Consider the following 144,179-nt stretch of genomic DNA (forward strand, 5'->3'; position numbering starts at 1 on the left):
ATCCCACCCCGGTGCTTACACGCTCCAACTCACGCGGCCCAGGCCTGCAAGCCGGGCCCTCACACCTCCTCAGGGACGCCGCTCTGATGTCAGGGCCGCACCAGAGGGCCAGATCTAAGTCCAGGAGGCAAGCTGTTTCCCGGCGTTGGAGCAATCAATACCGCTGTGCAGCACCGGACTGGGACTGCGAGAAAAGTTCGGTGGATTTCAGATTTTACCCCGGATTTAGACTAGTGAGGGCTCGGCTTCACGGAGCTCCCGAGTTAGGCGGCCATCTTCACTGGCACCTGGCCACGCCCCCTAGCAGGTGGATTTTGTGATGTATTGGCCAAAACCAATTGGTCTAAGAGAGGCATGACAACTGTAGAGTGTGAGAGAGAGTGTGAGAGAGAGTGTGAGAGTGAGAGAGTGAGAGAGAGAGAGAGTGAGAGTGTGAGAGAGAGTGAGAGTGTGAGAGAGAGTGAGAGTGTGAGAGAGAGTGAGAGTGTGAGAGTGAGAGAGTGAGAGTGAGAGAGAGTGTGAGAGTGAGAGAGTGTGAGAGTGTGAGAGTGTGAGAGAGAGTGTGAGAGAGTGTGAGAGAGAGTGTGAGAGAGAGTGTGAGAGAGAGTGTGAGAGAGAGTGTGAGAGAGAGTGTGAGAGAGAGTGTGAGAGAGTGTGAGAGAGAGAGTGTGAGAGAGAGTGTGAGAGAGAGAGTGTGAGAGAGAGTGTGAGAGAGAGTGTGAGAGAGAGTGTGAGAGAGAGAGTGTGAGAGAGAGAGTGTGAGAGTGAGAGTGAGAGAGAGTGAGAGAGTGTGTGAGAGTGTGTGAGAGAGAGCGTGTGAGTGAGAGAGAGTATGAGTGAGAGTGAGTGTCCCTCCCCTGTTTTTGTACATAGTATATGGCTGACAAATTGTCCATCCAGACTAGGGCAACCTTGTCTATAAGGCGAGGCAGAAATTCTTTCAGCGCTAGGTGAATAGCTTGACGTTCTAGGTAGTTGATGTGGGGATTCTGCTCGAGCGCCACATCCTGTGAGGGATGCATTCGCTGTTCGCATCAACTGGGGGCACAGGGTTGACGAACGGCAGCCCCTTTGATAAGTTGTGTTTCACCACAGCAAAGAGTGATGGGTGCGGCTGTCTATCAACACTAGATCGCGTCGTTGGCTCTGTGTTTGAGTCCACTGATGTGCTAAACATTCCGGTACAGGAAGCATGCTTAGTCTTGCATGGGGCACTATAGCAATGCATGATGCCATCATACCTAGAAGTCGCATGAAAGTGGACTGTTAAGATACCAATTGCTTTGAATCTGTGGTAGCAGTGTATGAACATTTTGAATCCATGCTACATTATACCTATTTGAGTGTTAATCATAGCTTCTAGATATGGTTTCAGCTTTGAAGGTTGAAGATTGAACTTTTGAGCACTGACTCTGAATCCCAGCTGATGGAGAATATTCATGGTAGTCTGAGTGTGTTGTTGACATACGGTGTGCATTGGCTTTGATAAGCCAACCATCCAGATATGGGAAGACGTGAGTTTGTGGTCTTCTTAGAGGATCTGCAACCACTTCTCCACATTTGGTGAACACTGGGCGCAGTATCGACTCTGAATGGGAGGACTTTGAATTAATAATGGTTTACTGCTATGACAAACCTTAGGTATTTGCGATGTGCTGGGTGAAAAGGGATGTGCAAGTATGTGTCCTTTAAATCAAATGATGACATGAAGTTTCCTTGCTGTAGAAGTGGAAGCACTAGTTGAAATGTTCTGGTAGTATGCAGAGGTTTAAAGGCCTCAGATCTAAAATAGGCCTTAGCGAGCCATCATTTTTGGGAATTAGTCGAGTAGAGAGTAAACCCCTGATCCTTGAAGTTGTATTGGAACTAGCTGTCTAGCTCATTTTATTAATAGAGCTTCTATTTCCTGTGTGAGCTGTTGATGTTCCGGAGAAAACCTGTGAGTGCAAGGTGGAATATTAGGAGTATTGCTGGTAAACCAGGTTGGATAATGTCCAACAACCACTTGTCTAATACTATTGACTGCCAAGTGGGAGGAAACTGCTGCAGTCGTCCCCTGAAAGGTGCAGTATGATCAGGGGAATGATTATGGAATCACGGTTTGTTCGCAGATGGGGAGGCACAGGTTGGTCTGCCTCTGCCCAACCTTTTGAGTTGTTACCTTTATAGCTGCCCATGTAAGATCCTCTAGAAGGCGAGGACCGATGGTGGCAGTATGAAGATGTGGAGGCATCGGCGAAGTGGTTTTTGAACCTACTTTGTTTAGGACAACAACAACAAAAAGTAGCCTCCATCGGAAGGTGCCTGAAGTGCTCCAATGGATTTAGCCACCTGTGTCTTTTTTCATCTTCACTAAGGCTTTAAACACTTGTGGGCAGAAGAGATGTTTATCAAACTGAAAACTTAATAATATCAGTTGAACCTCTGGTTTAAAACCAGCAATATGCAGCCAGGCAAGCCTCCTTAAGAGGACGCCGGTATTATTCCCTATGGCAGTGGTGTCAGCAGCATTTAACTCACACCCTATGGAGGAGTTGGACTGATAATGTTACTTACCCAGAAAGCATCTGTTCTTGGCATGTAGATCTGTGGATTCACATGCGTTGCATACTCCTGCCAGCTAGTGTTGGGTTTGGATGTTTGAAGTTGTTTTTCTTCGAAGAAGTCTTTCCAGTCACAAGGTAGGAGACTCTTCCTTTCGGTGATAGTGCACATGGGCATCGACTCCACTGTTAGATTGTTTTCCTGCAAAATGGAAGAATGGAGTTAGTAAGTAAAGATGACCATGCATATGTATATAGAGTAGGAGAGAACTGCAACAGGTAGTTACCCGGGGAGGCGGGTGGGCGCATGTGGATCTACAGCTCTACATGCCAGATAAAGATGCTTACTGGGTAAGTAACATTATCCATTCGAGTCATGTGAGCTGTAGATCACATGCTTTGCCTAGATTATACAGCAGTATTCTCCCAAAGTGGTGGCTAACCAGTAGCTGTTGGAGTGGTCTGAAATAGTGTTCCAAGTACTGCCTGGCCCACATTAGCTTGTTGTCCCACTAACACATCTACACAATAATGTTTGGTGAATGTGTACGGTGTAGACCATGTTGCAGCTTTGCAAATGTCAACTATGGGGATGTTTCCAAAGAAAACCATAGTAGCCACTTTCTTGTGAGTGGAATGCACTCTTGGGGGTATGGTTACGTGCTCTGTGCTTTTACATAATAGTTCCAATGCATTTAATCCATCTGGCAATACCGGACTTGGATATGGGATTGCCCTTGTGTGGTGGTGCAAAAGCAACGAAAAGTTGTTTCGTCATTCGAAAGGATTTTGTTATTTCAATGTAATATAAAAGTGTTCTTCTGACATCTAAGGTGCGTAGAGCTTGTTTTGCCACAGAATCAGGTTGAGGAAAGAAAACCAGTAATTTAACTGACTGATGTGAAAGGCAGATACTGCCTTAGGTAGAAATTTGGCTTAGTACGAAGAACCACTTATTGTCTGAAATTGGAAAAAAGGTTCTTTTAGTTAATGCCTGCAGTTCACCTACTCTCCTAAATGAAGTGATCACAAGGAGAAAAGCAGTTTTCAAGGAGAGAAACTGTGGCTCACATTTATGTATGGGTTCGAAAGGTGGGCCCATTAATCTTGTGAGAACTAGGTTAAGATTCTACAGTGGAACAGATGGAAGTTTTGGTGGTATAACTCTTGAGTTCTTCCATGAAGGCTTGGATTACTGGCACTCTGAAAAGCTATAAGTGTTGCCTATTTTGTAGATGCACAGCTATTGCAGTGAGATATAGTTGGATAGAAGTGTAAGCTAATCCTGACTGCTACAAGTGTAAAAGTTAACAAATGATATTTTTTATTGAAGCATCAAGAGGATGGATGTTATTGCAATAGATAACAAAACCTTTCCATTTGGCTGCATAACAGGTTCTTCTAGTAGGCCTTCTGGCCTCTCGGATGATGTTTAGACACTCTGGTGGGAGATTTAGACAACCAAACTCTAGAACTTCGGGAGCCAGATCGCAAGGTTCAGTTGGTTGATCTGGGTGCCTGATTTCTCCATGGCTCTGTGTGAGGAGACTGGATGTGAGGTGCAGCTTTTGATGTTGAACTAGTCAATGCTCCACCAGGGTGGTGAACCACGGTTGAAAGGCCATGTGGGAGCTACTAGGATCAGTGTGAGGGATGTTTGCCTGAGTTTCCGAACCACTAATGGAATGAGAGAGAGGCAGAAAACTGTAGACAAATATTCCAGACCAGATCATCCATAGTGCATTGCCTTTGGAGAGCGAATGTGGGTACCTGGAGGCAAAGTTTGGGCATTTTGCATTCTAGTGTGTGGCAAAAAGATCTATTTGAGGAACTCCACAACTTTGAATGTATGGGAGGAACACTGGAGGGTGACGTTTCCATTCGTGTATTTGCGGTCTCTGTCTGCTGAGAATATCAGCAATCTGATTGTTCACTCCTGGGAGGTGTTCCGCTAGGAGATAGACTTTGTGGTGAATGGCCCACCTCCAAATTGCTTGGGCCTGGTGTGACAGTTGGCGAGTGTGTCCCCCCTTTTTTGTATGTAATACATTGCTGTCATGTTGTTGGTACGAACTATAACAGTCTGAAATACTTTGAGCACTAGAAAGACTGCTAGCAGCTCTAGATGGTTTATGTGGAGAGATTTTTGCTGTTGACTCCACAGGACCTGCACTGTGTGGTGTTGAAGAGAACCGTCCTTTTTGGGTATGAGAAAGTAAAAGGAGCACACGCCAGACCTGTGGTATTGTAGGGGACAGGCTCTATTGCCCCTTTTAAAAGGAGAAACTGAACCTCCTATTTGAGGAGGTGTAAGTGATCCGGTGACAGTTTGTGTGACTGAAGTAATGTTTGGAGGATTGTTTGTGAACGCCAGGAAATAACCACGAATAATTTCCAGTACTCATTTGTCAGTAGTTATGGACTGCAGACTGGTAGGAAATGTGCAAGATGCCCCCAACAGATGTTAAATGGTCCAGGGGAAGGGGGTCGTTTAGGAGTGTCACTGTTTGGTGTTGGAGGAGAGGAGCCTGTATTGGAGCCTCTGGGTTGATTGTTGCCTTTGTAGGTGGTGGCCATATCTGAGGAGGTATTTTTGGACCCTCCACAGTAGAAGGAGCTCCGAAAGGAACCACGTCCTGGGTTTGATTGAAGGGCTCCCATAGATTTGGCCACTTCTGGGTCCTTCGTTTTTTCTAGTGAGGAATGTACCACAGGGCCAGAGGTGTTCATTGTCAAATGGTGCCTTCAGGATAGAGGTTTGAATCCTGAAATACGTAACCAGGCATGCCTTCTGGTGTTGACAGCTCTGGCTGTAGTGTCTGCAGCATCTAGGGCGCACCTAATAGAATTATTAGAAATGAGCTGTCTCTGCCGCACTAGTTCTTGCGCCTTGGACTTGTGCTCATCAGGTTGTACCTAGCAAACAGTGCTTGTGTATTGGAGATGTGCCAAAGGTTTGCAGACTGGGAGGGTATTCTTTTCCCCGAAGCATGTAGCAGCTTAGATTCTTTGCCTAGGGCTGGAGCATCTCCGGTTTGTGAATTGGCCCTTTTGCGTGCGTTGGAAACTACCAAGGAATCCAATGGTAACTGCCCCCTTATGTATGCTGAATCTGATGGTGCCGGCTCATATTTCTTGTGTACCCTAGGGGTGAGGATACAGGCTTTGACAGGATCATTAATAAATATCATCTATGTGTCTGATCATACCCTTGAGCATGGGAAGTGTGCGCAGGGACTTTTGGGTACTTCTAAGAGTCTTGAAAAGGAACTCCTTTTACAGCAATTAATTATGTAGCTGAACTCCATGGTAGTTAGCAGCTCTACCCAACCAGTCTAGGTATCCTACAATGTTGTCTGCTGGAGAAGGCTTGGTAGGGTATAGATCAGGATCATTCCCTGTGGGGGAATTTGTTTTGGTCCAGGGGTCTGCGGGTATTGGCTCATTGTCCCCAGCCCTATCATCTTGATCTTCAAGTGTATGTGGTGGTGAGTGCTCAGGTGAAATTAGTAATGGTTGAAACGGAGGAGAAGGATTGGTACTGACATTTTTCCTATTAAAAGAAATGTGGTAACCTCTTTTGTCTCAGATTTGCGTTTCATTGTCACCTTTGTGGTAACAAGTCCAGTTGTTGGGTGAATATATAGCTCCTGCTGTTTAGAATCCAGTTTGGAGGGCAGAGCACTAAATGTTACTCTATGGATGGAATCATCAGCGCATCCGTTTATTTTAGTGCCAAAGGCTTCGGTGCCGGTGTTTTGGGAGCCAGGGCTTTGGATGCGGTGGATTTCAGACACGAATATGTTTTCAGTGTTGAAGGGGGTGGGGTGGAGCCTGTCTTTGACTTTGATCCTGAAGGTTTCGGCTCTGTGTTCCTCCTCGGCTCCCATGGCATCTCCGGCCTCTTGTTCCGAATCTTCTCCAAAGAGGTCCGGAATGGAGCCCAACGGTCGCAAAGCATTTTCTTCAATCGGAAAGTCTTACACCTGCAGTCCTGGTCGCTGTGCTCCGGAGACCGTTCGTGTGAGTCAGTGCGCAGAAACTTCGAGTGGCACCAAGAACAGAATTTAAATAGAGTCCGTTCCATCTACTGCGAGGCGGACCAACGTAGGTAGGCCCAACAGCCTTCCACGAGCTACCCGATTAAAAGAGGTTTGTTTCAATAAATAAGATACGCGGAGAATGGGATTGCGCGATCGAAAACAATTCCATTGAGGGAGAGTGTCTTGCGCACCGAGGGAAACCAGAGAAACTGTGTCGAACCAGAGCGCAACAGTTTACATCTGAACCAGATGGCAGAAAAAAACAATCTAACAATGGAGTCGATGCCCATGCGCACTATGGTGGAGTCACCTACCTCGTGACTGGAAAGACTTCTTCGAAGAAAAACAACTTGCAAACATCCGGACCAAACACTAGATGGCAAGAGAATGTTCCCTCGTGCACTACGCCCCTTATCTTTTTCTTATGCTCCTCTGGGAGATACTGGAGTAATTCCTCCATCTTATTCCAGTGAGCTCTGTAGTTTCGGACAAGAAAAAGCATTGTATTGGCTACATGCCAGGAACTGGCTGTTTGTGCAGCAGCTCTCGATTGAGGCAACTATCAACTTTGGCTCTTTGTCACGAGGTGGTTCATCAACTGTGATTTGAGAGTTTTCTCTTTTGCAAGCACTGGACACAACCATGGAGTCTGGTGGAAGCTGACCGCTAATAAAAATTTAGTCAGAGTGGGGGTTTGTGAATTTTGTCCACCCTAGGTGTAATGTGTGCACATACAGCGTCCTTAAAAATATCCTCTGCATGGCCAATCATGCCCTTTAACATTTGAAGAGATTGAGATGTTTTGTCTGTAGTACCAAAGTTTTCAAATAAAAAGTCTTATTCCAAGGTTTGTGTGTAAAGTGATCCAGGATATGCAGCTTCCCTGGCTATGAGCTCCTAATACAAGGTGTTATCATTAGTAGGTGAGGGTTTGGCAGGATAGAGATCAGGATCGGTCTCTCCTAGAGGGTCTATATGAATTCTGCCAGGGGTCTGACGGTGCTTCATAATAAAGGTCATCCTCTATATCAGCGTCTAGGTCTGTGTGATGCGAACCCAGAGGTGTGATATTTAGAGAGTTTGGAGGTGAAGAAGTTATCATAGGTACAGGTGAAGGTGTTTGTGGAGAAGAAGGAATAGGGCGCAGGGAACGGTTAGCTAGGTCCTCTTATTAGAAAGGTAGCTTATATCCAGTGTCTTGTAGGAACTAAGTTTCCTTTCGGAAGATGGTACTGGCACAGGTTTTTATAACACGTCTAGTCTCTGATGAAGATGTATTTTCTTTTGGATCAAGCTTTTCTTGCATGGCATGTAGAATCAGCATCGGAAGTGTTCAAGGAGCAGATGTGGGTTTCGGTGCTGAAGGCTTCGGAACAGAATCAGCCTTCTCTTTCAGTACAGATAGTTTGGGAGCCGAAGAGGTGGGGTCTCAGCTTGGGGCGGAGCCGGAAAGCTTTATCTGTGTAATCAATGCAGAGCTGGAGGGTGGGTCGTTCGAAGCGGAGACTGAGCCTACCATGGCTGGACGGCATAGATGGCCCAGAAGCATTTTGTTTGATAGAAGTAAGTTTGTGTGTGGGCAAAGGGGTCTGGGTGCTCACTGCAACTTGACTAGTCAGAAGGTCATAGAACTCCAGATCAATCAGAAGGTCACAATCTTGAATGGACAAGATCGCCCCTTCGGCAGCAAAGTCTACCAGGTCTTCCTGATGTTGCTCGATATGACCAAAGATATCAGGGGTGTTTTCTCTGTTCGGCCACTGCATGTCTACGTCAAGCTAGACAGTCCCACAAGGTATTTTTAGATTGAAACAACTGACCAGCGCCAGAGTCTGCTTTTTCGAACTGACTGCAGACTTTGTGATGGTCCATCAGCAGGTATAAGGACGATGGAGTTGGTATGGAGTAGAGGGTAAACCGGCTACACAAAACACTGCTCTGGTAAACCGGAAAGGCTAGGCTCAAAGGCTGTGGTGTTCCGACAAGATGAGTAAACTTCCAAATTTCAATACGCCATTGTTGAAAAAATGTTCGAAACAATAGCGGCGACAGTAAGAGTGGATTGTGCACCAAAAGGACCCTAATAAACAGCCTCGAACCGCAGCAGTGCAAAACACGCCCGAACCGGATGGCTGAAAGAAAAAAATCTTACAATGCACACTATTACCAAGAGGAGGACTCCCCTTACCTCGTAACTTGAAAGACTTCAAGAAAAAAACGACCTGCAAACATCTGGAAACAACACTTGATGGCAGGAGTATGCAAAGCATGTGTATCTACAGCACACGTCTCAAATGGAATATGCTACTTACCAGTATGCATCTGTTCTTGTCATGTAGAGCTGCAGAGGCGTATACTGTGCATTAGATCGCCACCTGGTGTTGGGCTCGGATGATTGCAGGTTGTTGTCTTGGAAGAAGTCTTTGTAGTCACGAGATAGGTGACTCCTCCCTTGGACAATACTGCGCATGGTCATCGACTCCATCCTCAGATTGTTTTTCGCCATGATGGGAAATGATGGAGTTAGTAGAAGTAAAGAAATAAAGGATGTCCATGCGTGTGCATCTAATTAAGATGATAACTGGAACGGATACAAGCCCCGGGGAGGCGGGAGGGCGTATACGACTCTGCAGCTCTACATGCCAAGAACAGATGAATACTGGTAAGTAGCATATTCCGTTCGAGGCATATGAGCTGCAGATCGTATACTGTGCATCGATTGTGCAGCAGTGTCTCCCCTAGCGGTGGTCGCCTGTATCCGTTCAGTATTTTGAAACCGTGTTCTAAGGACAGCTTGGCCTACTGCAGCTTGCTGCTTGGCTTGCACAATAGTGTTTAGTGAAGGTGTGTATTGTAGACCATGTCGCTGCCTTGCATATGTCCTCTAGTGGTATATTTCCTAAGAAAGCCATAGAGGCTCCTAATTTGCGAGTAGAGTGTGCTCTAGGAGGAACTGCTAGTGTACGTTTAGCTTTTTGATAGCATATTTGTATACACTTTACAATCCACCTGGCAATTCCCCCCTTAGAGATGGGGTTGCCTTTGTGTGGAGAAGAGAAAGATACAAATAATTGTTTTGTCTTTCTGAAGGTTTTAGTCCTATCTGTGTAGTAACATTTAAGGTGTGTAAAGCCCTTTCTGCAACAGAGTCCGGGTTTTGAAAAAACACAGGTAGCTCTACTGATTGGTTAAGGTGAAAAGGAGTAATAACTTTTGGCAGGATTTTTGGATTAGGCCCAAGAACCACTTTGTTAGTATGTATTTGAAAAAATGGTTCTTGTATTGTGAATGCTTGTATTTAGCTAACTCTTCTGAGAGAGGTGATCGCAACAAGGAAAGCAGTTTTCCATGTTAGGAATTGTAATTCACACTTATGTAAAGGCTCGAAAGGGGGTCCCATAAGTCTTGTAAGGACCACGTTTAGGTTCCATACTGGAGCAGGTGGTAACCTAGGTGTGATTATACATTTTAATCCTTCCATAAAAGCTTTGATCGCAGGTACTCTGAATAGAGATAAATGTTGTCTATTCTGTAAATAGGCTGCTATTGCTGCCAGATGCAGGCGTATGGAAGAATAAGCTAAATTGGACCTTTGTAGGTGTAGAAGGTAGCAAATGATATTTTGGATGGAAACATCCAGTGGATCAATGTGATTATTGTTGCAATATATTGGAAATCTTTTCCACTTAGCGGCATAACACGCTTTGGTAGTGGGTTTTCTAGCTTCTTTAATTATGTTCATACAGTCTGGTGGTAGGTTTAAGTAACCAAACCGTTTAACTTCAGGAGCCAGATCGCCAAATTCAGTTGGCTTGGTTCTGGGTGTCTTATTTCTCCATGGTTCTGTGTTAACTTTAATGAGCTTTAATTTTTGATGTGGAACTAGTGAGAGATTCAGCATTGTGGTGAACCACGGCTGGCGTGCCCATGTGGGAGCTACTAGTATCAGTTTGAGAGACTGTTGTCTGAGTTTGCGCACTACTAGTGGAATGAGTGGGAGAGGCAGAAAAGCATACGCAAATCTGCCTGACCAGTTCATCCATATCGCATTCCCCTCTGACCATGGGTGTGGAAACCTGGCGGCGAAGGTTGGGCATTTTGTATTCTCGTGGGAGGCAAAAAGATCTATCTGTGGATGCCCCCACATTTGGAAGAATGGCTGAAGAACTTGCGGATGTATCTCTCATTCGTGAATCTGTTGTGACTGTCGACTCAACAGATCTGCTATCAGATTGTGAATTCCTGGAAGGTGCTCTAGTGTCAGGTGTATGTTTAGAGGAATGGCCCATCTCCAAATGTTCTGTGCGAGCTGGGGCAGTTGCAGAGTGTATCCCCCCCTGTTTTTGTATATAGTACACGGCTGTCATATTGACCGTCCGGATTAAGACAGCTTTGTTTTGTACTTGCACTTGAAATGTTTTCAGTGCTAGGAAAATTGCTAGCAGCTCTAGATGGTTCAAATGGAACAGTTTTTGTTGGTTGTTCCATTGCCCTTGTGTGGTATAGTGTAAGAGATGGGCTCCTCCTGTGAGGGATGAGTCTGTCGTGAGCACTATCTTTGGAACGGCGGTCCCTTTGTCACATTCTTGGTGTTCCACCATTGCAGAGAGCGATATGTACGGCTGTCCACCAACACCAGGTCTGAGAGCTGACCTTGAGCCAGATTCCACTGTTGTGCTAGACATTCTTGTAATGGGCGCATTTGCAGTCTTGCATGTGGCACTATGAAGATGCCATCATGCCTATTAGTCTCATGAACACTTTGGCTTGGAGAGACTGCTGGTGTTGAAAAATGGAGACTAAGGTTTGAATGCTCTGTATCCTGGCTGGACTGGGATACGCTACAGCTGTAGATGTGTATGGTAGCTCCTAGATACTGATGAACGTGCAAAGGCTCAAGGTGCGACTTGGTGTAGTTTATGGTAAACTACAAGTCGTGCAATGTCTGAATTGTTTGCTTTGTGTGATGGAGACATTGACTGTATGATTTTGCTTTTATGAGCCAGTCGTCTAGATAAGGGAAGACATGTATCTGTTGTCTTCTGAGATGTGCTACTGCTAAGCACTTTGTGAACACTCGTGGTGCTGTTGTGAGCCCAAATGGAAGGACTTTGAATTGATAGAGCTGTCCTTGTATGACAAACCTTAGATACTTCCTGTGAGCAGGATGTATAGGAATGTGAAAGTAGGCGTCCTTTAGGTCTAGTGTTGAAAGAAAATCGCCCTGTTGTAGTAGTGGGAGTACTTGCTGCAGAGTGATCATGTGGAAATGATATGATTGTATGTAATGGTTGAGGGCTCTGAGGTCGAGAATTGGTCGTAGTGTCCCGTCCTTTGGGAATTAGGAAATACAAGGAGTAAACTCCTGTTCCTCTAAAGGAACTACTTGAATCACATCTTTTTGTAGAACTGCTAGAACTTCTTGTTGAAGTAGAGTAATATGGCCTTAGGACATTGGACGCTGCCTGGGTGGTATGTTTGGGGGGTTGCTGTGTGTTCTAGGCAGATGCCATGTTGGATAATTTGTCTTACCCACCTGTCTGTTGTGATGGAATTCCAGACAGGTAGGAACTGTGATAATCTGCCCCCCACAGGGGTGGAATGCTGTGGGGGAGGCAGAGGGAAGTCACTGTTTGGGAGTGGAAGAGAAGCGGTTGTTGTTCTTACCTCTACCTCTTCCCTTATTATTTCCTCTGTATCCCCCTCTGAAGTAGCTCTTGTTAGAAAAGGTCTGGGTATTTGTTTTAAAAGAGGACGTTGTATCTGCGCCGGTTTGCTTAGAGCCTCCTCTATAAAAAAGAGCGGCGAAAGGAACTTCTAGTCTGTGTGGATTGTAATGCACCCATAGACTTAGCTGTGTGTGTCTTTTTTCATCTTTTCTAGTGTGTTGTCTACTTCTGGCCCAAACAATTGGTTTTGATTGAAGGGCTGGTTCAAGATGGTGGTCTGTACCTCTGTTTTAAACCCTGAAATGCGTAACCACGCATGTCGTCTGAGTATGACACTAGTATTGACTGCTCTGGATGCAGTGTCAGCTACATCTAGTGCACATTTAATTGAGGCATTGGATATTAACTTGCCTTCCTGTATGAGCTCTGTTGCCTGATCTTTGTACTGATCTGGGAGGTGCTCCATCAGTTTTTCTAATTGGTCGTAGTGAGCCCAGTCATAGCTTGAGAGCAGGGCTTGTGTAATTGCTATGCGCCAAATGTTTGTTGCTTCCGCAGCAATCTGTTTCCCTGACGCGTCAATAACTTTAGATTCTTTGTCAGGCGGGGGCGTGTGACAAGAGGTGATCTGGGAATTGGCTCTTTCTTGCATTAGACACTACACTAAAGAGTCTAGTGGCAGATGACCCTTAATATAGACTGGATCAAATGGTGCCGGTCTATATTTCTTTTCTATTCTTGGATTTAATACCCTACAGAGTACCGGGTCTTTAAATATTTCTGGAGCATGTTTAATGACTCCTTTGATCATACGTAGTATTTGCGTAGACCTTTGAGACTGCTCAAATGTATCCAGTAAAAAAATCCTCATCAATGGCATCAAGAGTGCATTGAAACCCTGTGGTAAAGGGATGCTCTATTTAATAAATGATTAAACCCAATACTATCCTCTGGAGGGGAAGGTTTTGTTGGGTAGGACTGAGGATCAGGAATGTCGGGCACATTGTGTGGTGGGAAGCCATATATGTCAAACCTCTTTAGGATATTCAGGATTGACATCTTCATCTAAAGGGTATTCTTGTGGCTCGGGTATGTCATTCCCCCCCACCTAGATCATACTCCTCGTCAGTGTGGTGTGATGATGCAGGAGACTGAACAGGAGAAACTGTAGGTTCAATGTAAGAAGGGATAGGAGAGGAAGAAAGGAGAGGAAGGGTGCATTGGAGAAGTTGATGTCCTTCTTTTTGGCAGGAACCACAGGTAGAAGTGGTGTCTGCTGGTCTCTTCTTATAAGGAATAGCCTCTACATGTCCAGTCTTTGATTTATATAGACTTTTTGTTTAGGATCTGGTCTAAACAGTTCTTCCTCCTCTACAACCTTCTTTGGCGTCGATTTTTTTGGTGCCGATAGGGGTTGTTTCGTGTGTTTTGCTGTAGGAGGCGTCGAGTCCCGTGGCAAAGTTTTCGGTGCCGAAGGTGGTTTCGGCTTAGTAGGAGTCTTTGGTACAGAGGTTGGAGATTTTGGAGTGGAGACAGGTCTCGTTGGCCTTGCGGCGTCGGACTCTGGCTTCCCATCTTTATTTTTGGAACCTGAAGGCTTTGGAGTCGGAGCTCTTTTCGGATCCGGTGCATTTTTTGGCTTCGGCACCGATGCCTCTTTTGGCTTGGGTGCCGAAGGCTCTTTTTCTTTGGGCACCGAAGGGCGTTTTGGCTGCGGTGTCGAGGAATCCTTCGGTGTCGAAGGATGTGTGTGCTTCAGTGCCAATGGAAGAGGTGGAATTGGCACATGTGGTTTTGTCTGTGCCGAGGCACCAGAAGGTGTAGTTGTTTTCCTCGGAGCCGAGCCCAAAGGCGGGGCGTCGGAGGGGGTATTTCGGTCCCGACTGGGCCCCATGGGCGGAGTGCTGACAATTGCCTTTGGTTTGGGTAGTGTCTGTTGTGCAGGGGTACTCACGGGTTGTCGAGATGGAATCGAGTCGTCCGAGTCCTCTGCCCCCGATATGATCTGGAGATCCGGCGAGTCTTCCTCGGCGATGAGTGGATCCTCGTCCTCGGAGAAGTCTTCTTCGACGATCTCCTCCTCAAAGATGGCCTCCAGTGCTGATCTCATCTAGTGTCGACGCGCCCTCCGATCCAGAATGGTCTTCTTCGATCGGAAGGATGCACAAGCTGTGCAGGTCGACTCGTCGTGTTCTGGCGATAGACAGAGGTTGCAGACCTCGTGATGGTCGCTATGAGGGAACTTTGCTCGACATACCAGGCATCTCTTGAATGGAGTTCTGTCCATGAGGCGTAGGCCGTACGGCGCCGATAGGCCCAACGGCCCGCGTCGACGCACCGGAATGTAGTGGATGTCGAAAGTAGTTTATTCGATGTCGATGATGTTTTTATAAAGTTGTTTGCGCTTCGAAGTTGCTGAAAAGTCTTTTCTAGCCAGAGCAGAAAACTTTCATCCGAACTCAGTGGCGGAAAAAAACAATCTGAGGATGGAGTCGATGACCATGCGCAGTATTGTCCAAGGGAGGAGGCATCTATCTCGCGACTACAAAGACTTCTTCCAAGAAGACAACAACCTGCAATCATCCGAGCCCAACACCAGGTGGCGATCTAATGCACAGTATACGATCTGCAGCTCATATGCCTCGAACATATATAGTTATTGGCAACACAGTTATAGGTGGTAAACGATTGAGTCACTAGCCGACAACATGAATTAGCATTCCTGCCCCTGAGGGGGGCACAGAGGGATTTGTATAGCCCATGTAAATGAAAAATACACATACTGCAACCAAGACTCATACTCAGCCTGGTAGAGGGCAAAAAGGGCACTTCAGTATGGGTCACTGCGGGTCACTACACAGCCATGCGATCTCCCCCATACGTAGATTACTACTTGGACACAGACACCACTCGATGGCCTTAGACACAAATAGAAACAGGACCTAGGTGCCCCAGAGGATACAGACTGGGATGAGACATGTAGGTACCAGAGGTAGGTCGCAACACGAGCAAGCTTTCCTCTGATACAATTGAAAATATTTCATAGGGTGTACTACACTCGCACTTTACTCTAAGATGGGTAAAAAAAGATACAGAAAAAGTCTGTAGAGGATGCAATTGTAGAAGCATGTTGAGACAGTGTGGGATTGCCCTAGACTTTCACACGTTTGGTAGGGGGTACACTACAATACTGCAAGAGTTATTAATCACAAGCTGGAGATTAATGCACAAGTTATATGCCTAGAGATCCAGCAAGGCCAATGTCGGACCAGACACAGCATGTTGTTCTGTAATATTGCCATTGAGAAGACTAAAAGAGCTGTGATTTTGCTCCGGGAATGAGGACATACCCCAAGTGGCCCAGTGGGTCTGCAACACTGACTGCTGCAGGCAGGTTGAAGAGTCCGTATATAGGCATGGGGCTGCCCAAAAACATTTGAGGCTTGTGGCATGAGGTTCAGGACGAAAAACAAGGCCACAGAGACTCAGTCAGAGGGCGATTCACATGAATGTTCATCCAGACTGTACAAGCACTGGGAATGGAGGTTGGAAGACGGCTGGGTGACATCGCTGGAACGCCATCCAGGTGGAAGACGTCATTAACGACCATGACTGCTGTGATACATTGTTCTGACATATCATGCACTGTATCTTTGCAATGTCATTATCAGCAAGCCTTATTTGAGAAAAAGGCATAATATTGTCCATAAAAAGATCTAATGGAGGAAGAAACTGCCCCATTGGGAGGTTCAACGTTAGTGGCATAAACACTAACCATGTGAGCTGAAATAATGGGATAAGTGACTCTGTCTGAGTCTAAAATCTCCATACAAAAATAAAAGACACTGCTCAGTTGTACTATACTCCGAATAGAAGCTGCTTCAGTTTGGAGATCCAATAATCAGAAATGTGACTGTCCAAGTCAAAAATAAGGACTAAGATAAGAGAGAGTTCCCCAGGGTGCCAAGACTGTTTCAGAATGAGAACCCACAAAAAAGAGACAATGTGCCAAGCCGAGCTATAATACTGAAGATGCCCTGTCCCAGGTCCAATTCTGAAAGAAGGTTGAATCGTCTTTGAGTTAAACTGAGTGTAAAGTGGGAGGTTCACTGATTGGGAAGAGTCCGTGACAGAAGAGGCAGTGCCCGTGGGAACATACAACTTGGGAACAGTACACTCTTCCAGTGCGTGAGCTCAAATACTGTGAGAATAGACACTTCCCAGCAGAAATTCAGTAATGAAGAGATATTGCTACAATATGGAGGCGAGACACTGCCCCACTAAGAACCAAAACGACACACTATCAAAGTCAGTTCTGTACTATTATTGCCACTTCGTCCTCCTACCTAGCAAGACCCGTTATTATAACAACTTAAGATCCAATAGCAGGAATAAAAAGCAAAAAAGTAGCTATCGATAGAGCAATGCTTGCCGGTTGTACCTGTAACCACCCCTCTACAGCCTCTTCCCCATAGAGATGGGGAACAGTTCCAACAATGGTCCAACTGTTAATAAAAGTATGCAAAAACATGAGATCACTGCCTTAGAGTAGAATATATACGTGAACACAAAACACTTCGAAATAAACACAGGAGTCACAACTTAAGTCAGACTTTATTCTTAGCCATGAACTGAACAAATAAATTACACATTCAATTTTTTTCCCCTTTTACATTTTTTCATAAAATATAGTTTACAATTTCGCTGGATTAAAAAAAACGCTTTTGCTTCGAGGATAAAGTTATTCTCTCAACGTGGAATACCATTCCATTGTACAGGCACACTACATGTAGTTGCTGCAACAGTCTGTATGGAGAAGAATTTCAAGCCCCCTCCCCTGAAGAGCTCTGCTGAAAAACAAAACAACAGTGTGCACGAGTTTTAAGCGTTATAGACTATTTGAAGCATTCGTCGATGCAGAGACTCGGACAAGGTGGTTTGATCGGGTTATAATCACATTATCCATATGGTGTTCTACACACCTGAGCTCACCCACCGTGAAAGAATTTTTGGAGGAAAAGCTTAAACAGCGTTACTCTTGTACACCTGCCCGTTCTCCAGACACTGTTGACGTCCTGCAGAGCGGATCAAATCACAGCGCTGATAAGGAAAAAATGATATTAGAGCAGCAAATGGACCCCCAGAACATCGTTCGACAGGCGAGGATGCCTGAAGGTTAGAAGCCAATATCACTGAGCAGCTCAAAGTTGGGATCAGCAAAGGCGCTGCCTTGAATAGATCAAGAACCATAACGTTTCAAAAGAATGAGAAAAAAGGTATGGGTGTACTGAGGTGCCATTTCTTCCCTTGGTTTCCCTTTATGTAATAAATACAATGCAGAGCTCTAGTCTAACCATCGTGCACATCATGTAAATATGCACATTTCTAGAGGTAGGAAATTTAATACCAGCCAGCACTGAACACATAGTGTAGGTCCCCCGCTGACAGAGGGAGCACATGCGAAGGCACCTTCCCACTCCAGATAAGAAACTGTGCGTAGAGCTGGATGCAAGCTTTCGGAGGCGATTTATTTTTACTGAAGGTAGTAGCACTGTTAGCCTCGCAATATACGGTTAGAATTGTGAGCAACAGGATTGTGCAAAGTTCACCCAAACAATTCTCAAACGCAATAAATAGGGATCCTTTACTCCTAAAGATGCCAACAGTTCTATTCACGGGACAACAGACACTCAACCCCGTAAACAAACCAATGGCAGAAGAACTGCTTCTAAATCGTTGCACGCGCTGCCACGTGTTCACCAAAGTGCAATGCAGCTAGCTGTCTCTCTCAGACTTCAAACTTCTATTTTCCAGAAAGAGCAGCAAAACCAGCACGCAGGAAAGGGGTCCCCGACACATCACTAACACAACAAAGCAAGAGAGGAAAGGAGATGCAGGCAGATCAAACCTGGGTCGCTAAAGACAACACTTTGTGACAGGGCAGTGATTTACATATGTAATATGAAGTCGTTACAACAGAGACCGGAGGGAGTACAACGGTGGTAAATTAGTGGAGGACTTACAGGGCTGGCAAATATTAAAGTTTAAGGCAACTTATATCTTAATCGGGAGAAAAGTGGAGGTCCCCGGGTGAGCCTGGTGCAGGGAGGCAGAGTACTTGGGGAAAGAGTCTAAAATATCAAAAATTCCAAACACCAACATCTCTTTAAATGGGCCCGAAGAGCGTGATGGGCCACGAGTTTAAAAGGAAGCTCGAGTTCATCAAGCACTGCCAGCACAGGGACAAAAGCAGGTTGAAGGCTGAAGAAAGAATTGTTAGTGGGTTTAGAGAGGAAACCTATAGAACAGCGAGAAGCGTTTTACTTCACGCATACAGTAGTGTTTAACAGAACCAACTGGGAGCATCAGTAAACCTGTGGCAAACGAGCTGCCTATTAAAATGGTCCAATGCTGATATTTTACACTAGTTTTATGAATTATATTTGCATTAAAAAGTGGCAAATGGTTTTCATCGTAGGAATGGTTAAGTGGGAAGTGTCTTTTTCCCTTGCTAAGCACATTACTATTTCTTGCACTGTCAGTTCCACTGTGCTGTCATGTGAAATTCTGTTGGGCAAATGTCATTGTTACAAAATACATTGTTAGGTGAAGTACAGCATTCCATAATTTAATCAAGTTTGATGTACTATCTATTTTAATTGAAAATATTTACCAGGTACAATAAATGTAATAGTCTCACCGATAATACAGGTTTGCCTAATACACTAACCCAAGACAGTATGCACTTTTTTTAAATCAAATCTATAAAGGCCAACAGGAATCGCTGGCCTAGAATGCCCAGTTAAGTTTTGCATCCTGAACCAATCTATTTTCCGTGGAATAATGTAGAGACACGTGCCACTCTGTCCCGACAAAAGGGGCAAAATTCTAGTTCCAAAACACTAGAGAAGAACGAGGCGGAGCCAAAACTACAGAACGGAATTTGGAGGAGACTACAGTGTAGACACTCCCGCCTACCATGGTAGAGAGGAAAGTAAAGTCCAGGGTACTAAGCTTTGCTTTACCTGACTTCTCCTGTCTAAAGCTGGATAATCCTAAAAAAGTAAAATCTTAGGGTTTGCAGAGCCTGACCTCGAAACAACTGCGCCATATAACCAGCTCTGCAATGCTACTGCAGAACTTATAAAGAAGCGGCATTTCAAAAAGAAATGGGGTATTTCCAGTGTGCAAAATTTAGCTTTAACCTTCAATCTAGGTTGTGAAGTCAACCCACCTTTAAATCAAACGCACATTGCACACCATCTCATGAGCTACTTCCCAAAGAGTAGGAGCACCCCAAACAAACACAAAACGCTCAAAGTTGTGCGGAATAGGGAATACACGCAGTCTCACACATACGTACCATCTATCAAAAAAAACACACAATCTCCAGCCCTTTCTCAACGCAGGGGACCCACAGTCCAAGCATGCAAACAACCTGCTTACTGAAATATTTCATTACTCGCAGAAGGAAGGAGGGCATACTGGAATGAAGCTGCACCAGTCTCAAACGTTTCCCTACACATTTCCAAGGCTGAATCTCAGTGCGGTACACCCAAAAGCAAAGTAAGCAAAGATTTAAAAGTTTAGTTAGTCTCTCCTCACAAAGCCTCAATAAAGCTGCGTTCGTTCAGTCCTCACACTACTGTGTGCTGCAGCTCGTCGCACCCCAATGGGAGGTTGGGGCGCCTCCTTAAACGTCACGTGTCCCAGCAGAAGTCTCTGAATGCCATTCGCACCAGTCGCAGTTCAAGATCGAAGGCATCTGGACGGTCTTGGGGATTAACAGCCAACATTTCTTTGATCAGTTGTTTCATGCGGGCATTCATGGACTTTTTCTTGAAGGGTATGAGCAGCTCCATTTTGGGGTTCTCCAAGAGAGCCTCCCCAACTGGTACAATCGTGGTTCCCTGCTTCACATAACTCCCTAGCAATTCTTTCTTGGTCTCTGTGTCGACAATGGTGATGCGCTCCAGCATGGCCCAGATAATAATCCCAAGAGCAAATATGTCTGCTTTAGCGGTGTAATGGCCCTCCCACACTTCGGGTGCCATATAAAAGTCGGTGCCACAGGCAGTAGAGAGGAAGCACTTGTTAACACTCACAGGCTCTTCAGGGTTCAGGCCTGACGTGCAGCACACTTTGCTCAGGCCAAAGTCCGCTACCTTAAGGGTGGGTTCTAAATCGCTGGTACCGGTCCTGCTCTTGGAGATTAGGATATTGTCAGGCTTCAGGTCCCGGTGGATGATCTGATTCTTGTGGAGGAAAGCGAGGGCACTGCTGAGCTGTAGCATGAAGCTGGTGTTAGTCTTACGGCTGGGCTTGCGGGATAGCAGATACTCGTTCATATCTCCCCCATCACAGTAATCCATCACAAACCACAGGTAGTACGTGCTTCTGGGGTCAAACACTATCTCACCCTTCAAGGAAGACTCCACCAGCTTTGAGAAGAAAAAAAGAAAAGAGTTTCAGCCAACCTGTAACGATACCAAAGATCACTTAAAATATTGGCATGACATATCTGTCTGCCTGCAGAAGCACCTTCAAATTCATGAAATGTGTGTGCTAATGACACGCTGCATATCACAGGAAATAAAGAACATTACTTACATGTAACAATGATTGCGCAGCATCACCTCTTGTGCATTGCTAACTCCGGCCGGCCAGCAGGTTAATCTTTTTATTTTTAACTAAAAGGTGTTTGTCATACCCAAATGACCAGACCAATTTGTCTCAGTAATCAAACTGTCTATTTTTAACTTGTGCCCATGGGAAAGAAGAGAAGGGTGCATGCCATCTGAAACAGGCCCAATCTGTAAAACCAGTGCAAATGTAAGGAATACATTCCTTTGGGTGCAATGCTAGATTTACATGCTTTCTGTAGAGTAAAACGAGAGAAAGTTAAGCAAATGTAAAGTCTAGACGCATAGGCCTCTCTAGCTGCTCAGCCTCCGAGACAAACGGGAACTAACTCCAGCAGAACAATCCCAGAGTTAGGCCGCCAATTGGCCCTCTTCTACACTCCCGCAGGGTGTTCACATGAAAGAATTATTGGAGATAAGGCGTCATCTGTTGACCCAGGAAGGAATTCCGTTCCGCAATCACTGCAACATGAAAAACACTGAAGCACTCGCTCTACATATCCACCATACTATCTATGACCACACAAAGACAAATATGGTCTTAAATCAGAATAAAAACGCAGCTGGCAGTATTAAACACTTTAGTCCACTGGGCCTGAGCAATGTTGAGAACGTTACAATGTACCTATGGATTAATTAACCCATCACCGCTGAGGAACTACGTATTAGATGATGCCACTTCAGATTGGCACAAAGTTCAACAACGCCGGCCAATCCGTTAATAATAATCACCACTAGTCATAACAAAACACACAGAACGAGTAGTTGCAAGTGCAGATGGGTTTATACTCCATCTCCTCAACACTTCGCATTTCTGGACCACACCACTTCTATCAAATCGCTCACACTACGTCGATCAAACCTCTCACTACGTCTAACCAGTATCAAGTAAGCAAAACTCATTCCAACACCAGCTCGAACATGCATTCAAAAGGAGGGTCCAGGAACAGGATGCAAATTAGACGCTGTCGGACCCAGTCAGAACTACATAGTTGGTGCTTACTCAATCCATTAAGCAATATGGGCCTTGCAAAAAGTAGAAAAGTGCTATGTAATTACCAATACATTACTAACATTCACTGTACAAGCCATCAAACAAATGCTCATCAACGGATACCTTAAAGTCACACAACCACCAGGCACAGCTTAGACCATCACTCAAACCAGACACTTTTTATTAAAAGAAAAGACAATGACTTAGTTACGCACCGCCACACAACATCCTAAGCCCTGCAAATAGAAGCCTACAGAGAGCAACACCATAGCCAACTAAGCTCAGACCCTGCCACTGATCTCTGCACATCAGAACTGCCTTCTTCCATCAGATTTACCACACTAGGCACAACAAGATCTGAAATCTCAACATCTCGACCTAGAGCATGCACTGCAAGCTCCTCAAACACCTCAACCTATCAGCAGCATAAGCAAAAAGAAATCTTTATGTGCACACATACGCATGATCTCATCCAGTCAATCTCTCAGGCAAGGAAATGAAAGGCGGAGATCTCGCTGGACTGGCAAAGCACTTGGGGATCCCATTCTTCAATCACCACACCGCATGTTTGCATCAACGCAAACCAAAAGGAAAAGAAATCTGACATTATGCTCTTTTAAAGACCATGAACACCCCGTGAAACAAACTCATCAACCTACCAAACTACCTCCAACTTATATCATATGCTAATCTGTAACAAACCTCTCTAAACATGTACAACACAAAGCTCCACTGAAAACACAATACTCTAAACTGAATCCTTCTGCACCAAACAAAGCACAAGACTGTGCCAAATGTATGCCAGGAACGAAATGGAGATGAACCGATTTCACAGATGACCCACCCAAGTCAAAAGATTTCGTTATGCATGCCAACTACTCACCACCAGATATAATGTCACCTTTTATAAGGCCACCAGAAATGACTAATGGAAGCAAAGCACTCTTAAAAGGCCATCAAGAGCTGCCTCAATCCAATACCAGTCTCAGCAAAAATCTTAATTTGTCATCAAAAAAAGATGAAGTCGCCTTCCTTACCAACCTACATGGCAGGCATTCACTTCTCTCTTCCATAGCTTAACTTCTCTCTTCCATAGCTTAACTATGAAGACATTCAGCCCTAATTCAACATTAAGGCTCTTCGAGGAGGTATTCTCACACCACTGATGTATATGGTCAACCACTATCAGCCAAGGGACTTTGCCAGGCACTCCATGTATGACAGATCCTATCACAACTGAAGAAAGCAACCTGTGGCCTAAATGGTCTTGGCAACCTCCGCAAAAGTCATCCACCTACCATTCAAAGGACAAAAACATTGAAAACCTAGTCTACACCAAACTATCATGTGCAGATCAGCATGAACAGTCTTCAACAACATAGCCAATTGTTCTTCAAATCGTGCAGAAGCACAGAAACAGATTCTTCAAATCCGTGATGAAAAGTACTAATAAATGGTCTTATCCTTCCAGACCCTGCTAGATTTCTAAACTTCAACAAAGTGGAGCTTCAAGGGCTGAGCCTCAACTTGGAAACAAGCACAGGTTTTTAAAATATGGTTCTTCAATGCATTAACTTCTATGGTAGCACGATGCACCAAATCATACAGATATGAATAGCAAGATCAAATGGAACCTCAGAATTCCATCCTCTTGTCATGTTAAGCCTCAAGACGCAGCAGCCCCCTCCAATCCATAGTCATTAACATAATCAAGATCTACTAACAGGTTGGTCTATCTCAAAATCTCCTCAGGCAACGAAATTAAACAACTCGGAAAGGTCTTCAAGTAATTCAGAACAGGATCTCAAGTACCTACACAAAACTCAACCAGACAAAAACTGAATTGCTCACATTAGTTATTAGCCCCCCTCAAAAAAATCACTGTGTACATCTGCCAAATCTCCTCACATTGATCTACCCCGAGACACAACTTCTGAATTCTCGGTTCTCATCACCCTCGCCCAGCACACCCACCTCACGTCAAGTTCAGCTTTCCAACATGAACCGGTATGTCTCCATACCTGTATGAGACACTGAAAAATCACTATGATTCACCATTAACACAGGCCTCACATATAAACAAGAATTTCCAGGAAGACTAAGATAGCATGGTACCATCTCACATCCCTGAAGAAAGCAAAACACTTCCTACCAAAAGGAGATAAAAAACTGTTAGCCCTTGCAGAAAGTACCAAAATCCACAAATTATGCCCCACTTCTAGGGCAGAAATTGTAATTCGGTGCCAATTATCACACCCAATAAATTAAGATTCCTAAATTGTATGGGCTGAATGTAATTGCAGACTTATTTCCAGACAGACAAACGTGAAACAGTGCCTTTATGGGAAAGTTAGTGTAATTGCAACACAGGCTGGTTCGGAGTACAGATTCTGCCTAGTCTTGACGCTAGTGTAAGCTCATGCGTATATTCTCCTTTAGCGAGTGAACTCAGACAGCTGCTCTAATCAAAACAATGCATTTGGTAGGACTGGGCAAGAACCCAGATATAAAAACATTTACTGAAAGTTGCTTGGTTACATGGCTTGTTTCCAGGTATATCAAAACTATTTTAACGTTCACCAAGCACGGCTGATATTGCAGACGTCACACAAAAGGAAGGACAAGCACCCATTAGATTCACAATATAATCTACCACACAGCATAGGGGGTCAGATGCAAGAACGTGAGGCGGGACTATTCAGTGCTTATGACTATTGACGAGTATCCCCTGGAAGAAAACTAGGATTACAGCAGGTTAATTAACTTCAGTGATGCCACATTTATGGCAAAAGCCCAGCCGAAAAATGATTCCAGCACCACTGGTGCATGCCAACTGAGATACTGAAAAATCACTATGATTCACCATTAACACAGGCCTCACATATAAACAAGTATTTCAATTCACGCATGAACCTTTGCTGGTACACATGTTTTCAACTATCCTGTTTCTATGCAGGTCTTCCAGGAAGCTGCGTACTCTAATTTAAATACCATGTGCTTAAATATCTAGCGACCACTACTCTGCTTTTACTCAAGTATGGAGTGTAAATACACAAGTGCTGAAAAAGGCAAGTCTTCATCAATGAAGCAACTTGCTACCTTAGCAGATCCCGTTTCTAAACATTTCGAATGGCTAGTGTTTACATATGAGAGACCAAAGGAATGAGTAGATTGTAAGGACTAAGATTACATTTTTTTCAAATTCAATAACCAAGTTACTTCCTTTGCACACCTGACTAGCTAAAAGGTTGGGATAGCGAGTAGAAAAGGCTCACCCCAAGGTGTGGTAGAGGGACATCCCAGATAGCGCATGACACAGAACTGTCAAATCTGTAGCTCTTAGAGGCTTTGGGCATAGGCACATGCAGCCCTCGGCCACACCCCAGACCATACTTATTAATCCATGGGAAATTTTTTACAAGTACCCATGGTGTACAGCATCACTTAAAAACAGTGGCAAATGCAATTGGCCTCAAAGGAGAGACCTATTGGCTTTGCCAATACCCGTTTCAAGGGCCATCTGGCACTGACTGGAACAGTTAAGGCAGCAATGGGCTATATGAAGAAGGGGTGAATTAGGCATGGTTATTTAGAAGTCTGCTGGGTACACTATTAGACTCTAGTCTCTGCAGGGTTTGGAGGGATATCCTGCAGTTATGATGCCAGTCTAGAAGATGGGTTGTGAGAGATCGGCACCTGTGCTGTGTAGGCGACAATCATCCCAAGTCGTTACTTTCCACTGGTGGAATATTCCGCTGCTATATTTGTTGAGAAATGCTCTACAGGTACTGGATAATTATTTTCAACTCCACTTCTTATCTTCCCCCCACCATTGCAGTGGAGGTTGTAGACAGATATAGGTTTCATGGCTTGCCAATCAGTCTGGAATAGTAAGGGCAGTTCCCAACACTCCAGCTGTGCAACAGACTGTCCATAACCATCATGGCACAAACATACATAACTGTCTACTGGAAAAGCCTGTGGGGCATGGGATTAAGAAGAGAAACAGTTTTTGAATCAATTTAATATAGCCTTTACTAGCTCAGTTATTTAGCTATGTAGAGAGAGAGAGGTAAAAAAAAAACACCAGATACAGAACTGCAGCGTAACTAGTGATACATGCCATTTCTTCTCAATGTCAGGGGGTAGAGGTTCACATTTTGTGACAATACAAGTAAAAAAAAGCAAACTTCCAACACAATTTTTCCACTGTGTTCTCAAACTTTATTAGTCTGCATTTACATATCCCAGCAGACGAGAATTGCGTGCAATAAACTGTTCTGATGGAACATGAGAAAGACAGAACACAGAACCACTCGACTATAGACCATCCTTAATTGTGCATTAGAATTGAGCCAGACACGATATAACAAACTCCTAGCTCCAAAAACGGTTTCTGTAAACAAAGAAGGCCACCCCACCCACTCAAAAAATAAACAAAGGTGCCAATTAGCAGCTTAAGAGCTAAGCTACAATCAAAGTGAAACCGTGCATACCTCTCTTCAATCCCAAAACCTTCGATTCCACACTGGACGACTGTGTGCCTCCAACCCGGGAACATGCCTTCATTAAGTCAGACCTAAAATATGGTTGAAGTGCTGCAATTCTCCTAATGCAAGGTTATCATTACAGTAGCGGGCTCCATACATCAATACATGCATATGAACCATTTTAAAGTAGGGACAACTGAAAGGGAGCCGACCCCCGAACCTTTAACCGGGCTATAACAGCTGGAGGGCAGTTGGGCACAGGGGAATTCTGCTTCCTAGGATCACAGCCCAGCACGCACCTGCAGATAGAGAGAGGAGGTGGAGCCATGCGACATCCTCTGCACCATGCCGTCCTTCTGCAAGATGCACTCCTCTAGGTGGATCACGTTAGGGTGCTGACTCTGGATGCTGCTGAGAGCCCAGAACTCCCGCAACGCCAGTTCCACATTTTCAGGTGCATGGCAGCGGATCTTTTTCACTGCCACCCGTGCAGAGGTCTTCCTGACAATAGCTTCGTATACTACACCGTAACTGCCACGACCAACCTCTCGAATTAGGTCGTACTTCGGCTGGCTACTCACCATCTTCAAGGTCAAAGTTCCTGAAAATGCAAAATGACAAGTCAAAAACACTATACAGAAAAGCATTTTTCTCATTTCCGCCCCATCATTGACAAGGTCGCTGCAACGGGAGAAATGGCCCCAAACTAGGGTCGACGCTTTGAACTAAATATGGGGCCCATTAAAGCTTTATCTGTGCCCGACACGCCCATTGAGACATCTTGATATCGCATACAGGACTGCCTAGTAGGGACTGTGTAGAAGGACAATTTTCTGACAAAGTCACAGTTGTGTAGACAGACTGGTGACAGTCTTGGCGAACAGGCTCTGGATTCAGTCTTTACAGTGTGTCACAGTAGCATTATAATATATTCTGCCAACGCTGTGTAAAGAAATCATAACATCGCGCGTTACATTTTTCCATTGAACTATAGTGGTGTATTTACATAAGCATAAATGGAGACAGCTTGTGCTCAAACTGCAACAGGTTAGACTAGTCTGTTCGCAGTGCTGGACAATAGACACGAGTAAGTAAGCGCAGCCTTCAAAAGGGTCAGTCCTACATCTGACCAATGCTTGAATTGCTCCCGCTAAGCACACACATTTCTCGCTCACCCTCTTGCACTGCCGATCCCGAGACATTCTTTCGGAGAACAGATTTAACCCTCGTGCTTCCCCTTCTACCACCCCTCAGGAACACAAATTCCAAGGGCCTTTTCTTGACATCAGTTCTAGACATAACTGCCACTGAATAATGATGTTCAGGTAATTATTTCCTGCAGGCACATTAATATCAAGCGTAGACATGTTCAAATAGTTGAGTTATTTGTAGTTCTTCCACTCCTTTAAGATCTTTACGTTTAACCACAGAGCCAATCCATTTTTCAAATTCAAACTCAATTGCAGGAAAAAAAGAGCCGTTTAATTGCCGAACATAGTATTTGTCTAATTTACAGAAATATAACAATCTTTACATTTCTAAAAGCATGATCTATGTATGGTGCAAAACATGCAGACTATTACGAGTATTACTGTTTGCGATGAAGCACATTTGAAATGGTTTCCTATAAGTACACATATACACTACGTACTATTCTACACCTCAATTGTACAACTGCATTCTGTAGTATAGTTGAATTCAAACAGCACTTCTAACTCCCTACAAATGGATAGCAAATGCATCAGAACCATAACTAGACGGTGATGACTGGCACAGAGTAGATTTATGGTTAATTAATTCAAAGACCGTTTTGCCAGGAGGGGGAGAAGACCACAACCCCCAGCTTGCCTTGCGGCCTCCACGCCGCCAACGATACGCAGGCTGTACGCGCGCCAGAAGGCGCATAAAATCTTGGGTGTCACGCAGCAGGCGGGCCTATTTGGGCCCGTCCACTGCAGACTGTGGCCAGGCCGGGCCCGGCTGGGCCCATTCTCTTGGCTCCATGCTAGCGGGACGGCAGAGGACATTAACGGCTGGAGCGGTTTTGCATCGTGTATCACCGGCAAGGAGCAAGGAGGGCCAGAAAGATTTTTGGCTGACCGCTGGACACTGATTGTAGAACCGGTGCGTGCGAGTTCTTTTCCCAATCCTCTGGACTGTCGTCATCACTTTGTCCTGTGTTTGGGAGGTGGGTTTACAGGACTACAGCACCATGGGGGAGAGGAAAGCAGCATCCATGTGGTCCCCACAGGACACAAATAAGGGAACCATTGTTTAATTTTTTTGATAAAAGCGCTGGGGGCAATTACTAAAGTAATAAATATGGCAAAGAGGCGACTCTCTGGACAAGACAGGGGCAGTATCATTGTTCCTGGGGAGTCCTCTGGTCCAGCGCTGAAAAATATCCAGAGGGAGTACTGGGACAAGGAGAGGACCACCTAGGGGCCCCTAGCCCTGGTCCAAGCCCTAGCCAAACTAACACCGCTTCTGGACAGAACACGCGGAATAGTGTTATGATGCCACCACCCAGGGTGCGGATTTGTGCCCCCACTGCTACCAAGAAACAATGGAAAGTGAACAAGAACAGTCCAAGTTAAGAAAGGGGAGAGCAGTACAAGCAAGAACATTAAGGGAACGTGGATCTTTGCAGAAATATGGTGGGTGCCCTTGAAACAAATTGTGGAAACAGTGACTGGTCTATTGAGTACCTTTAATGAAATCTCAAAAGTTTTGGATGACACCAGAGTCACTCTAGGCAAAGTTGATAAAGCATTATCTTCCCTTATTCAGGCCATGCAGACCATAGTTTCTCACCACCAGGTTGCTCAACCAATAACTCTCCCTGCAGTGTGCCACACAGAGACCCAGATGCGTCAAGTAATCTCTGGCGTAACAGGGTTTGTGACACAGCTTTCAAATTTGGGGACAAGTCTATCCCAACCGTCAGTAATCTATAATAGCGGCCAGACTCAAAGGGGTCACTAGCCACAACAACGGCCAGTCAGCAGGGATAGTGCCTCCGCTACAAATTCCCCAGACCCAACAGTCCTAGATCTCCAGCCAGCGAGCTGCCCTATACTGTGGTCCTGGTAGGCGTACCAGGACTAAACAGCCCAAAGGACAAGTCCACCAACCAGTTGATTAATAAAGTAATACACTAGCTATGTAAATATGCGAGGTTTGATATGGCTGAGCAAAGTCAAATTTTGATGGCTAGAAGGGTAGCTTGGATTGGTAGGCCCAAGAAAACATTTACAGGAGACAGCTTGCTGGTCACACTTCGATACCCAGAACTGTCCCACAAGATCCTGTCTCATTCCTTGCAATAATTTTCAGTAGAATCAGGGATTAAACAGCTACCTCTGGGTTTTTTCTATAGGCCACCTTTTAGTTTTACACCAACCCAACGTTTTGTTGAGCATGAAGAGGGCGCCATCCTGTGTGGGGGATTCCCGACACTACGCAATGCATTTACCCCTCTGAGGGGTCTAAAGGATATAGACGGACTACAAGTGGGTGAGGGTACGGGTAGTTATTGACATGTGGGTCGACCTCCGGTTGAACCCAGTGTGACAGATGAGACCAATCCTGGGCAAATAACAGGCATCTCACCCGAGTTTAGGGACCAAAGTCAGACTGGGCTAGGTAGTGCAGGGAAGGCTACCATTGCCTCAGACTATTCAGGGTGAGCTCATGGTGGGTGATTTAAAAATAGTCTCCTGGAACTTGGCAGGTTTAGTCAGTACATTTTTGGATGAGCAGTGGCTCCAATACAGCAGAGATTTTCACATAATATGTATTCAGGAACCGTGGGAGCCAGTTAATTTTTTTATAGAGGGTTACAAAACCTTTCTGCCCAGCAGTAAGGTCTAGTTCAGGGAGAGCAAAGGGGGGAGCGGGGGCTTAATTGTATTTATAGACCTCAGGATTCACAATATGTGGAAGACCCTGCTATGGGACTATGATGTTTTATAAGGACTCACACCGACCAGTAAATTATATTTATTTGTTTTATTTAATTTCTATAACGAGAGACAAGTAGATAAAAGTCTGGAGCAAATCCAGAGGGAAGGCCTTTCGCAGTCTCAATTAATCCTAGTGAGAGATTTTAATTGCCATCTGTTAGACCTGGCACAATTGGCGTGGGTCTCCCGTTGTTTTGCTGTTGCCTCCTGTGTTTTTGCGGTGTGTTGGTCTCCATTTTGATGGTCTAGATGGCTTGGGCACTTTGCCACTGCTGGTCCGTGCCAAAATGCAAGTGCTCCCCTTATACATTTTTGTTATGGATTAGTGATTCCATGATTGGAATATCGGATTTACTTGTCAGACCCTAGTATAGTGCACTGTGTGTGCCCAAGGCCTGTAAATCAAATGCTGCTAGTGGGCTGGAGCACTGATTGTTCCACCCACAGAAGCAGCCTGTAAAATGTAATTCTGGCGGCCAGTGCAGAGCCTGTGTGCAGTCTGAGACTGCCATTTCGACTTGGCAAGTGCACACACTTGACGGTCCCTAAACCATCCCTTTTCTACATCTTAGTAACCCCTAAGGTAGGCCCATGGTACCCCTGTGGGCTGGGTGCATTGTATGTTAAAGTTAGGACATGCCCTGGTGTGTGTGGCATCTCCTGATAGTGAATTACTGCAAATTCAGTTTCACTAATGCAAAGCTACCTGTTCCCATAGGGCAGAATGGAGAGTGGGTTTATAACATCTTATAACAGGGGTGTGGAATTTATTAAAATATCTACTTGTCCATGGGGCAGGTTGCTTCATAAATCCACTTGTCCTGTAACAAAATCCACTTGTCCCTTTGGTGCCATGTTGTGCGGCGACAAATTATGGCAGCAATCTCATTATATAAGAGCTCTTATATAGCCTCTCCGATTATGCCAGGGTTCATACCATAGTAGTGCTTGAATACTAGCAATCCCTTTATGTTGCTACGTTTCCGCAGATCTACATACTGGGACTGAAGGTAGTGGTAAACAATAGTTCCAGGGTTGGAATGTCCTTTTCAGTCTGTGCAAACCTACTAACTTGCATGTTTTAAGGGTTTTCAACAACTCTTCTCTAATCTTTTCCAATACTGAGAAATGTTGGAAATTTACTTCCGACAATGGCAGATGTAAACCTTCTTCCAGAGTTGGGAAAAAAGTGGTTGGAGGGAAAATAAAATTGCAAACACTCAGGTGTTCGCATGAGCAAATCTACACATGCATATTTTCTCATGCTAAAATGCAGTTCACAAATATTTTCTAGGAGTACTATTTCTTGCCCTACTGCTGTAAATTCTTGTGAATTCACAAAAGCCATATAGCTGCCCTTAATGCGTGGACATATACCAAGGGTGCACTTTTTAGACTCTTTAATAATTGGGACCCTAATTTGGTCTGGCGTTAACCATGACCTTTTGTGTTTATTAAAATTCTCTCTGTATCGGCTGGCTTCACGGTGAGTGACAGCATTCTGCTCTTACAAAAGGAGCATATCGGCACAAAAGTAGGTTTGTTCAGTGACAGTAAGTAATGTGACAGTGTGTGCTTTTTTGAGACCAAAAACAATTTTTGCTTTTGCCAAGGTTTGTTATATTGGTGAGGGTTCGGCAGCTCTCACATCAATAAGGTTTTACAAAAAGCACGCCAACACAAGTCACGCATTGCTAAATCTAAAAAGCTGACTACCATTTCAGACCTACTGGCTTTGCCAATGCGGGTTTATTTTTGTTTCCCAAAATCGTATTGAAACTGGTTAACCCCTTCGACGCTCATGACGAGCTGGGCTCGTCATGGCGTAGCCTCCTCACACGCTCATGACGAGCCCAGCTCGTCACGTAACATGCGTTTCCGCAAAACCCAGGGTACGGGCGGAATTCCGCCCGCACGCATGCGGTTAAACTGATTTTCTAATATGACTATTTCGGGGAAATACTAGCATGCATCAACACATTTTACAAAATGATGCTGAAAAGAAATGGTAACTGAAATTTTACAGTAGTTTAGCAAAAACATTTTTTTCCTACTTTCATTTTTTTAGGAACATTTTATACTGAAAGCAAAGAATCATTAATCTTGCTTTCAAGCTTCTGCAAATATTTGCATCTAAACAGAGAGCATTCTGCATAGCCTCATATTGCTAAACTTTGAAACCGTGCGTCCACATTTTTATACTGGAACCAGTCAGTCGTACAGTCAGAACTTACATTTACTGAGAGCGGTCAGCCTAATAATAAAGGCTCTCAATTAATGAACCATAAATACAAGTTTGAACAGCATTAACATATACATGCAAATATTAACTTGACTGCAGGCAGTGCCCTTCCCTGATCCTCAATGTGGTACTGCAAACTGGCAGCCAAAGGGTTTGCGCTGCAAGGGGTTGGGCCTGCTTGTCCCAAGGACAAAATGCACATTAAAACTTGTTGCCCTTGACCCAGAAATATAAAGTTTAGTATGCCTGAACTCAGAATGGTAAAATGCATCTTTTAGTGAGGGTGATTTTTACTCTGTTTTTGAAAATACCACTTTTAGAAAGTAGGTATTTTCTTGCCTAACCATCCAGTGGGACTCTGCTAAGTTTTTGTATTGCATGTCTGGCTTTTGGATGACGGGGCTGGCGAGGGGCTGTGGCTCCAGAAGTCTGAGGAGTCAAGGCTAGGCTGAATGGGCCTGGGCTGCATTTAGAGTAGCGGGCGGAGATTCTTTTCACCCGAATGGGTCTGGTTTGCCATCAACAATGCGGTGTCCACCTCCTGCCAGGAAGCCGCACCAGTGAGGACAGAACTGGTTTTGGCCAGGTAAAGACACTCTCTGCCTTCAGAGAACAAAGGATTTTGGTTTATAAAAAGAAGGGCACGGACATTTAGATCACCTCTGGGAATCAAGAGAAACACTTGCCAAAGAGAAGAGCCGGATAAACCTGTGTGCTGTTTGCGGTCGGCCTGCAGTGGCTGCTTGCTGCCAAGGAAAGGGGAAAAGGACTTTGCTGTTAGCTTTGTCATCTTGAGGAAGATCTCCAAGATCTTGAAACTGAGCTCGCCTCCTGTTCTGAAGTCTCAAGGACACAAATACTTCACCACCAGCCCCCCTGAATTTCCTTGCTGGGATTTCTAACCTGCAAAGAGGTGCCTCCTGCTGTTTAGGACCTCTAGAGATTGTTTGTCGCTGGGAGCTGGATGATGCCACATCGAAGAAGCAAGTCGCATCCATACCCGTTTTTGACACATCGGCAAAGAGCCTGCTGCGGCTCGAGAAATCGTTGCACGAAACATCGGGTGTACCGATTTCTGAAGTCCAATATCGCCGCACTGATTCGGACGCAAGCCTGCTGTGCGGCTGCACGAAACCACACACTGTACCAGGCGACGCAACGCATTGAGGTGCCAAAACTGTTGCATCGTTAGAGGCCGCAGTAAGAAACAGATGCATCGACTCCCCACGCAGTAAGGAATCGACGCATCACCTCCCCTGCGCTGCAGTAAGCAACCTACGCCTTATCTCTGCTGAGTGTAAGGAACCGACCCATCATTTCCCTGCCGCCATTTGGTTTGTTTTGCGTGACGCTAAGGTACTTTTGAGAAAAGGGTTGCATTTACAACTTGTATTGAACTGAACTATCAATACAATTTAAAAGCCTTATTTTGAATATAGTATTGCTGATTTTTCTTTGTTCTTGTTTTGGTTTAGATAAAGATTACTTATTTTTCTAACCTGGTGTGGTGTCCATTTGTAGTGTTTTCACTGTATTACTGTATGTGTTCACAAATGCTTTACACACTGCCTCTGAAATAAGCCTGTCTGCTTGTGCCAAGCTACCAAGAGGGTGACCAGGGGTTATTTTAGGAGTGTATCCCCCTTACCCTGACTAGAAGCAAGGGTCCCCATTTGGACAAAGGTACCTACCTCTGCCAACTAGAGACCCACATTTCTAACCATCGGTGTCCCAATTTAATGGTGACCCAACGAGATTGGTCAACTTGCACAATAAGTAAGGGACTGCATATGGAACACTCAGAGGGCGGGATTTGAGTGTCCTCTTAAACACTTATGGTACAACTCATACTTTGGACCGGATCGCTACCCACCCTGACTCACCTGTGCCCCCGACCTATAAAAAGGTAGAGGCTGTTCAACATTTATCAATTTCATATTTGTGTCTCATACACCGAGGTTTAGATCCTTTAATATTTGCTACAGTATATTCAGTGACCACAACCCTGTGACTATGCCACTTGTAGCCCCTTGGAATCGGCCTGTACCCCATAGGATAACTGGGGGAGTGAACGCTGCAAGTGACCAAGGAAGGAGTTTACGGTGGGCACAGGTAGATAGTGTTGCTTTTAATTCACTTTTCAGTATAAGCAAAAAGGAGATTTTGAAACGTTTGGACTCGCAATTACAGGGTGAAGAAATAATTCATGCATTTATTGCCATTACACAAGTAGTAGACGGTCTATTAACAGCACCAGCAAACTCCTCTAGCAGGGATGTCCCAAGATGGTTTGACGGGAAATGCTCTCGGACCCCTAGAGAGCTTAAAATGACCCTTAAGCATAAACCGAGAGACCGCCATCAAGGGGCGGAAATCCTCACCACAGATTTGATCCCATTGCCTTTACTTTGGATGAGGTCATACTAGGAGTTGAGGGACTTTCGCAGAATAAGGCACCAGGTCCAGATGGGGCCCAGCCAGACCTTTTCCGCTGCAATACAGAGATGTGGGCCCTTCTCCTTGTGAGGGTTTTAAATGTGGCAGTAGCAACAGCAATGCCAGCATCATGGTCTATTGCCACCACTGTACCGATTTTTAAGACTCAAGATAGGGACAGCCCACATTGTTATCGCTCCATATCCATTATGGACATGACAGCAAAGGATCTGGGTCGGGTCCTATTGAACAGGGTGTCTGAATGGGCAGCGACTAACCAAATAACAGATGTACAACATGAGTTCCGCGCTGGTAAATCCACCATAGATCAATCCCTCAATCTTTATTTACAAAATACACTATAGCAAAATCAGGGGCATTGTATCTAGGGTTTATGGGCCTCCCTTCGGCCTTTGATTGAGAACCACTGTAAACTCTGGAAACTTCTTGGAGAGCTCGAGTGGACCTGGCAATAACTAATAACCTAATGGCCCTACACTTTAACACCACTGCCGTAGCCAGATGCACAAAGGAGGTGAAAACCACTGGTCATTTTAAATGCTCTAGTGGATCAGACAGGTTTGTATATTAGCACAGTTTCTGTTCATACTTAAATTAATGGTCTCAACTTTGCCCCGACTGCCTTACAAGCAGACACCCAAGGATAGGCACAAGACCGGTCTCCGTTTTGTTATATGAGGAAGACGCAGTACTCCTTGCACGTATCCCGAAGGGCTTGTAGCTTTTTAAAAGATGATTTTGTGACTTTTATGGATACGATGGATTAATCTAACCAACTCTTATACAATGGAAATTGGAAAGCAGAGCAGGAAATCCAATACATACAAAGCAGGCACACAGTCTAGGGAAAGTACCGGCCTTTCCTTATCAGGGTATTTTATTCGATGAGACGCCCTGCTCATTTGAACTGCCCTCTGCTACTAGCGTGGACTGTGTCTCGGATTCCCGCCGCGTGACCGTGTTGCTGTATTCACCCCCACTCCTCGCAGGACCCGCTGCGCGGGTCCCGCTTCGTGGGCAAGGCCTGCTGGGCATAACAGGGCTCTGAACTGGTGACTGCTGCTGAGGCGAGACGGGTGAAGAGCTGCAGGGCTGCGAGCGACTGCAGGGACTCCAACTACCAGGAGTCCCTGCCCGGCCAATAGTCTACACCTGGCCCGCTCTCCCTGCAAGCCCCGCCCCCAGCGAGTCACTTCCTTTATAACCATCACGTTACCGCTGCGCGGGAGCGCCCGGGGCAAAGGGCGGGCCCTCTAAGGCCCTCGTAGGCCGGAGTAGGCTGGGCTGGGCCTACCTTCTTGTATTTGTTGTAGGGGTATTGGATTTATTCAACCCCAGTTTCCAATTCGGGTATCATATATTTGCCATGCCTTCACCAGCTTTGGACGGACCTACTGTGAAGGCGGGGGGTGTTAAAAACAGAACTTTGGATAATTATTTTTCACGCCCTCTGGGTGATGGGGATAAGGAAACCTCCTTGGCGAAGCGCAGGGCCGAGCGCCGCCGCTCGATTGAAAATCTGAAACATAGGCCCCTTGTAGATACCTCCTTCTCCCTTGAGGGTGGCTCTTCTTCAAACACTAGCGAGGAGCCATTATCCCAGGATGGCGTCCCACTTTTGTTGAGGGATTGTACTATTAGCCCCTGTCCATCCATCGTGCAGGCCTCTAAGGTTACCCCCCCAATCAGCCTCAGTAGTACGGCTGTTGATCTAACCTCTCAACCCACCCCAGCATTTAAAGCTAGGAAAGCTAAGCCAAAGTTAGTTACTGTGGCTGAATTGCATGGTCCCCCCCTAATAAGCAAAGAAGGAAGATGAGGGGAGTGCAGAGTAAATCCAAACTCCCCCATTCCGATTTCGGGAAATCCTCCAAGCCCGCCCTAATTCCCGACAGAATGATGGTGGATGTGCGTAATTCTCCCCCTGACAAGGGTACTAATGGTACGGATCCTGCTGATGCCCCTGGGAATTCCCCGCCCAATACATTGCCCCCGGTTGCTCCTCTTGGGAACCTGGAATTTCTGCTTAGATCACTGCTCTTGCCCATCAGCGAGAGTATCAAGAAAGTGGAGATCAGACTCACTATTCTAGAGGCTACATTAAGTTGTATGAAACCATCAGTAACCTCCCAAGATAGATCCTCTGAGTCCAAGCTCTCTTCTACTACTTATCCTACCCCACAAATCTCCTTAGTTAATTTGGGACCCCCCTTGGCGACTACTACTATCCCCCCTTAGCAACCACATATGGCCAAACCAGCCCCGCCCCATTTTAGTAAACCTATCATCCCTCCATCACAATCCTCAGGTCCTGCCCTCCCAGCGACAATCCCCAGTGGGGCAAAAATCTCTGACAGTATCCCCCCCTTACTCCCTGAGAAATCTGTTCCCAGACCTCGGAGACCTGACCTTCCCCCAGAGGCTAATGGTTTTATGGTAGTCATGGCCGGGGTTCCCCCACTTGATGTGGGTGAAGAAGAGAATTTCTGCTCACTTAAAAGCAAAGTAATCAAATGGCTGAACTATAACAGACCCCTCCCAGCGCATTTTAACAACAAAATTATCATGGTGAGAAGGGTACCATGGCTGGGTAAAACTAGGAAGTCAATAATAGGGGATTGTATCATGGTGAGTTTGAGATACAAGGACTGTTCTTCATATATGTGCTGGGTCGAACAGATCTCTTGAATCCACCATCCGGACTTTGCCAGTGTCTTTTTTCTTCCCCCCTATACTTATGTACCATGACCAAGCCCAAGGTAATTGGACGAGGGTTGACCGGGGGGGGGCAGACATTGTGGGTATACAGCACGACCAGTTTTCCAACCCCCATTGAAACCCTTTTATGATTATAACCGTTTTAGTTGCTTGAACGGATTGGATGGTGTAGATTGACTGCCCACAGCCCCAGATTCCATTCTTCCTTCCTCTGATAAAGGGTTTATTGTAACGTTTGGCAGTAGTCCCATTCCTACTCCAAGCCCTGTAACGTCCTCCACTGCCCCGGTGTTCCCTGCTGTTTTTCCTGTTTCACTGGTTCCCCTAGTTGCTAACAACCCTTTAACCACCACTGAACCAGTGCCCAGTAAACTCCCCCCTTGTTCCTCTGGTTTTAAGTTTGCTAGTTGGAATGTTGCAGGTTGGAGTAGGCAATCGGCGTCCCTAGGCTGGAGGGAAATCCTCTCCGACTTTGATATTTTATGCTTGCAAGAGATCTGGGCAATAACAGAAATTAACCTTGATGGGTTTGTGTCTTATAATAACTCGGCACTAAGGTCAGGTATGGGTAGGGCTAAAGGGGGTCTGGTGATTTTACGGTCTGTAAACTTCCCAGTCTGTATGAAATCCTACCACCCTGTGGGTTACCACTCCCAAATTCTAACATTAGAACATGTAAAGGGCCATGTAATTATGGTGATTAACCACTATAATAACTTGTTTGACGCTTCTAATACATCGGTGGTGGAGGAGTTGGGTTCTGCCTTGAGCAACCTACGAAGGGATATCAAGAAACCAACTGATATCATATGGGGGCGGGGATTTCAACCTTCGTACCGGTCCTCATTCCTTTACTAGAATCTGTGGATACGACGGGGACAATGGGGAAAATCGGGCACACTTTGTTCATTCACCCTATGGTGATTCCCTTAATTCCCTCATGTTAAGTATGGATCTTATGATCCATCCCCCGGCAGTAGATGCAGATGGCAAACCTGTCCCTACTTTTGTAGGATCTAACTCGGCTTCTGTTATTGACCATCTATTGGCCTCTACGCATCTTGTCCCATTTTGTACGGTCCCCGTTGTCTTGGACCTTGGAAGTAGCGACCACCATGCTATTACCATGCTAATTTCTGCTTGGGGGTCACCAGCCAACAGTGATCATCTGGTAATTGAAGATGGTATCCGTATAAAGTGGAGCCTCGACAACTCTGAAAAGCTGCAAGCTAAAATACTTGAAGCTGGGTTCACTGAAATCTACAATTGCTTAGACTCCGAGGCCTTTTATGGGTGCATTATAACCAATTTTGTGGCACTTGGCATCGTTATAAAAAGGTGTCTTACCATTACTAAAGCCCGAATTAGGAAGCAGAATGTGGGTTGGTTTGATAGCATGTGTACTAAATCTCTGCGGGAACTTAAGCAGTCTTTAACCAAACTCCCCAGAGACAGGGCGGCTATTAAATCACTTAGACTTACCTACAAAAACAATCTTGTACGTAGGAAACATGAGCTTAGGGAACTTGCCTGGGATGCCCTGAACCAAGCATCGGTACTACGTGACAGTAGGCTTTTTTGGTCTACTGTCAACAGCCCCTTTCTTGCTAATGAAGAGTTCCTTGTACTGTCAGCCCAGGTCAGTGAAGCAAATTGGGTTGCCCACTTCTCTGGAATTTTTAACCCGCCCAGGGAGGACTTTTTCAGCTCCCCTATTCAGATGTCTGAAACGAGGTTACCCCTGGATATTACCCTATCAGAGGTGGTTATTTCCATAAGTCGGAGTAAAGGTGGAAAGGCACCAGGACCCAACGGGGTCCCGGTTGACCTGTATAAATCTAACCCGACTCTCTGGAGCCCACTCCTGACGCAGGTGTTTAATGCTTCAGTTTTGGAGAATACACCACCTACCTGGAGTGAATCTATAATTTTACCCATCTATAAGAAGGGAGATAGAGGAGAGGCCACCGCCCTATCTCCCTTCTTGATTCCTCCCTGAAGATTATGAGTAGGGTTCTCCTGATTAGGCTGGAGGAATGGGTAGAGGAAAATAAAATTCTGGCTGAATCCCAATATGGCTTCCGCAAAGGACTGGGGACCATTGAGCAGTGCATTAATCTTGACCTCCTCATTGGGAAGTACACAAGAGCGAAACAGGGTACCTTGTTTCGCTGATCTGTCGAGTGCTTTTGACCTTGTGGACCATAACTTGTTATGGTCCACATTATTGGGTATGGGTGCCCCCCCAGCGATCATTCACTTCCTGGCCCGACTTTACAATAAGTTATCAGCCCAGATACGTTTTGGCCGGTCAGGTGAATGCACAGAGAAAATCAAGGTTAAATCGGGCATAAGGCAGGGCTGTGTACTGGCCCCCCTGTTATTTTCCCTCTTCATTAACTCTATAGAATCAGAACTGAAGAGGGTACATGCAGACTCCCCCCAGGTTGGCGGCCATCCGGTACCAGTCCTGCTCTATGCCGATGACACGGTGTTGCTCTTGCGCACCCCAAATGGACTCCAGAAACTTATGAATACTTTTTATAACTATTAATGAGAGAAAACTGAGAATTAATAACTCAAAGACTTTTATCATGGCTTGCGGTAAACGGATGAAATCCGTTATGCCGTTTCATTTTAATAATCATAAAATTGAGGTTGTGGACAGATTCTGCTACCTCGGAGTTACTTTTAACAACAAAGGGACTTGGGCACAAGAGATTTTAAATGTCAATGGTAGAATGGCTAAAAGTTCCTCTGGAATTTTCCGATTGGCAGCTAAGTTAGGGAGTCGCCGCATTCTAGATATGTTAGATATCTATAGGCATAGGTGCGTATCTATTGCTTTATATGGTTCTGGTATCTGGGGCTACTGTCAGCATAGGGAACTGCAAGTCACCGAGAATGGGTTCCTTAAGAGACTTCTTTGTTTACCTCCTTCGGCACCCACTGAATTGTGTCATAATGAGATGTGCTTGAAATATTTGACAGATTTGATGGGACTGAGACCTTTAATGGTATGGAGGTCAATCTGGGTTAAAGACGAGACTGACTTTACCAGGCAGATTATCCTAGATTGCCTGAAATTGGACAAAGCCCTCAAGATCCCCTGGTTAAGTTATGTCTCTTCTTCTTATAGTGATGTTTTTAACCTTGACGTTGTCAATGACCCATATTGTGCCGCCACTGTATCTAAAAAGGAACTCAAAGATGTTTCTATTGGAACTAAATCTGACTTACGCAGTGCGAAGTGTATTTCCATGCCTACTCATGTATTTTATCATTCCAATAAATTGGAAGAAAAGGGCATGCCTATGTATCTAAAATTTATAACCAAGCAATCTCATCAGTTTGCTCTTACGAGGTTTAGACTTGGTATTGCACATAACTTAGTGGCCTTCCCAGTGATGAAATTACATAGTCAATCCCCCTGTCCCTGTTATGGCCAGTCTAGGCAATGCATTTTATGCTTATCTGCCCACTTTATATGCACCTTCGCCGTCTCTACCTCAGACCCGTTTTTTTTTAATTCTCTGTGTATACTACAGCCCAAGCCCTGAAATTGTTATTTGCACTCGATTCTGCTGATATCTGTTTTTTTACCGCTACCTTTTTACTTAGCCATTTCGCATAGGAAAAGTCTGGTGTTCTAATACTTTTAAATTCTTATATTGTTGAGTTATTATTCTCACTGTAAAGTTCGTATTGTGTGTTTTTACATTGTATGCTTTTGTGATTGTTTTTAATAATCGAATAAAGCTTTGGAAATGAAATGAGTTTTAAACATTTATTAAAGTGTCTAGAAATGATAAGGTCAACTGGAGATATTGCAAACTATGCTCATAGATTAGGCAATTGGTAACCGGGGACTATTTTACAGTTTTGAAACTCTTTTTCGGTTTCTAAAGTTTTATACGGTAGTGAGGTATGGAGATACATGGTGGCTAACAAATTAAAGAAAATAAATATATTTTAGGAGGATTTTGAAAGTACCTCAGAGTACCCCTGTGTATTACTTACATGAGGAATCGGGGTCTAAGTACATCTCTGATATGGTGGCAGTTAAACCCCTCCTGTGTTGGGTGAAGATCTTGTCCAACAATGAGGCAGGTTTTTACAGGCTGTGAATCCAGGACTGCCTTTCCCTTGTTTATGCGTTAAGAATACTCTGGTTAAAATATGTAACGGATACCCTCGCCGCATTAGGACGCGAAGATCTGTTTACTAATTATGATAAGGTTGGATCTCAAGATAAGGCGAATATTAAAGATTTGTTTTTTAAACTGGTCACTGCCCACCTTGAGGATAAGGAGTTCAGGAAACCCACGGTCAGAGAACACATTTTAATAAATTCTGTGTAGGGTATGGAACCCCTATTTATCCCTCACATCAAGTGCACAAGATACATTTTTAATTACCCATTTTAGATTGAATTTATTTCACCACTTACTGGCTTCACCCCCCGGCTTTACGGTGCACACAGAACAAAGGGGACCCTGTGGCTGCGCCAATAGATCTCCACAGGAGAACTTACATTTTGTCCTCCTTTTTACATATTATTCACATCCTAGACAAGTGTTCCTTAAGGGGCTTTTAAAAAAGCTTAGCTTTAGGTAGGCATGTGTTGCCTTATTGTTTTTACAACTGTCATCCTATGCTTTAAACTCTTTTGTGTCTCCGATTTCTTAAGATCTGTTTTAAAAATAAGAACCACTAGAGGTGACTGAAGGTCACAAAAGTATTTGCTAATTTTGCACTATGTTAGGCTGCTATAAAAGTCTTGAACTGTGGTTACCTTTTAGGATTGGGTGCAGATCTTTTATGGTTAATGTTATTTAAATTAGGATCTTATTTTTTTTAATTAAAAGATGGGCAGTTGGATGTGGTATGAATTTAAGATACCTGCGTGGATAACCATACATCATGGATCTTGTGTTGTCGCATTTAGTATATTTGGTTGTTTTACGGAGAATGTTCACACTTAATGTATGTGTATTTTAATTTGCCTGGTATGGTCATAATTTTTATATCCGGAATAAAGATTATTATTTATAAGCTTTTACTATTAGTGTGAGTGCTCCAAGTAAATTCTGGCAGTCAGCTGTAAACTCAGCTTGCATTACTGGTGTTGGTACAATTAATAACATCCAAAGTAAAAGGACCAGTCCTCACGAGTGGTTACAAACGAAGACAAGGCAGTACCAAGGAGGGACTTATAAGCCCAATACCGAATCAGAAGCCAGCATTCACGAAGGACAATGACAAGCCAATGACTAATGTGGCAAGGGCTTCAAGTATATACTCCAATACATTATGGCTCGCAGAGCAATGCATGGGCTGCCCAGGGTCGACCTAAAAAGTATTACTGGTAATAACTGGTGACTTAATTATTGCGTTTGGCACTTTGCAGATCCTTAAAACTAGTGGTGTCGCCCTGGGAAGGTGGACATCCTTGTGGTGCACTACCAGCATTTGCCTTGACCCACATTCTCTGCCTCATCATCAGTTGCAGTCAACAGAAAAAGGCCACCGGCCTCCCAACCTGCAAACAGCCATGCTACTCTTTCACATATTATTTACTCTTCAATTCCCAGTGGTTTATTTTTTTTCTAGGCTATTGAGTTCCTTGGTTATTTACATGCAATCCATTCCTTGTGTGCAGTACCGTGAAGAGAGCTGCCTCCATATCTGTGTGCATTCAGGTTGTGCATCGGTGTTTAGAACAGGGCACGATTGAGAACTGTGCAGTTTGTAGCTTTGTTGTTACATCGGCTTTTGAAATAGTGCATTGGCTAGTAATGTTTTCAAAAGGTGGTGATTTTTATGACTCTAGTAACCCTGCCCTCACCCGCAGGCCCAACGATGCCCTTGGCCACAAACCAGACTGTCTTTTTACCCCCGAGAAAAAGTTTGTCAGTACCCATGTTCCAAGGCATCATTAAGTAAAACTTGTCAGAATTCGTGTAAAAACGGTATGGGAATCGTAAAATAAATATTGTTTTTCCAACAAGTATTTTTTCTTTTTTAAACATTAAAAGCAAAATTACAGACCATGCAGCCAACTGAAAATTGAAGATACGGAGCCAGTCAAACGCTAACACAACATGGCAACAGAATCGGTGTCATAATTTTCATACACCTTCAACTTTTGATTTGAACAATAAAAACCACCCATTATGGGAAAAGAGGCCCCTGGAGCAAGCAGCTGGTTCATAGATCTAAAACGTAGTACAGCACATATAATAAACTAACAATCACTCAGCACGAGGAAAAAATGTCCAGGGCATAAGAATCTGCAACTCTACAGTACATTGACGACTGTGGATACCTACAGGACTTAATGGGCACGAAGTAGGCAGCAGCCGCCTTGTCTTCTCCTGGCACGGAGGATACCCTCGGACATGCGGAGTATGGGACGCTGGCTTGAGCTCCAGCATTACCTTCCGATTCCTTCTCCTAGAGCTTTTTGAGGGGGTGGTTTTGGAGGAAATGAGAAGGGGGGGCAAAACTATTTTTTACGCTCATGTGGTTTATTGTTGGGTCACATTAAATGGGTTCTCCCTTATAAGGTCAAAAGAATTTGTGACGTGTGTTCTCACATCTGTGGTAAACTTCATACAAGTTTTAGTGATGTAGGCTGAGAGTTGGCAACTTCAGCCCTTAAAAAAAAAAAAAAAAAAAAAAAAGTCTCACAAGTTAGAGTCTGCACTGCACCAACCTAACAAATTAATGTTAGACACTTATAATTTTTTTTACCTAAATATTTAAGAGGTGGAGGACTGTCACAGCACCAGTACGAAAATGTGTGAATGAGTTAACAGCCTGCTTAGCCAGCTATCTCAAAATGCCCTATCCTCTTTTCCATCACCAACTGCATTCTCTACTCCTGCTACTCGTCATGAGAACCTCCACTTGGATCCCTAAGGTAGTTACCGTCACCTCTATCATTCACCAACAAATGAAGGCTGTTACGGCCCTTGTAAAACCACCACCTAATTATACCCACTATGTAGATTTGTTCACATGAGCATCCTTTTGCAAGTAGATGGTTTTTATCTAGTTCTTAGAATATGCTCTGAATTATAGCAGACAAGGAACATAAATAAGACAAATGTAGAAGAACCCATAAGTCAAAAACATTGCTGTAATCTAATCTGGGGATAGTAAAGGCCTGAACAATTGTCTTAAGAAGAGGAAAGTGATAGCCATAATATTCTCCACAGGCATCCAAGTTAGTAGGCTAAAGCACCCAGCAGCCACTATGTTTATTTGATGGTCCATGGAGAACTTTGTACCCAGACAGAAGCCTAGGTCTTTGACCACCATGCTATGGTTAGGAAAAGATGCTAATTCACAAGGCTACCATTGCAGGCCCCATACTGGAGGCGGATTACCAACCAATAAAACCTTTCTCTTATTTCCATTCAATTTTAGAATATTACTCTTCATCCACATTGCAACCTCCACAAGACAGGAGCTAAGATTTGAAGGATTCGTAGAATCCTCAGCACAGACCGACACAGGAGAACAAAGTCAGGCCATGAACTTATACAATATTAGACAGAGGTCGAACAAAAACACTAAACAAAGTAGGTCTCAGAGGCAAGCCCTGAGGTACCCCATATGACAGCTGAAAAACGGAAGACCCTCAGGGCTTGGAAACAACTTGGAATCTCCAATCCTGGAGCAAAGAATGAAACCAAGATACGGTCATATCCTGGATACCATCAGAGGACTTCTGGAGAAGTATGAAACGGGAGACTGTGTCAAACACCACGCTCTGATGCAGCAGGATGAGAGCTGCAGTTCCTTCACAATCCCACCTAAGATGCTCCGTTACACTTAGCAGATCAGTTTTTGTGCTCAAACCTGGACAGAAACCAGACTGATGTATGGATTGTGGCTTCCAGAAATGAAGACAATTGGTGATTGATAGGTTGTTCTAAGGTCTTCGCACAGATGAGCAGTAAACGTATTGGGCGATAATTCGTCCAATCTGCTGCATCAAGATTAGGATTTAAGCAGAGGGACGACCATAGCATGCTTTCAGACCGCAGGTATCGTGACAGCAGATACAGAAGAGTTTAGCAAATTATCCAGAATTGTAGCCAATATAGGGCTCGCCTTTCTCAGGATTCCAAGTGGTAAAGGATCCTGCGGAGAGCCTGTTTTGATGGCACCCAGGAGTGCCAAATATGGTATCTAAATGATGGAATGTAGCTAAGATGGAGGTAAGGGTGGATCGTCGCTACAATCCAAGGGCCAATAAGACATTAAGAGGCCTTGATGTCCCCAATCCTTCTAGAGAGAGAAAGAAAGACACACAAGTGGCAACACCATCGAAGGGACAGCGAGAGACTGAATTTGAAAATGTTCCTGAGAAGTGTCCTGGAAGCTAATCATTTTATCAGCATAATACGATGTGCAAGCACCTCGATAATACTTAGTAGCGGCTTTCATCTTAATTTTATCTTCCCGTGAATAGTGCTCATCAGACTTTCTCTAAGTAGTTACAGTTTCCTTAAGAGTAACAAGAAATCACTGAGTCACTGGGCTGGAATCGAGCTTTGTGTTTAGACAGGTTTAAGTGGAAGTATGGACTCTAAAGTATAATATATTAAATTATCTACTGTCTGGTGGTGTCGTCCACTGTTTCAACTAGCACAGGTATATTCTCTTTAAGATGGGAGCAGAAAACTTCAGGGGTGAAATTGGACCACAGTCAATAAAGAGCAGCTGTCCTTAGGTAGGCTCTCCGGGATCAATAGTATATATTAAGACAGAAATAGCAAAATGATCTGAGTGATGTAGGAGCATCAGCAGTCAAACACAGAATAGAAAATAATAAATAGGGTCTAACATATGTCTAATTCTATGTGTAGGTGAATTGACTACTTGTTGAAGTCCCAGGGCCTTAAGCACTCCAATAATGGTGCAGCTAGGCTACACTTTGTATTGTCTAAATGAATATTACGATCATTTGGGAGGCTATAATTGTCACAAGCCAGTAACAAGTCCCAGCTATGAGCAGAGCCAGGAGGAAGATATACTAAAGAGCCGAAATTGTTAAATTCTTGGCGAGTTCTAGGTGAGAAAATAATGGCCTCAGTCTAGGATAAATAAATGTTTGATCTGGCATGAGAACTTACAATGTAAAATTATTGTGATACCTGACCCTTGATTGATCAGACTATCACATCTAACTATACAGTAATTGTCAGGCATGGCATGTACAATATCAGGGGTAAAGTACTCAAGTAAAAATAACTTTATACAGTTCCAGAAATCATAAAAAGTTTCAAAACAAGCCTTACGGATTAAAATGTCCATGTCCCACTTACACAGCAGCAAAGATAAAATTATTAAAAAAGAGAAATTCATGCAGATCAGTCCTTTAAAAAAAAAAAAAAAAAAAAAAAAAAAGTACATTAATACAGTAAAATTAGGTCATCAGGTTCACGATATGATTCATATTGTTCCGTAATGGCCATTGCAACCTTAATGTAATTAGAGATCGCAATACATAGAGCCGAAGTAGCCAAACAATGCAGATAATTAAAGACGTCACTATATATGTGCAAGGCCTGATTTCTCGTAGTAATGGGCCTAAAAATTTCCGCCTCAGCTCTTTATAAAGGGGGTAGAATAAAGTGCAGAGTGCTCTAAGCTGCCAGATTATCGCACGGGCAGGGCTAAATTTGTCAACCCAACCCGATTGTCTTGGAAAAAGCCATTAAAAAAGTGCATAAGCGGAGACTACTTAGATAAAATCGTGTCTGTACATTTGTAGTGAATGTTATATAAAATTGCTGTTGGATCGGGAACACACCTGAGAAGCCTGTCACCTTATGTTGTGAGCGGTGCAAGTTTACCCCAGAATAATGTGCCTCTTATGATGACTTTCGCAGTTGTATCAATACTGGTAGGATTGTCAAAGTAATGCCCCAGGTCTATCTCGTACAATTGATCTCCTACAAACCACAGCCATTGGATCGACAGTGTTCACCCTAGGTTAAGACAATCTTTGATAACTTCCCTTGAAAACAGTCACTCCTCGGAAAGCCAGATTTTGATCAAAGGGGCAATGTCTCTACCAGTGATACTCAAAGTACGGCCCGGGGCCGTTTGCGGCCCTCTGGACCTTTACATGCAGCCCCCCTTCTGAACAGCAGCACAATCTGATGTTTATTGGATGAGCAATAGTATTCAGAAAATAATGTTAAATAAATGGGCAAGCATGTATTATCCTGAAAAGAAATGCTTGCCCGCTTATTTACATGTTTTGACACCTCTGTACACAATCCCCGAGCCCCTCCTGCCACCCTGCTGGCATCAGTGCGGCCCTCGGTCACACCACATACTGTACTTTGCGGCCTGTGGGCAAATGTTTGTGATTATCCATGGTCTATACGATCCTCTAAAAAGTTCAGCCCCAGCTCACGATGACAAAAGTGTGTTGGCTGAAGTACACATTCAGTCAAGTTGCCATCAAAAAGAGCACGAGGCTTATTGTAAATTATGAAAGTCAAACTTCTAAATTATGTTTTACCATGTAGCAGCAATTTAGACTTAACATGCGTTAGGTTACTGCCCTTAAATGCAGATTCTTGTCCACATTGGGGAAGGCATAACTGGACAGAACAACTGGAGCTGAACATCAAGTAAATGAGTCTACCTGTGGTTATTAAAACATTTTTTTTTTTTTAAAGTTCCTGGGTCTTAGGCTCATTTGGGCACAGAAGGGTTGCCACTGTAATCCTGTTGGGCTGGTCGCCCAGCAAGTGGTTTATTGTCCTTAATATCTACAAAACTAGTGAAGAAGGTATAAAGGCTATTTGTAACTTGTAAATGGCTCCTGGGCTGCAGGATAATCACAATGTTCGTTGATAAAAAGTATGAAAATATGTTGATGTTAAAGGTTTACATGCAATGGGGTGCCAAGGACGAATATGGGGTTGAAATGGGACATTTTAAGAATGATTTGTATTCATTTTGTGATAAGTATGGGTCAGATTTTAACCATAAACTAAACCCAAAACTGGTAGATCTTTGGTACACAGAAATTCTGGAGTCATATGATATAAATCAAGCAAAGTTATCTGAAAGCCAAATATCTACTGGCGCTGGAAAGTTGGGAAATTACTTAGCAACAAAAAGTCTTTTCTGCTTAAATGGTAGGTTAGCTCAAGACCGTCCGGCAAAGAAACCTTTTCAACATGGGACCCAAAACTGTCCTATAGACTATGTTTTTATGCTGGCATAGAACTTTGAATTAGTAAAAGACTTTAGGATCAGTGCCACAGAAGGTAGTGATCACAATATATTAAAAATAGAGCTGGTAATCTCCCCGCAGTCTTGTCAGCGATCAAGTAATCATACAACTGATGGCTTACCCAAAGCGGATAACAAGGCTAACCGATTAATTTATAGAAAGGTTAACTAGACTGCAACAAAATATTGAGTTAGGAAGGGTGAGTGGCCAAAACTTAACTTGGTATGTTGAGAAAATAAACCAAGTAGTACAATGTTTAAGGGTAGAACTAAGAACCGATACAAGGGTATCCAAGTACAATCAAATTACCCAGGTCAAACAAGGAAACTGGTTCAATATAGATTGCTTAAATAAGAAAAGAGAATTAAGGGGAGAAGAGCGTAGTTTACGCAAAAATTGACCAAGCTAGGGCTGATAACCGTGTCATATTAAAGAGAGAATACCCCTCACTACTTCATAGTTCTAAAAGGGCCCATAAAGATACATGCTGGGGCAATCGAATCTAAGAACATTCATCAGTTCTGGAAGCGAATACAATCAGCTACAGAACTTTCGGTTGCCTCAATGAACTGTGTTGTGGAAGAGGGCGCTTGGGAAGATTACCTGCAGAAACTATATACCCCGGGGAGAGAAACGGAGGAGGCGGAATTCAGGGATTGGAGGGATCTGGTAGAGGACCCAAAATCAGATTTTAAAGCAGCAAATGTGCTTAGTATAATAAGGACATTGAATTTAACAAGAGCGGTAGGCCCGGAATACCTACCTGCCCTGACAAATTCAAAATGGTCCTGCTGGGCAGAATTCTTCTCTCAAATGTTTTTAGTAATCTTAGAGTCAGGGACGATCCCTACCAATTGGAAGGGCGCTGTAATTAGGCCGATCCATAAGAAAGGGGATGTTTACGCCCCAAAGAACTACAGACGAATTAACCTACTAGATATAGGCGAAAATATCTTTGCTAAAATAATATTAGGTAAGCTAAAAGATTGGGCAGAACAAGGATCTATTGTGCCTATTGAACAGGGAGGTTTTAAAGAAGGACACTCCACTATAGACCATTGCGTTTCCCCATAGGCATTAGCCAGGAAATCGATAGAGCAAAATGGTAAATTGGTTTGTTGCTTTGTCGATTTTCGGGCAGCCTTTGATTCCGTGGACCGTAACTGCCTCTGGGAAGATATGGAATACCTGATGGCATTTTGAACATTTTAAAAGAGTTATAGTGGGAACTGGGCCCAGGTCAGAGATACACAGGGGTCATTAACTCATAAAATATTGGTAAAGAATGGCCTTAGACAGTGGTGCGTTTTGGCACCCTTGCTCTTTTCAATTTTCTTAGCAGACCTCCCAGCTGTGCTAGAAGTAGAAAGGAGTGCAAGTCCGCCAATGAGTGGAAATAAAGTGCCCTGCCTTTTATACGAAGATGACCTTGTGATCCTCGACCAAACTGAAAAGGGCTTCCATAGGAAATTGAATGTGTTTAAAAATTACTGTGATACATTTTTGTAACTTAATATGGATAAAACAAAGGTCTTATGCTTTGGGAAGAGAGGCAAAAAAATTTAACTGGTTTTTAGGACAAGACAAACTGGAAATAGTCAACAAATGTAGATATTTAGGCCTTTGGTTTGATAGCGTGCTAAAATGGAGTACTCATCTGGAGGCTCAAGCAGCAAGCCTTTGTCAGTCTGTGGGCTGAAAAAAATTCAACAAAGAATATGGTGATATGTCACACAGACCCATGTTAAAGGCATTTGAAGCAATGACGCCCCGCAAGTATTGTACAGGGCAGAAGTGCTCTACTTGAGTGGCAAACGGGGGTGGGATCGTGAAGAAGGAAAGATCCTAAAAATGCTATTGTCCCACCTAACTGCACTATGATCCAAGCAATCAGAGTGGAGTTAGGGCTAATAGCATGGAGTGTAAAGACCCAAATGTCCTTATTAAGATTTTGGAAACGCCAGGCTTTAGGTGGTGTACAGAAGGTCTCAACTTGGTGCAGAGAAGAGATCCAAACTAGTAGCCTTGTTTGGGCAAGGGAAGTAAGAAGAACCCTCCAGAATACAGCAGCGCACCTTACGCTGAGCCTTTTACAGTCAGCGCTGGATGTAGATTTTTACAAAGAACGCTTAGCGACCAAGGGCTCTTTTACTCAAGGCTGAAAGATCTTGATTATATGAGGGGGAAAAAACAGGCAAATGGCTGATGAGCTCATGGGAAAAGGAAGTCTGGTTCCCATATTTGGACTTTCTGCCCAACAAAGGGTTTAAGACACGACATTTTAAGGGTTCGTGTTGGTATTAAACCTTGGAAGATGGAAAAAAAATTAAAGGCAGTATTGATCTAATCAGATGGCATTTGTAAGTGCTGCCTAGGAATAAGAAATGATACTCTGCACATATTGCCAGATTGCACATTGATTTTGGCAATTATATCCAATATTTTTAAAATACAAGGTGAATTCACGTGCTCAAGCAGTTTCTTTTTATGGACATGCCATCTCTAGATATTGCCATTGCAATGGGAACATTTCTGAAAGCAACAAAAGACGTAAGGGAGAAATTAAAGGAGGAGCATTTATTTTAAATGTTTTTTGTGTTTTTCCAATAACATGAATTTTATGGGTTTAGAGTGTAATGGTATGTGTTAAATGAATTGTGTTGTTGTAGGGGGCGATATCTCCCTTTACACTGTAGGTGAAATTGCTTATTTCAATTTTTTTTTATAAAATTGTTATCACTATGTGGATCCTAATCATGATTTATGCATGGTTTAAAGACTATGGTCTAAATAAACATAGTTTTTATCTCTCTCTACTGCAAACCCAAACTTATTGCCAAGCAACTGTGTGAGCCTCAAAAAAAATATCAGCATGTAGTACAGGTGCATCCATGCATCGCCCTTCCTTTTATAGTGAATGGGCTGTGTGGTGTCCAACAGTACTAGAACGTGCAAAAGGGCTCCTAAATCATGGCACCATCAAAATGGCCGCCTTGACTATTTTCTATATAAACATTAGCAGAGGTGAAAATTTAAAATGCCCCCGCAAGTGTCACTTCTAACGTAAATATAATTTTCAGAGCAAATAGGTATCAATCTTACTTTCAATCTTCTGCATGTATGTGAATACAAATAGGGAGCATAATAATTAGGACTCCATTTTTGCCTCCATCTCCATTTAACCCAGTTTATTTTTTGCTCCTTTAATCTGCATTGATCCATAGTGATTGAGTTTAGTGTAAAAATTAAGGTGCAGCAAATAGATTCCCAAATGTATTTAATAAATAAATGTACTCTTAAACGCAGAAACACGGTTTTATAAGCAGCCATATAAAATGCTCATCTGAAACATTAACATTGTACAACAGCTTAAACAACTTCACACATTAAGTTATTAAAAATTAAATCACAAAACTATTTTCTTCAACTCCCCCTATCGGTCAATCTGCACTGTTACGCACAAGGCAGTCATTCTAAACAATGAGAATAATTCAAAAGGAGGACCCATTTTCTATTTTTTTGTATATAAAAATGAATGCAGAAAGGAAGACCAACGCTATTTTTTAAAAATCAGTATAAAAATAAGTGGAAGCGTGATTATAAGTAGCCTCAAACTGGTACATTTTGCAAACATATGTACACATGTTTATACTGGAAAAGCATTAAGTGATCTAAAGTGAGCACACAGCATTTCCTAAGAGAACTCGTCTTTAGGAAATCCGCCTTTCCTGCATGATTACCACAGCTGTTTCACCTTTTGTTGGACCCTATATTTACGATGCCTTTAGAACTGTTTACCAGTGGTGAAGTGCATGTGCTTAGTCTTGAAACATGGTTGAATTTGCATATTCCTAAAAAGTCCCTAAAATACGGTACAAAGTGTCCCCTGACGGTTCCCCTTATTGGACTATTGTCATTTTGCTATTTAATTGTACTCTATTGGTCTAATTTGGGGGCACGATTTTTATTGTTTTGCATTTCAACATTATTTTCGGTACTGCATAAATACTTCACACACCGCCTTACATTAACCCCTTCCGCGCTAACGACAAAGCCAGCTCGTCATGGGCGTTACCTGCGCTACGCGGATGACGAGCTGGCTTTGTCATAAACAGCGCATTTTTGAAATTCCAGCGCACAGCGGGAAAACGCGGTCGCGCGGAAGCGGTTAACCAGGTCTGCTCTGTGCCATAGCTACCGGGAGGTTGAGCACAGATTAATTTAGTGATTTGGCAAGTTCACCACGACAAGGGTTGTGATTATTCCTCGAGGTGGCTAGTGATCCACCCAAATAATAATGCAATTTTTGCATTGCCCTTATACTAAAGACTTAGGTATTCATGAAATACATATACAAGTTTTAGCTCCACGTATCCCTCTCTCAAAGATCCATACTGCGGCACTGTGAATTGACAGCCGAAGGAGCTCTCAAATAAAGAACAAAGCCAGAGATTGGGTGGGTGGGGGAGGGGGCGAGTAACCACAATGCTCAAAGAAACACTACAAACAAATTCATGCTAGCTCTTCCATAAATTATGTTAACCTGTTAGGTAAACTGCTTGGTTGCGAATTGCATTGTGCTCTTACCAACATACTGGAGCAAAAATTGCACAGTATTGTCCCATTAGTAGTGGCATTAAAAGGAAATTTTGTTTTAAGTGAATGTGACCCAGGAACATTGTGATACTCCAATGATGAAAGTGGGCAAACTCACTGCCCCTTGCTGTGGTGGGTGGAAGCAAAATTTTAAATGACAATTCAACAGAACAACAAATGAGGTGGACTCACAAACAGCCCCTCAATGAATGTACTCTTTAAATTATACAAGGCCGGCAAGAAGCAGAAAATGTCCGTAGGCTAGAGCACAGGAAGTAGTTGGCTGCACAGTTTCGCATTTGGCTAGGCACGCCATTTAAGCTTTTGTGAGCCAATCCCATTAAGGCTCCAGCAATGCGTAGTAGACTCTAGATGCAAGCTCTACTGCAGTCAATATGCCACTGAATCAGCTGCTCATGGCCTTTGACAACTCACAGCATGCTCTGGGTTAGCTTGGGTGCCATAAAATCAGTTGTGTCTGGGCGTTGGCCACATGGAGTGGACTCTGGGCTTACAGCCTGTCCTGAAGTCAGTCCTTGTGCTAGCCTCGTGCCAACTTGGTATGATGTGCCAACTCACAAGTCCACAACGCTCACTGCACATGACCTGTGCCATTCAGAGTTGCAATGAAATTTATGTTTTCATTCATACAGGATTCCCAATACAGATCTATAAATATAATTTCTTTCAAATCCTAGGAGGAGGAGGGAAAGGTTGGTGAGGTGGTCAGGGCCCTTCTTCCTGTTTGCACCCCATCAGCCGGTAATGTACGGTTACTTACTGGTGAAGTTTATTACTCCGGGTCTAAGACCTCCAAGTCACAGCCCTTACATACATGAGCGCCAGGTCCCCCACAGCCATATCCAAGCAAATGTAAACAATAAAATGGCTCCCATTCCTACCCTCTCGACCATGCCCACATCCTTTGGAACATAACCATTGAACTTGTAACCGGAAACCCTGCAATCCCAAGCCAAACACAGGGATGGGAACCAGGACTGACGGGGAGGTCGTAGACACAGTTATCAACTTAACTGGTAAGTAAACGGACATTACCACTTTGTCCGCCTTCTCCGTCACAGTCCTCACATACATGAGCAGATACCCAATCAATAATCTCCTTCACACACTACAAGTGCAGAACCAGAATTTATTCCAAAACAGTATGGAGCACGTCAGAAATCGTGAACAGAACTCCACACTGCGTCAACAAAACACATCACTATCCACCTCCAAGCAGTAATGAGACATACAAGTGTGTGCGGAACTCCAAGTGGTGGCCTGGTAAATAACCATCAAGGCCCCTTTCAAAAATCGCACAGGAAGCCGCCATCCCTGGTCGAGTGACCCTGAACCGACCTAGGCACAGTCGCACCAATAGACTCATAAGTGGCAATAACAGCACACTTCAACCACCGAGTGTAAGTAGACACAGAAAGCTTTGGACCCTGGACAGCTAACAGGTTATGTAATGAGAATCCACCTTACGAAAAGGACGAGTAAGATCCAGATGCACTCAAATGGCCCGCCTGACATCAAACGGTGCAGAAGAACCTCACCCTCAGTCTGAGGGTCTGCACACAAAACTTCTCTGAACAGTGGAAAGAGGAAAGGCACCTTAGGACAAAATGTAGAATCAGGCCCCAGAACAACCGTATCAGGATAGCACCTCAAAAAAAACTGCTCAGAACACAGCAAAGAGCCAAATTCCCCAACCAGCTTGGCAGCTGCGATAGCCACCAGGAAAAATCACCTTAATTGTGAGAAATCGAAGGGGAACCTTCCGCAGGGACATGAACGGAGCAGACTGTAAACCCCACAACACCAAGTCCCAACTAGGAGACAAGGACTTACTCACCGGCTTTTTCAGAAAAAAAACCTCCTCAAAAGTCGCATCACTAACGGAACCATGCACTCACAGTTCGGATCCCTTAAGGCCCCCACCGCAGCCCACTGCGCATGTAACGTGGAAACAGTCAAGCCCAACTGAAAGTCCTCCTTCAGAAAGCCCAAAATCTTTATCTTTTCCACATTCAAAGCCGACCAACCTCTCCCAAAACACCAGCTCTGAAAAGAAACCCAATGACGGGAATGAGATTTAAGCATAGACTGTTCCCTAGACTGCTGAATAAAGAGCAGCTTCTGGAGAACAACCCAAAGACAGGTGGCTTCCCACAAAGCCAAAAGTTTTTCCAACTTCTCAACAGCCAGGCCACCAACTGTAACTGGATCAGACTCACCTGAGACTGACTGGGAAAGCAGAGGACATGGATCCGGTGGAAGCTTGCAACACTGTTATGTGTGGAGAGGCAGAAAATCCAAATTGCAATACCTGAAACTGGAAATGATCTCTGCCCACACAGAACCTCAAACATCTGCGAGGCCAGGTTCACTGGCACACGAAAATATGCATCCATCAGATCCAGGGAAGTCAGAAAAATCCCCCAGGGACAGAAAAGGAAGAGTCAGTTGTAGAGTAACCGTCTTGAATGACTTGTACGGAACGCAGAAATTCACTGCTTTCAAAACAAACACTGGCCTGCAATTCCCATTCGGCTTCCTGATCAAACAAAGGATCAAATAAGACCCTTGCCCTGTTGATCCACCAGAACCCTCACAATGCCTCTATTGTCCAACAGGTCCTGAACCCCTTCCAAAAGGCCCTATTTCACTGGTGACACCGAAACAGGGGTAGAAAGGAAGCTTTGAGGGAGGATGCAAAAAACGATCCTGATCTGATAATTTATAAGACCCAATGATCCCTGAACAAACTCCTCCTAAACTGGCAAAAAAGTTCTGAGGCACCCCCAATTGGGACTCCCTCCAGAGCCAAAGGATAGTCATGACATAGCCTTATGGGCAGAATCGGAAACTCCCTGCCGGCCCCGGGACTTACTAAAGGAAGGGAGCCCCCGCCACATCCCCTACCACGAATGGGCCGGTAGGCTTTTTTCTTCTGAAATGCCGGATCAAAAGCTTGTTTTTATCCTCCACCATCTTCTTGAACATGGCCTTAAACAGCTTGGAACCTGTGAAGGGAATTTTCACAAGGGCACACTTTGCACTGCCTCCGCCTTCTGCAGCTTAAGTCACAACTGTCTCTGCAAAGGACTACCCAGCAGCCGCCGCAGAAGCACTCAGAGAATCAAAAGACAGGTCACACAAACAGTGCAACTGCTGCTCCAACATTGCGAAAGACTCATCATCCTGAAAAAGCTGATCAGAAATACTCGGACAGTCCCCCAGTAGGGACTAAAACACATAACTGGTATACGCAGAGGACCGGATTGCAAAATTGAAAGCAGCAAAGGACCTAGACGGCCCCTTCAACCTCTTTGTCACCCAACAGCCCATCCACCTTCACTAATGCAGGGAATTCTGTGTCAGGTAACAGAGGCTATTGATTATGCTTCTCTGTCTTTGCTGAAGCATTACAGAAACCAATAGTGCCCTCGCCCTACCCTCCTTGGCAAAGTGACGGAAACTCCAGACCTCTATCCTAGCATGGCGACATTTCTAAAGAAGTTTGCGAAAGAACTAAAGAAGGGGCTTGATAGAGCTTGATGGGGATGCCAGGACAAGCTCCCGGATGCGTTAGGTCCCCTCACTAAGATTTTAGACTTGACAGTACGGGCTAAGGATTTTAATTCTCATTTCGACCCAACTGAAGTCTTGGAATGGGCACAGAGAGCGCTGTGCTTTTTAGGGAATGCTAACTGTGCCTTATCGACAGAACATAGGAAATCCTTTCGGATGACGATTGATCCTTAGTTGACAGATTTGGCCTCTACAGAGGCTGGCCCCATAACCAATGTACTGTTTGGCAACAAATTTGTAAACAACCTAGGGAAATATGTCCCCACATTGTCTGCCTTGGACATGGCCTAGAGCTCACTTAAAGATTTTCCCAGTGGCCGTTCTGCCAGGGCCAGAGGATTCAGGGGTCAAACGCCGGCTGTGGCTTCTACCATGCCTCCAGAGGACATGAGGGTGCTACCCGATCCAATTCTATCCCACCCGCAATCAGGGGGGGGGGGGGTGGTAGAGGCAGATAGAACCGTGAGGATACAGCGGAGGGAGCAACTCCAGTGACACTTCGCACACAGGCAAAGATTGTTCAGTCTTGGGAAGTGTGGGTGGGAGGAAGGATTGGTTTATTTTGCCACGATTGGGAGACATGGACTTGGGTTCCATGGGTTCTTTAAAAAGTCCTAGGCTTTCGCCTTGAAATCTACTCCTCCTCAACACAAGGTCAGAGAACGGGTCCTCTCCATTTTTGCCTAATAGAGAGTGCTTTCGTAGACAGTGAGGTTATGTCCCTGCTGCAGAAAGGACCCGTTGTAGAATCATGTCCTCATCCTTATGGCTTCACCAGCACAATCTTGCCGGTTCCAAAGAAGGGCCATGGGTTCAGACTGGTGCTAAATCTCAAGGAATTCTATTCCTGGATTGTGAATCGCCAGTTCAAGGTGAAGGGCATACATTTGTTGCGAGATCTATTATTAGAGGGAGACTGGGTGATTCGTCTCGACCTAGAGGATGCTTATCTGGCTGTTCCGATTTCCCCACTTCATTGGATGTTCCTAGTGTTTCAATGGCGACATTGATGGTTCGAGTTTAAATCGCCATGCCGTTCTGCCTTTCCTCTACCCTTTGGTGTTTCATCAAGTTGCTCAAACCAGGTGTACAGTAAATCCGGGAAAGGGGAGTTATAGATTATATTCTAGTCATGGCCCGGAGATGGTCTTACTCCACTTATCTTGGACGACCCAGCTACTTCAAGAGTTGGGGTTTGTTATCAATATGGACAAATTGGTCATGATACCCTCTGAGACAATGGAGTTTCTGGGGTTCCAAGTCATTGCTGACAACTATTGCAGTCATTGAAGAAGCGGGTTTCGATCAGGAAAGTTGAAGTGATTGCCACTCGGGACTACATCCTTGAGGATCCTGGCTTGCCTGGTGGGTCTTTTGGCCTCTTCGATCCAGGCAATATTCCCAGGACCTCTACATCATCGGGTCCTGCAGCGGGTGAAGATTTTGCCTCTTCGCAATGGTTATTTACTCTGAACGGATAGTCCTGCCCACGGAAGCCATGACAGAAATATCCTGGTGGTTGGATCATATGGATGCAAGGAATGGCAAAGCCATTTTTAGGTCTCACATGCCATTGCAGCGTAAAGCACTGCTCGCCTCTGCGAGATTTATTGTGACCGAGGAGTTTCAGTAGAGGGCTGCAAGCCCTGCCCCCTCATTTCAATTGGCTGGTGTCATCCGTTTATGCTGAACGGTTGCCTGCCATTGGAAATGAGGGTTTTTGGTTCATGCCCTTTCGCCTACAAGCCGGACTGGCTCGCCTGCTTTGCTGCTATCGCAAAGCACTTTGTCTTTACACATGGCCCCATAAAGACAAGAGGCCCCTCTCTCCACAGCGCGACCCAAACACATGTAACTCAAGCCAATTTACACCTTTCAGTCTCAATTCTGTTGATACTTTCAAGAGTTTGTGAAAACTTTTTTTCCCCGTGAGCGTCCGCATTCCTGTTTGTTGTGCCACCCAACACTGCCCTTTGCCTCTCCTACTCTCTCCAGATGCGTGGGGCTGCCTGCCTGGTCAGGCTACATGGGGGTGTTCTTTCCAGGGTGCCCGTGGTTGCATTTTCCATTTGTGTTTCCGCAGTAGAGCTGAAACCGAATTTCCAAGATGTGGGGAGCAGGAGGACCCTCTGCGGGGAGTAAGTTGCAGCACGCCGAGACGCCCTGTCTGAGAGTGACTGACTGTTCTGGGATGGCACTCCCGGGTCAAGTGGTCCATCCGCACCGTTGGAAAGAAGAGGGGCGCCACAGGACACGGACAGTGTCGCCTGCCAGACGCCTGGCACTTCTTGGCGCTGCCCTGCTGCTCTTTAGACTGCAGATGGGGATGGATGGCGCCTCCGCTCAGAGGGTCCCAGGTGACGCTGTAGCCGGAAGCAGCGGCTTCATCCTCCTCACTTTAACTTGGCTCAGGGGGCTCGGATTTGGGCGACTGCCACCTGCGGGGAGGACGAGGGCGCAGGCGGAGCGCTGAGGCGGAACCTTTACTGTAAGATCTTCGAGGGGCCAGTCCGCCCCACCTCCGGGCAAACTATTCAGGTACAGTAAAACTGTTGTACTTCACTCACAAATGAAACATGTGACGTAGGCTGATATAACGACCAGCAGAATCATGCGGGCTACAAGTCACTTCTTGCGACATAGTGCAAAGGCACGCGCCTCGTCAGGGGTAGTACTCGTTAAATAAATGCAATTACAATACAATGTAGCACTGATTGTCGTGGTCTTTAAAATAAATTAAACAAACTTTCCCATAGGCCATAAGGTGCCATCATTAAAAACCACACACATTTTGATGTATGACAGCTTGAGACTTGAAATCGCTAAATGAATAACTACTCATCGAGCAAAACTAGTTTTCATTGTGTGTGTCTATGAATCACACATGGTTCCTTGTCATTCTCCGACTTAAACCTGCAGCTCTGAGATCACAGATTCCACACCTGATACAATTACTAGACGAGAAGTCTTCCACGCTGTTTTTGTATGCCAATTTGCCCTACACTGTAATATGTCTGCCATGCTGTAGTGTGGGCAGACATATTAGTAAAATTAGTAATGGAAAACAGGGAGCCTTAGTTATGATTCAGCGAGTATTGGGACAGATGCATCGCCATGGAGCAGAGGTGCTCTTGATCACTCCTTATTTGAAGGCTCAGTTGAGGTGAACGGTGGCAATAACCAGGTCCTATACTCCTCGGTTCAACTGATCTCATTCCTGGAACTTCTGCAAGATCCGATGAACATCCCTCATTCGCATGTGGTTCGGTGTCAGTTGTCCCCCATGGCCTGGAGACTTTCCGGCGAGTATGACAAGTGCTGGGAGTTTTGCAGGAGGCAATGTTGTTTCTGTCACAATCTTGGGCTCCCTCTACGAACAAACGTTATGAATCAGCATGGTGTAGATGGATTTGTTGGTGTGGTGAACGAGAGTTGGATCACTTGGGATCTGGTATTCAGGAGATTGCTAACTTTCTATCAGATGGGGGCAGTCAGGAACTGGCGGATATGACAGTTAATTTTAGTTTCACGATTTCAGCTGGCCATACGCATGTCAATGGAAAACCGGTGTAGCAACCGATAGTGGTCGCTCAACTTTAAACTAGTATAATCAGAAGCCTCCATTTCCTGAGAGAATAAAAAAAAAAAAATTCTAGCTGACCCGTCAAGAATTTTCAATTTTATTAAAGACACGGAGGCAAGAATTACCCCACCCTAGAATTGGTGTTGTATTATGCGATGTTATTTATGAGATATAGATTACGAATTGTAATAGATGAACATCTTTACGGTTTGGTTACCACCACCACCCCCCCCCCTCCCAATGCTGATGCTGTATTTCATGATGATGGGATATTATGGCCTGAATTTTCTTTTCAGGAGCAGAGACCAAGACGACCTGAAGGGTCTTGAGACAGTTCCCGCTACTTCGGTTGACGACAGTAGTTTAATCTTAGTTCATGGGAGCCGGTTTCTGGACAGTGTCTGATGGCCAGCGGATTTCTGGTTCTATGAATTCGATGTCAAGGACTTATTTGGTTGTTCGCAAAGAAAGAGGAAGGACTTCCACATTATGAAGTTATATACTTGATTGGAGGTAAGGTGATTGGTGAACAGCAGGAGGGTTATGCCTTCCGGGTTATGTAGTTTAAAGTTTATTGGCTGCTGTAATGCTTCAGTAAAAGCAAGAGAAGCATAATCCTCGCCTCCGTATCCTTGATAGAATTGAAAATTCTTGATGTGTTGGCTAGAAAACGTTTTATTTCCCTGCAAAGTGCAGAGGATGTCTTTGTGAGGAATTGGGGCCAGACAAAAGAACAACCATATAGAGCCCACTTACCACAAAAACGGACCAATGAAAAAGAACGATCCCCAAAAGCTTTGTTACTGCAACACTCATTGCTAAGACACCGACCCACCAATGGACAAGCCTAAAGAAGATACAGGACAGTCCCAACTGCCAATTACCACCCTAACAGGAACACAACATGCCATCACACAAGCAGGGGGCCACACAAATGATAAAGTGCAAGCTGGACAAATCACAGCGCTGACCCTAATGTACAATGCCCGACGCAGGAGGCTTACGCAGCCTTGAAAATCCTAGTGCGAGACCCCAAGAGAGTATCCAATGCCTGCGCAGGTTCCCGAGCTCCGCCCCCAGCCAGAGACACTGGTATCCCAGGCACCCCCTCGCCGGAGAGCAGAGACATCAGGCTGTGTTTCACAAAGCTCCTTCGATCGAAATGCGGAGCAGGCGCTGGTTGTCCTAAAGCAGGGACTCTAATGCCATGTCTCAGGCCACATTACAAATTAAGTTCGCTACAGCAGACCTTCTCTGTCCAACATAATACTTACCTGAATAGACAAGATATACACACCGAGCGAACCTGCTTAGAAGACAACCTCTGAAAAAAAAAAAAAAACACAACAGCGGTTCCAGTTGGGAGGTCAAGGGTTATGTTCCACAGTATGTGGGCATGGCATAGAGGGAAGGGATGGAGCGACTTTAGTGTTTAATTTTGCTTAGATATGGCTGCGGGAAAATTTGGCGATCATGTATGTAAGGACAGTGTTACTGCAAGAATTTTTAGTTGCTGACAGCCAATCTGATAGCCCAAATCCTTGAATCTGCTAAGGATTTTTAAAATGCTTTGAAGTCAGCTTGACACCTTTTTCTACCGCAAATATCTCAGAAAATACTTAATAGATCTACAGCAAAGGAATACAAGGCTCTACTGAGTAACCTTTCATGCCAGGTTTAGTGTAATCACAGCTTTCTCCCCCAACGTTCCTCATGAGAATCACAATAGGAAAGAGCTATACCAAGGTACCTCTTTCGAAAATTACCCACCTATGCAATTTGATGTAAAAGTTGTGCAAGATTCGTCAAATGGTGCCAAATTGATTAACAGATGAAATATAAAAGCCTTGTGACATTAATAACAGTGTCACCAATAGGGTAATACTGGTATCTCATTTTTTAGGCATTATCAATGTTCTAAATGAAATTTTTTTTTTAAAAAAGCACAATTTATGAGATCTTTTGAATTATGGTTTCATTATAAACAGCCCTAACCACTCTGCAGAGATTTACCACTGCCTATTTCCAATGAACATTCAAGTTACACTAAGTAAACAAAACAAAAATGCTGCCCTCCCTGAATGTGGATAACAGGTGTGTTTTAGATTGCAACAGTGCACATGGTTGTTTACCATTCTCCAAAAGCGAACACTTGACACTCCAAGCTCCTTTTGATGACAGGGTAATGTAACTGAAACCAGCATTGACAAAACCAAAAGTTCTCGCCTACAGGACCCATTTGCTTTGCCAAGGCTTTTTAGCCATGCTACACAGCACCAGCAAGATGCTGAGCAGCATGACGAACCATTTTGTAGACAAGAGCATACTCTACATGTGTGCCTACAAATTGTTACTGGTGCCATTTAAAAAAAAGTCTTTCAGCTTCAAGTATTTGGAAATACAATTTGATTTTAACAAGTATAAGTAGAGCAAAGGCGAATTTAAGGCAGATCATGAAATTGCTGCATTGTTTATTTCTAAAAAAACAAATAAACCCTGCAAAACAGCACTCGAGAGAAAAGCACACGAGCGAAAAACAACATAGGGAAAAGCACACAAAGGTGAGCGCGAGATGGGGAGAACACAGGTGAGAAAGAGCAACAACGAAGGGAGAGAAAAGAGGTACATCCTGCTGGAATATACATGCACTTTGATGGAGAGCTCAAGAGTCCAAAAAGAAAGCAGTGGAGGGACACAAGTATAGCAACTATGCCCCAGGAGAGAGGCAAACAGAATTAAAATAATGTGGCCGCAAAAAGCAACAAATACAAAGAAAGCTAGTGAAAGTAGCAATAAAGCCAACCAATGGTAAACAATGGGCAGGATCTAAGCTCGCTGTAAAAGAGCATAGGTCTTTCGAAACCAGACAGCTTGCAATGGCCGAAATGAAGAAGGTCGACCTAAACAACTTTAAAAAGGATCAGTAACTAAAGGTTCTAAAACACAATTCTTGTATTTAACTGCCAATAAGGTGAGACATGACATATGATACGACCCATATCTTTGTCCTTCGTAGCTTTAGTGAAATAATATTCGTAGCTTTAGTGAAATAATTAATCTCTTACATACAGTGACAGGGTCTATTACGGTGAACACATTAACACTGATAAAAAAAGCCCCAAAAGAGAATTCATTTAATCTGGGGTCTAGGGGACTCCTGTTTGTAGAAGCACTGCCAAGCAGAATATGACATGTCTAGTATATTGTCAAAAAGCTGGGGTTGGAGCTGGTTAAATCATGGTTCTTGGTTAGGTTTCTTATACCTGTAGCTTATTCCTGAATAATGGTACCTGTACATGCGTGCTCCCAGTGCCTCCTTTACAGCACACAACTTCTTAATGTAACAAGACCCTATCCTAAAACTAAAGTGGGGAGGAAGGCAGTTGTAGCCGTTAATGTTACCTCGCAACATTTGTGCTAATTATTAAATCCTGTCTCCTCAGGAGACAGGCAAATTCACTACCATCAGAGGAGAGAATTCTTAGCCTGGAGGAGTCTGGCCAAATAAGCTGTATGTACCCATGTCTTGATCAGAACTGATTTCTAGTATGCATTTTTCCGACTAAGAAACCTGTGATGCCCAGGAGCCACTGACAAGACACTACACTGGAGCATTATGCTGCGTTAACCGTGCTGCTTTGTGCCCTTGTAACTGAGATAAAGGTGAAAGTGTGCCCTACATTCTCAAGTGGTAAGGTTGTACCACTGTCATTGGAGGGTCAGAGGGAGATAAAACGACCTCAATCAAGTTAAATGAGGAAACGTCAACGGCGAGAGGCAGTAAGAAATGACAGCACAGACTCCTCCAATGAGGGAAGGGCCACCGAAACGGAACACCATACTCAGTCTACTGGGAAAGCATTATTGTGCATCAGTGGCCCTGTGTAGTCAGTGTCCAGCACGCACTATATAATGCATTATCTGCTGCATACATTGACAAAATGTTTATTTCGAGAATAAAAAGCAAAGTTTAAAAATGTTGCACATCGAATTCAGCCATTATTTGTAATGCGTTCACTATTAGCATCAACGCTATTCACTCAACGGCATTTAAACTTAAAAAGAATGTAAAAATAACATGCGGTTCTTAAGAGCTCCTTTAACGGAATTATAAGCCACATAATTGGTCTCTCTTAGCCGCGCACTTTAGTCAAATAGGCCACATAATTCGGTACTACAATTCTGTAAAACTGTCTTGGCAAAGCCGCATAACTACGGCGAGTGTGGCTATAACGAACAGGCATGACAAAGTTATCAACACTCCGTACTGTGTGAAAACTAAGAGACCACATTGCCGGTTGCGGGACTTAGGAAATAGAAAACACTGACAGACAGAACTGAGCTTCGGGACAATATTTCTGTTGAAGCTTGCAAGACTGGCTGAGAAAATACCCGCGGTGCAAAACTTTCAGAGCCTGAAAATCTAGAAGTAGGTACTGCAGAAATAAATACAGATTACAGGCCTGGAAGAAAAAGCAGCATGCCATGCCAGGAGCAAACACGACCACAGGCCTAGCAGAAGCGGTTAATACTCTCCAGGTGAGAAGCCGGACAGACGTAGACAAAACTCTCAAGGCGAGAAATCCACCTTAAGAGGAAGCAACTCTTTAGGCCCGGTAGAACAAGAAACGCTGCACAATACTCTGGGAAGGTTATCTACAAAAATACTCAAGCTGAAAGCCCTGAATAAAAAAAAAACACTCCAGATGAGCAGCCAAATAAATGGAAGTATGTCCAAATGAGGACTTCGGAACTACTGGGAAGGTTTACGAGGAAACGGCTGCATAGCTGGAAGGAAATAATCAAAATGAGATATCTCCATCACTTCTGGACAACACTGCTCCAGGCGAGGGGAGTTCAGAACTAGAATGTAGAATAAAATCTACTGAAAGACTATCCAGATCCGAGGTCTCCATAAATGGATTCAATAACGCACCTTGCGTTGATTAGCACAATGGCAACGTTACTAGCTCCACCTCCCACTACGCGTACTATAACTACACTCGACAGAACTGGCAATACTCTAATTTAATAAAAGGAACTGTCCACAGCTGGTACCACACCAGATCTCTAAACGAACTTCAAATCCACCCGAGTAAACCGTTCATCGTCGACGAGGTACCCAGAGCAGAACAGTTCCTTTGCCCTGCTCCTCCCCATTTTCACAGAAGACCAGTCTATATCGGGCCTTGTTGTTCTCAACAGGCCCGCTTTTCTGCGCTCAACGCCACTTCGTTCTCCAACAGCAACCCCTTAGGCCTTGTCACACCTCCGAACGTACCTCCTCAACGATTCTAGCCAAGACATACCCACCCCGTCTATATAGACAGTCTTCTCATTCTGTCTCCCGGCAGGTCAACTGCATCGTTTCTACAGTATACCTCCGTACCTCAGCGGGGATCCCCTAGCTCTTCTGCCGTCGCCATTGCCTTGGGCTCTCGCGCTCCTTTCTCCCTCTCTCCCGCGCGCTCGCCACCGCTCTGAGCCAACCAAAGAGCGGGTACAGCAGCTCGTGCACCAACTGAGAACAGCGCGCAAGCTCAAAAGCCAAACTGGATAACTGCGCACGCGCGTGAACTCCCAAACGCCACTCGTCCCTGCTCATATGTCACTACCTTAATTTGTGCGCACGCGCACTCGCGGTCATCGGAGTCGCGCGCGCACTCACAATGAAGCTCGCGAGTTTCTTTTCTCTGATTGCAGGCTCTTTGTGTGGTTTGCGCATGTGTGCTGGTTAAGTGTCTTCCCGTTTCTCATCGTACACGCCCTTCCAGCGCCTCTACTTCCCGAACTGCGGGACGCCAGATATTTCGTCAATAATAGTGCGACAATCCCAATAGATAACAAACTCTGACCCTTAGAGATAGAGAGAGGACAAGGAACAAAAGATACATACCCACAGTACAGAATGGGGATGTGGAGTTTGCTTGACCTGAATAATATGGACCCCTACCAGAACGTTAAAACCATATTCATACATGCCAACCCTCCCGATTCAGGCGTGAGACTACCGATTTGATAGCTAGTCTCCCGCCTCCCGATTCTTGTTGTTGAAAAACCCGATTCCATGCGAATTGCAGAATGATCGGCTTGAGGTAAGTTAGAGCTAAATTGAGTTCGGAAATGACCTCTGCTCTCTGCCCTTTCTCCCCGCCTCCTGTAGTTGCCAGCCCGTCCTAAAGCTATTGGCTTAATGTGAGTTTAGGCAGGCCCAGGGGCGAGGACTTTTTGCCTGGCTATGCTGTGTAAAAGTATTCCTCGGTGGGCTTCAGCAGGCACTAGGGTTTGGTTTACTGTGACTAGAAGTAGGCACTGCCAGAAACCAGCTCCTGAAATATTGTCACACCCCCTTTGCCTGCCATAGCGTTTTTTTGTGCTCCTGACACACGTTAAGGTAAGAAAAAAAGAAAAACAATTGTCAGTTCATGCTACATGAAAAATGAACACAAATGTAAAACCAAAGCCTTAGCATAAGTAAAGACAAATAGATACCTATTTAGGGGCTGATTTGTAAATTGTGGCTTCCCTGTATAAGTTGTGTGATTTTAGGCAAATACTTTATTTCACCAAAACCCATTTTTCTTCAAGAGCGCTTATTAAAGCATTTTCAAATATGTGAGTTCAGAATATTAGTTAATCTGGGCATTCTACAGGTTTTACATGACACATGACTTGCCTTAGTTCACTAATGGTCTGTGCCTCAAAACTATCACTTGTAAGTATTTCTTAGTACAGTGCTGTAATGGGACGTTTTAATGTTAAAGCTTCTACATGTTAGAGAAATTCACTTTCTTGAATTTTAAAGATATTTAGTCATATTTTACATGAAGTTTGTTGTATGATGTACATAGCAAACATTCTCACTGCTCAGCTCGTGCACGTGCCCTAAAAGCCAAGCCACACTCCTGGCTCAGCTCTCTGGCTCAACTCTCCCTGTTAATTTGCTGGTTCTCCTCTCTAAGAAAGCATTATCCTTTAATATCAGAGGCAGGTACCCATCTACTGGCTGGCTGAAATGCACAGTGAGCAACTAGAAAATCGGGGATCATTGCTTTGTCCTTAATTCTTGGAGGGGGATATTATATTCTGAGACATATATCAACATGTTATTTTTGGCAGTTTTACACAGCACAAACCAAAAATAGAAGTTTGAGACCGATTTTGGTGCACTAGCACTATCTATTGTGCGGCTGCTAAAAATAAAATGCTGATTGCCTGTTGCACAATCTCCCCTTTCAAGAATTAAGGACAAAGCATTAACCTTTGATGTTAAAGATTGTACCCATCTGGTAGCTGAATTGCACAGCATGAACCTGGAAAAGTTGTAGATTAATCCCAACTTCTCTGATCGAGCAAAATGTCTTCATGTATAGCTTCAGTGATTCATCGGTATTTCGATAACTTCCGCCTTCTGCTTAACAGCATCCAGTAATGTGATTCTGTAGCCATTCCTTATGCACCCTTCTTCGTCGGGTATCTCTGTGTGGGATTATGAACATTCACTAATTTTGATGACAGAAGACACAGAGCCAGATGTGTATTACACCTACCCTATATTATAAATATGAAGAAAGTGGTATAAGAATCACAACTCAAGTTGACACACAGTCAAGAGGACTTAGAATTGCTGGGGACCCAAGAAACCACCCAAGGTAAGTAGATAGGGATCCCACGGAGAGCGTGTGCAGTGTGCGAACACAACCGCGGTCTCCGTACAATTCAAGGTGTCTGCATTGGTTTTCAGAGTGATTCTCTTGCAGTGCATGTGAGTGGCTTACTCCAAGGCTTGGCTGGAGTAGATTTGAGCCTGTCTGGGCAGTTGTACTGCTTGAATAGCTGTAGGTGTAACTTATGAGCACTGGGTCTGCCTTACACTTTTGTAATAGTGGTTATACGTATTCATGCCCTCCTTATTCCCCCTTACTTTTTGTACTTTTCCCTTCTTTTCTCCCACTTTGTAGTAGGTATTGTTTATTTTTCTGACACACCCCCGCCCTGGCTACTCCTACACATACTACAAAGTAGTAGGTCTACGTGTACCTGAGTTCTGCTTGTAGTGGTAGGAGCCCTCCGAGAAATGCAGCAGATTGAGGTGAAAATCTACAGTGTGGATTTTGGAAAATAGCACTAAGTTTTTAGAGATGTAGTACTACAATAGTATTATTCTGAAACTCGGAAATTGCCTATTGTTTATAGTTTCAACATTCGTAGTCTCTATGGCCCAAACGTAAATGTTATCAGTGACCGTCAGAGGCAATTGGAACAATTGGAGGAGTCACACAAAGCAAATGTGCGCCTTCATCCAAAGCAGTTCTGAATTACCTTTGGGTCGCGTTCCCACTCTAAACACTAACACTCTTTGAAGTGCAGAGTGACTCTGCACTTTAAAGAGTGTTAGTGTTTATAGAGTGAGAACATAGACTGGTGCAGAAAATGTTTCTCACTCTGAAGCTACAGGCCCTGCCACGCGTGACGCACCTCTGAGAAGCATACACACTGAGTGCCAGCACTGGGCCTAGCTTCAAAAACCTGACAATAGTAATATTTCTGACGCTAGGCCCTTCTGGCACGCAGAGTGCATAGTGGTCAGAGGTGCGTGGCACTGGCAGGGCCTAGCTTCAGAAACATTTCTATCTACATGTTGTTTTTTGACATCCCTTTATTAATGTACACTGCACTTTCACAATTGCTTTATCAACATTTTGCTTCTCAAATTTGCTTGAAAATGCACCATTTACCCACTCTTTTTTTCAAAATTTTCTCAGGGGTGAACCCCCGAATCCTCCTTAAGTTATTCAGGCTCGCAAGCTGTGCTCGCTCGCTGCAGTGCACTCCCACAGATGTTTACAGCCCACAACTTTCAAATGCCACCAGCCACCAGTGCCTCCAATCTATTTTGTGTTACGCCTGACCTGTTTCGTGTTACGCGTTATTCATGTCTTTCCGCCCGCGAATATTTCTCCCTCTTATCGAAGTTGAAATGTTGGCATGTATGCATATTCAGGGCACCTTAATAAACAGTACGCTAAGACATCCTTTGATACATCCGAATTGTTCAAAATTGTAACTGATTTTCTGAGCTACCAAGTGTTATGTTTGTATATATGCAGCAGTAAATAACTTTCTACTCCTCACGTCAAGAATTTTCCATTCTATTAAAGGGTACGGAGGCGATGATTTGGTTCTCCTAATTTACTAAACAATAGAACAACAGCCAATTAAATCATTTTAATCACTCAGAGAACTACATTTCCCATGACCACGATCATAGTCCATTGACCGACCACGTCGCCACAGTGACGGTTGAGCCTGAGATGAGAGCTAATCCTGAGAGGATCATTACAAATGTGAAAACACTTAATTCTATGACAGGACGGAGGCTCCGATTATGCTTTCTCTATTTCTTTACTGGTAAAAAACAACAGCCAATCAGTACACAGTAAAGAAGAAAACTACAATACCCATGAGTACTCAGATAGTATAAATAGGGTCACAGAGGTCACAACTAGGGTGACCAACCGTCCGTAAATTTCACGGACAGTCCGTAATTTCGTCTGTCCGTTGTCCGTGAAGGAATCTTTAACAGACGCCATTTGTCCGTCATTTTAACAGGGCACCGGTTGCCCCACCCTAGGCACAGCTTGCACCCACCTCCCTTCTTCACTCCAATGCTGCACAAAAGCTCCTCAGATACTCAGCAGCATTGGAGAGGCACAGCGGGATGGCAACCCTCACACCTCCAGCCCTTGATGACCTGTTAAGAGGTGCTTCGAAGGTGACTGAGAGGGAGGGGCTGCAGGTTCAGGCGCAGCGACATCTATTCACATGCAAACAGCTCTGAATGTGTCATGTCTCTGCTATTTAGAGGGGGGCTCACACATTCCATTTCTACCCAGGGCCCCAAACATCCGAGACTCGGCCAGATTACACCCCTGATTACACCGAGGCAGGACGTGGTTCTCTTCACAGAGCGTAATTACTGTCACTAAATTGTAAGCAAACCTCGGTTCTTCAAACATGCAGTCTATAATGTAAGAAAATAAAGAAATGGCACAATCGCACCCACACTGATTAACGAAGTATGGAGGACAATCAGTTCAATCAGTTCTCTTAGAGTATCTCCTGTAAGTACTGTACATCACAGTGGGGGGTGGCATTTTGGACATAGAGCCTGTCTTCTCGTTGTCTTGTGCAGGAGGGAGCGAGAAGCCCAAGATGATACTAGAATACTGCATGCCCACCCTGGTGGATCACCTTCCCTCTCCTGTGATGACTCCTGCTCCTGTCCCCCCATGTTGTGGCTCCAGTCCACCCCCGCCTGTGATGGCTCCTGTCCCCCATGTGGTGGCTCCAGTCCACCCCCGCCTGTGATGGCTCCTGTCCCGCATGTTGTGGCTCCAGTCCACCCCCGCCTGTGATGGCTCTTGTCCCCCCCTGTGGTGGATCCTGTCTCCGCCCTGGGTGGCTTCTGTCCCAGTCCTGGAACGGCCCCTGCAGCGAGGGTGAAGTTCTTGATGGGCCTCTCCTCAAAAGGGCTCAGCTCAAAATTAATATGGAAAGGTGGGCGAGTGAGTAAGTGAAGGGGTGTGTGAATGGCTGGATGAATTAGTGAAAGGGTGAATGGATGAATGAAAGATTGAATAAATGGATAATGAGAGAGGATAGATGGATTGATGAGTGAGGGGAAGGATGGAGAGAAAATGTAAATAGCTGGATGTATGGGTGGAAGGGTAGCTGGATGATGGATGAGGGTAAAGATGGATGAGGGGAAGGATGATGGATAAGGAGAAGGATGGATGTTAAGGATGGATGGATGGATGAGGAGAAGGATGGATGGATTGATGGATGGATGGATGGAGGGGAAGGATGGATGGATGAGGAGAAGGATGGATGGATGGATGGAGGGGAAGGATGGATGGATGAGGAGATGGATGGATGGATGGATGGATGGATGAGGGGAAGGATAAATGGATGGGATGGATGGATGGGTGAGGGGAAGGATGGATGATGGATGAAAGGAAGGATGGATGAGGGGAAGGATGGATGGATGAGGGGAAGGATGGATGGATGAGGGGAAGGATGAATGGATGAGGGGAAGGATGGATGGATGAGGGGAAGGATGGATGGATGAGGGGATGGATGGATGGATGAGGGGAAGGATGGATGGATGAGGCGAAGGATGGATGGATGAGGGGAAGGATGGATGGATGAGGGGATGGATGGATGGATGGATGGATAATAGAGGATGAGTGAAAGGATGGATGAGGGGATGGATGAAGGGATGGACAACTGAAATGATAGATGGAAGGATACATGATGGATACGTTTGCAAATGGTTGAATATGTTTGGAAATGGCTGGGCTTACTTATATACTATTGCGCGACCTCTGATGTGTCTGTAAAACGTACCTATTGTCCTGAAGTTTTGTCCTGAATTTTGACCTCCTGTCCTGAATTTGTGTCCTGAATTTTGACCCTTTGTCCTGAATTTTTACACTCACCGTCCTGAATTTGCACCAATGCCAGTTGGTCACCCTAGTCACAACTTCCTCTTTCTTTGCTGCTTCGCAGCCAGTTAAGTGCCTTTACATTTATTACTGTTTCTTGCCTTATCGCTGTTTCTGTAATTTTGCTGCCCGCTTTGTGCGCTTTGTATTTGCCTTGTGCGCTTTGTTTCATTGCGCTCCAGCGCGTTGCTTATTGACGTTGTAGCGGCGCGTGGTCTTTCTGTGGCGCTGTTACAGCTCGTTCGGCTTCGCGGTCTCCTTTTAAGAGCGTGTGTCACCTCTTTGTAGAACGCGCAGTGCGGCGTTCTTTTGTTGTGGTGGAGCGGGAGTTTTCGGAGCTGGAGAGACGCGCGTGTGTCGCGCGTCCCTCCTATCGGCAGCCAGCTGTTCGCGCATGCGCGACAGCGTTTGTTTACTCCTGGTGACGCTGCGCATTCCAGAGAGCGCTCGTCTCACGGAGGACTTTGAAGAATTTTCTCTTCAGCGTGCCCAAAATGTATCTGCCGCTTGAGCTCCTTGACGCCCTAACAGCATATTAGACTAAGGGGTTGTAATAATTTTGCATAGGCCCTGCCTAGAGTGCTCGGTGCAAGCCCTCCCTCCACCTTTATTGTTATTTTACTTGACAGGATTTTTCCTGCGCATTTGGCTTGCATTAGGGGTACCACTCCCCCAAACTCGACTTTGGCCATATTTAAACCAGTTTCCTTACTGTTAAATTTCTTGTGGGCACTGCTGGGCAGACTTTGTCGCCATGGCTGATTACTATGATGAAGAGGGGTATGAGTATTATAATGAGAAGGAACCTTCTGCTTCCATGGATGATTTTATGGGGCAGGCTTTATTCCATCGATTGCGCCTTTGAAACGGCATTTGACGGAATATGCTACGCAACAGGGCTGGTTGCCTCCTTCCTCTGGGCGCGGTAAGAAGTCGCCCAAGAACCCCCATCGTTCCGACTTTGCGAAGTTGGCAAAGACTTTGTCTTCTGCACCTGCAGCTAAAAAACGTCATGCTCCAGCTCAAGAGTCTCCTTCATCTGATTCGGACAACGGAACGTCTTCCTCCGCATACTCTTCGGAGCCTTCAAGGCCGCCTCCTTCCAAGAAGGCCAGGAAGGAGCATTTTGTGGATGCCTCATCAACACCACAAGTCTTGACTTTTGATCCATCGGATATTATCCATCCGAACTCCTCCTCATGGCTGCATTCTCCTGTGGTGGCGCAGTACGACCAGGAACATATTCGCACCCCTTTTGATTAGGATGTGCGGGCGCGTTTGCGCTCTGAGTGTCCTCGCCCAGATCTCTCCCATAAGCTTGCAGTCACTCCTGAGGTGGATCCGATAATGATCACCTATATGAAAAAGTTTTCGAAGGATCCCACTAAGGGTTTGGATCATTCTTGGCGCACGTGCCAAGATAAGCTCTTGGATTTGTTGGGGCCTCTCACGAAGATTCTTGATCTGGCTTACCGATCTAAGGAGTCGGGAGCTATGATTGACCCCGACGAGCTAGTGGGGTGGTCCCAGCGCCCAGTTTGCATTCTGGGCAATGCAAACTGTGCTTTGTCTGCTGAACGACGCCGTTCCATTCTCATGAAGCTAGATTCCAGACTGATTGATTTGGCGTCTTCGGAATCGGGATCCCAGGCTCAAGGCTTGCTTTTCGGGGCTCCTTTCCTCAAAGAGTTGACGAAGTTTGTGTCCATGTTCAGTGGATTGGACAAAGCACAGGCCAACCTCCGTAGAGCTTTTTGTCCACTTTTTGGCAGGGCCGGACGAAGGGGACGTTCGTCCGGCCGTGGCGCGGATCAGGCCTCGCAGCGAGGCAATAAGTCCCAGAGAGGAAATCAATCTACTTCCTATAATAAGTCCAGTTTCTACCCATCCAAGAAAGGCAGAGGAAACTACGGCAAAGGCAGTTACAACGGTAACCAAGGAGGACGACAAGATTCCGCCTCAGGTGAGCTTGATTCTCGCTTCCACTGTGGTTCTGGGGGGCAGAATACAATGTTTTCTACACAATTGGCGATTGCTCCCAAGCGATGCCTGGGTGCTGGAGACGGTACAGGGGTACAAGATCGAGTTTTACACTCGCCCTCACCAGCATCTTCGGCCTCCCCCTCATGTTTTTTCCCTACAAGATCAAATGGGTATATCCGCAGAGATCGAATCCCTTCTAGCCAAAGGGGCCATCGTGTCCACGACTCCGCATCCCCGAGGCTTCGTGAGCAATGTTTTTCTCTTCGAGAAAAAAGGGGGAGGGTCTCGTTTGGTCCTCAATTTGAAGGATTTCAATGGAGGAGTAATGTACCGCCATTTCAAGATAGAGGGCATCCATCTTCTGCGAGACCTGCTTCGGGAGGGGGACTGGATGGTTCGTCTGGACCTCAAAGATGCTTATCTGTCGGCGCCGATTTATGCCCCTCACCGCCGTTATCTTCAATTTCAGTGGCTCGAAAATTGGTACGAGTACAAGGTCCTTCCTTTCAGCCTGTCTTCAGCTCCGTGGTGTTTCACGAAGCTTCTTGGCCCGGTCATGGAATCTCTGAGGTCTCGCGGGGTTCGTCTAATAGTCTACTTGGACGATATCCTTCTTTTGGGTCAGTGTCCTCTCCTTCTACGTTCTCACTTACAGTGGTCCGTGGATCTCTTACAGTCTTTGGGTTTCCTGATCAACCCTCTGAAATCTGACTTTTCTCCATCTCAATCGATGGATTTCCTGGGCTTTCGGATCGACTCTGTCTCTTGCCAACTTCTTCTGCCCGGAAAGAAGATAAGGGCCATCAAGAGGGACTTGCGTCTCCTTCTGGCCAAGCAAACTGTTTCATTACGCTCTGTGGCTCGCATTGTAGGACTCCTGTCCTCCTCGATCCAAGCGATCTTTCCGGGCCCTCTGCATTATCGAGCGCTTCAGCGTCTCAAGATCAGACATCTTCAGAAGGGTCTGCGGTATTCCGATCATGTTCCCCTTTCGGAGGATGCCCGAACGGAGATTTTGTGGTGGCTGGACCACATGGAATCTTGGAATGGCCGGGCGCTGTTCGGAAAGACTCCAGATGTTGTGATCGAGTCCGATGCCAGCCTCTGGGGTTGGGGGGCCAGGTGTGGTGCGGTAGCGACGGGAGGTCGTTGGTCTCCGGAGGAACTGTCTCTGCACATCAGTTGCCTGGAACTTCTGGCGGGTTCCTTCGCGATTCGGTGTTTGTCCCCTCATCGGACGAATTGTTGCATTCTTCTCAGAATGGACAATATCTCTGCAGTTCCTTATTTGAACAAACTGGGGGGTACCAAGTCGAAGCTCCTGTCGGAAATTGCCAAGGACTTTTGGTACCTCTGTCTGCGGCGCAAGATCACGGTTATTGCAGAATATCTGCCGGGTGCCTGCAATCAGATTGCGGACTGGAATTCTCGTCATCTACGCGACTTCAGCGATTGGAAGCTTCATCCTCGTGTCTTCCGGAGCTTGACTCGCATTTGGGGGTCTTGTCAGCTGGATCTGTTTGCATCTCGTCTCAACGCCCAGCTTCCCAAATTTTACAGCTGGCGCCCGGACCCGGAGGCCCTGGCTACGGACGCCTTTCTCCAGCCGTGGCCACCACTTCTGTGCTATGCGTTCCCCCCTTTCATGATGATTCCCCGGGTTCTTGCCCGGGTACGTCAGTTCTCGTCGTAACTCATTCTGATCAACCCTCTTTGGAGGGCCCAGGCGTGGTTTCCAGTTCTTCTGGAGATGAGTTGCTTGACGCCGTTCCTCCTGCCTCACAGGTGGAACCTGCTTTTGGATCCTCTTCTCAATCCTCACCCTCTGGTTTTGTCGGGTCAACTCCGGCTGGTGGCTTGGAGGATTTCGGGGGACGCTGGCAAGTCCCGGGATTATCGGGAGACGCTACGCGATTTATCAATGAAGCTTGGGCTCCCAACACACGCAAGCGTTATGCGTCTTCTTGGAAGCGCTGGTGTGCTTGGTGCGCCCAACGGTCAGTGGATCCCGTTTCAGCAGATCTTGCTCTGATTTCTAACTTTTTGGTGTCTATGGCCTCTTCGGGTCTGGCCTACAGGACTGTGAACAATTTCCGTTCTGCCATTTCGGCAGGTCATATTCCTATTGATGGCAAACCTGCAGGAGAACATCCCTTGATTTCTAAATTGCTGAAGGGCTTAGGATGGTAAAACCTCCTTGTCCCAAGTACGTTGCTTTATGGGATGTGTCTGTGGTTTTGCGTTTTCTCTCGTCTTGGCCCTCCAATTCTTTCTTGACCCGTAAACAGCTTTCGGCCAAGCTGACTATGCTTCTGTGTTTGATCTCCTGTAAACGGGTTTCTGATGTGCGAGCTTTAGATCTCGCCGGTCGCACCTTTTCCCCTGAGGGTGTCTGTTAGACGGGGACTCTGAGGGTCGGCCGAATACTGAGGGAGAGGTCCCCGATGAGGACCGTCTCCGGCGATCGTACAGACAAGTCACCTCCCTCCCCACAAATAGGCACCACACCAGGTCGAGTTCAATGCTTTATATAAGGTACGTAAGGCAAGGATAGTAGCGATACAGGATATCTCGGACCGGAGGGTCCTCTCACTTCTAGTCTCTGTAAGGAAAAGGGGGTAGCGGGACAGTCTTGGTACCGGGTCGGTACGGGGGTGGCAAGAGGCGAGCTCACAATCCTCGAGCTGGAGAGTCTGTGAGCCGGGCCGCGGCAGCGCCAGCAGGCCAAGGCGATGGTGTCACGAGGCAGAGGGCCGCGGCAGCGCCAGCAGGCCAAGACGATGGTTTCACGAGGCAGAGGGCCGCGGCAGCGCCAGCAGGCCAAGACGATGGTTTCACGAGGCAGAGGGCCGCGGCAGCGCCAGCAGGCCAAGACGATGGTTTCACGAGGCAGAGGGCCGCGGCAGCGCCAGCAGGCCAAGACGATGGTTTCACGAGGCAGAGGGCCGCGGCAGCGCCAGCAGGCCAGTCACGGATGAGTTCTTCTCGGGTCTCTCGACTCCAGGATACAACTGCCCTCCTGGTCCGGCCCTGCCCCAGTTATAGGTCTGGACCCCTTTGATGTCCGGACCCTCGCGCCTGGGGGGCCGGGAGGTCCGGGATGAGGGAGTCCAGACACCCAGCAGGGGGGTGGAGCCAGCGCCCAGGGCGGCCTGGGGTGATCGACACCTGGCGGAGGAGAGCCGTTGACGATTCCTTCTCCCATTGACTCGCCAAGTGGTCACTCTGCCTCCTGGGCGGAGGTTGGTGCCTCGATGTCGGGGCCGGCCGGGCCCAGGGTTAGGGTCGAGTTGAGGCCACGCGGCCTCGTGCTGTAGTACCCAAAATGGCGGCTGGGCCGAGGCCGGGGTGTGGATGGTGACCCGGGCCAGCTGGGTCCGGGGCTGGTGTCTTGTGGTGGAGGGATTGCAGGGTACTTAGGGTGGTCGCCGGGGACCCTGGTTGGGGATTCAGGGAGAGCCAGGGTCCGGGTCCCGTTGCGGGGAGGGGGGGCAGCCCGACCATGCGGCCTGTCCAACATGCGTCCCCCCCAGCTGAAGGCGGGGAGAGTCAGCCATCTTCCTGGGGACTCTCCTCGCTGAGGCGGAAAAAGCGTGACAGGCCGTCGGCGTTGGCGTGGTCCTGACCTGGACGATGTTCCACCGTGAAGTCCATCCCCTGCAGGGAGATGGACCAGCGCAACAGCTTCGGGTTCTCCCCCTGCATTTGCATCAGCCATTGCAGGGGTCGGTGGTCCGTTTGCACCCGGAAGTGGGTGCCGAAGAGGTAGGGCCGGAGCTTCTTGAGTGCCCAGACTACGGCGAAGGCTTCCCTCTCAATGGTGCTCCAGCGCTGTTCTCGGGGCAGTAGGCGTCTGCTGATGAAGGCCACTGGTTGGTCGACCCCTTCGGGGTTGAGTTGGGAGAGGACGGCCCCCACACCATGATCGGAGGCGTCCGTCTGCACAATGAATTCCCGGCTGTAGTCGGGAGCCTGGAGCATGGGGGCCGTGCACATGGCGGTCTTTAATTTCTCGAAGGCCGATTGGCAGTCCGGGGTCCAGTTGACTGTTTTGGGGCTCTTCTTGGAGGTGAGCTCTGTGAGGGGCCCCACGATGCTGCCATAGTCCTTCACGAACCGCCGGTAGTATCCGGTGAGCCCCAGGAAGGCCCGGACCTCCGTTTGGGTCGTGGGGGGTTGCCAGGCCTGGATGGCAGCAATCTTGAGCTGGAGAGGGGCCACCAGCCCGCTTCCCACTTGGTGTCCTAGGTAGGTCACGGACCCATGGCCAACCTGGCACTTGCTGGCCTTGATGGTGAGCCCGGCTTGCTGGAGGGCGTGTAGAACCTCCCGCAGGTGGCGGAGGTGGTCGGTCCACTGATGGCTGTACACAGCAATGTCGTCCAGGTAGGCGGCGCTGAAGTCTTCCAGGCCCGCCAGTACCTGGTTCACCAGCCGTTGGAACGTTGCCGGAGCGTTTTTCATGCCGAAGGGCATTACTTTAAAGTGGTAGTGCCCGTCCGGGGTAGAGAAGGCGGAACGTTCTTGGGCCCTAGGGGTGAGGGCGATCTGCCAGTAGCCCGCTGTTAGGTCGAAGATGCTCAGGTAGCGGGCGGCCCCCATCCGGTCAATTAGCTCATCTGCCCGGGGGATGGGGTGAGCGTCGGTCCTGGTAACTGCATTCAGCCCCCGATAGTCCACGCAGAACCGGAGCTCGGGGGCAACGCCCGGGGCGGCCGCCTTGGGAACCAGGACGACCGGGCTTGCCCAGGGGCTGTCTGAGGGTTCGATCACTCCTAGGGCCAGCATTTTGGACACCTCGGTCTGGATGCAGGCGCGCACCCGGTCTGGTACGCGGTACGCCCGGTGTCGAATAGGAGGGCTGTCCCCGGTGTCCACGTCGTGAAGGCACCAGGGGGTGACTCCGGGTGTGAGGGAGAACAGGGAGGCGAACCGTCTCAGGAGGGCTTGGCAGTCCTGGCGTTGCTCCGGGGACAGGGCCTCGGAGAGCTGGACCCCTTCCACTGAGCCATCCCGCTCGAGGGTCCTCAGTAAGTCCGGAAGGGGTTCGGAGTCTTCTTCCGTCCCGTTATCGGTAGCCATCAGGAGGCTGAGTTCGGATCGCACAAAATGGGGTTTGAGCCTGTTGGCATGGAGGACTCGTAGAGGGTTCCGGGCAGTCTCCATGTCGATTAAATAGGTGACGGGCCCCTTGCGTTCGATCACCTTGAAGGGTCCGGACCATTTGTCTTGGAGTGCACAGGGTTCAACCGGGGACATCACCCAGACCCGTTGTCCCGGTTCGAACTCAATGGAGGATGCGTGCTGATCGTACCATCTCTTCATGTCCTCCTGACTGGCCTCGAGATTGGCTTTGGCGGTTTCTCGGAACCGCCGGGTCTGGTTGAGGAGAGCCAGGAGATACTTGTAGACGTCTGGGGGAGTTTTCTGGGGAGGCTGCTCCCAACCTTCCTTGACTAGGCTGAGGGGGCCCCGGACGGGGTGCCCGTACAGGAGTTCAAACGGGCTGAAGCCGAGGGATTTCTGCGGGACCTCCCGATAGGCAAACAGGAGGCATGGAAGTAGCACGTCCCACTGGCGTCGAAGGGGTTCCTCTAGGCCCATAATCATTCCCTTGAGGGTGCGGTTGAACCTCTCGACCAGTCCGTTTCCTTGTGGGTGATAGGGGGTCGTGAATTTGTAGCTGACCCCGCATTGTTGCCAGAGAGACTTCATATATCTGGAGATAAAGTTTGTGCCCCTGTCGCTGACGACCTCCCGGGGGAACCCCACCCGGGAGAAGATCCCCATCAGGGCTCGGCCCACCACGGGGGCCGTCACAGTCCGAAGAGGGATGGCCTCGGGATAGCGGGTGGCGTGGTCTACTAGGACCAGGATGAACCGGTGTCCTTGGGCTGTTCGGGGGTCGAGGGGCCCCACAATGTCTATTCCCACTCGTTCGAACGGGGTGGTGACGACAGGAAAGGGTTGTAAAGGTGCTTTGATTTTTCGGCCACTTTTTCCGCTGGCCTGGCAGGTGGGGCAGGCCCTGCAGTGGTTGGTGACATCCTTTCGCATTTGGGGCCAGAAAAAATGGGTCACCAGGCGGTCGTAGGTTTTATCCTGTCCCAGGTGTCCGGCAAGGGGGACATCGTGGGCTAAGTTCAGGAGAAAGTCTCGGAAGCGAAGGGGCACCACCAGTACCCGACTGGCTCCTAGTTCTGCAATTTTCTGCTCGCTGTAGAGCAGGTCTTGGTCCCAGTAGATCCAGTGGGCCCCCGAGGAATCCCCTGTGCTTTGGGCCAGGGCTTGCTGCCGGAGTCCTTCGAGAGAGGGACATGTTTTCTGTTCGGCCCGGAATTGTTCCTGAGTGGGGCCTCCCTCCTGATGCCATTGTGCCAGGTCAGGGACGTCCCGAAGCTGGTCGGATCCTTCTTCTGTTTGGGTCGAGGGACTGGCTTCTGGGGAGGCCTCCTCTGGGATGAGCGCGGGAGGAGGTTCCGGCCACTCGGGCTCTTCTAGACTGGGGACCGCGCGGGCGGTCATGGACCGGGTCGTGACGCAGACCCATTCGGGGAGGCCGAGCATCCCCAGGTGTTCCCTTCGTTCGACAGCTGCCCAGGGAGAGCTTTCGAGGTCGTTTCCTAGGAGGCAATCCACGGGGGCATCATCGCGGACAGTGACCCTTAACATCCCTGTTACTCCTCCCCACTCGAAGGGGACGCAGGCCATGTGGCATAGACTTTCGGAATTGTCTGCTGATCGGACAGGGCAAAGAATGTCCGGCAGAATTTGGTCTGGGGTGACAAGGTGGCGTCGGACCGCCGTTACACTGGCCCCGGTGTTGCGGAGGGCTTCCGCCCGGCGGCCATTAATGTTGACCCACTGACTGTACTTCTGCGTGTTGGCGGGAAGGGGGGCCCGCGGAACCATCTCTCTCTCCCCCAAGCAGACCAGCGCCATGGCGGCTGGTGCCCACTCAGAGGGGTCGGTCTCGTACTCTTCTTGGTCTTCCGGGATTAGTTCTTCCCCTAGGGCGGCCGCTGCGACCTGGCGGGGGGTAGTGTTCGGATTCTTTGGGCAGTTGGGATCACTGGCGTAGTGGCCGGGTCGCTGGCATCTGTGGCACATAACGTTGGCCCGGAAACCGGCCCGGATGGCTGGGCTCCCTCGGCCGACCGGGGTCGAGGGGCTGCTTGTGGGTGACAAGGGGCCGGGGTCTCTCCCCCGACCCTGGCCTCCTCCTCCTCCTCCCCGGGGGCGATGGGGCCCGGGGTATGGTCTGGATGATTCACTGGGTCCGTTCCGGCCAACTCGGGTGCTTTCCCACCGGTCGGCTTCGGCGGCGAGTTGTCGAGGTTCGGTTAGTTTACTGTCCAAGAGGTGTTGCCGGAGTTCCACGAAACAGTTGTTAGACAGGTGCTCCCATACGATAAGGTCAAAAAGTTGTTCGTAGGTGGTCACTTTGTTGCCCTTGATCCACCCTTCGAAGGCTCGACTAAAGAAGTTCACGTACTCCACCCAGGTTGTACCCGGAATCCGCTTGCAGTCGCGGAACCGCTGGCGGTACATCTCGGGTGTGAGCCCGTATCGAGTGAGGAGGGCGGCCTTCATGTGGTCGTAGGATGTCATCAGATGGTCCGGGAGTTGCAGCAGGGCGTCCCGCCCTTCGTTGACAAACCTCCCCCATAACCCGGCTCCCCAGTCGCTCCGTGGAATCCGGTGGGAGGTCATGGCCACCTCATAGGCTTTAAACCACTGCTGTATATCATCGTTCTTGTGGTATTCCCGGATGACATCTTTGGGGATGTGAACCTTGGGCTCGGTAGAGGCAGGCAGGGTCGGTCGTTCGGGGAACCTGAGTTCTTTATTCTGTTTCTGGATTTCCAGTTCCTTGAGGTTGCGCTCATGTTCGTACGCTAGTTTCTTTTCCTCTAGCTCTCTCTGTTTTTGCTTCTCTTCTCGCTCCTCTCGGAGCCGTAAGTGTTCCAGAGTTATTTTTTGTTCCGCCAGCTTGAGTTCTCCATCCAAGCGAAGTCGGGCCAGTTCTAATTCGTGGAGTCTGCTTTTTTCTCTTTCTCGGATCTCTTCCAGGGAGAGACCCGCTCTTCTTTCTTCAGTTGGTGCGGGGCTCGTCTCGGTTGTTCGTGTTCGGGGTACGGCCGTACCCGTTTCTGCCCAAGCTTCTAGGGCTCGTTTGAAGTCTTCCTTTGTGCTAAGACCTGTGGTTGGAAGGCCAAGTTCTATGCAATATTGCTTCAGTTCCCGGTGGTTGTAGTCTTCCAATTTTTCCATCTGGAATGTTTCCTTTGTTCCGCTCTCTGTTGTCATGGTGGTTGTGTGTCGTGGGGCGAGTGACTTTCTGTACGATTATGCGTAGGTTCGGATCCCGTCGCTGGCCACCAATGTTAGACGGGGACTCTGAGGGTCGGCCGAATACTGAGGGAGAGGTCCCCGATGAGGACCGTCTCCGGCGATCGTACAGACAAGTCACCTCCCTCCCCACAAATAGGCACCACACCAGGTCGAGTTCAATGCTTTATATAAGGTACGTAAGGCAAGGATAGTAGCGATACAGGATATCTCGGACCGGAGGGTCCTCTCACTTCTAGTCTCTGTAAGGAAAAGGGGGTAGCGGGACAGTCTTGGTACCGGGTCGGTACAGGGGGTGGCAAGAGGCGAGCTCACAATCCTCGAGCTGGAGAGTCTGTGAGCCGGGCCGCGGCAGCGCCAGCAGGCCAAGGCGATGGTGTCACGAGGCAGAGGGCCGCGGCAGCGCCAGCAGGCCAAGTCGATGGTTTCACGAGGCAGAGGGCCGCGGCAGCGCCAGCAGGCCAAGACGATGGTTTCACGAGGCAGAGGGCCGCGGCAGCGCCAGCAGGCCAAGACGATGGTTTCACGAGGCAGAGGGCCGCGGCAGCGCCAGCAGGCCAAGACGATGGTTTCACGAGGCAGAGGGCCGCGGCAGCGCCAGCAGGCCAGTCACGGATGAGTTCTTCTCGGGTCTCTCGACTCCAGGATACAACTGCCCTCCTGGTCCGGCCCTGCCCCAGTTATAGGTCTGGACCCCTTTGATGTCCGGACCCTCGCGCCTGGGGGGCCGGGAGGTCCGGGATGAGGGAGTCCAGACACCCAGCAGGGGGTTGGAGCCAGCGCCCAGGGCGGCCTGGGGTGATCGACACCTGGCGGAGGAGAGCCGTTGACGATTCCTTCTCCCATTGACTCGCCAAGTGGTCACTCTGCCTCCTGGGCGGAGGTTGGTGCCTCGATGTCGGGGCCGGCCGGGCCCAGGGTTAGGGTCGAGTTGAGGCCACGCGGCCTCGTGCTGTAGTACCCAAAATGGCGGCTGGGCCGAGGCCGGGGTGTGGATGGTGACCCGGGCCAGCTGGGTCCGGGGCTGGTGTCTTGTGGTGGAGGGATTGCAGGGTACTTCGGGTGGTCGCCGGGGACCCTGGTTGGGGATTCAGGGAGAGCCAGGGTCCGGGTCCCGTTGCGGGGAGGGGGGGCAGCCCGACCATGCGGCCTGTCCAACAGTGTCACTTTTGTTATTTCTAGACGGACGAAATGTAATACATCTTCCATTTCTTACCCATCTTTTCCTCACAATCCTCAATTGTGTGTAGTTCAGTGTATCAAGGATTACGAGGTAAGCACTGCATCTTTACGACATGACTTACAAGGTCAACTTCTTATTGCTTTGCAGAAGCCTTTCAAGCCTGTTACTCCTGCGACTCTGGCACGTTGGCTACGTTGGCTCATGCAGGAGGCGGGCATTGATATTTCCATTTTTGGTGCTCACTCCTCTAAGGGAGCTATGGCTTCAAAGGCTTTTTCAATGGGTGCTAGTCTTCATGACATCATGAGGGATGCGGATTGGTCCTCTGAATCTGTGTTCAAGACTTTTTATTTTAAACCAATTGTTGATTTTGCATCTGTTGTGGTGGACGAGCTTTGCAAAAGCATAATCGGAGCCTCCGTCCTGTCATAGAATTAAAAATTTGCTAAAATTCGTGCAAAGAATTTTCAATTCTATTAAGGACAGGAGGCGAGGATTATCAAACCCTTGCTATTCGTGATATTGCATTGTTCTGCTGTTATGCTCTGACTTGCTTATGTTTTCATTATGCAATGTTTTATGCAATATATCCCGCCCTCTCATGGTTTTTTGCCTTCATTGAGTAGTGGGTGTAGATATTACGACTTTGTTTATTATTTCAGGTTCCGACCTCAAATGAGCATTGGATCCGGCGTCTGCGGCTGCTGCTGTGGTTTGTCCCTCTGGTCCTTGGATTTGCCTGTTTGCTTGCCTTGTGGATGTCCTGCGGCCAGCTGTTCTTCATGGATCCTTGGTTTTTTCTTCTACGTTTTTGACTTTCGTTACTTAACTGTTATGGACAAAGAAAGAGGAAGTTGTGACCTCTGTGACCCTATTTATACTATCTGAGTACTCATGGGTATTGTAGTTTTCTTCTTTACTGTGTACTGATTGGCTGCTGTTTTTTCCCAGTAAAGAAATAGAGAAAGCATAATCCTCGCCTCCTGTCCTTAATAGAATTGAAAATTCTTGGCACGAATGTTAGCAAATTTTTTATTCAAGTTTGGACCCCAGGGTTGGGGAAATGCAACTGTGCTCTGCGCCAAGGGGTCTGGCCTCCAACTGTCAAAAATCAGCAACTCTGTGTTCAACCGCGATACAAATAGGTCCCTGGCATGTGGGCCCCAATGTAAAGGTCGGGGCCCTAGGCCCCCATGCACAAGAAGCAACCACACAGACACCCTGGGTTACTCTCTAAAACTGGCCCATGGCACATGTGCCCGGGCCCTTTTATTGGAAGGGTTACATGTACTGTGATTCCTGTATACATGCCAACATTTTAGGACAGGGATGTGGGAGACTTAAAATAAAAAAATTGGGAGAATTAAAATTCCTTATTCACTTCTATTGTAAAAAATGCAATCAATGGGGTCTATTGGCATGTATGTTCCTGTGAGGCATGGGTTTGGGGTGATGTCGGTAGCCAGCCCGCAGGGAGTGGCTGGTAAATACATATACCAGGAAACACTAGACCAATGAACAGCCGGTCACTACATCCCTCCCAAACTTTATTAAAAATGGGACAAACAAGTCTAACCTGTGGGAGAGAACAAAACAGCAAAAAAAAGCTCCACTGAGTCTGTTCAGGTTGGGTGGACAGGTGCAGATGGGAGCACCAGGTATCACAGCATGCCTCCAATGTTTTAACAAGACTGCTCTGGGAACGAATGGCAGTGTAGATGAACTCTAAATTTCTTGCTCACCAGTCCCAATTGTCACAGTTCACCTGGGCACTGTGGGTCCTGTCCCAGCTAGTCTTCCTGCGTGGAAGTTCATACAGTGCTTGCTGTGAGGGTGCATGGGGAGCAATAGTGAAGTCTGTGGCTGATACATCTGCAAAGACACTCCTGCTACATGGACAACAAGCCTCCAAAGACGGACGACATCCTGTTTACTGTTGACAAGTCTTGCTCAGATGCCACAAAGTTTCCAGCTGCTTGAGGGAGGAACAACCTCTGACTTCCCTCTCTCACCAGGATTCCCCTTGCTTACCAGGTTTCCCCTCTCACTGAAGTCCCTTGAGGTCCTCTTCACCTGACTTCCACGGGACTGTGTGGACTAGGCTATGTCACTCCAGCGGCATACTATAGGCCCATTGAGGAATCGCTATGAGTCCCACTCAAGTCACTCGCTTCACCTCACAAGTAGTTTTTTCCAGGTTGTGCTTCTCTTGCTATCCTGAGTCTGGTGCACTGGCAGTGACTGGTCAGTCGTTGGGGTAACAAGACTCGAACAGAGATCTTCATGCTTCCTGGTACCTGCTGGGTAGCTGCTGGAGATGCATTTCTTGTGTCAGGATTCCTCTATCACTGTTAATCCCATAGGTCCTTGCCCCTGGATTGCCACAGGCCGGTGTGGATTGCTCGGATCCTCTTTTATGCCCCACAGCAGAGGTCACTTAGGACGTCCTAACAGGAGCATAACCCATCCTCACGTGCAACCTAATACGTGGAGGGTACAAATGGTCCAGCTTGCTCTCTTCCACAGGCTTCAGCTTTTGCTTGGTGTAGCTGATTTTTTCTGGGCGGACACCCTCTCCTGGTGCCAAAGATGCCTAACTGACCTCTAGGTGTTTCATAGGTACAGTACCCCACTCTAGATGTTCAAGGCTCCTTAGATATTCTTGGGGATTCACTTGATTTCAACAACACACACAGTTTGTGATGTGCCAGGTGTCTTCTTCTTTTCTGGCATCGTGCCATTTCTCCACTTTCATCCTCTTCCTCTTCATGAAACGGTCTGTTGCCGTCTTGTCTTACTCTTTTGTCTGACTAGGCCTTTCCATGTGACACACAAATATTATGGGTCTCCCTGGCCATGTCCTACCCCTAGGACTGACCCATCTCCTTGTCCACTGGCCAGACCTCTCGTCATGACCTTCTTCTTTTCAGAACCTCTCACTGGTCTTCTTCTTGGGATTCTCACAGGCCTTATCTTCCTCGACCTCTCACAAGTCTACTCACCGAACTCTCACAGGTCATCTCATCGACCTCTCACAGGTCTTCTCTTAGAGCTCTCACGGGTTTCTTCTTTGACCCTCTCACAGGTCTCTTCTTTGACCTCTCACAGGTCTCTTTTATGACCTCTCACATGACTTTTCTTCTCTTGAGGATGCACTCCTTGTGCCTCAAGGCTCCACCATCTTGGCACTCTCTTCTGCTTCCACTCAGGCTGGATTTGCAGGGTCTTTCACACCCTGTACCAGCATGGGCCCTCTTCCTCAAGGGCTCTCACTATTGGGCTCATACCCGTACTCTCAGCTTCTCTGATGCTGTCTTCGGCACACTTCTGACTTTGTCCCTTCACCTGAGAGTGCTTCTTCTTCTTGCCCACCCGGTTCCTCCTCTTGCAGTGGTGTCCTTTTGCCACCAGGGGCGCAGTCAGCACTCCTCACAATGGCAGTGGTGGTATATAACTGCTGGCAGGTGCACACCTATCACCTCACTCTCTCCTGCCCTTTGTTTTTCTTCTTGGGTGCTCTCCGCTGGCGCCTTGCTTTAGAGTGCGTTGCAAAAATGAAAGAACCTGAATACAATTGCAATTCCTAGATTCATTCCAAATTATACCCATTGGAAGATATGGAGAAGAAAGTTCTAGAATCAATTTTGGTTGATTCTATGTTAGCGCGTCTAGTTATGTTTCAACAAAACAAGGGAACCCTTAAGGTATAGCATAGGGACCTTGGGCATTACATATTACAAAGAACATTGGTCCCTATATAGAAGTAATATACAAAGAACACAATAATCATACACTTGATAAGTCGTATGTCTTCTGTCCGTCCGGACAGGGTTTTTTATTTTCTATTTAAGTTTAAATTTTTTCAAGTTTCTTGAAGATGTCAAGCGGGCACAGCCGTGACCTTTAACATACAAGAGACAACAACAGGAAGAAATGAAAAGCAAGAGATCTGTCTGTGCACTTGTATTTCAGTGAAACAGACTTAGGATATTTAAACAAACCACACCATTGCATTATTCAGTATTTACATAGAAAGTTTGCATATGGGGTTAAGGGTCGACGTTTCGATGCCTTTCTTAGAATATAGGCATCATCATCAGGACATTGGATGACATTATTGTTGTCATGATTAAAATTTTCCACATTTGCTTTACAAACATATTTACAGTGGGGAGAAAAAGGGAGAAAACAAAAAGAATAAACATAAATAACAGGTATATGGCACAGATCCTCTTTTGTTGTGCATAGAGTGAATTCGAGTGCCACAGTCTTTAGATCAACCCTGGCGGTCATTTTGGAAACAGTGAGGTATCGTGTTTCACAAATATGACAGCGAAGTGAATGTGAAAGTGGGTGACAGTGGTAACATGCACGATAGCGAACTCAGAAGAGCATGTACCAGCATGACATTATAGATATTGAATGTGACATTTGTTCGTTGCATGCGCTGAAAAAATGTCTGAGAAGTGAGGGGGTATGATGAAATCCAACTCGTGGCATCATGCGAAAAACGGCGCAGTGGCTGTGAACATGTGTACAAAATTTGGCGTCGTGAATACAGAGCAAAATTCGGATTAAAACGTGCACAACCGACATTGAGCATGCTTGTGTTCAAGGAAGGATTGGACAATTTAAAACACCTACGTGGTATAGATAACTCGCTTGGATTAGCGGTTCAGGGAAAAATAAATACCACTTGGGCAGGTAATCTGTGGAGAAGTAAAACTGCCCATTATACTTTTGAGGCGCCTGGCATGCACATTAACTAGGCATGGATGGAAGAGTGTGTTACCTGCAAAGCCGGATTTCAATTATTCACTTATCCGGTTACGCGAGCACTTAAACACTGGCCAGTCCTTAATGCGGGGCAACTAACACTAGAAAAACCCATGTTTGCATTCAAACGTGCTAAGAATGTTAAAGATCATCTTGTCAGGGCAGCTCTCCCTCAACCATTGCAAAAAACGACTATAAATGATGTCTGGGGCCTTCCACCACTCACAGGTCATGTCAAATGTGGTGGTTGTATTTGCTGTGACACCACTATAGAAGGAAAAAGATTTGAATTTGGCAATATAAAATTTGATCAAAATTTTTTTTTCTAATTGTAATTCTGCGAACCTGGTGTATGCCATCCTGTGCCCTTGTATGCTCATCTATATAGGACAAACCAGTCAAAAAATAAAACTGCGGATTGGCCAGCATAAGAGCAGGATAAAATGTAAAACAGCGAATGCGCCATTGGTGGAACACTTTTCTGCAAAAGGACACAGTGAAAAAGACTTTCTCTGGACTGTGATTACCACTATTAAACCACCACCCAGAGGAGCAGACATGTCACAACTATTGAACAAAGAAGAGCTACATTGGATTCTGCGCACCAACAGCATTCGGAATGGGCTAAACCGACTTGAAGACTGGACGTCCCTGTTGTAACTTTTTAGAAATTCATTTCTTGTGATTCAATTTTCCAGAAAATGTAGAAATTGTAATTCCCCTTGTGCTAAACTGCATGTTCACTATAGCACAAATCACCACTCTAAAATGGCCGCCGCGAACACTGCCATTCACCTCACTCCTACCACCTAGTCCCCTCACGCTGTTTACCATCCCCGAGGTTACTGTCCACGCGATTTAAACCCGGGAAAACAAGCCGATGCAGCACCAGACCGCCAGACCCGTGGCAACGCTGAGCCGTTCTCACATTAAGTTTTAAACCCCTTTTGGGCACTAAGATTGCAGCTTTATTAGCGTTATCTTTTTTCCGCCGGTAACCTCTGCATTCATTATTGCAGATAGCCATTGTGCTCCCCACGTATCATTGTATACGCGTGCTCGCGTAACCGGATAAGTGAATAATTGAAATCCGGCTTTGCAGGTAACACGCTCTTCCATCCATGCCTAGTTAATGTGCATGCCAGGCGCCTCAAAAGTATAATGGGCAGTTTTACTTCTCCACAGATTACCTGCCCAAGTGGTATTTATTTTTCCCTGAACCGCTAATCCAAGCGAGTTATCTATACCACGTAGGTGTTTTAAATTGTCCAATCCTTCCTTGAACACAAGCATGCTCAATTTCGGTTGTGCACGTTTTAATCCGAATTTTGCTCTGTATTCACGACGCCAAATTTTGTACACATGTTCACAGCCACTGCGCCGTTTTTCGCATGATGCCACGAGTTGGATTTCATCATACCCCCTCACTTCTCAGACATTTTTTCAGCGCATGCAACGAACAAATGTCACATTAAATATCTATAATGTCATGCTGGTACATGCTCTTATGAGTTCGCTATCGTGCATGTTACCACTGTCACCCACTTTCACATTCACTTCGCTGTCATATTTGTGAAACACGATACCTCACTGTTTCCAAAACGACCGCCAGGGTTGATCTAAAGACTGTGGCACTCGAATTCACTCTATGCACAACAAAAGAGGATCTGTGCCATATACCTGTTATTTATGTTTATTCTTTTTGTTTTCTCCCTTTTTCTCCCCACTGTAAATATGTTTGTAAAGCAAATGTGGAAAATTTTAATCATGACATCAATAATGTCATCCAATGTCCTGATGATGATGCCTATATTCTAAGAAAGGCATCGAAACGTCGACCCTTAACCCCATATGCAAACTTTCTATGTAAATACTGAATAATGCAATGGTGTGGTTTGTTTAAATATCCTAAGTCTGTTTCACTGAAATACAAGTGCACAGACAGATCTCTTGCTTTTCATTTCTTCCTGTTGTTGTCTCTTGTATGTTAAAGGTCACGGCTGTGCCCGCTTGACATCTTCAAGAAACTTGAAAAAATTTAAACTTAAATAGAAAATAAAAAACCCTGTCCGGACGGACAGAAGACATACGACTTATCAAGTGTATGATTATTGTGTTCTTTGTATATTACTTCTATATAGGGACCAATGTTCTTTATGGCGCGTCTAGTTAGACATACTTCTGTAATGGTGGACAGTATTCTAAAGGATAAACTGATAAAAAGGTGGACTCAGCTTTGAAAAAGAACTATGAGGGAGCATATCTAGCCTTGAAAGCTGTCATTTGTGGTACTTATGCAGTGCAGTCTCAGATTTCCGATATAATGGAAGTATTTCAGGTCGTTCAGGATCAGGCTGACCTTTCTGCATTGTTGGAGGGTATTGGGAAACAACTCAAATTCTTATGCGATATTTCATTTGATGTTGTCTATGCTTCAACCTTGGCAGAATGGGATGCATGTGGTGACTAGGACAGATCTCTGTTTAATTAAGTGGCTTACAGCCTCTTCACAGAAGGCTGCTTCCCTGTGTATGCCTTTTGAAGGTGCTCGTCAATTTGGAGTGAAGTTAGAGGAAAAACTTCATTGTCTATTTAAGGAGAAGAAGCATTCCTTTACTTTCAAACAGGCTCTGTCTGCATCTTCAAATTTTCAGTTGTCTTGCAAATCTCCTTTTCCGCCAGGCTTCAGGGAAGTCTCAACGGTAGCTTTCAGGATTTTCTAGAAGGCACGAACTAGGAACTACAAATCGACATTTTGGGTCAAACCTAAGCCTCTGTCTGCAAATAAACAGCAGCGTTACTGACTATTCCAAGGACATGTCATTACCGGTGAAGGGGAGGGGGTCAATTACGGCATTTTGCACCGGTCTGGGAAAGGTCCATTTCCGATGCTTGGGCACCGAAGATGATGAAGTGAGGGTACAAGATAGAATTTTCACCCCTGCCTCGGCCATCGTTGACCATTATTATGCCTTGCCCTGCAGATCTAACCACAAGAGTGGCTATTTGGGATGCTTATAAACTCTGTTGACAATGCCAGCGATCTTACCTGTCCCTGCATAAGAGGAAGGTGAAGGGTGCTATTCAATTGCCGTTTTGGTCCCAAAGCATTCAGGGAAATTCAGAATGATCATCGATTTCAAAGGGGTCAACAAATTCTTTGCCAGGGTCCCTTTCATGATGGAGACCCTCCAGAACATTATATCTCTCATTTTGAAGGGAGATTACACTGGATCCGGAGGATGCCAAACTCCATATCTCAATGTATTGATGTTATCAGAAGATTCTCATTTTTTGTCCGTTGAGTCATCATTACCAATTTCAAGTGCTTTCTTTTGGAATACATTCAGATTCGAGAAACTTTACCAAATCAATGGCACAGTTAGTGGCTTTGCTTCATCTGGAGGAATGGAAAATATGTCCATACCTCGATGACTGGCTCCTCCAGGAAGCCTTCAGTGGAAGCACTGAAGGTCTTCAGATTCATGATTTATTAATAAATCATCTGAATAGCCAGACTATGCAAGCTCAGGACAGACTCTTTTTAAGGGGCCGGTACAGGACCGATTTGGGCTTGGGGTATTTGCCAGAGGACAGAGCACTGAGACTTTGAGAGATGGTACAGCAACTCTTGGGTGCAAAATCTGCATCAGCGAAGTTCCAGCTTCGAGTACAGGTTCACATGGCGTTGTGTGTCTTTCTAGTCCTGTGGGGTCAGTTACATCTGAGATCAGCAGTGATGCACCTGCTGACATACAGTAAACTGGCATGGATGTGTCTGTAAAAGAAGATTGCGGTTACTTTGTAGATTCAATCAGCCTTGCTGTGGTGGTTGATCCCGGCATTTCTGGAACACGGGATTCCCCTGCAACAACACCCAGCATTGATCGTAACTACAGACGCCAGCCTCAAAGGCTGAGGAACAACATGCTCTTCTCTGTCCTTTCAGAACTGATGGTCTGCCACGGAGAGGTCCTATTCTTCGACTTGGAGAGAGTTGACCACGATTTTCAATGCATTTTTGGAGTTTTGAGGATTGATACTGCACCGGAATATATTGATACAGACAGGCAACTGAACTGCTTTGTCTTATGTGAACTGACAGGGCTGTTCAAAACCTGCATCCCTCAACCTGATTGGGGACAGCTGCAGAAAGTAAGTCACGGAACCAGCTGATGACGCTTCAGTCACGGCACACCATGAGAACTTCAGTGACAGCCCTGGCAAGAACCATGCATCAGGAGTTAGACTAACATTTTGGTGCAGGTGTCCACATAAACGCCCTAAAAGAGGCGCGCTCTAGTACAAGGGGTAGGCAGCAATGCATTTAAGCAGCGAGTGCACAGTGCTGCCCAGCACAACACTGTGGCCATACTTTTCTTTTACTTAAGTATCACAAGCTAGCCTGGCTGATGAGGGGTGATACCCCATAACCAGGCGCGGTGCGTCCATTAGGGCGTGGGGGCGCAGCCCCCCGCCCGCAGCTCCCTCGGCATTTCTGAAGTTAAATAAACTGAATCAGTTTACTTAAGTTCAAACGCCGAGGGAGAACTGACAATCATGTCAGTCAGCATGACATCAGCATCATGTTGACTGAAATTATTGTCACCAGGGCAACACAGGCAGCAACACAAGTGTGCATGAGTGGGGACGGAGGGCACATTTTTTACCCGTGCCCACTCATGCGCACTGCCATGACCCATCCATAAAAGCCACCATAGCTATAGTCTCGTCATGCACAAAGCTGATTTGAAATGTTTTTGCAGGGACTAATTATGGTTTCAAGACAAGGTCTTTATTTCGATCTGATGGCAGGAAGCTACAGCATCCTGTAGATTCACTCAGCTGTCATCTTTCTGTCATCTGTCTAAGTTTTGATACCTTTGCTACTAATATTTGTTGGGTTATTTGGTCTGTCCATTCATTTTAAACTCAAATGCTATGAGATATGAATCTAGGATGCCTTGGGGGTTGGTAAAGATCTGCTACCATAACGTAGGCTGAGGAAAGCAGCTTTTTATAGGCTAGGGGACGCCCTAAATAATGCCAGTTTGAGCAGGAAGAGCTCAGCATTAAAGCACTATTTACACTTTTGAAGTATAACACTTTCAAGGTGCGATGAAAAGAGATGCAGAGGTTGGCAGGGGCCTCAAGCTAATTTAATTAGGTATGTGAATACTAATATTAAAAAAATACAAATTACAAAGGCTGGGCAGTGAATCTGCAGATGCAGCCTGCGGTTCAACCAAGTATGCTTTGGATGATGCGGTTTGGTGCGACATGTTTCTTCACTTACCTTGCCATCTGGCTGGCACACGGCATCAGGTATTTGAATAAAAACTCTATTTTCTGTGCAAATTAAAAAATATGCAAATTGACCCCTTTGTTACGCATGTTTAGGAAAATGTAATACGTGTACACAATACTAAAGGAGGCGTTTATATAGGAACTTTCGCCAAGTACTTCATTTTCCATAGAAATTTCCCTTGTACGGTAGGTGCAGAGATGTATACACACAATTACAGCAATTCTGTTTCCTCACGTCACAAATGGGAATAAAGTACTACATTATAGACACCGATCCCAGTCTTCCAACGCACTGAAGCACTCGGATGCCGATCAGCCACTCCTCCAAAACTTTTACGCCCCCCCCACTTTCAAATGTCACCAGCCGCCCCTGCCCAAAACTGGTCCTAGTATGCTTGTTTCTGGTCCATGGAGTACCTGGCCTGGCAGTTTTGGCTGAAATGTTCCCATGAGGAGCAGGGTCAAGACTGATTTGCATATGGCTGGGTCCATACTGGGGTGGCATAGTGAGCAAAAGAACGATGGATTAAACCTAGATCTCCTGACAGGGGGTGTGTGGTTGAAAAGTTTCTGCAATCCGTCCCATCATCTTGTTGTGTTTGCTATGTTCGCCCTAAGTGACCAAGGGTATGCCCAGACAGTGGGTTCCTTGCTCGCTCTGCCAATGTCTTTAAGCCGATACCAAAGGGGATGATGGACGGAGCATTTGAGCAAATCAAACACTCACCTCAGTCAACTGATCCCTTTTGATGGATTAAACCCAGATCAGTTGACTGGGGGTGAGTATTTGATTTGCGCTAATGCTCCGTCCATCATCCCCTTAGGTATCGCTTTGTTTGCCCTAAGTTGGCAGGGTATTCCCAGACGTGGGTCCGTTGCTCACTTTGCCACTGCATTCAAGATAGCCTGGCTGATGAGGAATATGAACCCGAAACCGGTCCCAGGATGCTTGTTTCCGGTACAGGGAAGACATGGCTTGGCAGTTCAGGCTGGACTGTTTCCATGAGGCACAGGGTCAGACTGATTTGCATATGGCCATGCCTGAACTGGGGTGGTGGAGTGAGCTTAAAGAATGATGATGGATTAAACCCAGATCAGTTGACTGGGGGTGAGTGTTTGATTCGCTCTAATGCTCCATCCATCATCCCCTTTGGTATCGCACTGTCTTTAAGCCAGCCTGACTGATGAGGGGTGATACCCCAAAACTGGTCTTAGGATGCTTGTTTCCGGTCCAGGGAGGACTTGGCCTGGCAGTTCAGGCTGGACTATTCCCATGAGGAAAAGGGTCAAGACAGCTTTGCACATGGCTGGGTCCAAATTGGGGTGGCATAGTGAACAAAAGAATGATGGATTAAACCCAGATCTCTTGACTGGGGGTGAGTGTTATCCTCCAAGTCCTCGGAATCAGCAGGTTGATGTGAGAAAGGCCACCTCCTGATCTAACCTAACCCAGAAAGCTGTTATAGCCTGGGTCCAGGAAGGATCAAGCGAGGGCAGAAGAAAATAAATAAGCAGGAAGGAAAGGAAGGGAACAGCAGGGAGGGAGAACTGTAACGACAAGAGAGATAGTAATGATTGTATCGTTTTCTGGAATATGTGAGCACACAAACAGTTCCTATAGGAACCCCTGTCCCCTATACGTGTAAATAAGAAAAAGCAGGCCTTGAAGATACTTCTCTGGGCCCCTACTATCAGGTCCGAGATACAGATATAAACGTATAGTAACTCCACCTGTAATACACAAGCATACGATTCCTTAATGCAGTGAAGACCTTTCAGGTTACTAAATTACGATCTATCACTGAGTACATACCAGGCATACACTGATGGTGGCTGAGAACGTTTTCCAATTAAATCCACCGCAAGGACCCAAGCGTCTAATGTGCAAAGATACGAAAACAAAAGAAAATAGATTGGGTTACGTCACCCTATAATGGTAATTACAGTACCTGATCTCCGAACCTCAGGTCTCGCCCAACAGGGAAGAAGAACGTGGCGTACCCTGCACGAGCCGGTGCAAGAAGGCTCAGCCAACAGGGACGCCGGTAATGCGGAAACAAAGGACTGGCGCTCCCCGCACGAGCCGGTGCAAGAAGGCTCAGCCAACGGGGACGCCAAGGTAATAATCTGACTTCTGGCGTTCCCTGCACGAGCCGGTGCAAGAAGGCTCTGCCAACAGGGACGTCGGAATGCGGAAACAAAGGACTGGCGTTCCCCGCACGAGCCGGTGCAAGAAGGCTCAGCCAACAGGGACGCCGGAATGCGGAAACAAAGGACTGGCGTTCCCCGCACGAGCCGGTGCAAGAAGGCTCAGCCAACGGGGACGCCGTATGGTAAGTAGCAAAGAACAAACGCCCGGTCTTCAACCACACGCCGCCAATAGTGCGTGTAGAAAACCGATACTCAAGGCCAAAACAGTAACTCGTCCATACCCAAGCGCGCCGGTACAAGAATGCCTCCTTCCTCATAGAACAATGAAGTGGACTGAAGAGAGCAGAGGAACAGGCACAGGAATAGCGCAACAGGATTCCAACGACTAAACACGCACCACACCGGGTCCGGAACCAGAATATCCGACGCACAGCATCGTCCGAGTCCCCCTTTTATACTCCTCCCACAGCGCGTAGGATTCTGGGACATGTAGTTTTTCTAGCAGGAACAGTCTTTAAAGGGCGCTTCTGGGCGACTTGACAGTACATCCCCCTTCACCGAGAGCGCCCCAAAGGGCCAGGACGCGAAGGGAATCTTCTATGATAGTCCGCCACCAGGCGGGGAGCATGCACCCCCGACGCCGGTTCCCAAGAGTTCTCCTCAGGTCCATACCCCTTCCAAGAAACCAAATAACACAGGCCTCTACCCCGTCGCTTGGAATCAAGAATACCATCCACCTCGTATTCCGTACCGTCTTGAGAGGAAACAGGAGGAGGCGGCTGACGCCTCGGAGACAAAGAGGGTTTCAAAAGCGACACATGAAACACCGGATGCATCCGCAATTGTCGTGGCAGTTTGAGTTTTATGGCCACTGGGTTAACCCGCTTCAGTACTGGAAAGGGGCCGATGTATTTCGGATTGAATACACTGTACTTTCGGAATCTGATATTCCGTGTAGACAACCAAACCAGATCCCCCACTTGATACAGCGGTCCCGGTCTTCTGCGTTTATCTGCTGCTCCCTTGTAAGCCAACTTAGATGCCTGCAGACTAGCTTGGGCTTTTACCAACGTGTCCTTGATGTGCGATACCCTCTTGGCCTCTTCAGGCACCGACTGTTCCCCATGAGGATGGAGGAAAGGAATGAAGCGTGGATGGCGCCCATAGTTGCAATAAAAGGGGGAGACCCGAGTGGCGCTATGAGTGGTGTTGTTATAGGCCACCTCTGCAAGCCACAAATAACTCACCCAGTTGTCTTTTCCCTGGTCCACATAGCATCTCAAAAACTGTTTCAGCGTTTGGTTGAGACGCTCAGTCTGCCCATCAGTTTGGGGGTGAAAGCTGGTGGATAAAGCAGTCTCGATATGTAAATAGGAACACCATGCTTTCCAAAAACGTGCTGTGAATTGGGAGCCCCTATCAGAAACTATTACAGCCGGTAGTCCGTGCAGACGTACCACGTTTTCCATCAGTAACCCTGCCAATTGACCAGCCGAAGGTACTTGGGGACATGCAATAAAGTGGCCCATCTTGGTCAGATAGTCAATAACCACCAGCACCGCCGTGCACCCTGGATCTTTCGGCAGACCTACCACAAAATCCAATGAAATGCGTTCCCAAGGGACTGATGGAGTGGGTAACGGTTGTAGAAGCCCAGCCGGGCGTCTATGATCTGTTTTCGCTGTCGCACACACCTCACACTGGGAAACCCATCCCTTGACGTCCTTTCTCAAGGAGGGCCACCAACATCTCCTCAGAAGCTGATCAATGGTCTTGTCCGCCCCCATGTGACCCGCACTAGGAGACTCATGGCACCATTTATAAACCTGTTTACGGAGAGGCAACGTGGGTATCAACAACCGTCCATTGTTTACTGGATATCCATCCTTAAGTAGCCAATCTGGATGCATGCGTATCCAGTCTCTCCAGTATATGGTCTTGATACCCATGCAGATTCCCTGCAAGAATGCGTCTGGTTGAATGACACATATCATATTCGCTGGATCAATGATGGCCGTTTCCCCCACCTTTTCTGGACCCTTCAGAGATGACTGTCTTGTCAAGGCATCGGCCTTCCTATTCTCCACCCCAGGGCGGAACGTGATAGAAAAATGGAACCCAGCAAAGAACAACATCCACTGGAGTTGCCTCGGTGTTAGGTGCCTGGCTGATGTCATATACTGCAAATTCCTGTGATCAGTATATACAGTTACCATGTGTCTGGCTCCCATCAAAAAATGCCTCCATTCGGTGAATGCTGTTTTTATTGCTAACAATTCTTTTTCAGCGATGCAGTAATTGGTTTCGGCCCCATTCAATTCCTTTGACATATACGCCACAGGGTGCATCTGCCCTGTTGACACATGTCTTTGTGAGAGAATGGCCCCTACGGCAACATCGGAGGCATCCGCCTCTACGATGAAGGGTTTCTCCGGGTCTGGATGTGCCAACACTGGAACCGACACAAAGGCAGCCTTCAATGTCTGGAAAGCCTCATCAGCCGCTTGTGTCCATAGGAATGGCTGTGTCTTCCTCAACAGATGTGTGATGGGAGCCACCACCTGGGAAAACTGCTTGATGAAGCGCCGATAAAAATTGGCGAAGCCAAGAAAGCACTGAATGTCCCTGATGTTTTGGGGCACAGGCCACTCCTTGACAGCTCGGATCTTTCGCTCGGCCATCTCTTGCCCCTGAGGACTGAGCATTACCCCCAGAAATTCGACCGTGGTGACATGGAAGTCGCATTTGCTCAGTTTGCAAAAGAGACTATGCTGTTGTAACCTTCGTAAGACCTCCTTGACATGCTGGATATGTGAATCCACTGACTCTGAGTATATCAGGATGTCATCGATATAGACGACAACGTATCGGTCCAGCATTTCTCGTAGCACATCGTTCAAAAAATATTGGAACGCCGCTGGAGCGTTGCATAGCCCAAAAGGCATAACCAAATACTCGTAGAGTCCATATCTGGTTTTAAAGGCTGTCTTCCACTCATCCCCCTTCCTCATTCTCACGAGATGGTAGGCTCCCTTTAAATCCAGCTTGGTGTAAATGATGGCTGTCTTTACTTGTTCCAATAACACATGAATGAGAGGAAGGGGGTAGCGTTTTTTTACGGTTACTGCATTCAGGGCCCTGAAGTCCACACACACCCTCAGTTCTCCATTTGCCTTAGGTATGAAGAAAAGAGGGGACGCAGCGGGCGACTTGGAAGGCCGGATGAAACCTAACCTAACCAGTTTGTCCAAATATTCCCTTAGATGAGTATTCTCAGGCTCGGTCAAAGCATACAAACGCCCACTAGGCACGACGGCTCCAGGGACTAGATCTATTTGACAGTCGTATTGTCGATGAGGAGGGAGTACCTCAGCTTGAACTACATCGAAAACACTGGAAAATTCATTATACACTTCTGGCAAACATACTTCCTTTTCTGCTGCTGTAGCTACATGCACACTGCTGGCCAAAGAAAGGGATGGTCTACTATTGTCTTCATAACAATGGTCTTTGCAAAATGAGGAGTTCATAGTAACAATACCTTTTTCCCAGTTAATATCAGGGTTGTGCAACTTCAACCAAGGTATTCCTATGATAATACCATAATGGGGTGCCTTGATGATACTAAATGTGACCCTTTCTTTATGGCTTCCGAATATCATGTCCGTCTCTTCTGTCTGATAACTGATGGGGCCTACGGCTAATTTCCTCCCATCAACCGCATAGACCTCTTCAGGGACAGCCCTAGAAACGAGAGATATACCTAGTCTTCGAGCCTCTGTCGAATCCATGAACAGGCCTGTGGCCCCTGAATCGACCATGGCCTGCACTTTAACTCAATCCGTCTGTACAAATAACATGATCTGTATGAACAAATGGTTCTTTCCCACAAACTCATTCAACAGTGAAGGGATGACTGACCGACTCCAAGGAACCCCTTCGTTACCCTCAGAGCCCTCTAGTTTTCCATCGATTTGTCCACCACCGCAATTGCCCCTTTATTGAAGCGGAATCTAGACCCCTTAGGCTTAACAGGGCATTCGCGAACGAAATGCCCTTTTTTGCCGCAGTACAAGCAGAGCCCGTTCTTTCTTCTCTGTTCTTTTTCAGTCATTGTTAACGCTGCTCTCACTGCCCCTATGTCCATTGGTTCAGCCCCTGAAGCAGTAACTGTATCAGCAACCTTGGATGAAACAAAAGGAGGTATCGTTCTACTCTTCTCCTTATGGTCTCCCTTGCGTGCCCTCATCCTATGATCTAAACGCATAGCCAGATTTATTAAATCTTCACAAGTCGCAGGTTGAGGATCGATTTGGGCAATGACATCCTTCATTTCTTCACTCAATCCCTGATGAAACAAGGAAGCCTGCTTGTCTTCCGGCCACTTGGTTTCTGTGACTAGCCTCCTGAAGGAATTTAAATACGTTAACAGGTCTTGATTACCTTGTCTCAATATCAGCAACTCTCTATCCGCTTTATACGTGTCTGCCCGTCTGTCAAAAACCTTTACAAATTCGTCCCTGAACGCCTCCCAATCGTGAATGATGGGGTCATTTCTTTGGATTAAAGGGACCGCCCACTGCGCCGCATCGCCTGCCAAATAAGACACTAGAAAAGCCACCTTGGCCTGGTTAGTGGGAAAGGATCTGGGTTTACAGAAAAAGTGTAAAGTCACTTGGGTAAGAAATACCTGTATGGACCCAGCATCGCCCTTGAATCGCTCGGGGTTAGCCAAAGGTATGGTGGCCGGCATTTCTACCACCACTGAACTAGGAGGAGGTGCTCCCGATGCACCTGCACTAAAAGGATTCCTTTGGATATTATCCAACCTTGTACGTAACTCTGCTGTCTCTTGTTTGGAGGAGTGTAGTTCTTCCTGGACTAACACCAGGGCTGCTAACACGTCATCCAACGTGGCCATTATCCCCCAAACACCCCCTGATCGGGAGGACGTATAACCTTGGGTCGGATATTCTGTTATCCTCCAAGTCCTCGGAATCAGCAGGTTGATGTGAGAAAGGCCACCTCCTGATCTAACCTAACCCAGAAAGCTGTTATAGCCTGGGTCCAGGAAGGATCAAGTGAGGGCAGAAGAAAATAAATAAGCAGGAAGGAAAGGAAGGGAACAGCAGGGAGGGAGAACTGTAACGACAAGAGAGATAGTAATGATTGTATCGTTTTCTGGAATATGTGAACACACAAACAGTTCCTATAGGAACCCCTGTCCCCTATACCTGTAAATAAGAAAAAGCAGGCCTTGAAGATACTTCTCTGGGCCCCTACTATCAGGTCCGAGATACAGATATAAACGTATAGTAACTCCACCTGTAATACACAAGCATACGATTCCTTAATGCAGTGAAGACCTTTCAGGTTACTAAATTACGATCTATCACTGAGTACATACCAGGCATACACTGATGGTGGCTGAGAACGTTTTCCAATTAAATCCACCGCAAGGACCCAAGCGTCTAATGTGCAAAGATACGAAAACAAAAGAAAATAGATTGGGTTACTTCACCCTATAATGGTAATTACAGTACCTGATCTCCGAACCTCAGGTCTCGCCCAACAGGGAAGAAGAACGTGGCGTACCCTGCACGAGCCGGTGCAAGAAGGCTCAGCCAACAGGGACGCCGGTAATGCGGAAACAAAGGACTGGCGTTCCCCGCACGAGCCGGTGCAAGAAGGCTCAGCCAACGGGGACGCCAAGGTAATAATCTGACTTCTGGCGTTCCCTGCACGAGCCGGTGCAAGAAGGCTCTGCCAACAGGGACGCCGGAATGCGGAAACAAAGGACTGGCGTTCCCCGCACGAGCTGGTGCAAGAAGGCTCAGCCAACAGGGACGCCGGAATGCGGAAACAAAGGACTGGCGTTCCCCGCACGAGCCGGTGCAAGAAGGCTCAGCCAACGGGGACGCCGTATGGTAAGTAGCAAAGAAGAAACGCCCGGTCTTCAACCACACGCCGCCAATAGTGCGTGTAGAAAACCGATACTCAAGGCCAAAACAGTAACTCGTCCATACCCAAGCGCGCCGGTACAAGAATGCCTCCTTCCTCATAGAACAATGAAGCGGACTGAAGAGAGCAGAGGAACAGGCACTGGAATAGCGCAACAGGATTCCAACGACTAAACACGCACCACACCGGGTCCGGAACCAGAATATCCGACGCACAGCATCGTCCGAGTCCCCCTTTTATACTCCTCCCACAGCGCGTAGGATTCTGGGACATGTAGTCTTTCGAGCAGGAACAGTCTTTAAAGGGCGCTTCTGGGCAACTTGACAGTGAGTGATTGACAAGTTTCAGCACTCCGTCCATTATCTTGTTGTGTTTGCTATGTTCACACTTAGTGGCCAAGGGTATGCCCAGATGTGGGTCCCTTGCTCGCTGTGCCTCTGGATTCAAGCTAGCCTGGCCGATGAGGGTTGAAACCCCGAAATAGGTCCTAGGATGCTCTTTCTGGTCCAGGGAGGACCTAACCTGGCTGTTCGAACTGGACTGTTCCCATGAGGAGCAAGGTCAAGACTGATTTGCATATGGCTGGCTCCAAACTAGGGTGGATTAGTGAACAAAAGAATGATGGATTAAACCCAGATCTCTTGACTGGAGGTGAGTGATTGACAAGTTTCAGCACTCCGTCCATTATCTTGTTGTGTTTGCTATGTTCACCCTTAGTGGCCAAGGGTATGCCCAGATGTGGGTCCCTTGCTCGCTGTGCCTCTGGATTCAAGCTAGCCTGGCCGATGAGGGTTGATACCCCGAAATAGGTCATAGGATGCTGTTTCTGGTCCAGGGAGGACCTGACCTGGCAGTTCGAACTGGACTGTTCCCATGAGGACCAAGGTCAAGACTGATTTGCATATGGCTGGCTCCAAACTAGGGTGGCATAGTGAGTAAAAGAGTGATGGATTAAATCCAGATCTCTTGACTGGCGGTGAGTTGTTGAAAAGTTTCAGCACTTCGCCCATCATCTTGTTGTGTTTTACTTTTTTACCAACAATAAAGTATTCTAGTGCCTTTACTGAAATGTCCACAAAGTCCATCCAGGACCGTTTGCTCACTTTCTGGGTGTCTCAGAATTTCACCCTGTACTGTTCTGGAGTCAGACCAAACTTCTTGATTAAGCATTCCCTCATGTGAGAGTAAGATTCTGCCTCATCCCCCTTCAGGGTAAGGAGCCTATCCCTCCCAGCTACTGGAATCAGTACACTCAAGAGTGAACCCCAATGCTTGGGGCGGACCCTGCCCCCAAATCTCACATTTTAGATACATTCAGCCATTTGTCAATGTGATCCTCTTCTGTGCACCTGCCCCTATACCCTTGGAAGCTTGTGGTCAAATCCATCACCCCTGGACATCTCAGTTTCTTCATTATTATAACTTCCACCATGTCTTCTTGCTTTCTTCTCCTCCCACTTCTCCCTAGCTAATTCATATTTCCTCTCTTCTCGTGCTAGCTCTCTTTCTCTTAGGGACATCCCTAACCCTGATGTATGAGAACCCCCTCTCTCACCTCTTGGAATTATGCCCCTACTCTTGAAAGCAATGGAGGAGGCATCATCCTTACTCTCCTAGATGAGGCTGGGAGAGTCCTCCTTCCCCTCCCCATTAATCTCTTCAGCTGCCCTAGTCCAGGTTTTCAGGGACTTAAGCAACCCTGCCTTCCTAATCTTGTTGGATGCAGGTAGCCCCCTAAGCCTACACTGTGTCCTAAGCTCAGCCATCTTGAGTTTAGTCAGGTTCATAGCTTTGGGTCACACCAACTTTCAATCAGCCTTAAAACAATTTTGGACAAATCAAAACAATGGATTGCAAATCCGTTTAGTCCAAATTCCCGAAATTAACAACTCAAAAGTTTTGTTCTAGGACAATTTAGAGGATTTTTACAATCTTAATTCACTTCACTAAAAGGTATACCTTTAAACACAAGTCCGTATCCACAACGCTGTACTCCAAATCTTGCAACGTGTGTTATTTGTAGTGGTAAATATGCATCCTCCACTGGCAATAAGGCCACTGAAATGGTTTGGTTTCAGAATAGGTCTCAGTAAATTATTCCCATGCTAACCCCTGGGTAGCTTGGCTGAGATCAGGCAGGCTTATCGTAGGAGGCAGGTATTTAAAGCATTTAAAAAAACAATTCAGTAAATAACTTAGGCACAATAAAAATCCAACATCAATTTATACAAATAGGAAATATGTTTATCTTTAAAATGACATAAAAATGACAAAAATCCAATATAGGGAACCGGGGATATGAATTTGTTAAGAATATATACTTTCTAGCAGTTCAAAACCTATAGCACCAGTCGGGCTTGGCCAGGACCAAGTCAAACTTTCAGGCTGACCGCGATGGAGCCCTGCACAGAAATGCTGAGTGGGAGGCCCTGGGCAAAATTTTAGCTCTGGACATTGAACATTTCTCGAGTTTTTTCCGCTGGGGTCCCTCAATGCTCTTCACCAGTCTGGATTCAGGGAGGGTTCTATGGCTTGACTTTCCGGCAGCACCTGGTCAAACTCCATAAGTCGGGCCTCTGGAGCTCTTCAGCAGGAGAAATCTGGAATCCAGGCCGGGTAGTGTTTGAAGGTGGCCAGTTTGGCTCTCCCAGTTGAGTCGGTCACCTTATGGAGCTTTTTTCCAAAGTTGCTCCAACCTTATGGAACTTCTTCCGGAAGTTTCTCTTGAGAGTAGAAAGTGTGCAAAAACAAACAATCCCAGGGTCTGGAAGCTTGAAGGCGGTCCTTGAAAGGTTAGGACCACCATTCCCACAATGCACCTAGACAAAACCCTTACAAATCTACTGAACACACTCCAGGCAGAGGACTCTTGGTGGTGATGGCCCAGGTGAGCTCTGTTCAGATGTAGCCTGCAGAAAATCCACTCTTTAAAAATGATTTTGAAGCAAGGTACACCCACAGGGCTGTAGTTCCAGATAATGCAGCAGGTACATTTAGTCTGAATGTATGATCTCATGGTGCAAATCAAGTTTCCAGCTTGGCAGACCTTCTTCTTCTCTTAGTTTTAAGCAGCAGATCTGATAGGCTCTGCAGCTCTCATATTTATTCCGTGCTCTCTGTGGTCAAGCAGTAGATCACTCCTGCCCAATGATGTACAAGGCAACACCCCAGAGCATGCCCACTTCATCCAATGGGTGGCATAATCTTCTACCATAAAGGACTTTTCCAACAAAATTCAACATGGCAGAAATCTCAGCAGAGCATGAAGAGCTAACTTAACCAACTCTCAGTATAGCTCATTTTCATAGCTCTTCACCCTCTAATATCTGCAGATTCCTTCCTTAAGCCCCTCATCTGGCTTGTTCAGAGGGGAGGGGGGCAGATGGCCCTGGCATTCCCTGCCTGTCCTATTCCTCCTTTGATACTTCATGCTTTACAACCCCTACCCCCTGCTTTGACATGCCTGTATAGCAGAGCTGTGTTCCTGTGTAGCAGAGCCCTCTCCACCAGATAGCCCATCTAGGCACACTGGGCACACAGGAGGACTTTGCATCACCCTGAATGTTAATGGCTTGACCCACTACGTCAAACTTTAGAAGGTGTTACAATGCTTACACACCAAATGGATAGACCTAGTCATACTACCAGAAACACCCTTATCCCCTGATGAGTCAGCCAAGTTAGGGCAAGATTGGGTTGGTGGAGTTATAAGCAGAAGCAGGTTTGTTGATGATGCAGGGAAGCCTTCCACAGTGACAGGCTGGTTCAAGAAATGTGGAGTGGCTATTTTTGCGGTGATCTGTAACCCGCAGATTTCTCAAAAAATAGTCAGATGTGGAGGAGAGGTGGGTGTTTAGTAAGTTGTGCATACTGAAACGCTCCATTATAGTGGGGTCAGTCTATACCCACATAGACAACAAAATTAATTGTCTGGCTCATCTTTTGCAGCTCGTGCAGGAGTTCGTGAGAACACCTGTTTTGATGGCGCCAATTGGAATTTTAGCCGCAGTCCCGAACTTGGACATTTCTGTGCAAAAGACCCTCCACATAGTTGTGACAGAGCGCTACTTTGGGATGTATGTCAGTACAACGCGATCTTTTAGATCGCGGTACATGACAACGCTGCCATTACAACGCAAGTCGTTACAACGACTTGCGTTGGAGGGTGCGGATTGTGGAATATTATAATTTTATATTCCAACACCAGTCCACGTAACAGTATGGAAGGTGTTGGAATATAAAATTACAATATTCCTTATACAACAGCGCCATCCAGCGCAAGTCGTAGTAACGACTTGCGTTGTAATGGCATCGATGTAAAGGCAACGCGGTGTAAACACCGCGTTGTAAACTATGTTCCCCGCTACTTTGCGACCTCTTTGACAGCCATGCTCTTTGCAATGTCTTGCGCTTGCTTCACCATTCTGATAAGGTGTACAGTCCTTCCTCTCTTGCCCCACGGGACACAGTCCCACACAGACTACTTCTTACTACAGGGAAGTTTACTTCTCCAGGTGCTACACTGTGGTATCATGGAAGGGGTATCACCCACCATTGGCTGGTCCAGCTCAGTTTGGATCTAGGGATTACTCCTGCATTCACAATCTGGTGGATAATTAAGGCACTTGCTTACAGAAGCCCGGGGGAAGGACCAGCTCCGCGACCGCCTCCATACTTACTATGTAAAAAGCGCAAGGATTCTGTGGGCTCTCACAGAGATCTGTAGACAGCAAATAAGGTGAGACTAAAGGGACAACGGGTGCTGAACTGGGCACTAGCGAAGCGCAAGACCCATTCAGATCTAAAGGTCCTAGAGACCGAGGTACAAATCCTCACAGCCAGCTACACATTTACCCCCAAGACAACCCTACAGACCCAATTGGATCGAATAAAGATTCAGTTGAACCACTTCTTCAGAACAGCAGCTGAGAAGGCACTGGTTAAACTCTGTTGTTGCCAATACGACAATGAGGAAAAATCAGTCAAGCTGTTGGCTGTACAATTCCGGCAGCGGGAATCCCATCTCACCATACGAGCGAATCAGGGCACCACTGGTACACCCAAGAGATGCGCTTTGTGGCCTGCTCTCAGCCCTATACTCCTCAGAATTGGATGCCCACCCTAACAGCATCGAGGTGGCTGACATTATATCTGAGCTTCCTACCTGGAAATCCAGAGGGGAAAAGGGGTTTCCTGATGTGTTTTATGAAATCGGGGGAGACATCCTCACAACTCATCTTACCAGGGCCTTCAAAGAGTCAATGGAAGGTGAATAAATGGGGCCATATCGGAAAAAGCTAGTATCAACCTCCTCCCCAAGGACATTAAGGAACCCTTAAACTGCGGCAGTTACTCCCTGATCTTCCTCATCAACGTCAAAGTCAAGCTGATGGCCAAGATAAATATGAGCAGCTAATCATGAGGCCTCGCCTGCGCAGCTTTAACAACTACGCATGCTGTGCAATGACTCTGGGAAGATTCTGAGTAAACATGACTTTAGGCGGCACACTACTTTGCAACATGCAGAGGGGGACCGTTTGGGGAGGTTACTGGCTTGCCTCACGCAAGAGGATCAGCAGCTAGCCCCCATAGGTGCAATTTGATCTGCCAGTGAAAACTGCTCACCTCACAGCTGGACAATAACAGGGCCTTCTGTGACCATTACAGGGAGCTCTGTACTACACCGGACCCTCCAGCCCCGAACCACACGCTTGACTTCTTTGAGGCCCTCCTGCTAGTGTGGCTGAATGCATTACAACAGGCCGAACTGGATGAACCTTTACAGCTTGAGGAGGTACGAGTGGCCATATACCAGTTTGTCCGTAATAAGACCCCGGGCACTGATGGATTGCTGGATAAATACTACGCCACTTTCCCCGCTCAAACTGCAGAACGCCTTATCCACGTGTTCAGTGAGGCCAGGGAGCGGGGTCAATTGCCGGACTCACTCCGTGAGGCACTGATAGTGGTTTTCGCCTAAACCTGGCAGAGACTTGCTAGATGTTCGCTCATACCGCCCCTTGCCCTTGCTTAATCTATTCTAGATTGTAAAATCTAGGACAGGATACTGGAGAATCGCCTCCTTCGCCTGATTGAATTACTGGTTCACACAGATCAGTCCAGTTTCATCACAGCATGCAGTACATTCATAAATATCTGTAGTCTCATGCATAATACACCGGTTGACGCCTTCGCCAGCGTCACGGTGTCAGACAACAACAAGCATTTACAATGCAATGGTTTCGCCTTTGGAAAAGTTTGAGCTATTGGCATTGTAAATGACAAAATTTGTATTTATGTGTTGGTTTTGAAAACAGATAAATAAATGGCATTGTCAATTACATTGCCATTGGCTTAATCTCTCGCAAATGTGAGACCTATTGTATTTCATTTCGCTGCCTGTGCAAGAAAAGTGTGGGGTGCAGGATGAGATACAACAGGATGCATGAATCCGGTGGGGTGGTGAGCACTGGTCAGGGCTGAGGTGCATTGACGGAGCTGTGTGCACCGAGAGCATTGGGGAGGTGGGATAGTGGGGAGGGGGAAAGGCAGACTTCCATGTTAGATGAGGCCTCCTGGACTGCGGCGGTGGTGGTCTGGAGCAGCAGGAGCCTCGCACAGCAAACGGCGAGAGTCCACATGGCAGCGTTTAGACACCCGCACTCTTCCCCTCTGGAGCCCCTAAACTTGTTACCTGATGAATCTCTCAATACAGCATCACAGAGCTATGCTTCAGAGGTCGATAAGCAAGGGCTCTGGTGTTCTACTTGCTATCAAAGGCCCTGGTAAACTAACTTCCAACACCCCAAACATGTATCATAAGCATCTCTGGTGCTGCTGTCCCACTTGTCCTCAAAGGCTTTGGCTAAAATAGATTCCAGCACCCCAAAGCCGTTTTATAAGTATCACGCTGCGAGAGCATCAGAAGGGCATACTACATAGAGCCATACACTAGGGTGCTGCCGCTCCCACACCTCATCAGCGTCTCTCAGTAGAGCATCATAAGGTTATACTCCATAGAGCCATACGCTAGGGCGCTGCTGCTCCCACACCTCATCAGCGTCTCTCAGTAGAGCATCATAAGGTTATACTTTATAGAGTTAGGGCCTACAGAACTGGGTAAGATTCTCCACAAGAGGCCTCAAGAACTGGACAGAATATGTAGGAGGCCTCCAGAACTGGACACAATACTAAGATGTGAACTCCAGAACTGGATACAATACCTAAGATCTGGCCTCCAGAGCTGGACACAGGGCCTACAGAACTGGGTACGATTCTCCACAAGAGTCCTCACGAACTGCACACAATAGGTAAGATATGCCTTGCAAAACTGGACAAAATATGCAAGAGGCCTCCAGAACTGGACACAATACCCAAGATCTGTCCTCCAGAACTGGACATAATACGTAAGATGTGGCTCACAGAACTGGCACAATATGTGAGAGACCTACAGAACTGAACATAGTACGTAAGAGGCCCCCAGAACTGGACACAGTACATAAGAGGCCCCCAGAACTGGACACAAGACTTAGATTTGGCCGCCAGAACTGGAAACACTACTCAAGATACCGCCTCCAGAAGTGAACACAATTCGTAAGACAAGACACGTAGAATTGTGTACACTGCCCCAGAAGAGGCCAGCAGAACTGGACACAATTTTTAGGGTGTGGCCGGCAGACATGGACACACCGCCCCAGAACAGGCCTCCAGAACTGGACGCAATACTTCAACTGTACAACACCCCCCCGAGGGTACCTCTACAAGTGACACCAAACTCCAGATGTGTTCAGAAGTGCCCTGCAGAGCAGATCTAATGGTCCAGCTGAGGCCTCTGGAACTGGACACAATCCTCATGTGTTCTCTCCAGATGTGGAAAAATGAACTTATTCTCATATTTGATATGTTGCCTCGTAATCCGGAAGGAGCGCTCACCAGGAGGCCTTCTAGACTGGTGGCAATAATTCAGACCCCCCCCCCCACAAGTAAACAAACAGCCCAACATGTACCCACACATATTACCCCACATGTGCCCATCTGCCCTTGCGCCCAGTCAGGCACACCACAACACACTGGACACACTATTTCAGATGATGAATACGGAACAGGACCCCAAAGTAACCTCCGAAGTGGACCCTGTGTTCTACAATCAGCCAATTGGGCTTGGAAAATGACACAATTGTCTGTGCACGCGGCACATTTAGAGTTTTTTGTTGGCACAATCTGCATACGATAATCTTTAGTGGGAGTTCATTTCTGCATAGCGCATAGAGCTAACTGAACCACCTTCCAGGCGCATTTGCGCATTCTTCCCACTTCAATTCCCACACCCTTCTGGCGGTGGACTCCCCGCTGCACAGTTCCATGCAGACCCTGGCAACCGCGGCACCAGTCCTCGCGAAATAGCTCAGAGGGTTCAGCGCCTGCAGTGAGTGCTACGTGCACCGCGCCGGAGCAAGATCCAGCGAGGAGGCAGAAAAGTGTCCAGCTCCTCTGTGGTCTGGGAGGGAGCATGAGGCACGTCCGGGGTCCATTCCTCGGGAAATAGCTCCGGGGGTTCAGCGTTTGCAGTGAGCGCTACGTGCACCGCGCCGGAGCAAGATCCATCGAGGAGGCAGAAAAGTGTTCAGCTCCTCTGTGGTCTGGGAGGGAGCACGAGGCACGTCCAGGGTCCATTGGCAGTCGGATAGCTCAGTTGGCTGACTACCAGTTGCAGCGGTAACTTATGTGAACTTTGCTCCCTACTTGAGAAGTTCTGCTGGGAAGCACCCTGTGTGTTTAAATACCCAATAAAAGTTGCACAACTTTTATAGTTCAATAGTGCATACACAATAGCACAGCGCTGCGTGAAATACACAATAAATGCATGAATAACAAGCATTAAGCACGGGCACACGGACAGTGGGAGGGGGGGTGGGAACGGGCAAATGGACAGCGGGAGGGGGAGGGGGCGGGAACGGGCACACGGACGGCGGGAGTGGAGGAGGGAACGGGATAAGAAAAAAAACCTAAAAAATGCCGATTACCTGCAAGGAAAGTGAAATCGCGCAGCCCACCCCTGCTCGGAGTAGGGAGCGGGTCGGGTCTGCGTCCTCACAGGGAGAGCGAGCAGGCTGGTGTGACGAAGGATGCCGGCCTGGAAAAAAAAAATGACATCCGCCTACCGCCGCATGACGTGGCGGAAAGCCTAAAAATCGCAGGAACGCCCACGAATCTGCTCGCAGAATGACAAGCAGATCTCTCTTCCAATGGCTAGCCTCCATTTATGGTGCTAGCCAATGGAAAGAGAGGGCGGGACAAAGCCACACAGTGTAAGTTATTAGATTTCGCCTGCGCGAAACGCTGCTTGCGCAGCTTTCGACAGGCGAAACCTAAAAAGGCATTCGTCTTCTCGGCCCTTACACACAGGGGGTTCAGACCGGGAGTCTTGGGCTGAATACACACCCTCTACACTGGCTCAGTGACAAGAGTGTAGACTGGGCAAGTCATCTCGGACAAGTTTAACATTGGTGGAGGCACCAGACAGGGTTTTCCGCTATCCCCTCTCATCTTTGCACTGGCCATGGATCCCTTGCCTGTCACATTTGACAGCGAGCAGCAGAGTGGGGCATCCATGAACAAAGCATGTGTCATATAATATTATACGTGGACGATGCACTAGTCTTCCTGCGGCTGGTGGGGTCCTCGCTTCCAGGTCTTATGCAGATACTAGACGAATTCGGCATACTTTCTGGCCTACACGTGAACTGGCCAAAATCATGTTTATTTCCCATGGCACACAGACCGATCGAGGATTGGATGGCACTCTTGGGGACCCGATTGCAGCAGTGCTATGACACTTTCAAGTACCTGGATATACAGATTTATCACACTGAGATGGACCTCAAGGAGGCAATCTCGATAATGCAATTGGCACTATTGGTTGGTCCCTGACCTTCTGGTGCTTGCTCCTGTTGTCTCCACTAGGTCGAGTAGCGATTTCTAAAATACTGGTACTTCCCTGGCTACTGTACCTCTTTGCGGTCCTTCACATCGTGCCAGCTGGCGTCTGGCCAACATTCCAGAACGCTCAGCTGATGACAGGGTAGGAGGGGGGAACGGGAGGTGAGAAGGGACAAAAGAGTTACAGGGAAAACACAACAGATGGGCTCAGTGGGGTAGGGGCACATTGAGGTGGGGGGGGGGGGGGCTCACTGATGTCTATCCCTGCTCACTTCCTGGAGTGGGGGGAATCTAACCCGGGGTTCGTCTGTCTTTCGGGAGTGGGGATGAACAGTCAGCTGGCATGAGGGTGGCTCACGGCCACCGGTATGAATGCAGACCGTGTTGTTGGAGGTGAGTCTTTGCAGCCAGAGCTGCTGGCTGTGCAGCTGTGGAGCCGGGTTCGAGCCCCAGTGACACCCTGTGTGGGATTCGGGGCGTGGGGTGCCAGGCTTGTTCTTGCGTGACAGTCGTGAGGCCCTCCCTTTTGTCCTTGGCTCCGACCTCCTCTTTGGGGAGCCGGTTGCTCGGGGGGAGCTGGGCGGGAGTTTGGGGTCAGGTACTCGGCCTCTTGTCTACCCACCTTGTCTCTGCATGGTATGATTGGTGAATGTCTGTAAGATGATTACTTACAGCCTCAGGGTGGGAGCCTGAGGGTCACCCGTGTCATACTTTGTGCCATGCTAATTGCCAGAGGTACAGTAGGCAACAATGAAATACAAACGGTAGTCCTTCTTGCTATCCCAATCATGATGTGGGCTCCTCCACTACAAACGGGGCGGCCCGCACACCGCTATGTTTATCAGATCCTTAATAGGGGCCCAAACATGGAGAGTGTGGGAATTTCCTGTAAAGTATAATTGGGGCCATTCATGGCATTATGTAAGCACACCTATGCTATTTAATTGGGACATCATTAAGAAATTAACCCCCAGATGCATCAACAACCCATTTTGCGATTCCTTAATAAGGAATAGCAAAATGGAATGCATCAAGAAATCACAAAAAAATAGCGCTTTCTTAGAATTCCTTAATTGCGACTTGCAAATTTCGAGTCGCAATTAAGGAATACCTCCCTATTCATTCCTATGGGCCTAGAGGCCCATAGGAATGAATGGGAAGACAATTTCAATTTGCAAATCGCAATTAGCGATTCGCAAATTGAGATTGCGATTTCAAGGGTGCAGGGGTGTCCAAAGGACACCCTGTTGCACCCCTGAAATTGATCTGTGCACATATGCTGCGCACACACACGCAACATGAATCTTTGAAAAATGCACTTTAGTGCATTTTTCAAAGTTTTTGCAAATTACTATGAAGTTGTACTTCATGGTAATTTGCATTCATGGTAATTTGCGTGCCCTATTAGCGAATTCGCTATTTTTAAAACTTTCATGCATTGCATTTAAGGAATCTCAATTTGAGATTCCATAAATGCAAATAATCGCAATTTAGCGATTTCTCAATTTGCAATTTTTGCATTTGGGATGATGCATCCCAAATGCAAAAATACCGGTCGCAAAGGGGCAGATTCTGAGAATCTGCCCCTTTGCGAGCAGATTTTTGTTTGATACATCTAGCTGATAATTTCTACTTGGGGTCTGTGGGCCCCGGCCCCGTCGGGAGCACAGGCATTTAAGGAATCTCAATTTGAGATTCCTTAAATGCAAATAATCGCAATTTAGCGATTTCTCAATTTGCAATTTTTGCATATGGGATGATGCATCCCAAATGCAAAAATACCGGTCGCAAAGGGGCAGATTCTGAGAATCTGCCTCTTTGCAAGCAGATATTTGTTTGATACATCTAGCTGATGATTTCTATTTGGGGTCTGTGGGCCCCGGCCCCGTCGGGAGCACATGTTCTCACTAGTGGGTGCATTGCGTGTGTTGAGTGAAGGTCTCACCGTGCCGTTTTCATTGCTCCCGCCACCGGCAGCGGTTGGAAGCCCCCCCCTTTCTCCCATTGATTGCGGAATGGAGAGAATTTTGTCCAAATGGTGCCCCATACCCGTGCGGTGGCCAATGGAAGGGGTTTGTCTCTCAGCAAGAGAGGGCTACCGGCAAGGCTTTAAGAGGGCCTTGTCCTGCCGGTGCTGGGAACTACGGCCACATGCATCATTGTTACATTTTGCAATTTCTTCATTGCGAAAATTAAGGAATCGCAATTAAGAAATCGCAAAATGCTATGCATTAAGAAATCGCGATTTTTTTTGCGATTTCTTAATTTTCCTTAATTGCGATTCACAATTTGCGAATCGCAATTAAGGAATCCCTTCCCATTGATTCCTATGGGCCTAGAGGCCCATAGGAATGAATGGGAAGCCATTCTCATTTTGCGATTCGCAATTAAGGAAACGCAAAATGAGAATGCTATTTCAAGGGTGCAGGGGGGGTCCCAAGGACCCCCCCTGCACCTCTGAAATTTAACTTTAAGAAAATTTTTCACACACACATGCCCCAAGGGCATGTGTGTGTGTAAAATTAAACTTTCAAAAATGCACTTTTGTGCATATTTCAAAGTTTTCGCAAATTACCATGAAGTTCAACTTCATGGTAGTTTACCTCTTCCTATTTGCGAATTCGCAAAAAAAAAATATTCATGCATTGCATTTAAGAATTCACAAATTGCGATTTCCTAAATGCAATCGCAATTTAAGAAATCGCAACATAATTGCGATTCCTTAAATTGCGAAAAAATTAAAAAACATGATGCATCCCAAAAAAGGAAATTGCATTCGTAAACGGCCAAATTTTGCGATTCGCACCGCTTGCGAATGCAATTTACCTTGATGCATGTGCCCCTAGATGTTCTAAAAGGCAGGTGCCGAGATGGATCTTTACCGGGTCCTCCAATTATGCCCTCCTCTGCAGGGTCATTGGCCAATGTATTCTGTCAGGGGGAACAATTGAACAGCGTGGTGAGTGCAGATAGTTAATTGGTGGTACTGTTAAGTATGATTTATTGTCATGTTCAGTTTCGCATACAATACTTGTGATGCATCCGGTTGGAGTAGCACTCCTGAAGCTTGATCATGGCTTTCTTAGCTCTGTTGGTGTTTTTTTATACTGGCCAGGTTCTTCTGTATCTGTGTTTCACATAAGGGCCTCTCTTGTGCGCATGGTGCTCTCGCTCGGGCAGTTTAGTGGGGGCCAGAGTGGAGTACAGACCCTCGCATGGGTCATTGGTCAATATTCTTACAACAAAGCCATACGTTGTTGCTTGTTTACCTTATGCAACTAACAACTATTTACAAAGTCAATAGTCCTGACTTGCTGTGGGTATAATGTTGCATGTTGATTATATATCTGTTTACAACGGTGGATGAGGCAGAACAATACGGCACACTATGCTAAGCAAAGATTTCCAGCTAAAATGTTTTAATCCACGCTCTTCATTACATCGACCACCCCCCTCCCTTTTGAGAGACCCCAGTTTTTTTTATCCCACTCAATAACCTGGCTACAGGTGTGGATACAGTTCAAACTGGAGGAAGGAACGCTTGGCTTTTGTTCAGAGGGTGTTTTTCTTCTGCTGACTACATGAATCCTGGTTCACATTACGGTGCATGCATAGAGGTTCCATCTGGCAGGCTTGCATGAAGGAGGGTGTCCCCTGGGGAGCTATGGTGTGGCACAGATTGGATACAGGGATGAATTCTGGAATAGCACTTGGAAACGAGGAATAACATGGAAGTGGCTTTTGTGTCAGCAGGTGTCCCTTTGCAAGTTTGTGTCTGCGACCGCAACATTGAATTTGTTCAAAAGGGACAGTAGCTCGTAATTTGTACATTGCATTATACTGGGAAGGTGCCCCTTCACTTTCGGGCTCGACTTCCTCCATTGTCGGTGTATTCAGTTGTGAGTGGCAGCACCCTGTAGTGTCTTTCCTAGTTTAGAAGAGTTTCGCTGTCCCTTCCAACCATATGTGTCCCCGGTGCAGCGGGGTGGCTGCAGTCGGACAACTAATTCCCAAGTCCTTGGACAACTAATTCCTGAGTCCTTGCAGAAGCAGTATTCAAAGTTTGGGTGCTTAGTTTGGGTAACCTTGCAAGTGAGCTGTGACACAGTGTGGTTTGTAGGTTGATTTGCTTGGTTCGGGCTCAACACGCCTGTCCTGTCATCTGGGGGCAGCGACGTTGGTGGCGTGTGTGCCGAGCAGTTTTGTTTGGTAAATGCAGGGCAATTTCGGATTTGGTTGTGGTGTGGTCACCTTGTCTGGGGATAGAGGTCCGTTGGTCTAAAGACCGATCAGTGCAGCTTTCCGCACTCAGGTATGTAAGAGCAATAACTTTGGGTGTTATGGTGTCTTGGGGGGAGGAAGGTCCTGGCACGGAGACTCTGGCCAGTTCCCCAACCCTCAGTTGATCAGTGACATCCCACCTAGCACCTTCAGCGGTGACTTTTTCAGTGATGCTTCATAGAGTTCAAAATTTGTGGCTTGCCCTTGCCTTTGGCTTTGCTGCCATATTGGCTCGATCCCCCCCCCGCTCTTTGAGGCAGTTTCAGTGGTTGTGTCCTGGCAATTTTGGTTTGGTGCGCGCGTAATATCGGTTGGTACAGAGATTTTGTGCAGCACCTGTACTTCTCAGAAAGTGGATTAGCGGGGATGTTTCGTCCCCACCATGAAAGGAAGGCAACATATTGCACTTAGCCTGGTGCACTAAACAGTCACGTGGTGTGAAACCCACACCTTGATACACCAGCACAGTCACCACAATAGAAATTTGATATGATTGTGTGACTCCTTGGGCAGTATTCTTAGAACGGGGCGGGCCCTAGAGCAGTGCTGCTGCACTGGGCGCTGAGTTCGGGCAGGGATGTCCTTTTTTTTTTTTTTAAACAGATTTTATTTGTCTGGACGCACATATGATGCATAGCTCCAAACACCGGAGACTGCTGCAACCAGTAACATAGCAAAAATATCATATACAGACTTTTACAGGAACCTTCCCCCCCCTCCCACCCCTTCCCCCCCCTCCCACCCCTTCCCCCCAATTGCGCAGCTGCTGAAATAAAGAAGACACATTTGTACAGAAGACATACGGAGTCGAAACAAGACACATCACAATATTATCAAATGTCCGGATGTCAAGGCGACGGGAGGGCAGTTCTGTCAGACGGAGGGTCCAAGTCCAGCCCTCGGTAGTCGGCCCACCTCTTCCAAATTTTATAGTGCTTGCCAGGGTATCCCCTGGCCAGAAATATAGGTTGCTCCAGCCCCATGCAGAAGTCCATGCCGTTCCTCCAGGCGGCCAGAGGCGGGTCTTGGGGCACCTTCCAGGATTTGGCGATGTCTCATTTGGCCAGTGTGAGGCCCAGAAGCAGCAAATGGTGCTTATACCTGTTACCCCCAATGCCCTCCATGACATGCAACAACGCTAGTTTGGGGTCCCCAGGAAGCACCCAGGCTAACACTTCCGACAGGCACTGAAACCCCCCCCCCCCCCCAGAACCTCTGCAGTGTTGAACAACCCCAAGTAGTATGCAGGAGTGTGCCCACCTCCAAGCCGCACCTAAGGCATTCCGGGGAGCCCACCATACCCGCCCTCCACAGGCGCTGCCGTGTAAAGTATGTGCGGTGTAGATACTTAAATTGGATTAGGCGCAGGCGAGTGGATATTGCAGCAGTCCGCGGACTTGCCAGAGCTTCATTCCAGTCCTCCTCTTCTAATTCCCCAACGTCCTCCTCCCATGCAGTCCTAAGTTTAGGTAAGTCGGGTGAGCAATGGTTGACCAGACGATAGATGCGTGAGATTTTCTTGTCTGGCAACTCACCCATGAACAGTTTGGCCTCTAGTGGGCTGAAGTCGGGGAGCTGCTCTAGGGCAGTCAGGTAGGGCGTTAGAGCATGGCGAAATTGAAGATATTAAAAAAATTGGGAGCGGGGCATCCCAAACTCGTCTTGCAAGACCTGAAACAACTTCAGGGAACATCCTGTCATCACATCCCCCAACGAGGAAATACCTATCGCATCCCATCCCCGGAAGCCCAGGAGCGTGGACAGGTGGGGCAGGCGACCATTGTACCAAAGAGGAGTTTCCTGTGTAAGCAGGTTCCACCATCCCATTCTACGCAGCGCTTGCCTCCAGACATAAAACACCACTTGCGTGGCCGCGGGAAGGCATCGCCGAAGCGCAGCCGAGTACAGCAGCGTATGAACCGATACCGAGCCCATGATGAATCGTTCAAACGCATATGCAGGGTCACCCCTGTCTCCGTACCACCAGTCATTCAAGACCAGCAGATGTGCAGCCTGATAATAAGAGAGCACGTCAGACGTGGTCAATCCCCCGGTATATGCAGAGCTGAAGCAGGTCCGCAATGCCACGCGTGCAATCCCCCCCTCCCACAAAAACCCACTCAGCGCTGAGTTGACTTGCTGGAACCAGCACGGCGGAATCCGATATGGATGGTTTTGTAGCTGATACACGATGCGTGGGAGCGCTACCATCTTAAAGATGGCCGATCTGCCATGTATAGTCAACGGCATACGGGACCACACCTTCATATCCTCATGCTCACGATCCCACACAGGGGTAAGGTTGGGCTCCCACAGCGTTGACTTAGCTAGGTTCATATATAGGCCAGAGGTTTCACCAAAAATGTGCAGAATGCGCAGCAGCCGTGGCCCGAGCTGTCTAGATCCGTAAGAAAAAACAATACATCATCAGCGTATAGAGCTATTTTGTCCGCCAGGCCTACGGACCATCGGAATCCCTTAATTTGGGCATCAATGCGCACCCACGCCGCTAGGGACTCCATAGCGAGCGCGAACAGGTAAGGGGACAGGGGGCAGCCTTGACACGTCCCCCATCGAACCGTAAAGGCTCGGGAGATCGCTACCCCAACACGCACTGAGGCCTTAAGATCAGTATATAGTAGCCGCATGTACGCCAAAAAGCGCGGGCCCAGATTGAGGCGTTGCAATAGGGCGAACAAGTAAATCCGGCTCAGGGAGTCAAAGGCGCGGTCCATATCTGCCAGAAATAGCGCAGCCTGCTCCCCTAGGGTCCTCCAAGCAGAGAACGCAACATGGGCGCACCGGATATTATGGCGAGTAGCCCTCTGAGGCATAAAGCCTGCCTGATCCGGATGAACCAGCTCCGCAATGTGAGGCTTAAGCCTATTGGCCAAAACCTTGGCCAGAACCTTAGCTTCCGTATTCAACAATGATATCGGGCGGTAGGACGCATGACTCTCCGGGGGCCGGCCCGGCTTCAAAAACACCACCACCTCCGCATGTCGCCAATCCGCTGGGAGCACCCCCCCCCTTCGCGCGCCTCTTCCATTACCGGACAGAGCGGTGGGCCCAACTGCACGTAGAACTGCCGAAAAAAAGGGATGTCCTGTTTAACAACATATTATGGTGCTAGGAGCTATTGCTGCCTCGAAGGATCGGAGGTTTTACCTAGGGGAAACTTTGACTCATGGATGGTAGCGCAGTGGATCAGCACGCCTGCTAAGTATGTGTACATTGCAGATCACAAGCGCATATAATGTGAATATGTCATTAGGTTACTCCGCTGGTTTGAGAGATCCTTTTGTATGGCAGCGTATAAGTTAAATTCTATAAGCCTAACATAGAACCACGAGCTTTTGTTTGTCATCAGGAGCCACGTGGAGACTACAAAGTATAGATTAAAGTGTGATGACATTTCCCCTAGTCTTTCAAATGGCACTTTAATAGGGTAGGATGACCCAGCAGCAAGTGGCAGCACTGTGCAGCAGGCATGTTGACCGTGGGAGCCATTGGGAGAGTTTGAGCTTGAACCTGCAGATTGCATTACAGGTCCCCGCTGCATTAGATGGTCCCTCCAGCACTGCACTTGAGGTGCAGTGCTTGGGGGCAGACACAGGGATGTCTAGGCAAAAATCAAAAAGAATTGAGCACTCTACGACATACCGAGATTAGCCTCACACAGCTCAGCACAACAAACAATACCCACCTGTATTTCCTTCTTGTTGGACTTGGCCCATTTTCCCAAAAAGTTTTGCTTTTCACCCCCTAATTTAGGATGTCTCACCCATGGTAGAAAGTTGTATAGGCCATGTGTGGTATGAGATGCCCTGTTTAATGTGAAAATGTCACGCAATGGTGTGTGCACTTATTAACCCCCATTGTAGAAATGTACCCTGGTAGCATGCCGCTTTTAAAATGGATGCCATGGCTGTCTGTTGTGCCACCTGGCTGCAGTGGGTTAGCGGTCTAGTTGTTTGGTACCCATCCATCCCGGCTTTTGGAGGGAAAGCCTGGCACCCAGGGTGCTCTACTCCTCCCCCTGAGCCAGCTAGAACCAGTTCCCCAGAGGATTTTAGAAGCTTCTGGCATTGACTGGTAGGTGGGGTGAGGGACATATAAATAAGGGGGCTGTGCCACCATGTGCTCAGACAGACCAGGGACAGGAACATGAGGGGACCTGCTGCCAGGGGATACCGCCACTTGGGCCTGTGTGCTGGACCCTGCACCTTACTAAAACCCCTCTGCTGTCCCCAGGGCTAGTGGAAGCCCCACTGCAGGAATACAGGCTGCTGTATAGGACGAGGGCCATGCTACAGTGGAGGATGGCTAAGGCATACTGCCCTGTCTTGATGAGTTCCCACTAACTGCTGACCTGGCCCAGTAGTGCCTGCTGCTCTGTCCCCTGGCCCCAGGAGAAGAAAGGAGCGCCAGTCGGGATTTGCTGGTGTGCCCTGGCCCCCTAGCGCCTCGTGAGTGTGGTAGGTGGAGTGTCAGGAGAGAGAGGCCCAGTTGTGCTGTTCCTGGAGCGTGAGATTTGTACTGCCCAGGAGGTGAGGAGCTGACACCTGCTGCTTGTGCTGGGCTGCTAAAGCGCTAGACTGGAAGAATTAGCTGCCCTCCTGTTGGCGCTGTGCTAATTAGGCGCTGACCTGAGAGAGAGAGGCGCTGCCGGGTGGCCCTTGGAGTTGGTGGGGCTGCCTAGTGCCGATGGGGTGCTAACCTTCAGGACCCTGAGGAGGTATGGGGTGCTGGGGCCCTGCAGCGCGAGGCTGCGGCGTGTGTGGGACCTGGAGTGCTGCCCTGGAGGGAGCCTACCCTTCATTGCTGCCACGAGAGAGGTGCCTGCCTGAAAACCCCGCGGGAGCCAGAAGGAGGGGAGTGCCGCGTTTTAAGGCCCCTTTTCGCGGGTGCCTACCCCGCTTGATGAATAATTTATAAGCGAGTGCCTACCCGCGTGTGTGCTGCCAAGATCACCGCCACCGCCTGGGAGTCGTGGGAAGAGAGAGTGAGGAATCGGGTGCCTACCCCGTGTAATGGAGGCGCTTGTGCGCTGAGTGAAGAAGGAGGGAGCCCACCCCTCCTCGCCGCCGGACCTCACCACCGTGCCTGGGGATCTGCATACAGGCGCCTTGTCCCAGAGGAGCGCCATGGGTATCTGCCGTGGGTACTGCAGCGGGAGCCTACCCCGCACCGCAGAGTTGCCCAGGATCACCGCAGCGGCCCGGGAGGAGCCGGAGTCCCCGTGACGTGAGGGGAGCGGCGCTGGATTGGTGACGGTGGGAGCGTCCCCCGGAAGTCCCGCCCCACCACGGAGGAAGCAGGAAGAAGTCGACCTAAGCCCCGGGTCCCAGGAGGGAGCCTGGGTGAAGATGGGCGGAGTAGCGGTATCGGCGGGGCTCTCGTGAGGTGAGGAGAGCCGCCGCGGGTGTGGCAACGGCCGCCGGAAACCGCGGAAGAGAGCTGCCCGACATCTGCAGGGCTCCAGGTGGTGAGTGAGCCCTGCAGCAAATATAGAGCCCCGTATGAGGAGAGGAGCGGGCAGGGACTGCCGGGGTACATTGTCGGTGCCCTCCCTACCCGCAAGGACATCCGGAGCTGCGAGGGAGGAGCCTGGTGAGTGGGGCCCTGCCGTTCTCTGGTTAGGGGTGTGTGTCGGGCACAGGATCGGTGCCCGCCCCTGGGACCAGTGTTTTGTTGTGGGTTCTTTTTCCCCGAGGACAGGGGTGCCCATATCGGGGAATGGGGTGCCTAATGATGCCTTCCAAGACAACAAGGGGGCCCCTGAATACAGATGAAGGTGGAGACGCAGGGGAATAAAGCAATAAATAAACACAGGAATATGCCCACATGTCAGGCATATTGCTTCCAGGCTAGATGCGTTCTTGACTGCCTGTGTTTATACCCAGTGGGCCCCTACTGCTGCCCCATGCACCTGTGGAGGCCTGCCCCGAGGTACGTTAAGACTATACCCCCTGTTAATGGGATTCCCGCCCAATGGTTTTGCCTACGGGCTCCTGATTGAGAATACCGCTTTTAGGTTTAATGCTGGACGCCTAACAACTATGCCCACAGGTTCATGTTAAATGGGTTGATGACCAGGGGAGGGATGCCTAGGTACCCAGGTGGGCAGTGCTGAAGTTCTGTGCCCAGCTGCATGCACACTGTGTTTCCTGCCCAATGCTAATGCCCCTGAGGCCTACTGGTTTTAGGATGCTAAGTTTGGGCCCCAGGCTCAGGTTATGCCCACGGTGGATGGATTCCTACCTCATGATTTAGGTCTGCTGCATGTCTAGGCCTGATGTTAATGTTGTGCGCCTATTGTTCATTTTGCAGGAGATGCTAATGCAAGTCATTCAGTGTTTTAATACCTAATGTTTTACTTTATGCTGAATGCCCACTGCTAAGGTTATGCCAAGAGTTAATGCCTACGTTTTCCCCTGCAATATTGACCCTAATGGACTTGCCCTTTTCTTCTTTTCAGTTACCGTGTAAATAATCCCCGTGTATATATTGCCCTGGCGCCAGTTGGTGCAGCATTGTGATTACTGTGATTTCTGTTGCAGGTTGGAGAAAATACAAAAGTTATTCTTTTCCATCTGAACTGGTGTTGTGTCTCTTTTTGTGGTGTGTCTGGCGTGTCGTCTGTGCGTACTGCGTGGATGCTTCACACATGTCCTCAGGAGTTTGGCCTGCCCGCTCTGCACCATGCTACCCCCGTAGAATTGGCTACCCCATTTCTAACACTTCTCAACTTGCCAGCGCAGATAATTATTGTTCGGTAGTGATGGAGCGCTGTACGCAAGGCCATTCCCTGCTTTAGGGATATAAAAGCATTAGTTCCCTTGTATAGAATGCATACACGGGTCTAGGGCTACCGGACTAGGGCACCCACTGTAGGGGTCGGTGTTTGACCTCATGGTCACAGGCTCTGATCCCAGCAGGCCCACTCAGCCTTTCATCCTTCAGGGTCGATAAAATGAGTACCATTGAGTTGGGTATCAATGTTAATCAGCGCCATGATATCTCTTGGGTTGAAGGGACATAAGGAATGTTATTTATTGTTGCCATGCCAATGTCAATCACACTGGCCACATTTCCTTCTTCTGTGATAAAGACAGAAAACTAATTCAAAGGGTAGCATCTGCCAGACACAGTGCTGAGATACCAAAGCACTGTCTGAAGCGCCAGGCTAAACACATTAATTTTGTAATTGTCTATTTCTATAGAGTTTAAATTTAAACAGATCACCTCCCACTCCTTTATGAATTTCAGGGACAGCATTTGCAAGAAGGATTTGAGATACTGTAGTTTGAACAGCATCAGCAGCGAACAAACACACGTCCCCTGCACACACACAGAAGTACATTCTCAGCAATGGCACTATTGACCTCTCTCACTAATGCACCAAGCAAGTTAAAATGAAATAGTAACAAAGCAAGCCATGTTCTCAAAGGTAAAGCACATAGAAGTAGCACACATCCCCTAATGACCGTAGGCCACGGTACACTGACGGGCAGTCTTTATGCGAGCATATGTTGCATTCTGGGACTGGTTGCTGCACTAGTAGGGTACGAGTGGCCTCGAAATCCTGGCTTGCAATGCATGCACCATGGGGCATTGTGCTCATATGTCTGTCTTCACAATATGAACTTATGATGGGCAAAGCCAATAGATTTGGTATTTTGCATAACTGCAGGACTCATTATTGGATGTCCCTTTCAAGTCAGACATGATGGTAGATAACCGTAGGGGACTAAAGCATCCACTGCGGGGACGTGGTTCGACCTCATGGTCATAGGATCAAACCTTTTGGGTTCTCTCAGTCTTTCATCCTTCAGAGGTCATTAAAATGAGTATCATTGACTGGGGTATCAATAAACATCTGTTATTCAGCACCAACATGCCTACAGGGGTATCAACCAGGCTTTAGCCAAATGACCACTTGCACAAGAAGGATAGATGGTAAGAAAAAATGGCATAGGACGGGTGATGACAATGTCCATTCAAGACTGTCAGTCTATGCTGAGTAAAAATGTTTTGTATTTTTAATTACAACACTACCAGAAGGTAGGCCGAAACAGGGCAGGTCCTTGATTCTGGCTGAGGGCAATTAATTCTGGGGATAAACCAGCCAGTCAGGTGGGTTTGCGTTTGTCATTTTAAAAAGTGTGCTGTTGCTCCAATAGTGTTGAAAAATATGGGTTTGGAGCACACATGCTGACAATTACCAAAACACATTTTGCATTCATATTTGAGAAGGTGCAGGTAAATGTGCTCATATGTTTTACTCCTTGTCCTCAAATCCAAAAGCATTAGCAAACTTTTTTGGCACTCTGGAATACCTTTAGTAAAAGTTTGTATGGGCACATATGCTGGGGTGGGGACACCAGCATGGCGACACAGCATCTGATGATTGCAGTCAGACTGATGGGTTTTGCAGGCAATAAGAACATGAAATATGGCAGAATATTAGGGGTACCCTTAGGGGACCTCAGGCCTCACCCTGTGGTTAGATCTACCTTTGTCCTGGTTTAGGTGAGGAGGCTCACCTGGTGTCCTCGTAAGGACATGAAACAGCTTAAATTCGATACCTGTCATATGACTTCTATGGATGAGAGGGCCATGCCTAGGTGCTAGCTCTGGCAGGGGGTGGTGTCATCGATCACAAGACTCCACCTGGTCCCCACCCAATGACCCTCTCCAAGGGGACTATATCCCACTTGTTGGTGCGGCACAGGGTTAGCAGTTTGAACCCTCAAATTTGGGCCTCGCCAAGTAGGGGGGTGGAAAAAGGCTTAGTCACCTCACAACTGTAACGGCACATATTTAAACACAGTGTACAATGCACTCGCTGGTGCGGCACATGGTTATCAGTTTGAACCACCAAATTTAGGACTCGCCAAGAAGGGGGTGGGGGGGTGGTAAACAAGGGCTTAGTCAACCCCCAAATGTAACTGCAAATATTTGCACACAGTGCACAATGGACTATATCACCCAGAACTGTGGTTACGAAGAGAGCAGTAGTTTAAAATTCCCTATGGGTTAATGTTTCTTGCCGGTGCTGTACTCCCATACAATTGGAGGTCAGCGGGTAGAGATAAGGGTATTGTGTTTGCCACAAACAATTACTTGTGAATTATATTATGGCCTTGAACTTGGCGTATTATGCTTACCAGAGAATCCTGAAATCAGGGCCGAGCGGTGAGGGGAAAATACAGGGCTCAGCCATCCCCTAATCAGAAGACCCATATTTGCATTATATATGGGATACATGCCAATGCCCTGGGGTATTCGGAGGAGGCCAAGGTTCACCTGCCAAAGGTGGGCATGGACCTAGGCAAAGCTCTGGTAACAGCGGGTTGTAAGTAATGAAATTTGCCTGACTTGGTGGGGGGCTCTGGATGTGATTGCTACCACATCCAGAGCATTGGCTGAGTTACTTGGTGATCCAGAGGCTGAATGGTACATAGGGGTACCCTCTTCAGGAGCACATTAGGGGTGCCTATGCCAAATCCCAGGAGTCTTTACAGCAGGACGCTGGATGAAAACGACGGTGCCCCGCTAGTCCTTTGGGCGGTTGAAACCATGAGCAACCGGGGGCTTGCTTGGGCGTGAGTAAAGGGATGGACTGGTGGTACAAGATATTTAGGGAGAATAATCCCCACATAAATGGTAGCACTGATTGGGTTGGCCACAGGGAAATTTGGCTCATCAGGTGGGCAGGGCAGCTTAGGTTAGTCACTGCTGCCTGCCGTAGATCACCCGTAGGCTAACCCACAATGTTGGCATACTTCTTGTATGAAATAAACCTGCAGCAAACTGTTTTCCAACAAACCTGTTTTGTGTGATTATTTATTGCAGTGCATGCTATGTTCATCATGCTGGGGGAGGTTGCCTATATCGTCACTATGAACCCTGATTGCTTATGCACCCGTATCACTTGTCTGTACTTGTTGTCAATCTATACAGGGCTGTCTCATCTTGATCACTGCTCCACCCTGCGGACCCCTCCATATTGTGTTGTATTGTGTGCCTTCCGAGGCACTTCTGGTCTTTTCTATGGCACTCTGTTGTTAATAAATCTTCAGTAAATAAATGTTGCACAAAAAAAAGATGAACACAGCTTTCCAATCATACTACTGCCACAGAGCAGCACATTTTTCATTGAAATGGTCACAAAATTTGCTCAGACGTACAGATTTACTGATAAAGCTATATTGCACACAATTTGATTATGTGAGGTTTCAGAGATTATTTATCATTTGTGCATCATCAAGTTAAGATTCCTGATTTGTTTTGGTCCTATTAAAATCTTTGTTTTCATCACACTTCAGAATTACAAAAAATGAGATACTTTTTTGGTTTCCTAAGTGCTGAATGTGTACAGTTAATTTATAGGTATTTACATTTTGTTGTGTGGTACAAAAATGACACCCTACAGCTTTTCCTTTCAAGCTGAAAGATTAGGTGAGGGCAATGAACATATTTCTTAAAGACACTTGGCAATATTGTAAAACACAAAATATAATTCAGTTTGCGTTTTTCTTCCATTTTTGCTGTGGGCACTTGTTAGACCTCAATCTTTCAGGTAGTGTTTCCCCATACTTTTTGCTTTGTCCTCTGGGTTTTGCTGATTCTCTTCTGGTGGCCTAAGGGCCTAGGGCACTTTTTCACTGTAAATACAGTGTGAAAGTGCGTGCACCTCCCTACACACGTTAGGAAGTGGTGCTTTCCTCGTGTTGTAAATACGTGTCCAGCGTATCATTTCAGGCTGGTAGGTGCTTTACACAGATGGTGTCTTAAAGACATGTCCAGCCTGCCATTGGTATATGCTTTGCACCAATAGTGCTCTTAAGTGCGTGTCCTGGCCGCCTTTGCAGGCTGATGTGCGTAATTGAGCGTTTGCTCCGAATTACCTGTTTAAGACACTAATTATCCTGCGAGGACCTTGCACTTCCACTCGAGTACCCCGAGGGTACGTCCTAATGGGTGATGCAAGTGGTAGATGAAAGACAAGGCAGGTACACAGGGGTGTCCCCTGCCCTGGTTGTGAGGAATAACCATGTGTGTTTTCTTTACCGATAAGGTTGGCTCTTCCCATTAGCTAACACGAGGAACTGGTTGATATTACTTCAGGCTGCAATAGTGGATTGAAGTGAAGAAGCCTCATAATGTTTCCTGTCATTGTATTCACAGCGACAACCTCTTGCCAATGTTCGAGGTGGCTTTGTCATGATTCGTATAAAAATGCTACTAGTAGAAAGTGGGCATTTCAATGCTCTAAAACACTTTCTGTGCCTAGGTGCTGGGCTCCACTCCACACTGAATGTTGGGAAATCAAATATGGGTATTCCCAAGTGATAGTTATAAAACATTGGACATTCAATTGTAATGACAGACCTCTTTCATTTGCAGGCCTGGCTGCAGAGATTGTAAGAGGAGGTTTTGACACTTGGCTTCCGGAGCCAGATCGTGGCCCCACTAAAGATTAAGATCTGAATTCCACGGCTTCATGGCAGACAGGACTGACATTTAGAGGAGACATCAGTGGTTCAAAGGGAACCGCTTTGAACCACCCCGAACTCAAAGACACACTCCAATATAACTACTGTTGCCATCCTGCAACAAAAGGTGAGATACGCCTGTGGGGATCATGGGACAGGAGAACGTATAACTGCATAGTGCACATTGCTAGAGGACTCCGTTGTGCACAAGAAGGATTACTACTATTGAAAAGGACCGCATGCCCTTCCTGAATAGTGGTTTGCATGGGGCAAATACCTGCTGCTGTGTGGCACCCTAAAGTGTGCTCTCCAAGGGCTTAGTGAGCTTGCCCCCAATTCTTTTGGCGGTCTAAAGGACATCAAAGATCTGCAACGAGGGAACCTCATGTCTACCTGTGACACCTGAAGCAGGGTGCCGTCTCAAGTGCCCACATCATCTACTGGATTCTAGCTGGTAGCGCCGCGTGGGCTTTGAACTAAGAATGGTGCCTGAAGACTGGATCAACTTGTGCGGAGCCCCCACAGTCTGGCCCATATCAAAGGGGTGTGGCACCCACATTGTGGGGACATTGGCACGCATAAGTGTCTAGTTGGTGGTGAATGGATTCCCCGGTTGCAGGACCCAGGGTGGCCGCCTACATTGATCATGCCGCAACACTCTTGGGTGACTCGCCAACTGCATGCTCATTGTGTGTGGTTTCCAATTCACAGGTAGCGAGCCTCATCCTAACTTGTGAGGCATTGCTGAAATTGCTCCTGTATGTGTGTAACCGAACTGTCTGATGTGACCAATAAGGCTGTGCTACATGCACTCCTATCTATCGGGATTATGTGATGACCTTTGACTACCATTGTTTTAATGGACTCTTTAACCCCTTCGATACGTGCGTCGGCCAACGGCTGTCGCAATCACTACCTTGGTAGTGCTGCGCACGTCCGTTGGCTCATGCGGCCCCTCCCACTCTTTCAAACCGCCGCGGCATAATTCGCGCCACATTTAAGCGGATATGTTTTAGTTCACTCCATCTTGAATGTACGACATCATTTCTTTGTACACTTGCATTATAACTTGTGATTTCATTTTGTGTCTCTTTATAGCTTCGGAGAGTAGGAGTGTTTCAAAACAGCCTTGCCTGGAACAGAACGTTTGGGATGTGCGTTTGAAAGCATGAGAGAGAGAATTGTGTGGAATGGGCTTTTCAGTCTCAGAGTGTAGTGCTGTAAGGAGTGGTGAAAAAATGTGCATTGTGTTGTACATTGGGAAATCAAGTTTTAATTCTTCATCTTGAATTTGGACTCTTTCTAGCCTAAGTTCTGCACACAAGCAGGCCCCCTGGTTACTCATGGTTATTTAGGTTATTTGCGTTCAAGTTTGTTTTCCTCTTTTAGGGTATTTTTTGTACTTGTGAGATGTTTTCTACTTTCTCTGGCTTCACTAAGATAAGGGGCAGGAAAATGCAGTGTGGGAGTGCAAGGAGAAAGCCTTTGCCTTGGAATGCTTGCAGGAGCTTGTCCAGCACCAGTAGGTTTCCTTGACGTAGAGGGTGTCTTTTCCAACCTTCTCGTGCATTGAGATTATTATAAAAACGGTGGTTTCTTGGCTTCAAAACTAGGTTCTCTCCTGAGAGATGGATGCTTCTGCTCAGTGCTGCATGTCCCGGCTTGAGAAGTCGAACTCTAGGATTGTCATTTGTGATCCCCCAGTCTTGTGTGGGCTAAGATGAGGATATTGCAGTCAGTGAAGTATTTTCTCTCATCATTGGTATTGAGATATGTGTTTTTGTCTGTGTGCACATTCATTTATTCATTGGTTCTTGTTCATTGGCATTATCTGATGTATTCCGTGTATATAATTTATATGATTCCATGCTGTGTATACATGTTCTTTATATTTGAGTCTTTCATGCTCAGTGCCAAGCTACCCAAGCATGAACACAGGTTATACAGTGTGTGTAATCACCCACCCCTGATGAGTGGTAGGTTCTGCCTGACTGGGGCTTCATCTTATCCAACTTGAAGGTGCCAGTTCCAACAGCACTCAAGGGTCAAATAGTCCAATGGTGAGAGGCAAATATGTCATTTTAAGTGCAGATGTTAGCATTCTTTTGCTTATAGACTATCTTTAGCAGTCCTCTATGAACAAAAACGCCATGTTACAAATGTTATTCCCAGAAAAATAAAAGTAGCAACTGAATGTGTCTGAAGAGACAGAAGAAGAGAACAATGCTTTGATGACCGCCCTATGTAGCCCAGTCACTGCTGAGAGACTGGCATGCTTTATACTTCAGGTGAAGCACCTGAAACACAACTGTGAAGTGCCCTGCCTGGAATAGATGCAAAACATGTTGCAGGTGGTGACCCAGAGGGAGCGCCAGTGATTCGTCGGAGAACCCACTGCCCTCATACCTCAGATCACGATACCAATGTGTTATGACTGGCATTCCAAGACATCCTTTCTTTTGTGGGACGCACCATAGCCTTTTTCTTTCTTGCCACTTTTATTCCTCTTAGTGCTGGCACCCAGACAGTATTTGAGCACTGCTGTTAACTTCACTGCTTTAGTTGGTGTGATCGTAATGGTACATTTCCAGCTTTTGGGTGGCTGGTATATTTATATTAAGTGTTGATTTTCTATGTAATGTCCTCTTGTTAGGCCCTGAGCGACTGTCACTGAATAAGTGAGGTAGGTCTAACTTTTGATAAGCCCCCACCACAGGCATGACACGGGCTTTTGAAGCAACTGCTGAGCTGGCCTATTAGGATATACTGGAAACAGACTGTTATGAGCCCCAGTGTACCCCAATATAGGCCTAGGAAGTTGCACAACCTTTTACTTACATTTGTCCTACCTTGATCTACGTAACTGTTCTGGTGTTGACCTTTTACCTAGTAAGCGGTACAAAAGGGGGTGGTGATGGACGGAGCTCTTCAGCCCGGCTTGCTTGCATGGCTTGGCAGAAGACGGCTGTAATGCCAGAAACCGGTCCTCGGAAGCTTGTTTCCGGTCCAGAGAAGGCATGGCTTGGCAGTTCGGGCTGGACTGTTCCCATGAGGCACAGGGTCAGACTGATTTGCATATAGCCATGTCTGAACTGGGGTGGCAGAGTGGGCTAAAGAACGGTGATGGATTAAACCCAGATCTTTTGACTGGGTGTGAGTGTTTGATTAGTTCAAATGCTCCGTCCATTACCACCCCCCTTTGTACCGCTTTTGGCCGCCATAAGTGTGGCAGGGTATGCTCAGACGTGAGTCCCTTGCTCACTTTGCCACTGGATTCAAGCAAGCCGGGCTGAAGACGGCTGTAATGCCAGAAACCGGTCCTTGGAAGCTTGTTTCCGGTCCAGGGAAGGCATGGCTTGGCAGTTCGGGCTGGACTGTTCCCATGAGGCACAGGGTCAGACTGATTTGCATATAGCCATGTCTGAACTGGGGTGGCAGAGTGGGCTAAAGAACGGTGATGGATTAAACCCAGATCTTTTGACTGGGTGTGAGTGTTTGATTGGTTCAGATGCTCCGTCCATTACCACCCCCTTTTGTACCGCTTTTGGCCGCCATAAGTGTGGCAGGGTATGCTCAGACGTGAGTCCCTTGCTCACTTTGCCACTGGATTCAAGCAAGCCGGGCTGAAGACGATGTAATGCCAGAAACCGGTCCTCGGAAGCTTGTTTCCGGTCCAGGGAAGGCATGGCTTGGCAGTTCGGGCTGGACTGTTCCCATGAGGCACAGGGTCAGACTGATTTGCATATAGCCATGTCTGAACTGGGTGGCAGAGTGGGCTAAAGAACAGTGATGGATTAAACCCAGATCTTTTGACTGGGTGTGAGGGTTTGATTGGTTCAGATGCTCCGTCCATTACCAGCCCCTTTTGTACCGCTTTTACCTTGTAAAGCGCCAAATAAATGTCTTGTGGTTTTCTCTGAAAATCTAGCTTCATTTATTATGCATGAGGATTCTTAGTACTACAGCAGGAGGAACATCTTCTGCATAATAACTCTGTATAAGGGTCATCACTATCGTCATCCTTGGCCAACATGACCACAGTACAATGACACATCTATGGAAAGCACCGAGGGTACATTTTGGGTATATAAACATCCCCTCTTCACTGGGCAAACTAGATGAGAAGCTTCCATGCTGGCATGAGACGCTGAGGTCCCTGCACGTAGACACTACGGAACGCAGTGGTCTGACATCCCTCGGGGGTGTCCAACTCAAATCCAACGCAGGGTCCTTCATTCTCTCATCTCAGGCAATGGGGTTGGCTCTTTCCTAGAGGGATTCTTGACTCAACACCTACATACATGCTAGATACATTCGGGTACATCTAGTTAGGGTTGCATCGTAGGAGTACGTTTTTATTACTGTCATGTATCTATATGCCTGCATATATTCACAGTTTTAGCACTATGGTAGAATTCTACCTTTTATTTACTCTATTGGTGCTTATAATCGTGTATCTTTGTATCTATCTAATTGTTGCAGCACACATATTTTATACTAGAATGAAGCTATTTCAATAAATGCTTATTAAAAACGTCCCCATAGTTTATTCTGTATATCTCTCTGAGAGCATATGAGCGTGAGTGACTAAGCAAAACGTACTGTACTGTTTCCACGATCCCTGAGGGGTCAGAGTTGCATTGTTCGATAGTTGCCAGAAGCTATTCACTCCTTGGTAAGAGGGGCTCATAGTGGGCTAGCTGGTCCACAGACTAACATATCCTTTGGGGGTGTCTGGAATCTGTCTGGACACCAATCCCTAAGTTTATGTTGTCTAAACAGGCAGATCCTATACAGATTTGTAGGAACTAAACAACAAGACATGCTCCTAGCATCTCTTGAGACACTCTGATTCCATGCGCACAGTGTAAACAGATGTCTATCAGCAACAAAACAGTCAATGTTGCGTTAGGAAGAACATATATGTGGAATTTTTTTATTATATTAAATGTTTTGCATTACCATGACAATAACACGTAAACTTGCAAATAATATGTGTAGAGTGAGATTATGTTTAAATCATGTTTAGTAAAGTGTTGGAGCTCGTGTGTTTTTTTAGTTCAGAAGATGTTGAGAACAGCTGCAGCATCTCCATTAGGGCGGAGGAGCATCACCCCCTGCTGGGAGCACAACAAACATGAAAAAGAAAATGGCAATAAAATAATGTTATTATCACTTCTATTTCTCAACCCTCCAGTTGAGTCTAAGGGCGGGGCAGGGCCCTTGCTGGGCATGAACAGCATCAGGGAGGAGTGGAGGCACTGCAAGTGCGCATATCAGTTTGGCTGACTGTCTTGCGGCAGCCATACCGGCATGCACACTTTAAATATCTCCAGCATGGGCTGTGTTGCACAGCCTGGTCTGTGTTGCACAGCCTGGTGGAGAAGAGGCACAGGTTCCCAGTCGCTGAGTGAGCACCAAATCTGCCCATTCCTACCAATTCTGGCGCTTCTCTCATGCTGGTAAATAGAATTTCCAGCATCAGAGCAGCATCTGGATTGGTAAGGGAAGTTCACTAAACTCTGGGAGCCTGTACTGGAGCCAGAGGCTTCCGGGACAGAAGGCTGCAAGTAAGCATTCTTTAAGACTTTTTAGATTTAGTTAAATGTTTCTTTTGATTCAATGACAGGCACTGTGGGAAACTCGCAACTCCAGCTCCCCCACCACTGCCTGTTATAAAGACTGTTTGGAACAGACCAGGATTCAGAGATTTGGCATTGAGCCATTGGGCATTGCAGGTTTCTGAGAGTGCCCGTCAGTGGGTCAAAATATTCTCCCATGCGCTGCCTCACCACTTTAATTTGACAGCCGCCATCTCTGGTTGAGGGTTGGACAGATTTCTAGCTCTCTCCCAAAGGAAGGATGACTTTCCATTGTCTTTTTCTTTGAGGCGACCCCATCCTGGTTTGACCTCTGATTTATTAGATTTTAATTTCGTTTGAATTCATATTTCTTGAATCATATGTATTTTGGTTAATACTTGAGGCTAACCTGCTTTTTGTTTTCTGTAACCCATTAACTTTTGACAAACCGTTATATGGGTTGAACTAAAATACTCTGTATTTCTTGTGGAGCCTATTGTGCTTCACATATTATTGAATGTATTTCACTTGTTGATCGGAATTAGTTGTGAAACTCGATCCATCGGATAGCACTATATTATCCCCGAAATTAGCACATAGAAAAGCGCTAACATATGTATACATTGAATCTCAGCCCTAGCAATGGCAGTATCCTTAGAACATGAGAGTGCAGTGCTAACTAAATGCAGAATGGGGAGAGGATGTGACGCTACGGCCAGAGCTGCTGGCTTTGGAACTAGAGAACCAGATTCAAGTCTCAGCCCAGCTCAACATCCTGTGATTCTGGGCAAATAATCTCCATGTGCTTAAAAGATTAATGTCATCTTGTGTAATTTGGCTTAGAAATCTAAAGGAATCTTATCATTATGTTGAAAACACCCTTTTCCTGTAGTTTAAGAGCCCTTGTAGATGTAACATACTAACCGGTTTGCAGTGGGGCTGCAATGCAAAGTGTCAGCAATTAACAAAACAAGTAAATAATACACGTTTTATAGAGGGCATAGCTACCCCTGTAAGGAGTGTCCCAGCGCAGAGTAGCCGGAATTAAGCCGAGGAGACTATTGGAGGAGGGGGCCTAAAAAATCAATGCTTGAGGTTTGTGCGAAATTGAGCTTCTGAAATGGATTACCTCAGCCACAGAGGAAGGGAATTCCAGAGTTAAGAAGCAAGAAAGCAAAAAGATCTACTGTCAACGCGAGCTTTCTTGAATCTGGTAACCTGCAAAAGTAGTGCCTCAGAGGACATGATCGGTACAAAAGGGGGTGGTGATGGACGGAGCATCTGAACCAATCAAACACTCACACCCATTCAAAAGATCTGGGTTTGATCCATCACCGTTCTTTAGCCCACTCTGCCACCCCAGTTCAGACATAGCTATATGCAAATCAGTCTGACCCTGTGCCTTATGGGAACAGTCCAGCCCGAACTGCCAAGCCATGCCTTCCCTGGACCGGAAACAAGCTTCCGAGGACCGGTTTCTGGCATTCCAGCCGTCTTCAGCCCGGCTTGCTTGAATCCAGTGGCAAAGTGAGCAAGGGTCTCACGTCTGAGCATACCCTGCCACACTTGTGGCGGCCAAAGCGGTACAAAAGGGGGTGGTGATGGACGGAGCATCTGAACCAATCAAACACTCACACCCAGTCAAAAGATCTGGGTTTGAACCATCACTGTTCTTTAGCCCACTCTGCCACCCCAGTTCAGACATAGCTATATGCAAATCAGTCTGACCCTGTGCCTTATGGGAACAGTCCAACCCGAACTGCCAAGCCAGGCCTTCCCTGGACCGGAAACAAGCTTCCGAGGACCGGTTTCTGGCATTCCAGCCGTCTTCTGCCCGGCTTGCTTGAATCCAGTGGCATCACTTGGCCACTGGATTCAAGATAGCCTGGCTGATGAGGATTATGAATCCGAAACCGGTCCCAGGATGCTTGTTTTCGGTCCAGGGAAGACATGGCTTGGCAGTGCGGGCTGGACTGTTCCAATGAGGCACAGGGTCAGACTGATTTTCATATGGCCATGTCTGAACTGGGGTGGCTGAGTGGGCTAAAGAATGGTGATGGATTAAACCCAGATCAGTGACTGGGGGTGAGTGTTTGATTTGCTCAAACGCTCCGTCCATCATCCCCTTTTGTATCGATTTGTTCGCCCTAAGTGTGGCAGGGTATGCTCAGACGTGAGTCCCTTGCTCACTTGGCCACTGGATTCAAGATAGCCTGGCTGATGAGGATTATGAATCCGAAACCGGTCCCAGGATGCTTGTTTCCGGTCCAGGGAAGACATGGCTTGGCAGTTCGGGCTGGTCTGTTCCCATGAGGCACAGGGTCAGACTGATTTGCATATGGCCATGTCTGAACTGGGGTGGCTGAGTGGGTTAAAGAATGGTGATGGATTAAACCCAGATCAGTTGACTGGGGGTGAGTGTTTGATTTGCTCAAACGCTCCTTCCATCATCCCCTTTTGTATCTCAGAGGACCTGAGGCAGCTTCTAGGAGAATATGGAGCAAGAAGAAAGTGGAGATACGTGACCCAGCCTTCCTATGGATTCTATAACAGTAGCAAAGGGCTGTAAAAGAGAGGCACTTTTCCATCGGGAGCCAGTGCAGTTTCTGAAGTGCTCTAATCATAGAGGCACGCTTGGGGAGTTTGAGCAGCAGGCGGGCTGCCGAATACTGTACTCACTGGAGTCTCTTGATTCCTAGCCTGAGATGCTCCCAGGTATAAAATAATAGAGTAGTCCATCCCAGTGACCACTAAAGCCTGGATCACAGTTTTCTGGGCCGAGAATGGTAGGGGGTTGATAAAACGTTTGAGAGATCTAATAATGCCAAACTACTTGCCAACTGAATATTCACTAATATAATTAAAAGGCTGGGCCTCCACGCCAAGGTTAAAGACAACTATTTTAGGGATGTACTTCTCTATTATGAAAGAGATAAATAAACTAACTGTAAGTAATTTATAAGGCAAAATAGTATGACTTATTGATTTCCAATTTTCTTAGGCATGAGAACTAATCTGCATATTGATGAAATCACAGAAAGGTTAAAGGTTGGGCTTCCACGCCAAGGTTAAAGACAACTATTTTAGGGATGTACTTCTCTATTATGAAAGAGATAAATAAACTAACTGTAAGTAATTTATAAGGCAAAATAGTATGACTTATTGATTTCCAAATTTCTTAGGCATGAGAACTAATCTGCATATTGATGAAATCACAGAAAGCAGTGTCACATTACCATTTACACTGGTGACTTTACAGAGAGTGATACCTGAAAAATGGTAAAAAAGCATTGCCACAGTCAATTCTGAGCTCATCTCCGCTCACTGGATGATCACATTGCGCCCCGGCCACCTCTGCTGCAAAGTCACCTATGGCCTGCTGGGGGTGTGGCTATGCCACCCATGCATTACGGGGTGGCATAGTCCAGCACACTGCTGCCCATGGCACCTTGGCTGCTGAGGCCACCACATATTTGTGAACATGTTTGAATGACGTGGTGAACCATGTACATAACAGGGTAGCCCCGTAATATGTCTTGACTTGTCAGAAATTCTGACACCTAGCCAGGCTCTGTTGAAAACAATGGGCACTATGCCTAAAAGTGTCTGTCTCGATATGAAAGCTGAATTTGTGTTGTTCTCACAGGCCTTACGTTTAACAGAGCAGCACTCTGTGGTCGTGACCAGTAAGGTTCAGTACTTTGGGACCTAGTCAATTTGAAGCAGCGCTGTGAGGCCATGATAAATAGCAAGTAGCACTTTAGGCGTGCAACGACTGAGGAACAGCACTCTGGGGCCATGATAAAGATGGAGCAGCACTGTGGGGCCATGATCAATAATGTGCAACACTCTTGGCTATGATCAATTGGGAGAATCACTCTGGAGCCATTTACTGAGGAACAGCACTTGGGGCACTGATTAATAAGGAGCTGTTTGTGTAGGCATAAATTAAGTGGCTTCTGCATGTCACAAGGTATCTTTTTCAGCCAAAAGCACTAAACTTGCTGGGCCGTGCATTTATTAACATTGCTTTATTTCCCAGCATGCTTAGAGCTGTAGACTGTAAAGTCATCCTGGTGACACGGGACCATTTGCATTGTAAATACATAATCGGCTGGTATTTTTTCTAACAAAGGTGGCAAGCCTAGTTCCCATAAGTCACAGCAAGCACGTAGGGTGACACCCATTTGTAAAGTTTGGTACTGATTCAACCAGATTGCGGCCAGTTTCCTAACGCAACTCAACAAAATAATAATGAAGTGTAATGCACCGGAGCTGGCGATTGAATATGGGCTCGGACTTTAATGGCAACTATATTTTTAATATAATTTTGCTGTTTAGCTCGATCCTTATAAATGTGTACACTTTATTGAAAGTGACCGTTCTTATCCCAAAAGACAACCGCAATTTTATCAGAACCCCTTTCAGAGGACCATGGGACACACAGGGGTTACTGACCCCAACCACGGTGGGTGAGGCTTGATGTATCAAATCCTGAGTAACTGGGCCACGTACCCCTTTTGCACTTGACTCTCAAGGTTGCTTGGTCTGAGCAGTCCAAGGCTCCCTCAGTGGGAGATGTGAATATAGGGTAGGGAACACAGGCTCACAACTCAAAATGTGCGCAACAGCACCAACATATCTTTGTCCAGCCAAACAAACACTCACTTCATTAAAAAAGAGAAGTGTTTTATTTCTACAAACACAAAGGAAAAATATGCCATTCATAGACAAATATACAATTCCCCTCGAAGTTGGGGCTCTTTTGTTTCTGTGGTAATTCCCTTATATGATGATTCCATGTGACACTCTTGCGTTAGAAATAGTGGATATTACCCATTTACTATTGGAAACATTCACGGTAAGCCCTACTAGCAGTCTGAATCTCAAGAGTCCACTTTGACTCTTAATTAAAGTCAACAGTGTTCTAGCACTACCATGTTGCTAGCAGCAAGATCCCCCAGGCCCGATAGGCCTGAAACCAGTCTTACCGGCACCGGCAGGTGTGAAGCGTTTGGAGTTCCTTAGTGCATTCGTCCAAGAATACTTGCAGTTCAAGTAAGTCGACCACATGTGTGAACTCACCTGGTGCAGAGTATCTCACTCCTGGTTGCACTCCTGTAGTGTCATGAGGCTTTCTGCAGCTCCTCCAGCAGGGAGAAGTCCCGCAGAGCTTCCCCTCCTCACACTATCCGTCAGGTTGCTTGGCAGATGACAGTTTTTGAGGTCTCAACCTCCCCTTCATATAGGTCATTTCCAGAAACCAAATGAGTTTTTGATGTTTTATGTTGGGGTTCTGCTTCTTTTGAAGTGTCCACTCCTCTGCTCCCTCTTTCAATTGAAAAGCAGTCTGTCACAGCAGAAATGTCTCCAAATCAACACAGGCCATGGTAGTGACTAGAGTTCACACCTGGATGTCAGTCACAGGGATATGTGTGTGAAAATGTTAGCGAGAGACCCCCTGCCCTCCTTTTTATGATTCTTTTATCAACCCCATCTCCTTCCTGAGAGGTGCCAAGCCCCTTCTTTGTGACCTCTTACTTAATAAAAGAGAACACTTTGAAGTGTACTGTGGAGGTCTGTGGAGGTCTGGTCCTCCCCTCCCCAGGGTGTGTCCTACTCAGTTTACAGAAATGCAGCAATACCCAAATCTGCTTGGGGAGATCTCTCTACCTCGTCTTCAAGTGCCACCATGCAGGCCTGAATCTCCCAACATGGAACCAAAGGCCCTCCATTTATTGTACCATCCACAGTCACACATACACCCAGTGCAGTAAATACAGCATACCCGCACTGCACAATAGGGTATCCTCCATGTACTGTACCACTCACATAGATTCACAAATGCATTTAGCATGCATGCACCGCCCAGCACTTTATCCTTTATGTATTGTACCACTCATTGGCACGCATGCATCTAGCACATGCATTTAACATTCAAGCACTGTACCTTTCATGTACTGTATCATTCACAGGCCCGCATATATCCAACATATGCACTTTACATGCAGGCAGTACATTCTTGTTGTAATGTACACCCACAGGTACATACACACCCAGACAATGCATTTATCCTACACGCACTGAACAACACTACATACTTACAAGACTGTACCATTCATAGAAATGTGTCAGGGACGTTTTAAGGATTTTGGGGGCTCTGGGCCAAATGTATTTTGGGGGCCCCTGTTCAGGACAGCTTTGCTTTTATGATCCAGTTTCAGCTTTCTCATGCCCTCTTTTGTCAAATTGTAAATGTGCGTACATCTGATATTCAGAGATAGTGATGTGTGTTTTCAGTATTGTAGCACAGCAGCAGCACACTAATATTACTGCAAATGATCTCTGTGACACCCTCCCATTTCTCATATGTGAGGCCCTGTTTTGATCTAAAAAACATTTTTATATGGATGTTGCATCAAACAGAAACACATTTTGTCTGCAAAAAGTGTGTAATAGAGTCTCACAATTTAAAAATAAATGATAGAAAAACTCTATTCACAACAATCTGTTAAAAAATTATTCAAGGTCATCAGGGCAATGCTCTCTGCGAAACTTGGATTGCTCTATAAGGGGGCCTCCTGAAAAGCTGGGGCCCTGGGCCAGAGCCCACTTTGCTCATGATTTAAAACGTCTCTGAAATATGTACATCTAGCACAGTTGAATACCATGCACTCACTGCTCAGTACTAAACTACTTCAGTTGTCGGGCTTGTCTGTCTTGTGCAGCTGAGTCTGACAGGCAGTGTAGCGATAACTGGGATTGCAAGTGCACTGTATGTAATGCGGGTTCCTGCTGTTGATTACAATGTGAGGCTGCCAGTGTGCAGGAGTTGGCCGCACGGGACCTACCAGGTGCAAGGTATTGTGTGGTAGCCATCACAACTCTTTCGTAAACAAAGGCAGGGATCCCGCGGCATGGAAGCCTCGCGAGACCAGCACCCATGTTGAGTGAGGCAGAGTGCTGCTACTATTTAAGCCACTTTGTACCAGTGAAAAAAGCTTGTTGTTCCTATGTTTGATTAGTGGTGAGGCCCTAGGGAACTCTGCCTGCTATGTTTCCGAATTCAATACAGAACTTAACGGTGGCACACCCACATGGTTGCCTACCCAGATCCCACAAACACAGACCACACAGTTTCACATTTATGGAAGAATTGAGGCTGCAGTTTTTTAGGGATTTATTAACTTACACTCGATCCTTTAGCCACCATTACCTTATTTCCCATTAAGCCTGTGCCCACCTTACCATGGACACCAGCACTGTGCCCTACATTCAGTGCCAGCCAGTCAGCCCAAGTGACCTATCCCCTTGGGTGTAACCCTTCCTGTTCTGAACAAGCCCTGCCAGAGGACCCTCACCCTTCCGGCGTAACCCTCTCTTTCCTTCCAGGCGAGCGTCTGCTTCTAGCCCAATCGGGTGACCTTTTACTTCTGGTGCAACCACATTTCCTCCTGGGTAAGCGTCTGCTTCCAACTCAGGTGACTTCTCACTTCGGGCTTAACCAACCTTTTCTTTCCGGGCAAGCATCTGCTTCCTGCCCGCTGGGTAACCATTCACTTCCTGCCTAACTATTCATTTCCATTGGGGCAAGCGCATGCTTCCAGCCCATGAATGAATTGATACCCTGGGTGAGTCTCCACATTTCCTTGCAAGTGACCCGTTCACCTTCCCATTACCTCCTCTGGGCCACAGGCTCTGACCTTGATTGTTTCCTTCTGGTTCAACCTATAAGGCCATTGTGGTAGCTTCGACTGCCAGCAAGGCCCCCCTAGGTGCTCCTCAATTCCTCCAATCTACCAACAACCCCTTGCATTCAATGACGCCTTTATGTTCCGCAGAAATACATCCATCTCCCTATCTGACAGGCGCACCCCATCCATGTTGTAGTAGTTTGCTTGTCACAAATTAATTAGGCTATGCCTAACAGTACCTAGGTCCGCCCCCAACCAGAATTTGGCCATGAGGCTGTTCAGTCTCCTTCTTGACAACTCTGTACCCCCTTGGGATTGAGCCCCTGCCCAGGACCTTCCTGGGAATAATTTCCGACCATACCACTTCAGTGGTATCCGTAGTCCTGGCAAAGTGAGTGAGTCTTTCCTTTATCATGTGAAACACGTTCTCCATACCCATACCTGGTAGGGCATTACTACACAAGTGGATGATCAAAACATTTTGATTTTTTGCCCGACTATGGAATGCCTTAATGACCCCTTCCAAATCCCTCCACTGCAATCCTTGTTTTACAAACCATTCTACCCTTGTGCGTTGAAACAGGAATGCTATGTTTCTGTATTACATAGCTTTCATGTTCTTCACGCGCTTCACACGCTTCTTATATTCTCATTGTTAGAATTGTTTTTCATGTGACTGCATGCGCACACTCGTAGTTAGGTGCGCATGCTGTCTAGTTATCTTTCAAAGTGTGCCTTAATTAAAAATGCATTCTCGTGCCTGTAACTCTTCTCTGTGGTATGAACGGTTTCTCTAAACAGATTCCGCTTGGACTACAGAGAGGAAGGACGCACTCCCGTGATGTCTTTATTTATCTTCAAATAAACTACAAGAAACATCCCTGCTTGATCTCTTTGGAATTATTTATATAAAGAAAACTCAACGTTACATTTGGCGACAACTTTCTGCAGTTTTGTTCAACATCACAAAGTTTGTGCCTTTTTTGTCACTCGCAGCAGAAGTTTCCCACGTAAAGCAACAGCCTTTTGCCTGTCTATCGGCTAGGAATTTCTTTTCTTTTGCCTCGCTAAGGAAAGACACCAATGACGCTGCATGTCCTGAATTAAAATGGATGTTTCCGGTTTAGCGCTGGACGCCTCAACGTGACGTGCCTCTCATAGGGTGAGTCTCGGTTTTTGTGACAACCTCCCTCACTGGTTTACATATTTAACCACTCCCCTCTACAATTTTAAAGGAATCTGATTGGATTCATTTGTACACTTCCTCACTGGCATTGTTTACTGGAGGACGATCTCCGTGGTACAACGAGGGATTACATTTGGAAATTAACTGTAAGTTTTTCAACAAGATATTTGAAATGTATTATTTAAAAATACTTATTAATAAGCTTTATACACGTGCAACAGCTTATTGATTTATTTGTACTCAAAGGCAATTTATCACCTTTCACCTCGCAACAGACAAGTTTATTACAATATTATCACAACATTTACAAATACACCCTTTTAAATGGCAACTCAGCAAATTTTTCAATTGGATCATTTCCTATCAAGACAGGGCGAACCAAAGGAACCTTGGAAACTGTGGTTTAAATCCTTTGAAAATTATTTGGTGGCCATAGATGCGGAAGCTTATTCGGCTAAGCGCAAATTAGCCATTCTTTACAACTTTTTAGGAAGTGCTGGTCGTGAAACTTTCAATAATTTACCAGTTACTATTCCACCTCCTCGTGAGGGAGATGGATGGAATGTATATTCAGATGCAGTCGACAGGTTAAACAAAAAATTCTTGGAACAACTAAGTGTAATGTTGGAAAGATTCAACTTCATGAAGAGGAAACAAAATTCAGATGAGTCTGTTGAAGATTATATCTCAGTACTGAGGAATCTAGCTTCAGAATGTAACTTTGGGGCACACTTAGACTATTACATAAGAGATCAATTTGTCTACAGCTGCTTTCACAAGAAGATTCAAGAGAGGATACTAAGCTGTAGAGACCCATCCTTATCTGAGGTCATTGTCATTGCGAAAGGCATTGAAAGATCAATTATTACTTCAAAATGTTTAAGTAATGAGAATGTTTCTCCTGTTAACATGATTCAACATGATTCTCCTATTAACAATATTTCTTACAGATCGAAATATGTCAAACCTTTTCAACAGAAGCAGAACAAAATTAATTCACTCTGTTACAGGTGTGGTTCAAAATCACATTTAGGTGATAGTCCTGTTTGTCTAGCATTAGGTAAAACATTTACCAGATGTGGTAAAATGGGTCATTTTTACAATGTTTGCAGAAGTAAAAAAATTATAAGAGTCAGTACCTTAGATACTGAGGAAAGTTTAGAAAATATAAATGTTGAGAATAATCACACACTCTCTGACAATTTGGAGAGATGAATGCTTTCTATTGACACACAAGATTTAACTCGTGTTGATCAGAATGTGGTAAATAAAATATTACCCTGGCAGAATTTCTAGGCATTAACAATTAGCATGCATCAAGTGAGAGGCAGAGTCCGTGGTATCTGAGTTAAAATGGGCTTTATTCCAATAACTCGAGTCAAAGGGAGAATATGTTCCATCACCACAGAGGTTCAGGAAGAGTCTTCTAACATTTAATAACAAAACATTATATTATATACTTTTTACTCCTTGTACATAGGAGCAGGCGCAAGACAGAAAATGAGATAAGAGCATGTGGGTGTACACTTGATGAGTCATAGGTGTGTGATAGGTAGGTGTCATAGGTGGGTGGTACACAGAGGAGGAGTTTGCATGACCAGCTCGAACTGTGCCCTAATTGTGCAACTTTGAACATGACGTACAATTGACGTGTAACTGGGTGGAGGCTGACTTACAACCTAGTAGAGAGATCTCTTATGTCAAGGCGACCAGCACATCTAGTACAACTGATATCTAGAGTCAGGGGATGTATTATCTGAAGAAAAGGTTGTTCGTCACTAAAAGACAGAGAGGGCATATTTATTCGTTGCATGAGCTTTCTATGGGTGCAAGCACTGTGATTTACTTTAATGGAGACAGAATGGCTAGGCCTATCTCCCTCGGACTGGTTCTGTTTACTTTTCCTCACCGGGCAGGCAGATAACTGTTAAGCAAAAATATACTGTCTTGGCAACCCTTACT

General features: G+C 46.6%; 1 protein-coding gene across 1 annotated transcript; it reads right to left on the reverse strand.

Moving 5' to 3' along the window:
• Positions 1–16,857: 16,857 nt before the first annotated feature.
• On the reverse strand, positions 16,858–66,399 carry PDIK1L (PDLIM1 interacting kinase 1 like). The gene is made up of 3 exons (XM_078682682.1): positions 66,201–66,399; positions 26,681–26,982; positions 16,858–20,696 (listed from the first exon to the last, which is right to left on the reverse strand). Exons 2-3 carry the CDS (start codon positions 26,963–26,965, stop codon positions 19,956–19,958), a joined length of 1,026 nt encoding a protein of 341 aa, XP_078538808.1. The 5' UTR covers positions 26,966–26,982; positions 66,201–66,399; the 3' UTR covers positions 16,858–19,955.
• Positions 66,400–144,179: the final 77,780 nt, after the last annotated feature.

The sequence above is a fragment of the Lissotriton helveticus genome, chromosome 3_1 (genome assembly GCF_964261635.1).
Source record: "Lissotriton helveticus chromosome 3_1, aLisHel1.1, whole genome shotgun sequence".
In the NCBI taxonomy this organism is placed as follows: Eukaryota; Metazoa; Chordata; class Amphibia; order Caudata; family Salamandridae; genus Lissotriton; species Lissotriton helveticus.

Coding starts and splice junctions, on each gene's coding strand:
- PDIK1L (XM_078682682.1), bottom strand. CDS start 26,965: ATGGTGAGTAGCCAGCCGAAGTACGACCTAATTCGAGAGGTTGGTCGT. Junction 20,697..26,680: donor CCTCCTCTCTCTATCTGCAG/GTGCGTGCTGGG, acceptor TTCTTCTCAAAG/CTGGTGGAGTCTTCCTTGAA.